Genomic DNA, 128515 nt, shown 5'->3' with positions numbered 1-128515 from the left:
AAATGGAACCCACAGACAGTACTTAAACACAGCATGCTATTTTCAATAAGCCAAGACTCAATGTCATTTGCATGTGGTTTGTGAACCAGGATTTTACCAAGGAAGTCAAAAACAACACTGCAGTCTATCTAAAATTATCCTGGTCAATGAATCTCTATAGACAGTGTCAAAGTCAACTCCTTGCTTCATCACGTGTGCCCCAAAGGTCCCACCCAGATGGCATATCTTCCTTCCTGCTGAAGACTTTTGCAAACTAGCACCAGCTTGGTACCCAGTTTCTCAAAAGTCACTGGCGTCACACACTGTTCCCTCCCTCACGAAAAAAAACAAGAAAAACATAATTACACCTGTACTAAGAAGTTGTGTCAAATACCTCTCTTTTGTGGTGATTAGAATAATATATTTTGAGAAAAATGAATTATTGTTCCTGAAATCAGGACAGTGATGAGTAAGCATAGAGACAATAAGTGGATTGGTGGGACTGCTGGTGTATTCAGAACCACCTGGAGCTTAACCCACTCAAGACGTGGAGATGATGGTGGACCTCGGGAGAACTTCCCCCAAACTGCCTCCCCTCACCACCCTGTGAACCACCCTTCCTTGGGTGTGAGATGGTCCTCAGAAGTAGATACTGAAGAAGGTCCAGCAGAGACTGTATTTCCTTCGGTAACTTGGAGTCTAAACTTTCCAGGAGCTGGTGGTCATCTTCTACACTGTATCTTCACAGTGTAGATGCCAAAAATCAATCAAACTGCAGCTGATCCAGAATGCTGTTGCTAGCGTTCTCACTAAAATCAGGAAGATAGAGCATATCACCCCAGTTCTAAAGTTCTTACACTGGTTGCCTGTACCTGAGAGAATAGACTTAAAATACTTCTCTTAGTTTATAAATCACTGAGCAGCTTAGCACCAAAATACATTAAAGACCTGTTGTTGCTGTATCAACCTCCTGACCACTCAGATCCTCTGGTTCTGGTCTGCTCTGCATACCCAGAACCAGAACCAAACATGAAGAAGCAGCATTCTCCACAAATCTCGAACAAACTTCCAGAAAACTTCAAATCAGCCCAAAGACTGAGTTCCTTTAAATCAAAACTGAAAACCCACCTATTCAGAGTTGCTTTCGACCCATAATAACAGGACCATTGACCAACATATTTGATGTGTCTTGATGCTTTCACCTGATACAATTTAATGTTTGTTACTGGTCTTCTACAACCAGTGACTGTTTGAATGTGTTTATGATGTTTTTATGTTTTCAATATGTGAAGCACTTTGAAGTGTCTTGCTGTTCAAATGTGCTATACAAACATCCTTGATTTGACTCTACTGCCAGCATTCAATCTGTCCTATGTTCGTCCATCACTGTGTGGTTTGACTGATCCACAAAACAGAACAAGTTCAAACTGCAACGAACAATTAGGTCCACGAAGGAGATCATTGGTCACCTTCCCTCCATCCAGGACAAGTGTAGGCTCAGGGAAAAGGCTCCCGCTTGTTTAGGTCCGCAGATCAGATTTGTTGCAAAGAAAAAGAGACTACGGAGAGGTGATGGCACTTTCTCTGTCACCACACCAAAACTATGTAACAAATTACCTTTACAAACTGTTTTTAAACTCTTAAGACACAGTTTTTCTCTCTGGATTTTTGTTGCGGTTTTTGTTTTATTGTTCTCATTTTGTTATCTTTTGAATTATTAGCTTTTAGGCAGTGTAAAGCACTATGGCCAACAAAGTTGTATTTTAAAGTGTTATATAAATAAATTTGAGTGCAGAATACATTTTGAGCACAAATTGTTTAGACTTTTACCCTTAAATTGAGACTAAAGAGTGCTATTTGCAAAAACCAGTTGCCAACTTTTCAGATGAACACAATGAACACCTTAGAACGGGGGTGGCAAACTCATTTTGGTTTAGGGGCCGCATACAGCTTAATCTGATCTCAAGAGGGCCACACGAGTAAACTCATTGCAAGATTAAATAGAAATAATAAAAGTGGACTTGTTGTTGAATTTTATCCGTCCATCCGGGCTTTCACTTTTACACAATATATTATGAATAACCTGAGCGTTTTTAAGAAAAGTATGTGGAATTTCAACAACACTTTTACTCAGTTAAACATTTACTTGTGCATTATGCATAAGAACTGATCACAGTGATTATACAATGTTGAAAAACATTTATTTACATTTTTTGGAACATAAAAACACTGTCCTGCATGACAAAATACATCAAACACATATAAATTGAGAAATGATTTAAAATCAATTTTCCACATCTGAAGCTCAGTGCTACCATCTGCTGATTAAAACACAGCGCCCCTCGTGGACAATATAGGAACTGCAGATTTTCAATTAAACAAAGTACATGTTTTTTTCAATAATTGTTTTACCATTCTCTTCCTTTTATCTCCTCTTTCTTTAACCTTTTCTTTTTTTCTTCTTGTTCTTCCTTTCCTCTCCTACTTTCCCATTGTAGTGTCCATACCATTTGAGATATTCCCCGCATGAATCATAATAAAACTATTCACATTCATAAATCAAGGGAAGCACTATGGCAAAAGCAGTACTGCTCCACTTGTGAAAGTCAAATCTGATGAGCTTTTTTGGCATTAAGACAACAATTCTTATTGCCACATTGCCAGACAGGACACTGTAAAATGTATTTATTTATTTTTGAATAATGATAATGCATTTAGCCATCGGGCCGGACTAAATAGCTTGGCGTGCCGGAACTGGCCCGCGGGCCGCATGTTTGACACCCCTGCCTTAGAATATAAGTAGTCAGATACACTACTGTAAAATCAGTACATGTGTACCACAGGGCTGGGTCTGTTCTGTAGTGGTCTTTACATTGTTCACTAACAACTGTGTTAGTGTCAAGATCTCACCACTGATGCCTGGTCTGAATACTCATTTCACACACCTGATTAGCTCCGCCCCATTCATCATTACCATTCAACTGATCCACCTGCATCAGTCAGTAATAAAACCAGCCTTCAGACAAGTCATCAGTGCCAGATCATTTACAAGCCATTGGGGAGTTTTGTCCAGCGTTCTCTTTATTTGATTGACCTGTTGATACAAACCCGATTGCCTCCGGATTCTGAGCCAGCCTGACCCCTGTTTTTCCTGCCTGTTCTTGCCTGATAACCTGAGTACCAGACCTAGCCTGTCTTTTGGATTATCCGAGCTTGCCTGATCCATTCCTGTTTAACCAGCCTGTCTGTGTACCGTTATGGACTGCTATATGACCACCAAGCCTGCCTGTCCTCGTCCAGCCTGTCAGCCTGTCCGTGTACCGAACCTGATTCTGTTTCCCGACTCTGAGCCCAGATTCTGCTCTGGACTGTTGGGCTCCTCTGACTTCCCGGTTATTGACTTAAGACAGTTTATTTCGACTTCGTACTCTGTATTATCCTGCTCATCATACAGCCAGTCTGTCATCCCGGTTTCACCCTCAACCAATCCATAAATAAACCTTCTTAAAATATTCCTGTCTTGTCTGGCTGAATACTGGGTCCTCTGTCTCAGTTCTTGACAGTCAGCATGTTTCGATTAACTTTGTCTTTAACTTTTTCGATTAACGACATAGCAATCCTCAGCCTGTTATATATCAATAGCTCATCCTATCTTTCAGAAATCAACATTTTTGTACGCTGGTGTGATAGCAAACAGTCTATTAGTGTTAACTCTTGATTGTTTAATTGAGTAATTTTCATTGTGTCTTCTTGTAGTTCAGTGTCACTACAAACAAGTTTCCCCACAGGGACAATAAAAAGAATAGTGAGCTGAATTGAATTTCACACTAAAACATGTTTGTGTCCAGGACCCATTTGCCTACTGAACAGTATGATAGCCAGACATTGCCTTGCTGTTTATACTTGAATATAATCATTTGAATAGATGAATGCACCTTCAGGTCTCTGGAACTTGTGGAGGTCCTTCATTTTGTTCCTGATATGTTGGCTGATTTCTTAGATTTCTTTTAGATGTGGCAGTTTGTTTGAGGAGTTGCCTTAAATTGTTTCTACAGCTGGTCCTCTTTAAACCCAAATGTTTTCAGTCTGATAAAATATGTTATCACCTGGGCTTTCCTAAATTATGTAAAAGCAAGTTAATCTTGTATGTAAATCTGTAACAATTTTACAGTTTTTTTTTACTGTATTTTACTGTATTTTCCTTTTCATCCTTTTCTAGCTTTTATTCCATTACTCTACTGCTTCAGAAATGTGAAGTTATAACCATTTATTACAAGTGCAATGCAAATAGATCACTGACTTTTCAGTTCCAGAGTTCTGGTTATAGTCTAATGATAATGTCTAATTCCTAAGTTTTTAAAGTCTGCAATAAAATGTAACCAGATTTCGAATAAATGATGTATACTGAGTGATGACATATAGATGGAGGCGTTTGACTTATCTTTGCCAGAATTAAATGCTTTAACATTACAAAAATGCATTTAATTTAGGCACTACTAATGTGGAAGGAAAACTGTTTCTTTAAAACAGCAGGCAAGGGCTATTTGGGGCTAACAAATTTCTTCCCGTTTTTTCGAAGTAGAGCAAACAGAGATGAAAGCAACACTGATGTCTTGCATCCTTCGTCTTTTCACTCCTCCTTTCTTGTGAGTCAGCATTTATGTGAGATGTTGTCAGAATAATTAGATTAGCAATGGCTCAGAAAACCAATATAAACACAGATGGGCCCTTTGTACAGTAGCGTGTTTTAACACTTATACAAAACTCTGCAGAATCAAGTAGAGGAGAATTTGGCCAGAAAAATGGTCATCCTCTTTTTGCAGGCCAAAAGGCAAGGCAATGCAAGTTTAGTAAAACTCATTTCAGTGACAAGACAATTAAAAGTGCTTTACATTAACAGAACATAAAAAAGAAAAACACATAGAAATGTGCATTGCAATGGCATATAAAAAGGCACGTAAAGAAAAGTTTAACTAAAACCTTAATCAATTATGTTTCACTTGACAGTTTAAATAGAACAGTTTTTGTTTTTACCTTTATTTAAAATAACTTGTGGTTTCAGCACTTTTACAGTCTTCTGGGTGTTTGTTCCAGGTAAGTGGAACAAAAGAACTGAATGCTCTTTTTCCATGTTTGGTTCTGCTTCTGGGTATGCAGAGTAGACTTGAACCAGAAGAACTGAATGTAGGTTGATACACTGACAACAAATCTGCAATGTGTTTTGGTGCTAAGCCATTCAGTTTTGGATTAATCTGATTATAATAGCAGTATGTTAACACCTATTCTAGGAAATAATAGATGTTAACCTTGATTCTAGGAAATTCTAATCTTAGGCCTAGTCCACACATAGCTAGATATCTGGGAATAAGGATCAGTTTTCATGTGGTTATGTCATGCTTTGGGTTTTTGTTTGCTTTGCTTTGGACTTTTCTGGACTAATTAGTTTCCACTCCCCTCAGCCAACAGCCATCTGTCACCATCCAATCAGCTCAGTCCACTCCTCAGGCCCCAGTCAATTAGCTCAGATCAGCTCCACCTGCCATTCATTTCTGCCAACTCTGGTCACCTGTTCCCCTGTCTATATATACCTGCCACAGCCAACTCATCCTTGAAAGATATTCTTGCCTCACGTGCACTGCTGCTGTGTTTCTACCAGTTACTGTTTGCTCTGCCAGCTGGACGATATTTCCCTGTTTGTGTTCAGCACTCACTGATGTGCGCTTCCAGTCCCAGCGTGCTGTTTAAAGCCTGCCTTGTTCCCTGTGAGGTCCAGCTGCTTCCTCTGCCCGTTCTAGTGTTTCCTTGGCCGGCATTGCCTGTTCTGGTCAGCACCTGCCATCATCTCTGGTCCTGGTCAGTCTGATTCTGCCTGCTAACAGGCTCCTATCTCCAGTCCTGGCTCGTATCACGTCGCCATCTGTACTTGCTGGTCTCCTGCTTAATCCTGCCAGTCTCATCAGCTACCAGTATTCATCCTTTCCTCAATAAACCTTTTTAACAGAATCATAACTCTGTGTCCGGTTGGAATACCGGATTCATCTAACTATACGCATTACAGGTAAGGCCTTTCATCCACAAGTAAATGCCGTTTTACGTCCCTTAAAACAAATGATTGTGAAAACTCCAGTCAAACTGGCGATATCTAAAAACTGTTGTTGAGCCTGCGTGTGTACATGACAAGATGGAGTTTTAGGGGCTGCTGCATCACAGTGAGTGACGTAGTAAGTGAAGATGTGTGTGTTCCTCCTTTCATCCACACGTAAACTGCATATCGAATTGTTCGTTCCTCCTTTGGTCCAAAACCAATTACTTCATAATCTTCAGGTGATGTAATGGATAGCTGTTATGGCCAGTGGCCTTCGTTTGTGTTTTCTCTTTTCTCATATTATTTAAATTCAGGTGCAGTTGCTGCTTCCTGCCAGCTGGTTCTGCTATGGGATCTTGATGCAGACCTTCTCCTGGGTCATTTCCTGTATTTCCTCCTGCATCACTTCCTGTTAAAGTTCTCCTCTTCTCCCGATGGGATTCTCATCTCGATTGCTCCACCAATCCTGATAGAGACCTACTTATTTAAACCGGCACTTCTTGATAGACGGGGCAGCTATGTATTGTTGAGCAGCTTGCCTCATATAGCTGGTGTGTCTCCCTTGTTGTTACGTCCTTTGAACCAGGTTGTAACAATAGCTTTGTATCGTCTGCATAGTTATGTTAACTCATATAGTTGTTTTTCAAAATCTGAGCTCAGGAAGCATGTACATATTGAATAGGAGAGGCCCCAAGACCAAAGACTGGTAAACCCCACATGTGGTTTTTGTGGTCCCTGAGGTAAAGTTACCTACTGACACAAAAAGGCCCTGTCCTTCAGGTAGGATTCAAACGGTCGGGTGCTGTACCATAAAGGCCGACCCAGTTTTCCAGGCACTTCAATAGAGCAGAGTGATCAACAGTGTTGAATGCTGCACTGAGGTTGAGATTCAGCTACAGCCTATTTGAATATAATTGACAGAACCTTAAATTCTAAAAGGAGCTCAAAATAGATGGAACTGAGGTCAAATCTCCATCCATCCATTTTCTGACTCACTTATCCCTCATGGGGTTGCGAGAAGGTCAAATCTAATTATCTGAAAATGATCTTTTGCAAAAAATGTAATCAACATGTTTTTATAGACCTGTCCTAACATATTTAAAGGAAAGCTGTGAGTAGAACATCAAGGCAGCAGCAAGAGGAGCTTGGTTGGTGTACAATTTCTCCCATGCTTTTGTCGTTTATCTGGCAGAATTGGGACATTTTGTCAAAATCTGTTTTAGTTGGAGACAATTTTGGATGTGGATCTGATATTGACGTAGAGACTGCCCTTCTAATGTTTTGGATTTTCTCAGTAAAGAAGTTAGCCAAGTCATTTCAAACCCTGGTGGAGTGGAGTTCAGATGCCGCAGAAGCAGGAGGGTTTAATATGTCGAACTTGGCAAATAAGACATGAGCATTTTTAATGTTTTGGCTGATCTCAGAGAAAAAAAGATTCCCTCACATTTTTCAGTTGTAGGTTATATCTGTAAAGTCTCTCTTTATAGATGTCGCAGTGAAACTGAAGATCAGTCTTTCGTCACCTCAAGTCGGCTTTTGGACACTCCTCTTTTCCCTTCTAAATGGTGGTGTCGTGAGCCGGATGTGTTGGGTCATTTGTGTTCATGTTTTCAGCTTTTTCTTATGTTTCAAAAGGTCTTCTGTTATTTTTACTATTCAAGTTTTGACATGTACATACATTTTTCCATGCTCATATTTATTCCATCTTAGTGCCTTTCCTTGCATTTAGCTTTTGAGTGTGTACTCCTGTTCCTTATACTTTGAGTTATTTCTGTTATATCTTTGTAAGCCATTTCTCCAAATTTCTTGTATCAGTGTTTCTGCTCAGCTCAGGTTAATTAGGCTCTTGTCCATCTCAGCTGCTCCTCATTTCCTCTGATTAGCTGTTTTAGTTTGCATGCCATTTCTCACACCCTGCCTCAGTGTATAAGTACTTGTCTGTTCTCTAAGGCTACGTTGATACTGCAGGGAAATGCGACCCAAATCTGATCTATTTGCCCTTATGTGACCTAAAGCTGACTTTTTCACAGCAGTGTGAATTGCCCTGTTCCCATTTTTTTTTTTCACGCCCCCACAAAAAATAAATAAAACAATTCTGATTTGTGCCACTTCCATATGTGGTATTAATTTAGATATGAGTGAGATGTTTGTCCGTAGTCTGAATGGTCATGTCACATTTTATTTGTCTTTCATGTCACTCTCCTCTCTCACTACACATCAACACACAGTAGTAGCAGTTAGTGCTCAATAAAAGACCATTTTAATAGCTGTGCTGCTTTCTTCTTGCCTTCTAACTATGATGTGGTCTTAATATTGTCGACTCCCATTGCTCAACAGCTTTCTATTGATAAGGAGAGATGCCGGATGGTATCCGTGTTTTTTTTTCTTTTCAATGTTTTTTTTTTTTATAACAACTTTATTGAACACTTCCACAAATAATTACATTCCACATTACTTCCGCAAATAGTGCGCTACTTTGTGACCTCTTCGGTTATGTGGGCATGCGGGTCACTTAGCGGTCTTGTACCGTTCAGACAGCTGTATGATGACGGTTTAATAGTAGTCTGAAATGCCAACCTCAAAAAGAAAATCCAGTTTGAGCAAAAAATCAGAATTGAACATCAAGACCTGCCGTGTGAATGTAGCTTAAGTTCCCCACTGGACCCTATCGTTACTCTGTCTGTTCTCTACACCAGCTCTGTAAGTTTTTGGTTTGCTTTATTAAAATATAATTCACTTCATTTCTGGTTCTGCGTGTACTTGGGTCCTACTATTATCCCAACATGACAGGTGGAGCATATCTTTAAGAAGATTTCCTGTTTCCAGAGACAGCTTTATGTGGAGCAATGGAATCAATGATGTATCAAACTTTAGAATGGAAGTTACCAACCAGCTTTTCTACTGAGTTACGGGGCAAAGGTGAAGTAAAAGAATAAACTTGGTTAAAGGTTTCGGTAGCACTGTCCTTATTTTTTTTCTTATAATAACTGCCTTTCAGATTGAGTTAGTGGAAATTATGCTTTCAAAAAAGGAAGGGCATCATCAGTTACATTGACTATTGAACTGTTTAGAGCTTTAATTCAATTCAATTTCAATTCAGTTTTATTTATATAGCGCCAATTCATGAAACATGTCATCTCAAGGCACTTTACAAAGTCAAATTCAATAATATTATACAGATTGGTCAAAAATGTCCTATATAAGGGACCCAGTTGATTGCTTCAAAGCTTCAAAGTCCCGACAAGCAGCATTCACTCCTGGAGAAGCGTAGAGCCACAGGGAGAGTTGTCTGCATTGTCCATGGCTTTGCGTCAATCCCTCATACTGAGCAAGCATGGAGCGACAGTGGAAAGAAAAACTCCCCATTAACGGGAAGGAAAACCTCCAGCAGAACCGGGCTCAGTATGAACGGTCATCTGCCTCGACCGACTGGGGTTACAGAAGACAGAGCAGAGACACAACAAGAGAGACAAAAAAGCACAGAAGCACACATTGATCTAGTAATCTGTTCTACATTAGATGGTAGCAGTGGGTGAGCCGTCTTCTCTGGATGATGTCACAGTTAACAGAACGTCAGACCAGGTTTACCTACTACGAAGAAAAAAGAGAGAGAGCAAAAAGTTAAAAGCTGAAATGACAACAGTCATCTAAATGCAATGCAATGCAAAACTGGAGAACAGTAGACTGGAGAACAGTAGAAATCAGTAGAGTTAGAAAAATAGGGCCTGATGTCCTCCAGTAGCCTAAGCCTATAGCAGCATAACTATAGAGGTAGCTCAGGGTAACATGAGCCACCCTATAAGTGGCTATAAGCTTTGTCAAAAAGGAAAGTTTTAAGATTAGTCTTAAAAGTAGACAGGGTGTCTGCCAATAATGCTGATCATGTCCAAAAATGTCCCTGTTTGTGTGCTGGCTGTTGGAAATGTTGAGTCTAATAAAGTTTTTTAAGAACATCACATAGTTCTTTTCACCTCTGTCTTGAGAGTTGTCAACGTGAATGTCAACGTCTACCATAATAATTAAACAGCTGTAATCAACACATCACATGTCATTAAAATCATTGAAAACCTTTGTATTGGGCTTTGGACTGAGCTGTATCCTCAGTTACAAGACTGCACAAATAGTGACATTTCTTTAAATGGCTAAGATTTATTTTATGGATTTTTATTTTCTCATATAACATTGTTCTACAGGTGTTTTCTGTACATTTGTGTTGTGTGAATAGAAGAAGGTGGAATGCTATTTTTTGGTCAGTTTATACAGTATATATGTACGGTGGTTTGATGATGAAATGCCCCACCATGACCATGGCTGAGCCAGTGGGAGGCCTGTTGAGGCAAGATTAATAAGATTTTGGCAGATAGAAGAACGGAGTGAATTCCAGACGCTGTAAATTAAAACGAAGCTCATCAGACACAGAGAAAACAGTGGTTTGGTTCTGGAAAAACGTTGGTTTCTCTCTCACATTCCCTGCATTCTTAATCAAAATCTCCACAATGAGGGGTAATTAAGATAGAATGTGAACTTGGCAGGAACATTTACAAAAAATTAAAAAAAGAGAAGAAAAAAAACATGGAAAGAGTCTCACATTAAAATTAATGTGAGCTTAAAATGTGTGGGCATACTGAAATCAATAAGTGGGTAGGAGAAGAAAAGTAGATCTATCATGGCGTATTATATTATTATTGATCAAGACTGGCTGAGGCTGTGGTGGTTCTTGTATGCCCTGAGCTAGAAGGTTCCTCTGCCCCTAATGCTCAACCATAAATATAAATAGATGTATAGATTTATTGACATGTCATGAACAATCACCAGTTTTATCATATAAATATGCATATATTAAATTCCGTAAACCAAAACATTTGCTATGAGAAAAAGGATGGTGCCTAGGAAGCCATGTAAGATTGCTTAAAGTCCCTGAAGCTTCATGTCAATCTGAGCTCTTGTTTCAGTTCATATAAGGCTAGGATTAGCTGTGTGTTTAACCTTCTGCTCTACTTAAAGATGCTTGCTGACAGCTCCAGCTTTAAATCTGAGCTCTCGATCTTTATGGTTAAGGATAAAAGTGAAGCATGAAGAGAAATCCAGCTGTTGTTTTGGAAGACTTTATCAGATGCCATGAAACTCATCCAAAACAAAAACAGAGAATGAGTAGACAACAGAAGTGCCTATAAAGCAACATTTCTCCAAAGTGGGTAGTATTCCTAATATGAGAGTCTATGCAATAAGAACTTCTGAATTAATAAATCAGTAATAGATGTTTCACAATACTGTCATTTGTGAATATAATAGAAATGGTCCCCTTTTTTTAAAATAAAAAAAAATCTAAACCATACCTTCTTGCAAGTTTAGCTGCTTCACTTTATGCAAAAAATAATATCACAGAGAGATCAACTGAGTAAACACAAAAAACTTTTTTTTTTTCAAATTCTGATTTCAGTTATTATGGAGTAAATATAAAACCTATCTGAAACTTATTTTTGAGTGAAATTTTACCAGCCACACCAAAGCTTGAATCAAGAAATCCAGCTTCACAGCATGCAGTGGGCTAAAGGCTCTCAAAACTCAACATATCATTCCCCAATCTAAGGAAATTTGAGAGCCTGATAAACAAAATCACATCTGTCAGTCAGAGATAACATATTTCAAAAGCACATCAATGACTCACCCTGGAAGCCACAAAAGAACCCACAGCAAATTTGAAGTATGGCACACCTCACTCAAGGTCAGTGCTTTTGATTCAACAATAAGGAAGAGACTGGGCAAAATTGCATATATGGCAGGGTTCCAAGATCAAATAACTGGAAGTCAAAGAACCATCTCATGAGTGCCAAAATATATCTTGATGATCTTTAAAACATTTGGGGAAAAATTCTGTCAGCTGATGAGACAAAAGTGGAATTTTTTGGAATGTGTGCATCCCATGAATATCATATAAACAGTCAGATTCGGTGGTGGAAGTGTGATGTTCTGGAGCTACTTTGCGGCTTCATGACCTGGACGAGTTAACTGATGAAACCACACATTATGCTCAAACAGAAAACCCTGAGAGAAATGCACAATTGAGTTATGCTGCAGATCAGTGACCTTAAGCAGGCATCAAGTCCACCTCAGAAGAGGCTTATAAACGAAATAAAATGAATATTTTGCTTTGGCCTAGTCAAGGTCTGGACTTAAATCTGATTGAGCTGCTGTAGCATGAACATAAACAGGGTTTTAATGTTGGAAAACCCTCTTATGTTGTTGAATTATAACAATTCTGCAAATGAGACCGATGTAAAATAAAGTTATCAGAAACATTTTTGACTGTAGCTGCTGTCAACTATGGTGGCAAATCACTTATTATAATTAGGGGCACATTTACTTTTTTTTCCCCATAGCACCAGATTGGTTTGTACAGCTTTTTTCCCCTTAATAATTTAAATAGTAATTTGAAACCTGCTTTTTTTGTCCTCCCAGGTTATGTTTGTGTGGTATTAAGATTTGTTTAATTATTCTAAACATTTGTGTTAGACAAAAGAGCAAAAACATAATAAATCAGTAGCGGGGCAAATGCTTCTTCACTTTACATTTTTGACAAAGCCAGCTTTGCTATATATCCGTTGATTTCAAGTGCATAAAGTTTGTTACATGTACACAATATTTTGGGCTATGAATCAGATATTTTACCTCGAACCAGATCCTGGTATTTATGTGTATTTGCTTCTGTCGGTTGTTTACTTTACATGCATTTTTATTCTATATTGTCTTAAACTCATTATTTGATGTACTTGTGTTTTATATATATATATATATATATATGTATATATATAGATAGATAGGTAGGTAGGTAGGTGTGTGTGTGTGTGTGTGTGTGTGGAGAGGGGTATGTTTGAATTTGTTACCTCCTTTTCTCAAGTGAAATTTTTTTCCACATATTTTTTTAATGCCTCTTACTCCTAATACTTAACTTCTATGTTATGTCATCCTAATGTGCCTTTTTTGTTCCTGTTCATTAAACACCATTGCTTCCCCTTCTGTTTTGACTGTTGTCTGACTCTTCCTTAACAACCTATGACAGACTGTTAATATGTCAAATTAACGGGATTTGACCTATTTGTTTGCATTTGTTTGGTTATCAATCTTTTCTTTTGTCTTTTCTTTCTGTGCTTGTTAGGGATCTACGAGGTCCTGCAAAAGTGTGGAGATTCGGAGAAAGCAGTTAGGGTAACTATTGTACACTCAAACTGTTCTCAAATTCAAAAAGCCCCCCTCCCCCCCTCCTCCCCCACATATTCTGGCACCGCTGCAAAAGCCTGAAAGAAAATTCCTCTTATATTGTAATGGGACAAATTATGTTATTGTTTGAACTTTAAAATATAATAATATTAATGCATAATTAGTATTAATTTTACAAAAATCTTCTTCCTGTCATCGGCACCCCTCTAATAGCACCCCCCCCCCCCCCCCCCCCCCCCCATGGTGTAAATATCTAACAGGAGCCCATTTCTCTAACCTACAGTACAAAATTTAATACAATGTTGATCTTCATAACTCAGGAAATTGCAACAAAAACAATTACTACCATTTAAATATTTCCATATTGTAATCAGAGCCATAAATAAGAGGTTTAAAACAACTAAACCTATGGCAACCAAAGCATATTAGTTGATGATGATGATGATGATGATGATGATGATGATGGTTTGCAAGGTTTAAAAAATGGCCTTGTGTTCTGCCCTTTCATTACAGAATGGTTAGCTCCATTATTGTTCATGCCCCTAGGAGATTTACTACTTAGTATTTTAACTTGGCAGACATGTTTCTTGGAAGTAATATTTCAAACTACAAGAGTCAATAGATCGCTGCAATGCCAGTGAACAACTTTTACATTGATTGTTGAGATGGTCATAGATCATTTGCAACATTATTTTGTTAAATTGTAACAGTTATGAGTGCATCTACTGTCTCAACTCATTCTTTGATTTGATAAATCTTTTTTTTAAAAATACAGGTAACACAGTTTAGGGAAAATAACATTTTTCTACTTCACTTTAGCAGTTTTGCTGAATGTAAGTGGAAACTCAATAGGAAGTTACTATTCCAATAAATCCTATGGGTTGGTAAACAAGAACCAGACCATTCTGGAGAGCCCAAACATACTGCTAAACGTTCATTAGCTTAGCATTAGCTTAGCTGCTTGCAGAGTGAGTGGAGGCTACAGGTGGAGGCTGATGGCTAAAGGGAAAAAGTGTAACAGTGCTTTTGAGAAGACTCAATAATTTTTTTTCTTCATTCTGTGGACTTGGAAACTATGGAGCAAAAACACAACTCAATAATAATAATAATAATAATAATAATAATAAAAAAATAATAATAATATATGCCCACTGTTAAGCGTGGTAGAGGATATATGTTTCTGTGGGCCTGTTTCTCTTCCAAAAGTCTTAGAAACTTTGTTAGAGTGCCTATTTGGGAACTCTGAAATATCCCATATATAACAAAATCTGCTTGCTTCTATCTATAACCAGTCTATAATGAATAATTTTATGGATAAATTGTAACAACCTATGGCTAAATGGTTGCAGATATAAAGTCATTAGGCTTCTTTCATTGACATTTCAGCCCTTAGACCTTAATCCTTTTGGAAAACCTGTCAGCTGAGCGGAAGAGAGGAGCTGTTAAGAAATTATACCTGAGTAGTTATGTTTCTTGGATGTCTATTCTCATGCCCACGGCTTAATAATCCTGCAGGCTTTTTTAGTTCTTGGAATAGGCTGCATTTTATCAGCAGAGGTTGTGTCAACACTCTTGCAGGAATGTAAACCTTGGCCTTTCCAAGAAACACATGGCAAAGCAGTGGGAGTTTATATGCGATCAAGTGGGTGTTTGTCATTCATTCCCAGGAGAAATGTAGGATTTTCTCCAAAGATCTCACAGCAGCTGTAAAAATCCTAACAGACAATCATTTAGAAGAGGGAAATACCAGCTCTGACTTGAAAGTTGTAAAGAAAATGTTTAAGTAAGGCCTAGAAGTTGCTGGTGACATTTTTCCAGATTGACAATATGTATTTGGTTTTGCAACTTGTTCCAATTCATCTGTTCTTTTATCAGGAGAGAGAAAAATTACACATAAGTGTCTGTTCCCTTCGAATTGAACCATCTAGGAGTCAAATCTTGATTGAGGCCATGGAGGAGAGTTATGAAGTGGACCTCGTCTACATCACGGAGAGGATCATCTCCCTCTCTTTCCCCGCTGGAGCCGAGGAGCGCAGCTACATCAACAACCTCAAAGAGGTGGCGGCAATGCTGCGATCCAAGCATGGAGAACACTACCTGGTGAGAAAAAAAACATTGGACCTAAAAACAGTTCTACATCTGGATTAAGTACATTAATGTGTCATTGTCCTCTCTGTCAATTACCCCAGGTGCTCAACCTGAGCGAGCAGAGGAACGACTTAACGAAGTTAAACCACAAGGTACAAACCCCTCGTTGCGGCTGTGTTTTTGCTTAAGAGGAAGGAAGGCTCGTGTTTGAGTGGAGTGAAACCCCGGATTTGTAAAGTTAAACAGGTTTCTGCTTCCCAAATATTCCTCCCCAGGTTCTTGAGTTTGGCTGGCCAGATCATCATGCGCCAGCGCTGGACAAGATCTGCAGCATGTGCAAAGCCATCGACACATGGCTTGGCGGAGACCAGCGCAACGTGGTGCTGCTGCACAACAAGGTAATCCACGCTTCTGCAATGGGGAGTCGTTATTGGCCTGGCTTACAGGAGCGATGTTTTGATCCCCCGTATGGAGGTGATCAAAACACCTTACCTCCATAAAACACACTCGAATTACTTTGACAATGACATGGTATCAAAATGCTAACGGGAGCTATGTCGGTCAGCTCCATATGTTTTAAAACACCATGTAAACGCATTATGTAAACCTACTAAATAAATCTGTCGGTGCCTCAGTGTGGGTTTGGATCACTTTGGGCTTCCAAGGGAGAGCAGTGGTCCAGGAAATGTTGGTTATTTCAGCAGCCGAGGTCCTGCATGCCGTCTCTGATTCGGTCGCAGCGGACAATTGGTGCCTGTGAATGTCCCGAACTTCTTTTGCTTCCAATTCAACCTGATTTTTATTTTCGTCATGGCCCAGTGGCACAACAATACCACCATTATGGTTATGAGAGGTCGTAAGGTCAGCATGGTCAATGTTTTGAAGCAACCATCATAAAGTTCTTAGTCCCATAGAAAATTTGCGGGAAGAGCTGAAAAAGTGTGTGTTGGCAAGGCAGCACAAACCTAACTAAGTTTTTTGTCAGAAGGAATGGGCTAAAATTACAACAAACTATTGTGAGACGCTTGCAAAAGGATACCCAAAAGATTTGACCCAAGTCTTTCGGGAAATTAATTTAAACTTCAGAAGGAATTAGCTCAATAAGAAGGTAGTGTCATGACTTTCATTTAGATTTGTTCCTATTTCAAGCATTCAACTTTTTCTTAAAAAGAAAAAAAACAAATAATAATCCTGTAAATATTCAGGAAGCATTTTATGCAGTTTGGAAACTAACTCCTTCCCAGTAAGTTTAAATAGAAACATCATTGAAACTGTAAAGTTCACAAGACATTTACCTATTACCAAATGCTATGCTATGATCTTGGTTTTTCCCAAAAACATCATCTAGTTTGCTGTGGAGCCAAATTTCTACATTGCAGATTTATTTTGAAAATAAATTATTCCTGCTGCCACACCTTAAACATTACACAAACATCTTATACATCAAGGTGTAGACATTTTTTGTCTACTTTCAGCCGGTGTGTCTATATTTGCCCAAACGATTATAGTTTCCCAACAAACCCCTTCAGAGTGCCGGAAACCCACTTATACTCAACTTTCTCTGAACCCAACAAATTCAATAACAGTACATTTTAATCACATTTTTAATATCTACTTCACTTTAACTCAGTCTTTTTGCGTATTCTGCTGTGTTGTAGGGAAATCGAGGCCGAACAGGCGTAGTGGTGGCTGCATACATGCACTACAGCAACATATCTGCAAGGTATGCAACATATCTGTGAACATGTGCATCATTGTGTCGATGTCCTGCCTTACTGTTTAAGCCTCTGCGTAGAGTTCATACAGCGCAGAGAATTCTACGCTGTTGCTATTGAGAAACTGTTATTTGAGTACTTTCATCCTCCAAATCCCCTCCTCAAAGGGTGCAGTAAGGACAGGAGTTACAATCCATCAAACTAAGGCCTTGAAAATTAAACACCAATGTGATATTTTAGCTTAGTAGTCCATCCTAGCTTATTTATTTTCCTGGCATTGTGAGAGAAAAATGTACTCTGAAAATGTCCTACTGTAATAAAGCCAGATGTGATAAAAATGGAAAGCAGCCAAGCAGCTACTGGGTATTGTTAAAGCTGTGATTCTTTAGATTTGCTTCTCTTATAGAAATAAGAGATAATTATTATATTATACAAATTTAAATTTAGAGGCATAACATATGTCTGATTTTATTCCATACAGTGCTGACCAGGCACTAGACAGGTTTGCCATGAGGCGTTTCTACGAGGACAAAGCTCTTCCTATGGGTCAGCCGTCACAGAGAAGGTAAATTATTAACTTTGTTCATTCTCTATAACAACGTATTTTATTAATTCTGTTATAATTAAAGATCAAGACATAACATGAAGAACTCCTTAGATAAACAGAATGAAATTCAGCAAAACATAAAGGGGATTTGTGATTTTTCATATTGTTGAAATATACAGTGCTGTGACAAGGAATTTATTTATTCATTTTCCACTTTTGTCACACTTAGTTGTTTCTGACCTTCAAAGAAATATTTTTTAAAACATAACCAGAGTAATCCAAGAAATCAAGAAAACATTTGAATAGAACATGCATGGCAACAGGAAGTAGTCTAAAAGATCTCAAAAAGCAACACATTATGACCATTGAGAACATTGAGAATAGATAGGAAACAAAGTCTAACACATCAGTCTGGAGAGGGTTATAAAGTCATTCTAAGACTTTGAGATTCCAGAAAGCCAATGAAAAGCATAATCTACTAAGGGAGAAAATATAGAACATAGGAGAACCTTCCAAGGACTGATTGGCCCACAAAAACTCTCCAAAAGAAAAAGAGAACATCAAAATCACCTATGAGTCAAAACAAACCCACAAAATCAAGAAGGAGACAACAGTGCAACAATGGCCCCTTTTCCACCAACAGTCCCAGGATTTAAATACATGGGACCCTTTTCTTTTACCCAGGCAAATGGAAGACCAGGTAATTTGTAAACTTTCTGTTTCCACTGCTATAAAAGGCTGTGAAAAATGTAGTTAGATAAAGCGATTGACATGTGGGGAAGCTGTAAAAAAACAACTGCACTACACCTCCTTTCCAGGGGGTGGCAGCAAAGATAATCCAAAGGCATTACCAGCTGTTTCTCCCCTTCAGCATAACTTCTGTCACATAGCAACTGACAGCATGAAGCACAGTGCTGTGAAGCCAATACTTGATGAACTCCAGTACTTGTACCACTGTCAGTCATGTTAAGAATAAGCAAATGATTGATTTCCTGATTTACTCTCCAGCTGTCCAGTAAGTAAATTAAGTTAAATAAAATTTTCCAGTTTTGAATTTTAAACTTAATCTCAGCCAAACCGATTTCATCAGTCAGAAATAATGCGTTAGATGTCATCTGATTGAATTTATCTGCATTTAGCTTTCACTCAATTGTGACAGCCAGTGGGAGTTTAAAGGGAGGACCCAAGAGTCAGGCTAGCTATAGCAAACCTCATCCGCCCGGTTAGCTGACACCTGACGAGGGGTGCTTGCTGTTACCACAGCAGGAAAGTACATCACCAAAAACAACACAGCACTTTCGCTATTAGTTGATATCTAGATAAACCGGGCAGATATTTAAAGTTTATACAGCTACATTTTTGCTTAAAAAATAATGCACATTGTTTTTTAAAGAAAGGGTAACACATCTAACTTTACTGATAGTTTCTCATTGCGCTTCCATTTGAACAATCCAATTTGACCCCGCTTCTGAACAATCCCAGGGTCATCTGAAAGTCCTACCCCCAGACCAAAGACCTGTCATCTATTACAGTATGGACCTCTTGCTGTAAATGATGGAATCACAAATTATGTTCTCTACTGGCAATATTCATTTTAGAATAGCTAAAAATAGCCCAATGACCCCCGTGAGCTTACATGGATAAGCAGCTGTAAATTGTTCATAAATGGATGGATGGATGAAAATTAATAGACAAATAAGAAAAAAGGTTTTGGAGTTGCCTATATGAAGTCTGGATTAAAATCTGATTGAGATGCTGTGGCATTACCTCAAACAGGTTGTTCATGCTTGAAAAGCCTCCAGTGTGGCTAACTACACTGCAAAGAATGGACCAAAACTTATTTACACTCGTTTAAAATGTCCCTATTACAAACAGTTCATGGGAGTTCTTGCCACCATGGGTGACACAAATAAATAAAGTTTAGGGGGCAAGTACTTTTTCACATAAAGCCAGGAATGTTTGGAATTGCTTTCTACCTCAGTGTGTTGTTGTTTCTTCTTGTTTTTTTTGTTTTTTTGATATTTACTCTGATCTTTTTATTGACTGGTATAGAATTTGATGATCAAAAACATTTAAATGTGACAGAAAGAAGCTTGAAAATACAATTTTACTGCACTATAGGTGCGTTAAAAGGGACATATCATGCCTTTCAGTTCTTCCTTTTCACATTGAAATCATTTAGTTGTGGTTTATATAAAGTGAAAACTGCAATGCTTTCTTAATTAACTTTGCTTATTGCTTGTTTAAATCTAAAGGAGACACTTCACACCCACACCCCTCCAGGTTGCAAAGGTCTCTTTCACTCTGTTTGGACATTTCTGTAGCATGCCAGGCGAGGCTGTAATGAACAACCGAACAATTTAACTTATCAACTTGTAGCTTTGGCATCCTTCATCTTGGACTACGAAGTCGCACTGAAAAATTAAAATGAAGGATTCGCAAATTTGGTATGCCAGAAGACCATGACCATGTTTAGCAGCTCTGTAACAAATACATGTTTTGAACAAGTAGTTCAAAATAGATAATGGAAAACTGAACAGCTTGGAAATATGACCCAATAAAATATGAAGATAGCTAGTATGCAACTACATTCAACTTGTACACAACAACATGTATTTAAAGGCTGGATTTTGCATTATATGTCCTCTTAAATAGGTTAGATGGTTATTTAACTGATATATTGGTTAAAAAATTATTATACTACAATCCCTCGCTTTTTTTTTCTTTCTTTTTTTTTGCTGCTAACATGACAACTAGGGTCAGGCTAATTGAACTTCCCAGAAGCCAAAACATCTGGTCACTGACAAGAGAACAGGGGGCATGTGTGTATTTGGAGACCTGGAGGTCAAGGTTACATTTGATACTATCATAATTAGCATCATTAACAACTAGACTATACTAATTCAACAGGCACCTTAAAGCCCTCCGAACACACCATTATAATCCAGCAGATCATAAAGAAGATACAGGCCACTTCATTATGAGACTGGAACTGGGGTTTGCCGCTGAATTAACAGGCTCAATTAGAATTTAACAGGTAATCCAGTTGATATTCGCAGTGTTTAAAATTCTATATCCTTCATTTTAAATGGGTTTTATTCTAGTGCAACCTGTCACCAATCGGCTCATAGTTGAAGTTATCCCTTCTTTCAGGGACTGGGCTACGGAAAAGATTTTTGCCATGTTCCATTTGTGATGCAGAGAGAATTTGGCATGTTTGTCACGGGCACGACCCACAAACGGACCCACAAATTACCCACAAATATAAATGTGGCTCCATTAAAAGGAAAGTAAACTGTTTTTTCAACAACATGGGATTTGTTGCCCAGAAGCCTTGTTGCAACAAATAAAAGAATTGGCCAAACACCAAATTTCCTTAATAAGCTATGCTCATTATTGGTTAAATGATTGAATGGACACAAATGACAAAAATAAAATAGAATAATCTAAAACATGAGGTTGAAGATAGTAAATGTCTGAAAGTGGTGTTTTAGCCCCTGATCCATAGAAACAATGATGTCTATAATGTCTTTAGTCAAAGTTAAAAAACAAAACAACTGGACTTTTTTCTGAAGTTTGAAGACGTTTCGTTTCCCATCCAGAAAGCAAAAGTCTGGAGTAGTGTGGAGTTCCAACCTCTATATTATTGCCCAAAAGGACGTTGTTATGGCTTAGATAACATGCAAATTAATTTCGAACCATCTGTCTTCTTTGTCCAAAATGTGAACATTTTGGTCCTCAAAACAGTGTCCTTTGTCCTTAAGATGTAGATGGACATGTTATCTAAGCCAGGGTTTCCCAAAGCGTGGTGCCACTAGGGGGTGCGCGAGGCGAAAACTGTAATGGCGTCTGATCGTGTTTTTTTCCCCCACACAATAAAAATGTGTAAATAAGCATTTCTTTTGTTAAGCTTAAAAAACTGTAAATTTAATCCATAAATAAAAATGTATTGTAATGATCCTTATTAGACTTTATTGCTAAATGCTGTTGCACACTTACTGTTCCTTTAAATCAGATCGCTTTGGGGTCATAGCGGAAGAAATGTGTGGCTTCCGGGGAGAGGGGTCGTGATTCGGGGGACCGGGCGAAGTGAAAGCTTTCCCGTCCTGTTCGTCATAAAATAAAGTGTTAGCTGCAAAACCTCGGTCTGGTGCTTGGGTGTCATAACGGAACGATGCATTATTAACACGAAAATGTATTTATTTAGAAGAAATCTTCTTCTACGCTTCATTTTAAGATGAAAAATCCACATTGTGCTGTATAAGCTCATATGGTTTGTGGTCACTGCTTCAATCATTCTCGCAAATATGCTCACTAGGGTGAAGTCAGGGAAGCAGGTGAGACATCTAAGATGAAAGTAAGTCATTAAAGAGGAGACGAAGAGATTGAGAGAGAAGTTGGAGGCAACAGAGGAGAGAATCCCAACGGATCCGGGAGAAGAAACCGAGCCAGATTCAGAAAATGTCTCTTTCTCTCTCCTGACTTTACGTCAGCAGAGGAAAAATGGAATTCGGGCCGAAAGTTTTATTTATGAGATTAAATTGAGTGACTCGGTCTCTATGGATCGCGCAGCGCCTACAAAACAGCGGCACGCTGCTCATGGTGCCGCGACTTTGAACCGGTGATAAGTTCTGACGCGCAGGACACGCACAACGCTCTCGTTACCGCTGGTCCTGGGGGGGGGATCAGTGGTGATAGACGCGATTTCTTGATTATGCTCACGCACAGAGCTGTAATTTTTTTCACTGCGATTCAGACAGGCACAGAAAAACTGTGCCCGTGCAGTTCATTTTAAAGCGGCTAAAAAAGTTCGGGAACCCCTGATCTAAGCCATAACAACCCATTTTTGGGCAATAATATAAAACTTGGAACTACACTCTACTCCAGATTTTTTAATTGAGAAAGCTTTCTGGATGGGAAGCGAAACGTCCTCAAACTTCAGAAAAAAAGTCCAGTTCTTTTGCTTTTATTTGAACTTTTTTCGAAATGATCATGACCTGGATGACTGAGATTCTTCACCAGCGCCTTCAGTTAAATTTTGTTTGTAATTTGTCTTATTTTGTTTCCTATGAAATATATTTACACAAAATGATCATTGAGAGCTAAATTGTCCTCTACTTATTGGTTTTACATTTTTTGTCATATTGTAATCAAATAAGTCAAATTTTTTGCTCTTAAACATAAATAGCATTGTGCCATTAAAGCAGTGTTTTTTCTGAGTATCCATGTTTGTATCATGACACTAGTCTGCAGATGGTTACAATTGCTAAATCATTGTGATGTGAGAATTCAAATAAAACAATTATAATTGAAATACAAATTAATTTCAAAAAGCATTTATTAATTATTGTTAGATGTTTTTTTTTTTATTATGGAAGAGCGGCAGCAGGTAGTAGGGTGCACCTACTAGACAAAGGGGGCACCAACTCCCTGCTGCATGCAAATAAGCTATGTAAAACTCCTTCAACTGAGGGATAAAAATTCTCTAATTCTTTATCTGGTGGTTGCAGACCCACATTTACTGTTGCCCTGGGCAATTGGCTGTATTGACCATATCAAAACCTATAACCTGTTGTGAGTGCATAACAGATGAGCTGATTGGAGACCTGTAGCAGGTGATGATCCAATTGTTAGAAACAAGGCGAATTGATGATATCTGAGGATGACCTTGCCTTGTTTGCAGGTATGTGCAATATTTTAACGGCCTCCTGTCTGGGCACATAAAGATCAACAACAAGCCCCTCTTTCTGCATCATGTCATCATGCATGGCATACCCAACTTTGAATCCAAAGGAGGTGAGTTTCCCAGCCAAATGTTTGCAGGTGAGACACAGTTCTCCCCAGACATTACAGTCTTCTTGTCGCTATTTTTGCACAGGATGCCGGCCGTTCCTGAAGATCTACCAAGCGATGCAGCCGGTCTATACGTCCGGGATATAGTATGGAAACTTATTCTAGTTTGGTGTGGTTTGGGTTTGAGTCTGCAGAGAAGCGTGCATCATGAGGCGATTCCCAACTAAAAGACCTTCATTGTCTTTGCTTTTGGCAGCAATGTGCAAGGAGACAGCAATACCAGTATCTGTATCACCATTGAACCTGGGCTACTTCTGAAAGGAGACATTCTGGTAAAATCTCAATATTTTTTTCTCCAGGGGCGGTTCTAGACAGGGGCCAACAGGGGCCCATGCCCCTGTAGAAATGGCCCTGGCCCCTGTTATGGCCCCTGTACTAAAAGCATGATGTTAAATAAACTTCTCATAATTATTGGCAATGGCAAAGAAACCATAACTGATTGGTCACTTTGACCAATGTTATTTTTTGCCTAGCTTTACTCAAAAAATAATTTAAAACTTAAATTGTTTCACCTTTAGCTTTAGCCGTATTGAGCAGGGGGCAAAGTTTTCAACTGCTAGATCAGGTGTCTGAAACCTGCAGTTCCAGAGCCACAAGTGGCTCACTTAATATCATTACACAGTTACACAGTTAACCATTTTATTGTTTTTAAATTTTTATGTTCTGTGCCCCTGTGAAAAAACACTGGCCCCACCTTGGCCCCCCTGGTAAATTTGGTCTAGAACCGCCCCTGTTTTTCTCAGTCGTTTTGTCACAAGGACTCTAAGGAATCCTGCTTTTAGAATATATGTTGTTAACTGCATCCCCTGTAACAAAAAATAATTTCCCTCTGGGATTATCAAAGTATTTCTGATTGTGATTTCTGTTCACAGCTGAAGTGTTACCACAAGAGGTACAGGAGCCCGACCAGAGACGTGGTGTTCAGGGTGCAGTTCCACACCTGTGCTATCCATGACCTTGGGGTGGTTTTTGGGAAGGCTGAACTCGATGAGACGTTTAAAGGTAAAATTAAGAGTTTATTAGCAGTGGAACTTTCTGTATATGGAACCATTGATGCTCCCATCAGTTTATTGCCCACTATCTCACTTTCTTCAAAGAGAAATTTGAAAAATAAAATAATTTAAATAACACTTTAAATGTCAAAAGTCTAGAGCTTAACAGTGTTACATGACTTCAGAAGACACCATTCCCTCTGCTTGCATAATGAACAGCGCCATCTGGTGGCCAAAGAGCAAAAGAAGTTGGTTCAGACTCGGGAATTTATTTTTAAATATATTTTTTATTCATAATTCCAGTAAAGGTTGTTGGTTTTTTTTTACTTAAAAAAATGTGTGGTAACATATGTAATATATTTTACAATAAAAATAAAATTTTAAAGAAAAATATTTTAAATATGCATTTTTACTCAAATTTCCCATTGAAATTTGTAAAGATTTCTACATGTTAATATTTTTATTGTACATAATGAACAATGGGTACAAACTGAAGTAACTCTAAGAGTTAGTTGGCATTTAATTGCTCATTTGTCTTTAAGGACAAAGTATTAAAAATATTTTCATAAGATGGAGAAAATATTGTTTGGCTGTATTTAGGATTTATAAAACACAAATTATGCACACTTATAGGCATATCTTTCCCAATGTTGTGGGACGATAGAAGTGAACAATTAAAGGATGATTATTTCATTCTAGCTTATGTGCCTGAGATGTTAAATTCCTCTAGTGTAAATAAATTAAAGGAAAGCCTTTATTTCTAATAATTTTTTTCAATAGAAAATGGGATATTCTTCTGCCATGTCATATTTTAATATCTTACAATTATACAATCCATTCTGACTTGCCCATGGCAATCGCTTGATCGCTTGAGCCAATAGGAAAATTCATCTACAATACCTACTGTTCAACCTTTAGAGGGGAGCCCTAAGATGGTTTTAAAACAAATATTGCAGAACTTCACATAATAAGGTAAAAAATTCAACAGCAGCATTACAGTAACACCCAATTTATACAGTTTATCTTCAAAACAAAGTTGATGCATATATGTATATATATATATATATATATATATATATATATATATATATATATATATATATATATATATATATATATATATATATATATATATATATATATATATATATAAACGTGCTATTTAAACCTGCATGACGAAATCGTAATCTTGATATTACTGTTTCCTCCTTTCTATTCCTTGATGTTTTTCTCATACAGCCTACTTTTAATTGAATATTATAAAACCATTTTCCAGTTCTTTCTTCTTCCCACTGTTTCTGCCATCTTGCTCTAATCCTTTTCTTAATTACTGATTTTATTTCACCTTTCCTAAATGGAACTATTATATCAATTAGACTACATTTACTTGCTTGTTTTGCATATTCATCTGCCATCTCGTTCCCTTTTATTCCTATATGAGAAGGAATCCATATAAAATAAACTATTAATCCCACTGATTGAATTCTAAATAATAATTGCTGAATTTCTACTAATAAATCAGGTCTGCTGTCTGAATGATTGTGTTTAAATGAATATAACGCTGAACTAGAATCAGAGCAAACTAAACTTCTTAATGGTCGGATTTCTTCAATCCATTCTAAGGCCAATATGATCCCAAACATTTCTCCTGTGTAAACTGAAACTCCATCACTGATTCTTTTCCCTGATTTAAAATTAAATTCTGGAACTACAAACAAAACGCCATTCCTATTATTTGAAGTGTTTCCTCCTTAACAGCTCTCTCTCTCCTAAGAGGGAGAGATATCCGTCTCTGCCGGGAGGTAAGGATTTTAAGCGTGCCTTATAGTCCAAAAAATATGATAGTTGTCTGAGTCCTGCAACAGAAAGGCAGCCCCAGGCCATCACTCTCCCACTACCATGTTTGACTGATGGTGTGTTGTTCTTTTCCAGGAGTAGTAGCTTTATAAGCAAGTTTAAGTGGATGCAGACCTTCCAAAAAGTTCCACATTTGTCCGATCAGTCCACAGAATATTTTACTACAACTCCTGGGGGTCATCACAATGTGTTTGGGAAATAGTGCTTTAAGTTTTATTCATTCAACACTTGTTTTGACCTTTGAGCCCTGGCATGCACGGCGTCTTTGCCAAGCCTCTTTCTTATTGTTAAATCATGAGTGTGACAAAAAAAAATCCAAAACAGAACAAATTTCTGTAAGCAATTTTCACAACTCCTGTATCACCCATCCTAACTGTTCAATATGTTCTGATACCAGTAGAGAAAAAACATGACGGTCATATCTAGTCGTCGGTGTCAAACAGTTGTAGACAAGTTATGAAAATTTAATTTTTGTTGCAGTTTTTGAAAAGTAATGAAAAATGAGTGTAAAGTAAAAAAAAAAATAGTGGACATTGACACGCATACAATAGTTATTGTGTAGTGTGTATTGTCTGATCTAAACCTTTTAGTGCCACATGCGTTTAATTGTTAAAACTAAGAATGGTCTCTTTATAAAAACATATTAGGCTTAAAACTATTGCCAAGCAACTTGCATATGATGAATGATGAGAGTGAGAAAGAGATCTTTACATCATATAAAGATGATCTACTATCAGGATCAACATTCAGGCAGGAAGTGAAGTTGTGGCACACAAAGTGGTCATCAGTGGAAAAACCCAGCTCTCTCCCTGAAATTCTAAGGATAACAAATATGAAGTGCTACCCAAACATTTCTATGATTCGTAACCTTCTGTCAGTTATACGTTTTACAAGTGCTTCTGTGGAACGTGCTAACTCCGGCCTTAAAGCAGTGAAAACGTTGCTGAGGTCAACAATGGGACAGGAAAGGTTTGTGGCTTTGCTACTTATGTATGTCCACAAGGACATTCATTTAGACATCAACAAAATCATAGACATATTTGCCTAGAAGCATCCCAGAAGGTTGACATTCATAAACCCATTATCATCATCATCATCATAAAGTTGAAGGTGTTGTAGAAGAGAACAATATTCTTTGTCAAGTCTTACAGTTCTATTATAGGCTTATGGCTTAACTTCACCGTACATGTTCATTGGTTTAACTTACTTTAAAAAAAAAATTCTCAACATGGTTTATCTTGTTAAAATATGTAAAAAAAAATCATTTATCACTTGAACTATACCAAACTGTTCTTAAGTCCTTGGGTCTTTCTAAGTATTTTTTTTCTTAATATAGTTTATATGGTTAAAATATATTGTTAAAATACATGTATATTTTTAAAACTCTTTTGTCACTTGAACAATACCAAAGTGTTCTTTAGTCCTTGGGTCTTTTTATTTCATTTTCTGTATAAATATAATTTCTGGAAATAAAGAAAATCTTTGTTTGATTAATTGTTGATAAGGATCATTTTTTTCTTCAAACTACTTTTTAACCTTGTGCATGCTGTAAAAAGCACGAGATTTTGACTTAAAAACACATTTTCAATTACAATAAGGTAATCATGCTAATTCCACTTATGTTCATCCATTTAAATTATTATCAATTAAAAAACCCTTAGATGAATAATTAGGGTAGTGTGAAAGAGTAAAGATGCCCTTTGGTCATTTAGCCTCACATTGTCTCGACCCCATGACCCTTGACCCTTGACCCCATGACCCTTAGGTGCGCACCCCCCTTTGAAAAATCCTGGATCCGCCCCTGGACAAAGCTGCAGGAGCTTAAACCTTACTTGTGCCCTGTCATCTGTTTTGTAACAAAAAACTGTGCTGTTTGTGTTTGTATAGATGAAAGGTTCCCAGAGTATGGAAAGGTGGAGTTTGTGTTCTCATATGGACCTGCAAAAATCAGAGGTAGTCCAATTTCTAATAATCTTGAAAGCCTATTTTCCCCATAAAGTGCTAAATGAATTTCAAATGAATGCTTTTAAATTTAAAATCTAACCATCCCTTCTGACTTTAAGGTCTCGACCACTTGGAGAACGGGCCCAGCGTCTCTGTGGACTACAACACCCAGGACCCCCTTATCCGCTGGGACTCATATGAGAGCTTCAGCCATCCCAGCGAGGACACAGCAGACACAGAGAACGGTATGTCCTCACGTGGAATTCGATCATTTCCACTCAACACACTGTTAGATGACAGATTCTCTGTCTCAGCAAGTCCTCAGGAGCAGCTTCTAGCACCATAAGGAAACTGTTGATGTGCACTCAATGCCTAAAATCCAGCTGTTCAAATGATTACTACTAAATAGGTCACAACTGAACACAACGGTATTCAAAAATGTAAAAAAAAGATTGATCCTAAAGAACCGAAGCCACAACTCTATAGCTCCCCCCGCCCCCTTCCCGCCTCCGTCCTGTCATTGAGTTCTTTAAATAGCCACTGCAGAAATAGTCAGTCCCCCTGCAACAGGCTCCCCCCAAACCTCCGGGTGTGAGAGCAGCTTGTTGCGGTGGGGGTGAGGAGCGTGTGCTCTTGTAAACCGAAACACCTACTAGGAATTGCTCCAAACAAGCTACTGAACTAACGTCTAATGTTTCTGTGTCAGGAGTTAAGAGAATTTAAATAGGTGCTAAATATGTTGGATACAAAGTTAATTATACACCTGGAAGTTCTCTGTTTTAAATCAGCTGCCTTTTAAATTTAAATCAGTCTTCTGACTGAAGCCCAACTCTGTCAAGGTGACTGAAAGAAAAGAATCTGTCTTGCAGTCATGAGTTGGTTAAATTCAACATTAGGAGAGCCTTCTGGTGGCAAGCCAGATATAACATTTTGTTTCACAGTTAGCATAAGACCCATTTTCTCCACATTAAAACTTTAGACTTCAATGTGTATTGTCAGGATTTTATCTTATAGACCAACACAAATTGGCAGATAATTTGTGTGATAGACTGATCATTAATTTTTTTTACAAACACCCTGAAAAGGGCAGTGTGCATTTGGAATAAGCCACCTTACTCTGACGCTGCTAAAATAAATTCCAATGTAACAAACTGCCTTCAGAATTCACTTAATTATCCATTAAACACTACATGCGTGGAATGTATTTTTGTTAGAAATACAGTTGTTCTGTGGTAACTCTGGAGGAGCTGCAGGTAAGAGAATCTGTCAACAAGATCTGTCATGCACTCCTCAAATCGGACGCTTGTAGGAGACGGGGAAAGAAGAAAGGAGTTGTTGAGAGGAAGCCATAAGAAGTGTACTTTACGGGTTATCACAAGCCACTTAGGGAACATAGTAAAAGGCAGAAGGCCGAGCTCTGGTCAGAGGAGACTATGCGCAAAATTTTGTGAGGCAAAAAAATAACAGGGAAAAATAGGAAAATGGATGGAGCTAAATAAAGGGCAGCCCTGGATGGAAAACCTGTTAGAGCAGGGGTGTCAAACTCATTTCTATATAGGGCCACTTTGGCGTCATGAAGTCATTAAAAGGGCCGGTTGCACGTGTATAGACGATACTTTTCATTTCATAATTACATTCCAGTTCACATAGAAGCATAAAAAATGCACAGTAACATAAAAGTAGCAACCTTAGGCCCAGTTTATACAGTTTATCTGCAAAAAAAGTTGATATTGGGGTGAGTTACACTTACAGGAGGCACAGATTTAGCCACTTTATACACTTTAAAAAGGATATATGCCTCTACTTTATGACATGATGCCCTTTTTTTTTGGCTCTTGAGGGCCGGATTATTTACCTTGACGGGCCGGATTCGGCCCACGGGCCTTGAGTTTGACACCTGTGTGTTAGAGGCTGCCAGAGCATGAGAATATTTGCAAGGAACAATTTGCTACAATTTCAGTCTCCAGATGTAAAAAGTGAAACCCACTGAAAACCTGAAGCTGTGATTCCAGCAAGAGGTGGTTGTTAAAAGCATGACTGTGAGGTACAACATTATTTTTGTTAGTACACTGGCAGAAATGGCCTTCTACTGCTTTTAGCACAATAATGCAGCGTGAAATAGACTTTACTGTAGTCACTTAGCATCTGACAGTCTTGTTGAGTCCCTTGGCTCCTTTTAGTGATGATGAGCTTCATGATTACTGCTGTAAAATCTACTCAGACAGGAGGACTCGCTAGTCTCAGTAGAGCCGGACTTGGCAGCTTTCACATCGTTCCCTTTTTATGTAGGCGATATTTGTTTTTTTTTTTTAATAGCTTTGAAAGACCCATTTAATTTTTATGCATGTCCCCAGAGAGCCGTTAAGGTAATTGCCATGCTGCAAAGAAGGTCAATGAGAAATGCCAGGATTGCAAGTTCGGTTCTAACTGTGCATGCTGCAGTGTTCTCAGGAGCAAGAAAAAAAAAAAACTCTGTCGGCGTATTCATTACACTGATTGCAATTTTTGCTGTTATGCTTGGACGCTAGGACATAGATGGTGAGGCAAGCCTGGCACAGAAAAATGGCATCTCTTTTCGCAAGGTTTAGATAGACTCTGGAGCAAGTGTGCTCACTGGTTTTGAAAGATGTGGTATTCAGAAGAAGCCAAAGAAACAATTAAATATAACTGCAGAAGAGAGTTTTCATGAATATTGATTTCCTGCTTCCATATATCATGGGAGGTAAAATACTCTGTGTAAAATGAATAAACTACAATGAGAAAGGGGCCTGTTTTTACAAGCAACAACTTAGTATATCAATATATCCCTCATCAGACTTCATTTAAAGAATGCTGACGTGTTTACTTTAAAGCAGGGGTGTCAAACATTCGGCCCGCGGGCCGGATCCGGCCCGCCGAACAATTTAGTCCGGCCCTGGGGCTAAGTGCATTATCATTATATAAAAAAAAAATATATATATATAAAATATATATATATATATATATATATATATATATTTTTTTTTTTTTTATTTTTTTTTTTCAGTGTTCTGTCTGGCAATGTGGCAATAAGATGCCACAAAGAGCTCATCAGATTTGACTTTCACAAGTGGACAAGATAAAAGGAAGAGAATGATAAAACAATTGTTGAAAAAAACATGTACTTCGTTTAATTGAAAATATGCAGTTCCTATATTGTCCACGAGAGGCGCTGTGTTTTAATTAGCAGATTAAGCTTCAGGTGTGGAAAAAATTTAAATCATTCTTAATTTTTATCTGTTTGATGTATTTTGTCATGCAGGACGGTGTTTTTATGTTCCAAAAAATGTGAATAAATGTTTTTCAACATTGTATAATCACTGTGATCAGTTCTTATGCATAATGCACAAGTAAATGTTTAACTGAGTAAAAGTATTGTTGAAATTGCACATACTTTTCTTAAAAACGCTGAGGTTATTCATAATATATTGTGTAAAAGTGAAATTAACTCAATACAAAAATCAACAACAAGTCCACATTTATTAGTTCTATTTAATCTTGCAATGAGTTAACTCGTGTGGCCCTCTTGTATGCGGTCCCTCAACCAAAATGAGTTTGACACCCCTGCTTTAAAGGGTCTGCATGGTTGGAGAGCAAGAAGTTTCAGCTTGATGGAACGACTGAACCTCATTGGGTTTTGAGGGTTAAATTCTCACTGGGATAGATCTTTGGTTAAAATTTCTATTTTTCTATTTTAACATTAGCATGGCTGGCCTCTAGGAGTCAGTGTTATTTCTACAGTACATAAGGTATATGTCTCATTGGAGATCAGTTTTTTTTTTGTCTCACTTTCGTGTTTCAGATCATAGAATAAGATCAAATATAAAAGGCTATTTTAAATGATAATTTCATTTATTAAGGTGAAAAACCTATCCATACCCACTATGTGAAAATAGAAAATAACCAATTTGATAAATCCTAAATTAACTTTGATTAACCACATAATTATTCAAATTAACTAGTTAAATCCTGGCCTGATTTGTGTCTAACTTGTAGAATTAATTTACCACTTTAATAGAACAGGTTTGAGATCATGAAGTATACAAAATAGTTTGAAAATGCAAAAGATCAGGCCCCGATCTAAAGAAATTGAAAAACAGGATGAGAATCAAGAAAACATATGCCAAAACATCCTCAAGACTTTTGTTTAAACATTGTGTAAACTGACTAATCAAAAGTGAATCTTTTTTGAAGGTGTGTCAAGAAAGGTATAAAACTAAACATCATTATAACAGTTAATCATGGTAGTGGAGGTGTGGTGTTGGTCTTTTGCTGCTTGCTTCCTCAACACATCCATCATTTTGTCGCCTTAAGTGCAAGCACATTTGGGTTAAGCAGATAAAACAATGATCCAAAGCACACCAGTAATTCCATCTCTGAATGGGGTGGTCTATGCAAAGTCAGACTTAAATCTAATTTAAATGCTGTTAAATGATCTTAAACAGATGATTCATGATTGAAAACCCTCCAGTGTGACTGGTTTAAAACTATTTGCCAAAGAAGAGTGGGGTCAAAATTTATCCACAGTGATATAAAAGGCTTCAGTTCTTATAAATACTTACTGGCAGTTGTCGCTGCCAAGGGTGACACAACCAGCTAGGTTAGATTTGGGGGCAACAATTTTTGTCATTTATGACCAGGTTGGTTTGGATCACACTTTTTTTTTCTCAGTGAATGAAATTAGTATTTACTCAGCTGATACTTTCCTAATATCAATATGGCATGTTAACATTTAGATGAGAGAAAGAAAGTAATCTGTAGGAGGGAACACTTTTTCCACAGCACTGTATATGCAATGTTTATGCAAAATACACTTTATGTCTGTGTGTGTGTGTTCCAGTACTTGCAACCAGTGTCCGAAATTAACTTCCCGATTCACCGGCCAAGTTGGCTGGTAGATGTAAAAATCAACCGGCCAGGCATATTTTTTACCGGCCAAAATATTAATCCTCACCAGACCTCTCAATTTTTTACCAAATATTAAGAGTGAGATTATGTTAATTTTGGGGGGGGCATAGCTGACTGGACCCTGGAAGAGAAATCTTTGTTTCCTACCTTTGATAGGAAAATATTAAGTTTATTATAAAAGGCACAATATGAATTATCATATTCACATCCAGGCAATAAAAAACACTACAGATTATCATTATTCTATCCATGTTGGTCTCATTTGTGAATGAGGCAGAGTTTCATCAAGCCTATGGTCCAACATTTTCCCTCAGCTGCAACACTTAAAGCAGGCAGGGGTTCGCGCTGCGTCTTTACGCCGATCCAGCTGCTGGATAAACAGTGGGGAAAATGCATAAATGAAGACTGGAAAGGGTAGAGGGAAGAGAAGGAAAAATGGGTCTGAGCTAAAGCCCCTGATGTTACAAGTTCCTTAAAATGACCCTTAAAAGTGCGCACCTAAATTACATGTAACGTAATTTTGCACACCTGAATTCAAGCGCAAGTAACCACGCCCACTGAAGCACCACTGGTTCTGTGTCGTTAAAAACAAGAGCATGAAAAACCGCTACTGACTCTCCTATTGATTTCAATTGGGACATTTTGGTTTGAGTGGAAGGACATTTAACGTAGTGATTCACGTTTTGAAGGCTGGCCGCTGATAAGGGGGGCGGGGGGCAGTAAGAGCGACGAAGCACAGAAACACAGCACACGTAGTTAAAAAAATGCAGAATAAATAGGAACGAAACTTAGAAACATACTAATTGGCGTTTAAGACTGAATCTGGTTAGCAGAACTGTTTTCTAATCCAGCCTGCAGCCATGACTGGTTCTGAATAAAGGCTTGTTATTTTTAATTTATTTGGTACAAACATTTACTCGGCATGTGGCGGCTAGCCCTCTGAAATTCACTCGCCAAACGGGAAATTTACTCGCATTTAATTTGGGACCCTGCTTGCAACTCGATTAGGTGTAGGTTAGGGTCAGGGTGAGGCCATAGAAAGGCTTGTAAATGAATGGAAGTTTATTGAAGTCAAAGCATGGTTCTCACTTTGTATTTTAAACAAGGATATGTGTGTGTGCGTGTGTGTGTGTTCTTGTAGCCGAGCGAGAACCCTTTTTGCTCATTTTACTATTAAAGCACTTTCATGTAACTGAGGATCTTTTGTCTGTCCTCACTTCTATTATGGTTAGGTTTAACACTATGTGTCAGTTAGTTTTAGGTTAGGGTGAGGTATAAACCCATAAATGTTAAGGTCAGGGTTAGAAAGGCTTGAATCAACACTAAATGGTGACAGGTTGGATCGTGTGAAACTATCTGGCCTACACGCAGGGGCGGTTCTAGACAGGGGCCAACAGGGGCCCATGCCCCTGTAGAAATGGCCCTGGCCCCTGTTATGGCCCCTGTACTAAAAGCATTATGTTAAATAAACTTCTCATAATTATTTGCAATGGCAAAGAAACCATAACTGATTGGTCACTTTGACCAATATTATTTTTTACCTATACAGCTTTACTCTAAAAAGAATTTAAAACTTAAGATGTTTCACGTTTAGCTTTAGCTGTACTGAGCAGGGGGCAAAGTTTTCAACTGCTAGATCAGGTGTCTGAAACCTGCAGTTCCAGAGCCACAAATGGCTCACTTACTATTATTACACAGTTAAATATTGCCATTTTATTGTTTTTAAAAAATTTTGTTCTGTGCCCCTGTGAAAAAAACACTGGCCCCACTTTGGCCCCCCTGGTAAATTTGGTCTAGAACCGCCCCTGCCTACACGTCTGCCCTTGTAAGGCTTGAGGATGAATGGAAGTCTATGGAAGACAAGGCACGGTCCTCACTATGTACATTAAACAAAGATGTTTGTGTGCACAGTTCAGTTTATGTGTTGCCATTGTCCTGTAGTCTGGCAGCAGCTGTCGACCTGGAGGTCAGAAGGTTCAGAAGGTCGGTGCTTGCGACTCAGAGGCGTTTGTTCACTACAGCCACAAGCAAATCGCCACGCCCGGGGAGCAATCTGGGGCTAAGGGTCTTGCTCAGGGACCCACAGTGGTAGTCTGCGGGTATCGAACCTTCTTAGAGTGCAAGTGTGCTGCTCTAACCACTACCCCCCCCCCCCCCCAAAAAAAAGGACTGTGTTATCCTATGAACGTAGCTCAAGGCTGAAGTTCCTTCCACTGCTTTTACAGCGCTTTTCTAAAATCTTAACTCCAGTTTTCACTTTGACTAGCTCTCTATTTGAATCCAAATGGGTAGTGGTTGGAAATTTTAGTCCATAAAATCACCCCTGCTTTAAATGGACCGAATGAAATTTGTGGTATTGTTTTGTTTAGTTTTTATAAATAATTACTTATACTTACGCAAGCTACATCTGCAAATGCATCCAGTTCTTTTCTTTTCTTTTCTACAAGAAATAAGCAGGTTCTTAACACAAGGTGTGTGTCCGTGTTTGTGCGCTTGCTTATGTAACCTATTTAGGACCCTTTCCAGTAAATTTACTAACCTTCTGATGACAATGTGGCTTATAGGCATCAAAGCTCCTTCCTAATGCCGGACACCCACAATTTCTGGATAAGAGGTAAGGGTTAGAGCTATGGTGTGAATTATGTGTAGGTTAAGGTTGAGGCTAGGAATCTACTGGTAATGGTCAGGCTTAGGTATAAGTTAAATTACTAAAAGTAATGGAAGTCAATACAAAGTCTGAATAAGGGCAGAAATATACACTTTGATTGTGTGTGTGTGTGTGTGTGGTGTGTGTGTGTGTGTGTGTGTGCAGTAAATCAGTGATGGTGCAGGGAGGCTGTGCTCCTTGTTTACCGCCCTCTGCCCATATTTGGCTGGGGCTGAGCCCTCAAACATGTCTCGAATAGCTGCACAGAGACAGAGACGAATAGTGAGAGACGAGGGACAGCGAGGCTGCGAGGGGAAAGAGAGCAGGCTATTTCAAATTTTCATGTTTTACGTGAGGACGTTTTCTTACGATACATTGAAGTTCGGAGATACCGTCTAATAAATAAGACATAAAAGAATAATGAAGTGGAGCTGAACAATCACTGTTACACTAATAGGTGAGTGTAAGTTAACTCATATGTTTTATTTAATTGTTTGCTTTCAGTGTACAAATGTAAAAAACATTTAAAAGTTAGATTACTTTGTATTCTGTATAGAAAATACTTTCTTTAAACTGTTAGGAGTTTCACTTTCTGAACAGACTGGAGCCTGTTTGTCTGTTTATTGTGTTTCCTTGGCAATGCTGCATCCTGTGTTTGGCGCCTATATGGTACCAAATGAGTCATGGAGCAAGCAATTTGAGTGTGGAACATTTTATGAGCAGGCTGCAATTTGGGTTCGCCAAAACTATTAGGCTTGCTGATTGGTAAGTACATGTGCACTGCAGAGACCTAGGGCTGTGGGAATGGAGGACTGGGAGATTTTGGATTTTATTGAATAATGGGGGAAAAAAATGCTAAATGTAGTGGTACGATTGAGTCGACTGCAGGAACATTTATAGTCTTTAGTTATCCATAAAAATTGCAGGTTAATGTCTTACTCCTAGAAGCCCCGCCAACCCCCTCCAAATGCTTCCGTTTTGTTACTGTATGTCAGCATGCCTGTGTACTGTCTTGCTTCCTCTCTTTCTGTCCTTTTCATGAAACTATATTGAAATGCATGTTTTTTTATAACTAGACTGAGATTGAGTTAATGCAATTTTTAAAGATAAGAAGCACTACAGCACTTCAACATATTTTCTGGTATACAGTCAGATGGCAAAATAGGACTCTCTGTGCTCTTTCTACTGTTGGTATGAAAGTTCATGGCCAGCTTTACCTTTCATAGGAGGTGTGCAAGGAGGAAACCCTTGTTTTCAAAGAAAAACATGATAGTTAGACAAAACTTATGAGTGAGAAGGTTGACAATGACCATAACTTCAGGAACAATAAATTATTTTAATTATTTTAACACCAAAAACATGGACATGTTTGGCATAAAACAAGAAAAGTACCTCGCACCTACTGCAAGGCATGAGTAATGAAATATCATGGTTTGCAAATGCTTTACTGCAGCACAACTTGGCCAGAAGACTAGAAATTCTACCATGTATCAGAGAGTCTTGAGAATGTGAGACCATCTATAAAAAAATGAAAGTTTAAGCACAACAGGTACTTGCAACCTTAACAATAACCCAAAAATGTACCAGTAAATCCACCAAGAACTGGCCATAAATCTGGCTCACATCTTTATCTCATTGAGATGCTGTGGGGTGTATCTGAAATAACTCCCTCAAACATCTCACTGTTAAAAGGGAGGGGCGGGGCAAACTTCCCTCAGACTTATGTCAATGACTGGTAGGTGTCTACAAGAAGCATCCCACTGAAGCCATTTTAGCTAAAGTAGGTAATAATTGCTATAAGGTAGTAAGACCTCCTTATATACCTAATTTCAGATTATATCACGTTCAAGGAATTGCTGTCCAGCCAGAAAAACACACTGCTCAACGGGAACTGTAAAATATAAGATACAGTTCATGTATTCTCCACCATATGCAAACATGATAGTTTTATTGGAGAAACTTAGAAGAGATTTTTACTGTAACAACTAAGCAATTTTTCTGCCTTAACATGCCTTGGCTTATAAAGCAGTTACATTAGATCTAGTCTTTCAGCAGCCAAAATGTAAATGTGTATTAGCAGGGATAGAATAAAGCTAATTGTCATTGTTGGAATCATATAGGAATGTAAAGCCCACCAAAATGTTCCACCTGGTAAAACTGTTTGAAATTAAAATATTTTCTTATTACAGCATTCAGTTTCCTGGTAACAGCCACCAGATTTTTATTTAAAATATTCAAGTATTCCAAAAACTTTATAATGCTTGTACTTGTACAAGTTTCCTGGGGAATTTGTTACAGAAACAGGCCTCACAATACCAAATTAATACAAATCTGTTTTTTTTTTGTTGTTGTTGTTGTCATATACAGCAAGCAGAATGGTGTTCTGGCTGCGGTAGTGATGTCAAACATATTTGCTTTACCAAGGGAAGCTTTATACATATAAATCCTCCCTTGACATCCAACCCTTGATTTTTTTTTGTCAAGGTGTTATGTACAAACTGATGTCAACCATGGAGGGGGGCAACAAGGACAGTGTAAGAAAAAAAATATAGCCAAAAACTACAGTACCCAACAACCATAGGCTTGGCCTGACTGGCCGGGGGGTGACGGTGTGGCTGGGTTGAGGTACCCTGTGTCTAGGTCTCACTCTGTGCCTCTTTGTTCTGGGGGCTGATGCTCATGTGCCATGCTGGCAACCTACCTCTGTGTAGGACATATAGCTCTTTGGGTGATGCTTTTTGTTTGGCAGCATGGGGCATCTATGGCCTTCTGGGGCCAAGTCCACCTGCTGTTTGTTGTTCCTTGGTGCTGTGGATGCCAGGCTTTCTACCGTTCTCACCACACTTACAAACACACCTCCAGGTTACAAACTCATATCATCATCAACACATTTATTTCTACGGGTAAGCTCAGCCGTCTCCACACACATACACACATATATCATTGTTTAAAATACAAAGTGAGAACGGTGCTTTGACTTTCATTGACTTCCATTCATTTTCAAGCCTTTCTATGGCCTAAACCTAACCCTAAAAAGTCCTCACTTCACTGGTAAAATTAAGAAAAACTGTCCTTACAACCCCGCCCCCTCACACACACACACACACACACACACACACTCAAAAAAACAAGTCAATATAACATTACTGTGATCAGCCTATTTGATGTTGCCTTCAATCTGGATCTAATGAAGATATTGCAATCGGGAGACTTTTTTGCAATGGAAGCTGGAACCAGGGTAACCACCTTCTGAAACTACACTACAGTACACAGAAAAAAAAACATACATTGATGAACGTGATTAACCTCTAAAAGCATGACAAAAACACTTTAGTTTCATTTTATCTTATTTACCAGTGATTTTGTCAATGCTATTTCCTAACATTTTCCAGTGGGATCGTTGCATTGCAAGAAAATATGAAACTATGGCAAGGCTTCTAACACAAAACACTTTCAGTGGCCTGTGTAAAATGAAGGTGAAAGGGTTAAAGTGCTTAAATTAGGTCTAAATTTAGACACAAATTCAAGGGTCCAAATCAGAGCTGCATACAGTCAAAACAATGAGTCATGTCTAAATGAAGTCTATGTATAGACTGTATTGCTCAATGGGAAACTATAGCTGTCAGGCAAAACCTGTGGAGTTAAATGTACAGTTTAAAGTACGAATGAAATCAGTTGTTTTAAATTGCTCTCAGGTATACATAAGTAAATCTACCCGAGGTTGTCATTTTTGACCTTCAAATATAAAATGTTTGGTTTAAAATTTAATTTCAGATTGTGTTTAAAGAATCAAATATTACCTGAAGGCAGCTCTGATTTTGGATGTAACCTGTATTTTAATTTTTTTTCAAATTGGTGTTGAGATACTATACCTAAAGTGGGCAATAGATGTATGTTTCTTCGGGGCAAATTTGGTTCTTCAAAGCTCCCAGAAAGCTGTGGACAACAGCGCGCCATGTAGGTAGACAGCTGACAAATGCAGTGTGATGTTATGACCAGCGACCCTTGTAAGTGAAAGAAGAATGAATGGATGGACCGACGCATTGTGAAAAGAAATCCCTTCACTCAGGGGCCAGCAAGACCTACAAGGGCAAAATTATGAGATCCACCTCTGTTGGATCTCATAATTTTCTCGACTCCACAGCATTGTTGCTATTAAAAGAAAGAAGTGGTGTGAAAATTACTAACAGACAGTCAGACAGATAAGGTTTTATGACAGCCACTTAGGTGACAGACAGACAGACAGACAGACGGACGGATGGATGGGTGACATCATCCTGAGAGGAATCTCAGAGACGGACTTGGACATAGTTGCGTCACGTCACCTCATACCCTGACAGCTGGACTGTGACAGATATGCCGGGAGGCAGACACGACATATATAAAACCGCAAAAGTTGTCCTTGTGCCAGTCACTGATATAGCAACCAAGACAGCTTTTTCACCAATGGGCTGTCATCTCATCTGCCACAGGAATGCTTCTCTTTCTTGCTCGGCCAATAAAAATGAAGATTGAGAGATTATTGGTAATTCTTTTGCAGATCCTTCTTTTAGGTTTAAGTCAGATCAGCAACATCAGTTTAAGCATCACATTTAAATCAGTCATCTGGAATATTTCTCAGAAACTCAAAATTTTAAGCCCACCCCATGTTCCGGTGCTGGTGTGTCACAGTTGTATGAAAGCTGTCACAGTGAATGTAATATCCTGCTGCGAGATATTCAGACGTTCCCAGACAGTGTCTCCATGTGTATTTGTTGGTGAACAGTTTGCTGCAAACTGCTGCAAGACATTAAATATGACATTAAATTTAAGAATTAAAAATGTATTATTTGTAACTCTTAATTTTTTTTTGTAAGATAAAGTTTTTCCCAAGAGAGCAATGGGAGAAAATAAATTTATTTTGGACCTTCAGTATTAGTATGACCAAAACAGAAAAAATTATTATTTTAATATCTCTAAAGTAATCAATGATTTGAGAATCCATTTCTCTTCCTTATTAAAGTTTGATCTTAAATTGTTTCTGGATCAATTTTTAGAGATCTCTGCAGAACCACTGATATTATGGATATTATGTGGGTGTTCGTATATTTTATTAGCATGCATGCAAACATGAAATCAAAAACCGCATCCAATAAAATAAGTATAGCTTATTTACCTAGCTGGGATTTAGATCTACCACGTGGGCCCATTTTATCTCAGCAAAAATGTTACATGTGTTTATTTTTTTATATGCATCTGTCTTCCTGTAAAGGCACTTTTGGCTTAAGTGTATCAAAAATCTTAAAGTTATCAGTCTTTAAAAAACTTTGAGGTATCAGTAGAACATGGCCTGTTTGCAATAAAACATTGACTACTAATGTTAAAACAATTTTTTAATGGCCCCTCAGGTTATGAAAAACACACTTATGCAACCATGTTGGGAGTTTGTGAACATGTCACAGTATAATAAATAACTATTGCACAAAAATGGAAAGCACCTGTCACATGAAAGAATGTAGAATCACACAGGTGTGTGTGTGTGTGTGTGTACTTGCAGCTGAGTGAGAAAATGTTTTGCACACTTTACTTGTAAAGTAAGGACTTTGATATAAGGTGAGGAGACTTTTTGTCACTTTTTTGGGAAGCTAGTGGTTGGGTGTCAATTAGGTCAATCAGGTTTAGGGTTAGGATTAGATATATACTGGTTAGTTAGGGTTAAGCCATAGCAAGACTTGAAAATGAATGGAAGTCAAGGCACGGTCCTCATTATGTACTTTAAATACTGATGGGTGTGTGTGAATGAAAAATTTCTTAATTTGAACTCAACTGGCTTGGATTGTTCTGAATTTTAAATGAACACTGGTACATGTAGCGCTAGTCCTCTGAAACACAAAGATGTTGTAGATGTTACACTCATTCACTATAAAGGGAAACATGTATTGCTGGCAGAGCTTCTGTGAGTCAACTGATCTAATTTGAGCTGGGAAGCAGCTATGTACTTACAGCAGAGGAAAGGTATTTGTCCTATCCTAATGGTTGTTTGCCGCTTGTTTATGTCATTCATGATCTTGATCATTACATAAAATAGGTGGCAGGAGTGCTTTCAGGATTTAATGCCACATTTAAAAATGTTTTGGAAACTATAGGTTTCTGTTCAAATAGCTCATCCCTTTGATTCCTACCAAACAAAACTATTCAAATTAGAGATTTTGGTATAATGCAGACATCTAAAAGTGGCCAGCAGCTGCAGCTAAGAAATTTCTAGAAAAGTAAATAAATATTTTTAATTGTTATTTAATTTGTTCACTAATAACATTATGTTTCTCAGTTCATAATAAAACACTGAGTAACTTGACTGCACCAGTTGAATACGATCTGAGCCTTGCCTTAAGTGTAAATAAGTTCAGCATGAATTTACCCAAATAATGTCAACTGCATCAATTTCAGTTTGACTGAACTAAACTGAGGTAAATTCATCCCAAGATAGTCAAAGCAACCTGGAGTTTCTTTATTGCCAGAATATTCTCACCAAAAATATTTATACCAGTGTAGCTCTATTGGTTAAATGATGTGTCTATTGACCCTAAAGATCAGCCATTCAAAAACAAACAAAAAAAACAGACAGCAACGGCACCAACAGCAAGCATATGGAACAAAACATATGTATTATCTGATTGAATTTGACTTTGGAAAGTGCCTTGAGATGACATGTATCATGAATTGGAACTATATATTTAAAATTGAATTGAAGTTGAATTGAACGTTTCGCACTTATGGAGAGAACTACAGGTCAACACAGCTACTATATTATGAGTGCATGTGTGTGTATTAACCAGCAAAATAGGTGGTGTAGGCATGGATTGTGTTTAGTAATAGGTGTAGAAAGCCACCATCATCCCCCTCCAGGGATCAGAACCAAGCAGAGAGGTTCCCAAAACCCAGGAAACAAGCAGTCCCAGAGGGGGCACAGAGGCCAGGCAGCCTAAAACAGGGACTCCACGCATCCACCCAGAGGGCAGCAGAAGAGAGCCTGGGCACAGGCCCCCCAGGAACCAGGGGCGATGGCCTACAAACCAAGCCAGGCCCTCTCTAACCCCACCCCACCTATATATACATTTATTTTATAACACAATGTAGAGATTTTATCATGCTTAAGGCTAAATTGATAAACAAACTAAGCTTTTCAGAGGAGATAAACCAGATAAATAACGACAGCTTCTTACCCTTTTTTACTTTAATTTTGAAAATATATAGCTATCAGGGAAAATAACCAATAGGATTTCACTGCACCAATTCTACTTAACAGATTAGCACACTGCAATTTAGTGAATTTCTTTTCCCGTCTGTCTCTCTTTAGACTGAGCTCTTAAAGCTTAAAAGCTATTAAAGCTCTTTTTTACAAGCAAGAACAAGGACATGGCCTCTTCTGCTAAAGGTCAGAATGAGCTGGAGACAGTCAGACTAAGAAGTCAACTAATGGAAAATAGTTCTTATACCTAAATTGTACAAAGTATCAAACTTCAATTTCCATATATTAGAGGTAAAGAAAAAAGGCAAGTGCCAAATTAATTAGCTTTTATTGACATGTGGTAAAGGGAACCCCCAATGGCGCTGGTGTGGGAATTGTAGTTTGTCCATACCAGCATATCTCTCTGGACAGCTGAGTATTGCTGGATGTGGTTACGATGTTGGAGTCCCCTCCCCTTCTGCCGAGAACAGTAAGAAATCATCAGCAAGTGCCAGCTCACCCCTCTTGGCAGCTTCAGAGAGTCCCACCTCTCTCTTGGAGAGCACATGTTAGATGTTGGTAGGAAGTGACTCAGAAAGAACGGAGAGAGAAACCGAATAGACTAATGTTCAGTCTGCTTCAAGATGAGGACATTTTTAAAACATATTTATTATACAGTGACCTACAAGTTCACTTAGTACAGGTAAGACGGATGTTTCTATTGAATTTATTACTATGAGGAATCATTATTGCAATTTATATATGCTATAATCCAAATTTAGTTCTTTTTATGATGAAGATTCTTTGTTCTGGTTTTTATTAGTGCATAATGTGGTGAACCAAATCTTACTATTCCAAAGAAAATGTAATTGAATCCAACATTTACTACTTATATAATGAGTAACATTTAAAGCAACCATAGGAACATTTATTGCCTACTTTCATGCCCTCTCATTCTTTTTGCTGCACCAGAGGGTTTGTTGTTGACATGGGTTTTGAAATAACTGCAGTCAGAGTGATCCACCATCTGGCCTCAGGTGGAGTCGCTCAATCATATGGGGTAACATCCCATATATGAGCCAGTCAATGTCATACATATTGTCTGTGTCACTTTGAAAATGCATCCTGGAAAAAGGAAGCCACTGTTGGTTTTATACTTAATTATAGGAATAGGGTTTCTGATGTTACCACTAAAATAGAATGTATTTAATCTGAATTTTATTTTCTGAAGTAAAACCTAGCTCAATACATATCTGTTAGCATGTATTTTAGCAACCAGAAATCAACCTAAAAATTATTCCTTCTCCTCTCCAAGTCTATTTGTAGACATTCAATCTGAAACTGTATAAATTGTTTCCATTTGTAGGGCAGGACTCTTACTGTTTCATGTTGGCCTCTATGGGTGGTGTTGACACAACATGACAAGAGATTTACCCTTACGAATTGGCTATTAATAGTGCTAAAGGGGTTGTGTTGCTAGTAGAGAGAATGCATGCAGAACCTTTGGTTTGTAAAAGTGGGATACAAAGGGGGGTAACTATGCTTCTGGTATGAACAATTGTAACACCTCATGTATATGGCTGTAGTTGTTGTCGTTGACATCTACTTTATGTATGATTAAATCTTATGTATTGGTTCTTTCAGATGTTGGTCATACTCAAGGTCCACTTGATGGAAGTCTTTATGCCCGGGTCCGAAAGAAAGACTCTTTGGAGGGAGTTGTTACCATCAATGGCCTTCCAGTCCGTGAAAACCCCTTGACAAATACAGAGAGTTCATTGCAGCAATCTAACCATCATCTTCAAAAGACTGAGCAGTCCCTTCCTGTGGCAGGACACACTTCCCTCCCTGCTGTAGATCATACACTTTCTGTGAGCAGTGACTCAGGCAACTCTACCGCATCTGTCAAGACTGATCGCACTGATGAGCACAGCCATTCCCTGCACACAGCTGCAGGTCACAACAACCCAACAACAGCCCACCCAACACTTAGCCCACATGAGAAACGAGAATTAAACCAGCTTTTAAGCGGCCTTGAGCCACCAAATCAGCGACAGGCTTATCTGTCCACATCTACCAGTCCAGGGGGAGGGGTTCGCCACCTTGTTCCAGCACAGGTGCATGTCAACGGGGCCCATACCAGGCTTCTTGGGGCACCATCAACAGAGGAGCGTGAAACCGATATCCTTGATGACGAGCTTCCTAATAGCCAAGAGGGCAATAGTGTGGATAGTTTGGGTACCCTCTCATCATTAGAGGGTCAGGCAACACCAGCTAGCCTCTACTACCAATCACAAACACCAGTTAGTGGCCAGAACGACGGCCTATATCTTGAGAGAAACGTTCTTGGGGAACAGCTGAACGAAATGCCTGTGCATGGAGTGCGAACTCCTACAGCAATGCAGGAAAGGTCCGTAGACTCACCTTCGCCCCAGGGGGGATACAACAACTACCAAAATGGAGGAGGGATGTACCGTTCCCAGTCCTTCGGTAATCAGCCACCCAGTAGCCCTGAGACCAACCCTAAAATAATGCCCAAGGCCCCTGAGAGGAGCACCAGCAGTCGAGAAGCAGTTCAAAGAGGTCTTAACCACTGGCACCAGCATAGTCTTCCAGATGATCCCTTTGGGCCTCCTCCTCAGTCGACCCACAGCCTGCCTCATTTCCCAACCTCAGCCTCACAGCGAGACATTGAGCAGTCCATAGAGGCACTAAACATGCTGATGCTTGATTTAGATCCAATTAACTCACACATGTCTAAGTCGCACAGTGCACCTCCTGGAGATAACACCCTCAGTTCATCCCAAATACCCTTTTCCCAGACCCTGGCTAGGCCATCCTACCAAGGGGATTCTGCCATCCATGGCTACAACTCTGGATCAGTGAACAATACCTATCATCAGCCACTACGGACAGCTGGGAGGGTTCCAGTGCCAAACCAGAGTCCTGTCACAGAGTCTCCAACATGCTCCCCCCAAAGGTCCAATTCTAGCTACCAATACCAGAACACCACCCCAACACACACTCCTGAGCCCTACCTCCACACATGTCAAGCAACCCACCACTACCCCATTGATACTTCTGCTAATCTTAGCCAGCAGTCTCCCCAGAAACTGACAAACTCAACAAGCAGAGTTTCACACTCCCCAGACTCACATGGGCAATCTCCTTACCAAGGATACAGCACCTCTTCTTCACCTCTTCCTGCCCTCACACCCCAACCCAAGGATTTGTCTTCTTCTCCCTTGCCAAGAGAGCAAGATGCAGAGGAAGAGACTCTAAATTTGGAAGGCCTGGTTGCTCACCGTATTGCTGGTAAGATTTGCAAGTTTTATGTCACTTGTAAGTGTGCCTTCATGGGTTCAAACAGAAGTCATTGCAAGCAAAGCTTGGAGTAACAGAGAGAAATTTTAATACAAGAAAGCAAGATTGATGCCCCTTAAAACAGATTATTGCCATATTAAGCAATTCAACTTCAAACGTTTCAGACCAACAAAAACAAACAGTACTGTAACTTTTAACCCTTTAGAGGTACTTATGGGACCTTTTCGAGTTTTTCACTATTTTATCAACTGAAAATCTCATTGTTGATACAGAAAAACTAAAATACTCAGGTTGTGTGTTGTATCGGTTTATCTTAACAGCTGAGATGAAAAATAATGATAAATGAGGAAATTTGAGGAAGCTAATGCTAGCTGCTAACCGCTAACAAACAGCAGTCCCTCAGTCTGTACCCAAAGTCGCTGGTAATGAGCGGACTTAGCAACACTGCTGGAAGCTCCAAACACAGTGCTGAACGTTTCTGGAGGTAACTTTTCCCCTTTATCATCATCCTTTAACAAACATGAAATAAATCATGATGTCTAGGTTTACTTATAGTTATAAGATCTAAAGGGGGGTGGTGGCCTAGTGGTTAGAGCACAGAGCTTTGGTCCCAGAGGTTCTGAGTTCAACTCCTACAAGCTGCCATTCTGGGTCTCTGAGCAAGACCCTTAACCCCCAGGTGCCACACAGTGGCAGCCCACTGCTCCCCAAGGGGATGGGTTAAGATGCAGAAGTGAATTTATCCATTGTGAGATCAATAAAGTTCAATTATTAAGATCATATATTTATACATTTATTCTGCACTATTTGAGAAAAGCACAAATAAAGATCGGCTTCATCATTGTTGTGTAGAAGAAACAAGTTTTTTCTATTTAATGTCCCTCAAAGTTTTCCATAGAGCAACCACGCAGTGTTTTGTAGGACATTTGAAAAAACAAAGGGCCCCGCTGGCCCATGCAGCGACCCAGAAGCCCAGCTACCAGTCCCGTCTCCTTCCACCTCATGCGGTGCCAGTGACAAATCCAGAAAGTTTGATTACAATACTAATTACAGGGATTAGTCACACCGCGGCACATTGTTTACAGAAAAAAAAAAGGTTATACCAGGGTCCCTGTATATGAGCAATGGGAGCCGCAGGGGGCCGGACCGCATTATAACAAGAAGGTAAGACTAAAACAGCACCGCTTTACAATTTCTTTGTTGGCGCCATGACGGTGACATAAATGGTGGATGAAGATCTTGTTGTTAACATTGTCGTACTTACAGTTATCGAAACCCTATCAAATAGACGATGACCGGTCTGCAAACAATTTCTAAACTTAGCTTGAATGATAATGCAACGAACAAAAAGTTAGACATGTGATTTTTTTTTTTGTATTATCGCAACTCTGACTACCACTGAAGATTCGTCACTACATCAATATATATGAATTTATATAAATTGGAATATAATTGAAAAATACATTTATTTCAGTAATTATTTTGAAGAAAATGTATAAAATATACAGATTCACTACAAATTTGATTTGTTTCAAATGTTTATTTCTGTTCATTTGGATGAAGATAGTATTTTGATGAAACAACTAAAGAAAACCCAAAAAATTAGAACAATATATAATAGCCGTTAAAAAGAATTCTTATCATAAAATTATCTGCTTATCTAAAAGTATTTGCACAAACTGAACCCTGTATGCACTCAATACCTAATACGGACTGTTTCTTCATGAATTACTGCATCAGTGCAGTGTGGCATGGCAGCAATTAGGTCTACTAAGACATTTGGCAGCCCAAGGTTGCTTCAATAGCTGCCTTCTGCTTGTTTGCATTGTTGTCTCTGGTTTGTCATTTAACAGGTTAGACTAATGTGACACAGTAAATATGGTCATTAAATTGTGAGCAGGTGTCGAACCTTGCTGATACCCCAATTCATAGCTAATTCTGGAAAATTTGCGGTTCTCTCTGATGCTTGAGCACCGTAGGCCACCTCTGTGTTTCCTACCACTAAACCTACTAGTAATATGCCTGGATAAAGCATGCTTTGAATATTAAGCTTCGTATATTTTTCTTTATCAACACCTTTTTAAATGACTGTAAAATAATCATGTCTTTTGATAAACAGAATTTTGGGTTTTTTATTTAGCATTAAGGCATACTAATCAGAATGAACAGAAATAAGCACATATCTCTTTGTGTTTTCTTTTTAAGATGGATTACTGAAATAAATAAGCCTTTGTATGATATCGTAAAAGATGGAGATGGAGGTCTGCTAGGAACCACAAACTGAGTCTGCTTCACTCATTTTACAGACCAGGATTATGTCGGACGAAGTGGGGATAAAAACACATTAGAGTGTTTTCTTCCAGATTAAGACAAGTAAAGTAATAGGTAAGAGCTACAGTGTAAGTGAGGTCCTTATAATGTACATACATTGATGTTATGGTTTATATTCAACTATAAGTATGAGCCCTTCTAGAGTCAGATTTGTTTTTTCTTAATGTTTACCGATAAAAAGGAAGATATTCACAAAAAACAAGTTTTAGGAAGATGGCAGAATTCTAGCTTATGTCATAGAAATGATACAAATGGTACCTGATTGCTTCTAAAATGCTGACAGGGGCTGTAGCAGAACGTGAGCAGTGCAGCTTTCAGCAGTTTGTGTTACAGATTCATGGTGGGGTGCAGTGCTGGAGAACTGACCTGGACTCGTAAAATTAGCTCTGCAGCTGAAACGAAGTAGAGCTGGTGACAGCAGAGATGGGAAGGAGAATAAGAATAGCCAAGCATGCAGGAGCTTCCATGCATTATCTGCATTCAAAATGCACTTTCACCTAAGTAAGCTCTCTGGTGTCTCCTAGTGGATCAAAAGTTTAAATACACATCATCTCTCATAGTTCTGAGATCATTTCTATATTTTGATTCCTTTTCTGTCTTTTCCTCCTGTTTTTTGTTTATTTAATCTCTGTGGAAAACCTTTTGTTTTATTGCCTCCTTCCCTGCACCTTTTTTTCACCCCCTCCTCCTTCTCCACCTACTGCTTCCCCTCCATCACCTGAATATCCTCCCCTGGAGCAGAATACAACGCTCGTATTCGGGGCATCAGTGAAAGCATGACATCCCAACAATCTGACCGCCATCGCTCCTATTCCTTCTCTGGTTTGTCCATTTTCCCTCACTTTTAATTTTCTCATTTAGTTAACCTTTTTTCCCTGCCTCCCATTAACTTTTTTTCTACATCCCAATCATATAGTTTTACTTTCTACACCCTGCAGTGTCTTCTTTTTACCCAGTAAGATTCTAAAAAGTAAATCACGCTTGGCTCCACCAGTTTTAGGTGTGAGTGTTTGTGCATATGTGTTTGCTTGTGGTATAGCTTGCTGTAAAATGTTCCACAGGCTTTAATGGAAAGCACATGCTGAGTTCTGCAGTAAACATTTCGGGGGTTTCAGGTGTTCGCTCTAGAGGAATGACCCCGGAGGTGACGCAGGAGACAGGCAGGCGCCGGACAACAAGCGAGGGGCACTACCAGAGTGGCCATGATAATGTTTCTGCTTCCCACTCGCCGGACTTCGCCAACAATCTGGCTCTGAACCCGGGAGGAAGGCCCAAAGAGGTAAAGTCAAACACCTAAATAGACCGGGTTGAATACTTAGTTCCCAGCAGGAACTGGTGCATGCTCTTTTAACGACACTGGATCAAATAAAATACAGCAGTACTTAGTACAAGAGAAGTTGACTATTTGTAAAATAAACTTTTGCTCTTCATGCACTGTGAGCAGTGATTTAAAAAAAAAAAAAAAATATCTCCACTCTAGTTCTTTCACACCAAACTCGCTCATACATCTTTATGGATCTTCCTTTCAACCTTGCTTTGGGGTCTGGAGCAGAAAGTCTTCTGAAGTACTTCCAATTTCTCTAGAGGTACTCTAAAAGTACTTTTGTCTTCACGTGTAGTACTTCCAGAATCTCCCAAATTATCTTCAGATACTTGCAACTGCCAAACTCAGAGCCATGCTTTGGATTTGGCATTATAGGTCACTTCAGAGAACATCGCTCCACTCCTTTAGAGACCTGTGCCGGTGTGCTTTACACGACTGCATCCAAAACTTTCAATTCAATTCAATTCAATTTTATTTATATAGCGCCAAATCATGAAACATGTCATCTCAAGACACTTTACAAAATCAAGTTCAATCATATTATACAGATTGGGTCAGATTATACAGATTGGTCAAAAATGTCCTATATAAGGAAACCAGTTGATTGCATCAAAGTTCCGACAAGCAGCATTCACTCCTGGGGAACCGTAGAGCCACAGGAAGAGTCATCTGCATTGTACATGGCTTTGCAGCAATCCCTCATACTGAGCAAGCACGAAGCGACAGTGGGAAGAAAAACTCCCCATTAACGGGAAGGAAAACCTCCGGCAGAACCGGAGTTCCTTGACTATGTAAACCAGTTCCATGAAGATCTATGTGCACTCTTTGGATGCAGATATAAAGGCCAGGTTTGGAGACCTGCTATTGACTGTGTAAACTATGCATTTGCGACCTCTGACTCTATTCTGACTTCATTTGGCCAATATTGTTTCCCCTGTTGCCAATCATTTTCATCTTGTTATGATACCACTACAGGCTAGTTCACACGGCAGGGCAAGGCAATCCAACATGTTGAATATCTCCGTTCTACCAAGTGGACCAGATCACTCTTAACACACCACACACGGCAGGAATATTTCTACAGATTATTTTAAGAGCCACCTTAATAGTCGGGGCCTGTCGTACGGGGGAGAGCAGGGCTAATTATCCTGCAGTGTGAACCAGTCTTAACAGTTGACTTTAGTAGCAAGGAAATCTTATGGAAACCCCTTTTTCCATGGAAGTGACCGTAACGCCTGGATTCAGCAATCTGAAGGGGCAACACAATACTTTTGGCAATACGAGCTGTGTCTTCTAAAATGTTTATTATTTAGAGCATTTCTGTAAGTTACATAAAAATTCTTCTGCATTATAGTCTGTATATTTCTCCAATTTTTATTCATGATTATTCAATATATTTCTTAATCATTTATTTATCCTTAATAAAGTTATGTTACTAGAGCTTTGATCTGTCAAGCTGCTGAAACTATTTAATTCCTGACTATGGGAGAAATAAAGTTTATGTTGTCTACATATTACTAATTGCATGTTTGTTAAATAAGTTTATGTGTTCATTTCCTTTACTGTTTAAGTAGCAAATGAGCACTCTCTGTTTCCACCATCTTCCCTGCTGAAGCTTGCAAAATGTCCTCCTCACTACTCCTAACATTTTAATTTTCATTTTAGGAGTTATCTTAAGGGCCTGGGTGCTTTGTGAATAACTTTTATATCACTGAGGTATACCAGTCAGGCAAATCTTAGAATTCTTAAAATTCTAAGATTTTTTTTTTCTTCTTTGTTTTCCATTTTCACGGCTTGACAACTTCAAGTTATATGTTGACAGTAGCTAGGTGACAGAAGTTAAGGGGCTGAAGTAAGGGACAGGAACAACTGATGAAGGCTAAACCATCCAATCTCACAGCCATTTCAGTTTAGTCTTTGCGGTCTTGGCAGCCTCTGAATTTGGACACAGCTAGCATGTACACTTCATAAAAGTCACTTTATTGAACTCGCTTCACTTACTGGTACTCCTCACTGAGCTATATAATACACTGGAGTGCTGATTTTGCCGAAAAACTGAAGTCACTGGCCGCCATCTTGCTACTCCCTACTCTCACAGAATCCCATAGGATTTGGTTGCAACAACAAGCAGTTTTCTGGCTGTGTGAAAACGTTTCACATGTAATTCTACAGTCAGTGGATGTCCTAACACTATCAACTACTGGGAAATTAGGTGCTAAAATATTTTACGTTATTCATATTAAATATATGTATATATAAGTATGTGTATATGTATATATGTATACATATGTATACACATATGTAAATATATGTTTTTGTATATTGTTATTTATATATTTATGAATGTTAAACATATATATTTAAATGAATAAAATGCAAAATATTTCAGCACATGACTTTCTCAGTAATTGATAGTTTTAGAACATAACATAAAAGTATATGGCATTTGACATTTTAAAAGTTTTAAGCTCCCCCTGAACATGAGAAAATCCTCGTTATTCGATGCTGTAGCGCACATATTCCCTAGTTACTGAGGAAAATAGGGAGTACCAATATGGCGGCTGGTGGCTTCAAAGTGAATCGTTCAAACAGACGGTGATTAGCACTCCAGTGTATTTTATAGCTCAGTGGTACCCCTTCATTCACTGCCACCTACAGGCCACCAGGTGTAAGTTAACAAAACAATTTGTCAAATACCCATTTTGGTATGCCCTTTGCTTACGGCTATGAACAACATTATTGTTTACTGTTAGTGGGAACTGAAAAGGGATTTTAAATGAGGGCTTTGACATGAGCATGTAGAGTACGAGCTAAAATTTTTGAGAAAAGGCCTGTTTATTTTCCAATAAACTGAACAATATAGGACAATATCTGGGATTTTTTTTTTTTACAAACAAATTAATAAATTATTTTTAATAGTCTTGAAGTTGATCGAAAAAAATTAAAAAATAATTTTTGCAACAACTCATGCATGAAAGACTTGAAAACAAACAAAAAAATAATTTAAAAAAAGTTAAAAACATAAATAAACCTTTGTCTACTGGCATATTTCTATAGGAAGAGCTCCTTTCCAGGTCAGTCCACAACTAGTTTTGCCTTCATCCTGCAATCACTGTGGTAAATGTGACTATTCAATATTAATAGTTTTGTTTTCTGCAAGAAATGGTTTGAATAAATAGAAAAAAAAATGAAAATCAATTTAGAGAAATGGCTGAATGGGTTAAACAAAAATAAGTCTGGATGTTCCTCCTTCCATTTTTTCTGATTACAGTAAATTTACTGATGTTTGATCAAAAAACTTTGGAGGTTTCCTAATTGAAGCTGACAAAACTTTTTTTTTTCTCCAGGGTCCTATGCACAGTTACCGGGAAGCATTTGAGGGTGATGAGTCTGGACGGAATTGCAACAGTCCTGCTTTTGAAGGTAGTGGTAAGAATTCCATTGTCACTCTTGAAATAAGGATTCTAAACTTAATTGTACTGGATTCCTCTTTATTTCATCTTTACAAGTTGAAAATGCATATATAAGCTAACATAGGAAAAAATACAGCTAGCGGTCATGTTACATAATAAACAACATCCATTAAAATCTTGTGTTGCAAGGAAGATCAGATCAACATTTAAACTAATTTTCTTTTCTGACATAAACTAAACTAAATTAAAATTTATTCAAACAGCAAAATCCAAATAATCAGAAAGTAAACTATAAACCATAAAGTTTAAATTAAACCTGCACCTTTGATTTTTAAACAATAGCAATAATTTTTTTGTCATTGCAGATTAAATCATACAAATCTATTTTCTGACAAAGACACACATGTCAAACAAATCTCATCTAGAAATAAATCAATAAATATTGACTTAAAAATCCAGCACTCTACTTATTTATTCATAGAATGAACTTCTGGTCAGTAGCAGATAAAATGCAGTTTATCCTCACAATCATTTACCTCCCACACATTATTATCTGAAGGATTAAACCCAACTCTTGAGCTACTTCCAAATCCAACTGAAGTACCTTCAGGTTCATCCGAATTACTTCCAGGTTCTCCTGAGATACTTTCAGGTTCTTCAGGAATATTTCCAGATTCACTTGAAGTAGCTTCAGATTCATCTGAAGTACTTTCAGATTCTATTGAGGCACTTCTGGATTCCCTAGAAGTACGTTGAGATTGCCCAGAAGTAGCTCCCGATACACCTGAATTACCCCGAGATTGTCCAAAGTTATGTCCAGAGTTTCCAGGCCCCTTTTCAGATCCAGCTGAATTATCTTCTGCTCCACCTGTAGTACCTCCAGATACTCCTGAGTTCTGCCCAGATTCATCTGAAGTACTTTCAGATTCTATTGAGGCACTTTTGGATTCCCTAGAAGTACTTTGAGATTGTCCAGAAGTAGCTCCAGATACACCTGAATTACCCCGAGATTGTCCAAAGTTATGTCCAGAGTTTCCAGAGCTCGTTTCAGATCCAGCTGAATTATCTGCTGCCCCACCTGTAGTACCTCCAGATACTCCAGAGTTCTGCCCAGATTCATCTGAAGTACTTTCAGAATCTATTGAGGCACTTTTGGATTCCCTAGAAGTACTTTGAGATTGTCCAGAAGTAGCTCCCGATACACCTGAATTACCCCCAGATTGTCCAAAGTTATGTCCAGAGTTTCCAGAGCTCGTTTCAGATCCAGCTGAATTATCTGCTGCTCCACCTGTAGTACCTCCAGATACTCCTGAGTTCTGCCCAGATTCATCTGAAGTAAATTCAGTGGCACCAAAGTAATTAATTATCGGTGTTCCAGATTGGGAACTGGTAGTACGTGGTAGTATGTTACTCATATTCAGTCTGTTCACCGTCAAAGCTGCACACTCCATATTGATTTTAGGACACTGTGGCTTTCCTCCTGAGCCCCAGATCTCATAATCCAGGGACTGGTTGTCCACCCACAGCCACCCATCCCTGGGGAAGAAATGCAGACCGATCCAGACACGTTCCGTGGTGGGAAATTTGCTTAATTCTCTCTGCATGAGCTGCACCTCTGCTTCGGATGCCACACTTGCCAACATATTATGGTGCTCCCTGCAGTAGTTCCAGGCGTCCTCCCAGCTCTTTTTCTCTCTCACAACAACCGGTTTGTAGCAGAAGAAGGGGGCTCTTTTTTGGAAAAAATCGTACATGTTGTCGGGAACAGAGCCACTGCTTGCTTCTGGCGTGTCTGTTGATTCATCCGGAGCTTTAAAGAACCCAGAGACTATTCCACCTCCCCAAAACATCACCTTGTTGCTCACCTCCGTCCCTGTCCAAGTTAGCACACCGTCCCTGCCGACAAGCTTCATCATTTTTACAATGTCCTGTTGGTTGCTGATAGGAGCCAGTCCAGCGTATTCCTGCAGACAGTACTGCTGAGCTTCAGACCAAGTCTTTGCTTCTTTAACATAAGCATACTTGGCAGATACTGCAAATAGACTCAGGAGAAGTAGGCTGCAGGTAAAGAGGTGCTGCATTGTTATACAAATGAACTAGCTCTGTGGAGCAGGGAGGATCCAAGGAGATTTGGAAATTATACCTGCTGCTGTGGTATCCTTATGTAGGGCTATTTGCATTGGGTGGAACTTTTATTCACTGAAGCATTCATCAGTTAGCTGGTGAAATGCTACTGCTAATGTGGACTTCCCACACAAACCAAAAGATCTTATAACTTGTGGATTGAGTAGAAAACAGTATCTATATCAGGGGTGTCAAACTCATTTTGGTTTAGGGGCCGCATTCAGCTTAATCTGATCTCAAGAGGGCCACACGAGTTAACTCATTGCAAAATTAAATAGAACTAATAAATGTGGACTTGTTCATTGTTATATTAAGTTAATTTCACTTTTACACAATATATTATGAATAACCTCAGCGTTTTTAAGAAAAGTATGTGCAATTTCAACAATACTTTTATTCAGTTAAACATTTACTTGTGCATTATGCATAAGAACTGATCACAGTGATTATACAATGTTGAAAAACATTCATTCACATTTTTTGAAACTTAAAAACAATGTCCTGCATGACAAAATACATCAAACAGATAAAAATTAAGAAATGATTTGAATTTTTCCACACCTGAAGCTTAATCTGCTAATTAAAACACAGCGCCCCTCGTGGACAATATAGGAACTGCATATTTTCAATTAAACAAAGTACATGTTTTTTTCAATAATTGTTTTATCATTCTCTTCCTTTTATCTTGTCCACTTGTGAAAGTCAAATCTGATGAGCTTTTTGTGGCCTCTTATTGCCACATTGCCAGACAGGACGCTGGGGATTTTTTTAATTTATTTTTTTATAATGATAATGTATTTAGCCACAGGGCTGGACTAAATTGTTCGGCGGGCCAGATTCGGCCCGCGGGCCGTATGTTTGACACCCCTGATCTATATGATTAAATCAGGTGCCAAGCAACAAAAAACTTGTCAACTGTTTTCTAAGGTCTTGCACTCTTCTTTTGCCTTCTTTAAAGTATTGAGATGTTTTAAAAAAAATCTTAAATAATTGAAATAATTTCAAATCAAAATAATTTAACCTTTTATTACAGAAGTTGAACCTCACATTGAAGAAAATTTTAAAATCTAACCATTAATTTGAGCACATTTAGAAGAAAAACAAATGCCACATTAAGAAATTATTTCTACTTGTAAAGATGTTTGTTTGCTTAGGTTTTTAGTTAAGTTTTATGTGATGGAACCAAATCAGTTTTTTTTGGTTTTGCTAGGGTGTATTCACACCAGGAAAGCTCTTAGGTCGGCTTGTTTGGTCCGGAACAACAGTGGACTTTATTATTTTCGTTTGGTGCAGTTTGCTTCCACATTGTACTTTTTGTAAGTGAACTGTAACTTGCAAACCATGCGTATGACAATCGTTGCTCCCATTTGGACAAATGACTATGGCATAGACCCAGAAATGGAGGAAAACTCTTCTGGAAATCCTGCGTGCAACACCTCTGTTTTGCATTTTTGTGCTGCTACTACAGCCAATAAATCATTGTGAGTGGGAAGAGCAGCTTATTCAACGCAGGTTTCTAGAAATTTTATTTAAAGGTATACTATGCAACCGGGGTTGATTTTCCAGCGAGGCTCCCCCCAGAGGGCGAAAGTAAAAGTGCACTGTCGTAAAGATGCTCAGCTGTTCTGGTTTCTCCGTCAAGCTAGGCGCGGTTGTTTTGAGCTTAGCAGACAGGCGAACGCAACGAAAAGTGGAAAAAACGTCAGTACAAACAATGACTAACACAGTGAAGGTATGAACATCAAGCTTCAGCCGCGGCCGTCGCCGCCTCGCCAGTTTTATTATTTTTTTTTTTTTTTTATGCCGCCTCGCCAAGCCGCTGCCTCGCCAAGCCGCCGCCGCGGTAACGCCAACATAAAAAAATAAATAAAAAATAATAATAATAATAATAAAACTCGATATGCTTGCATGTTTATTTGACGTTAACACGCGGTTCTTTGTTGTTGCTTTCGCGCGTGCATATACTGAATGGAAGGGCAAAAAACACATGGAGTTCTCGCCGTAAAACGAGACTTCTGTGTGTGCGGGCCGTGAGCTCTTGCAATAGCAAGTGCGGTATTTCCCACACAGACCCCCAGGGCGGCCGAGAAAACCTTTGTTCGACCTGAAATGACTCATTTATTCATCCAAAACGGTATGGAACACATTAATTAACTGAAAAATGTTGCATAGTATGCCTTTAAATTTTGTAATGGTGTTGTAGAATGTGTCCTGCAAGCCAAAGTCCCCCAGCAAGCTGGCATCAACGTTGCTAAGCAACAGGAATGATTTTAGTAGTAGTTCAGTCTGCTACAATGGCTTGTTAAGTGCAATGAAACATATGTTTTCCGTAGTTGGGTCGGATTGAGGCCATTTCGTATTCCCACCAGGTCAGAGTTCATTTGGAAGCGGATTGATACCCCCTCAAAAAGTGGCTCTCAATCTGGTTGTTTGGTCTGGACCGGTGTTCACTTGAGTGCATTCACACCTGCACAAAATGTCCAGACCAAGGGAGAAAACAAACTCCGGTCTGTTTAAAACAAAGCAAATGTGGCAGGTGTGACTACACCCTTAAGTACACTGGACAGACAGGCAAAAAGTACATGTTTTTAAAGAGATGTGCCACGACACAATTCCAAACACAAATTCTGTATTTGCTTGAACAAACATTTGCAGGTCTCCATCGCTAACATGTACAAAGAAAGCTGGTGTTTGCAAATCTGATTTTATCGTCACATTGTGGCTCATTCATCATATTGGCATCTGTTTTACATGGAGAACAAATATGCAGAACAGGAGGCGATGTTTAAAGGAGTTTTAATTTCATTTTAAGAAACCCCACAGCAATATAATCTCTAATCAATTTGACATTTTTACTGTTAAAACAGTTTTTATGGACTGCCCTCCTGTATTTCTCTGTACTTATCTAAAAATAAGTACAGTCTTACATGTTGTGGACACGTAAATGGCATCCTAATCTGCACTCCATCGTCGGCCAGAAACTTAACATCGTGAAGTTATGCCATCTTCATGGTTACAATCTTGCATTGCAGACACATGCTCCACAAATATTTACTTTGCTTAAGTGTCAGTCTGTGTTTTCTGTCAAACACTTATCCAGCTGTCTTCTTCTTATTCAAATGTCAACAAGGGATTTTGCATGAATCCAAAAACAATGACACCAAAGGGTTCTGTAGACACATATGCTTAAACGCTTGTAAAGCTTTTCATGATGTCCAATAATGATTCATAAACATCAAAAGAAACACAGCATCTATAACTGAAATACATTAACAAAGAAAATTTCAGAAAATAAAACAATGATATGTACTGTTAGGGCCAGAAATATTTGGACAGTGACACAATCTTCATGATTTGGGCTCTGCATGCCACCACATTGGATTTGAAATGAAACAACTACAATGCAATTTAAGTGCCGACTTTAACATTTATTTCAAGGTGTTGACCAAAAATATATGATTAACTATGTAAGAATTGTAGCTGTTTTTATACAAACTCTTCTCATTTCAGGGGCTCAAAAGTAATTGGACAAATAAACATAACCCTAAGTAAAATGTTACTTTTCAGTATTTTGTTGAAAATCCTTTGCAGGCAATGACTGCCTGAAGTCTGGAACCATAGACATCACCAAACGCTGGGTGTCCTCCTGCTTTGCCAGGCCTTTACTGCAGCTGTATTCAGTTGGTGCTTGTTTGTGGGTCTTTCTGCCTCAAGTTTTCTCTTGAGCAAATAAAATGTATGCTCGATTGGGTTGAGATCTGGTGATTAACTTGGCCTTTGCAGAATATTCCACTTCTTTGCTTTAAAAACTCTTAGGTTGCTTTTGCAGTATGTTTTGGATCATTGTCCATCTGTACTGTGAAGCGCTGTCCAATTAACTTTTCTGCATTTGGCTGAATCTGAGACAAAAGTATATCCCTATACACTTCAGACTTCATCCGGTTGCTTCTGTCTTTTGTCACATCATCAATAAACACAAGTGATCCAGTGCCATTGGAAGCCATGCCATCACACTGCTTCCACCATGTTTTTTCAGTGTGCTTTGGGTCATGAGCTGGTCCAGTTCTTCTCCAAACTTTCTTCTTCCCATCATTCTGGTACAGGTTGATCTTAGTCTCATCTGTCCAAAGAATGCTGTTCCAGAACTGGGCTGGCTTCTTCAGGTGTTGTTTGGCTAAGTCAATTCTGGCCTTTCTATTTTTGAGGCTGATTAATGGTTTACACCTTGTGGTGAATCCTTTGTATTTACTCTCATAAGGTCTTCTTTTTATGGTATACTGATACACCTACTTCCTGGTTTGTCTTCACCATGGAAGGATTCTGTGATCGTCCACCACTGTTGTCTTCCGTGGACAGGCCTCTTTCAGTTCCTAAGTTCACCAGTGCACTCTTTTTTTTCTTTCTTAGAATGCACCAAACTGTTGATTTCGCCACTCACAACATTTTTGCTATCTCTCTGATGGATTCTTCTTTTCTTCAGCCTCTGGATGGACTGTTTCACCTCCACGGAGAGCTCCTTTGACCACATGTTGTGTGTTCACAGCAACAGCTTCCAAATGCAAACGCCACACCTGGAATCAACTCCAGACCCTTTAACAGCTTAATTGATGACAGGTTAACGAGGGAGGAGACCATGTCCTTGTTATTTATTTTATAGTCTTCATCCAATTACTTTTGGAACCTTGAAAAAGAGGCAGCTAAGTATTAAAGAGCTGTAATTCCTAAACCCATGCTCCATTTTGAATGTGAATACTCTCAGTTTACAGCTGAAAGTCTACACTTTAAGCCCATATTGATTATATAATTGTATCCTGAATTTGTTTTCATAAACAGCTAAAATAACAAAACCTGTGTCACTGTCCAAATATTTCTGGGACTAACTGTAAATGTGAATTAGAGATGTTATAAATACTGAATTAACTGAATAGTTAAGATGGAATTACTCAAGCAGTACAATCAAATGATTCTAGCAGAGGTAAGCCCAAATCATGATATTACATACACTGATTTAATATAAATTTCAGATCCTGATTAAAATTCCTTTTTGGGCATGAAATGGAAGGGTTAGTAGCTTATATGTTTTGCTTAAAAAAACGCCTTTTCTAAATTTGCAGTAAAAGCTCAGTGTAAATCATTGTAATAACCAACAACACCTGCTGGTATCAACAGCATCTGAGGCATTTTCTCCTTTTTTGTGCGACCAACTTTATTTTAATGCAATTTTGTTGCAAGTTTTGTTTTTATGTTCCATTTATATTTTGCCATTTTTGGACAGAAGACAAGCATCTTGTGCAACAACAGTAATTTTAATCTGTTTTTTCATTGTTTTAGCTCGATCTACTCCAGGTTTGACAAAGACACCTCTGTCTGCTCTGGGACTAAAACCTCATCAACAAGGTCAGTGCCTGCCATCAAGTGCCTGCCCTATATATTTTCCTATTTTGTAACTGATCCTACACACCTAAATATTTATGATCACCACACAAATGTTACTGTCAGACAAATATAAACTAAGTACAGTATATACAAAATAGCATCGGATTTCATTTATTTAGAAAAAAAAACCCCGTTATTTGAAGCTCATAAATAATCACCCCCATTATTGACTTCAGCTGAGCTGAATTTCATTACCACTAGTCTTGTGGAACCAGACTACCTCTTCAACTGAAACTATCTAACAGCATGAAGTAGAGTAGATCTTAAAAAATCAAAAGTACGCCCTGATGTAAAAAGGAAATCAAGAAAGGGTTACAAATCCAGTTCTAAGGCTTTGGGATTCCATAAACCACACTGGGAGCCGTTTTTATAAGGTAAGTCTCCTTATATCTGACGGAAAACTAACATTATTTCAGATAAAGTATACATTCAAGCAGAGTAGTGGTAGTGTGATGGTCCTGGGTTACTTTGCTGCTTCCAGACCTGGACGAATTCCAGTAATTTATGGAACCAAGAATTCTGCTCTCTACCAGAAAATCCAAAATTAAAATGTCCGGCCATCAGTTTGTGAACTTAAGCTCTGTCGCCCTTGGATTGTGCTACTGGCACACCAGCGAGGCTACAGCCGCATAGCTCCGCATCCATGTAATAAAATTCATTAGTAGTTATCAGAGACGGTTGATGGTAGCTGTTGATGCCAGAGGTGACATGACTAGTAATCAGGTTTTGGAACGTTTTTACACAGGGTCAGGCGGGTTTGGATGGCTTGTTTCCCTTAAAAAAATGAAACCATCATTTGAACGCTGCATTTTGTACTCACTCAGTTTATGCTGTATTTGTCTGATATTAATAGTTGTGAAGGAGCTGAAACATTGAGTAGTGACAGAATAGAAACAAAATGAAACCAGGGGGCAAATAGTTTTTCACTGCACTCCGTGTGATAAAAACGTGATCAAGTGGTAAATATGCAAACATATTTGTTGTCAAGCTGTGTATTTCACATCTAAAACCAACCTGCCGTTGGTTTTAACTGGACAATCAGTTAAAATCCTAAAAACTTTACCTTATGGTATCAAAAAGTAGCTTTATTATGGTTGAGCGCTCCCCCTAGTGCCCAATGCTTTCGTTACTTCTGAAACGCTTCTTCAGTCCTGCTTTGAGCTCCTGACTTCTCCTTTTTTTCCTCGCTTTCTGACGCTCATTGCTGCCAGACTCTGATTGTAAAAATGAACAGCAAGGTAGGGACACTTCTCCTATGAAATAGCTTCACTATCTTCAGACCTTTTGTTTTCAACCAACTTTGTATTTACTGCAAGTAAAATACAATGTTCTCTTTTCTCTTTTAGTTGCCCTTTTCCTGATTTCTTTATTTTTACTCTGAATACGTTTCTATTTTTATTTTTTATTCTTTTCCTTATATGATTGTTTGCCTTATATTTCTCAGATAATCGCAGCATTGGGGACTCGAGGCCACAGCCGTTCAGTGCTCCTCTGTCCTCCAGCAGTCCAGTCCACACCACTGATGGGTGAGTTTTTCTATTCTTCTCCTCCACAGCACACCACTTGGAAAGCAAACATACTTCAGGTAGGTTAGTGTTCCCTGACTAACTTCTACACAGTGTTTTACAGTATGACCCAGGTTTTTAGCTTCATATATTTTCGTCTTAAATGTGAACAGCTTCCCTGTTCCCGCTGAAGAAAGATCCCCATCCCCACAGTATGATGTTGCCACCATCATGTTTCATAGTAGTGTTGTGTTAGGGTGATGTGCAATGTCACCAGACTTTGATTTGGATGTTCACCAAATAGTTAATTTTTTTGGCTTATTTGACCACATGTTTGCTGTGTTCAATTCAATTCAATTCAATTTTATTTATATAGCACCAATTCTTGAAACATGTCATCTCAAGGCACTTTCCAAAGTCAAATTCAATCAGATTATACAGATTGGTCGAAACAATTTCCTATCTAAGGAATAGATTGCATCAAGTCTTGACAAGCAGCATCCAATCCTCCTGAAGAAGAGTAGAGCCACAGGGAGAGTCGTCTGCATTGTACATGGCTTTGCAGCAATCCCTCTCACTGAGCAAGCATGAAGTGACAGTGGGAAGAAAAACTCCCCTTTAACGGGAAGGAAAAACCTCCGGCAGAACCAGGCTCAGTATGAACGGTCATCTGCCTCGACTGACTGGGGGTTACAGAAGACAGAACAGAGACACAAAAAGAGAGACAAAAAAGCACAGAAGCAAATAATAATAAGAAATATGATCCTTCTTGTTGATTTTCATCAGAACTGTTGCTGCAGCATTTTGGATCAGCTGTAGACTTCAAACTGCATTTTGTGGACTTCTTGATAGTAAAGAACTACAATAGTCCAGCCTTGAAGTAACAAATGCATGGACTAGTTTTTCAGCATCACCCCTGGACAGAATGTTTCTAATTTTGACAATATTCCGGCGGTGAAAAGAGGAAACTCTAGAAACGTGTTTAATATGGGATTTAAATGACATGTCTTGGTCAAAAATAGCACCAAGACTTCACTTTATTACCAGAGGCCAATTTAATGCCATCCAGATTAAGTGATTGATTAATAGGTTTATTTTTTTAGGCTTGTGACAAACAGTGAGTAGAACTACTTATGGATTATTTCAAAAAACGTATCTTGCCACTCTCCCCTTATAGTCAAATTTGTGGAGTGTTTGATTTAAGTTGGGATTTCAAGTGAGCTGCGGCTCTCTGCAGCTACTCCACAGTTCCAACTGGTTTCTTGGCTGCTTTTCTGAAAAATGTTCACTTTCCCACCGTTTCAGTTTAGGTGGACAGTTATGGATTGGTAAATTTGTACTCGCCATCCTCTTTTCATTTACAGATGATGGGGTGAACACAGTTCCGTGAGCCATTCAAAGCTTGGAATATTCTTTTTTTACACTCCTTTACAGCGTTGTCCCTGGCTTAACTGAGGTGTTCCTTCATCTTTATAATGCATATTTGTTCTCTACTGTTCTCTAACAAACCTCTAAGACTTTACAGAACAGCTAAAATGATACTGAGATTAATTTATACTCAGATCTATTGATACGGTGTCACCTATACAGCTGTATTTGGGTGTGTAAGATTCATAACTTACTGCCTGTCTTTTTATTTTGGTATTTTATAAAAAAAAACAAGTGCTGCTTATGTTGTTGAAAAGAAAAGCTAAATTAAGTGAACTACTTTAATGCAAAAATAGCACACAAACACAATAGATAAAAAAATTAAATACGATACAAGATTGTGACAGTAGGCATAACTGAACACATTAGTAACTAAGCTCATTGTTCAGTGTCATGTATTTATATTATTTTGTTTATGCATTTATTGCCCTACAGGGTTTTTAAGGTAAATTAAAATATAAGCTTCTGTACAATCTATAATTACAGTATTTCGGATTCAGACTTTTACTGTAAAAACAACAAGCAGATGTTAGCCAAACTCTGGGCTTTAGATGGTAGCAAAGAGCTTCCAATATTAAAGTGCGTGGTTATAAAAAAAATAATCTTGTAAGGATTTGCATGGCAAAGCAAAAACCTTAGGGACTTCAAAATGACCAGTATAGTGCAGAAAACACACAAAAAGGGAAAAAAATCAGACTGAGTCCAAAAATTGTAGAGCTCTGTTTCTTTTTTTTTATAGATATTTGCCAAAAAAATGTGAAAAGGCAGACCTTACATTAAACAGCAGAGGAGCAGGGATTCCACTTTCTCCAACAGTGCAGGACAAACAAAAAAACAGACTCACCCATATTGGAACAACCCAGCTCTTAAAGCACCAGCCTGTACCAACTAAAAATTAACTGGGGTGAAAACCTTTACAACATTTACAATTTATATTCAGTGAACAAACTTAATTAAAACCTCTAGAGGAAAAACAAAAAAAAAAACAATTTACATTCAACTTCAACAAATCAAAACAATACTCCAAATCCTAGACCAAAACCAAAACATCTCCCCTCCATCTCAATCAAAATGGATTTTCCCTCATGAGGCTGATTGACAACACCAGGTCCTTATTAGTACTGCTCATGGGCGCGCTTCCATGGCAACACCTGACCAGGGGTCCGTTCTTCGTACGTCACTAACTCAGTTAGCAGGATTTCATTGTTGACGATTTGGCATGATCTTGGATCGTTTGGTTCTTCGAAAGACTTCCTGCACTTGTTGTCATAGCAACAAGTGCGCCAGCTTGAGCCTGCTCCAGAGCAGGCTTATTTCATGTAAACAAGATTAGATCACGGCTGTATAAGCGGAGGAGATAGGGAAGTCTGTCGTATCCATGTCCATTTTTACGACTGCAACCTGTTGCGGAAGGTGCAAGAATAATTTGCAGAGTTTTTCGAATTAATCGCGTATTGCGCAATAGACAGGATCCTTTAGAGCAGCGCGACAGTGTAGAGATTTTTCTTGGTGGCTGTTATAAACAGACAAACACATCATTTAACAGTGGCTTTTAAAGAGGAAAAAGTGGTGTTGGAGCCATAAATCTAAAATTTTAAGTTATTTGTATGGTGGTTTGCTTTTTATTTTTATCCTATTCAGTAAGAAGATTTGTTCGGGCCATTTTATTGTGAAGTTTAGTTTACTTTGAAAGGCTTGCTTCCTGTCGAGCCGTATATTGTATTAGAAAAAACTATGGATGGATTATCTAGCCACGGAGCAATAAAGTTTTACCGTGTAAACTGTGGATGACTTGAAAAAGGAAGATTTTCATTTTTTATGGATAAAGATTGTTTTTTTTTTTTTTGTTAAAATTCCCAGTTTGCACGTGTCCTTTACTTCCCGTATCTAAGGAATGACACTGAAATTTGGATCTCTTGACATAACAAGTGCCTTTTTAAAATAAAGTATAATAATTAAAGGCTACCATTTTGTAGAATATTCTTGTATTTCACTTTTACTTGTCCCCATGTTCTAGTGGGTCCCGTGGAGGCTCTGACATAAAAGAACAAAGTAAATATGAGATTATTAAAATGCAAAAATTAATACTGTAGAAAGTGATAGAAACATCTACCATGGACAGTATTTACACATTAATTTGTCTGCTGCTTTTTGCCAGCCCTCTCTCCTGGCTTTAACAGATTTTTAGGTGTTTTAATTAATGACTCAAATTCGGCATATCTTCCATTAAAAGCTTTTGTTCTGCTGGGAAAAAAACTGTGGGCGTTCTTTGGCCATGCTGAACAGCCAATAGCAGCGTTGCTGATCAATGTTTCTACTATCGATACATTTCCCCTTTTAAACAAACGCATGAACGCGCAGTTGTCTCAGATAACTCAATCCAGCCATACTAATCGTAAACAACAGGTGTGTTCGAAGAACCCAATTAGCCGGATCATGATTAGCCGGATGAAATCATCTTGGATGTGTCATTTGATCTTGGATGTTTTAAGCAACGTACGAAGAACGGACCCCTGGTGACCTCAAAGAAAAAAAGAGTGGTGAGAACAAAACAAGTTCATAAAGTTACATTAAATACAAATAAACTTAAACCTTTCCCCAAATACTCAATTACTTTAAAAAACAGCAAATGCCTGTTTACATTATCTGTTAGTGAGGGGGTAAATCCCTCACAAATCTATAAACTAAAAAACTTTCAAGGGGTGTGAATACTTTTGCAGGGCACTGTATGAAGTAGAATTTTTCTGCTGAGGGGTGTTTTTACAATTTTGAATCTTGAGAATTTTTTTTTTTTTTTTTTGTGTTCAGAAGGAGGACTGGTTCTTCAGATGGTGACCCCCACAGTCCCGCCTCCCCATACACCCATAGACCTGCCTCGCCTGAAGGCTCCCAGGTCAACATCATGGGTGTCCACACAGTTCCCGGCAGCCCAAACACCCTCCACCGCACAGTGGCCACCAACACCCCCCCCAGCCCAGCCCTTCAAAGACGCCTAGGTCAGGCCAGCCCCTCCCTGGCCAGACACCAGCCACCAGCCGGAGTCCCATCCAGTCCTCTGATTGGCCGAAACCCTAAAACCGCAACAGCAGGCGTCCCCCCAAGTCCACTAATGGGGCGTCGCGCGCCGTCAAGTGGTCACAGCACACCTGATGAGCTGGGCGCCGCCTCTCGGCAGGGGAGCACCCAGCCGCCTCCCACCCCCGCCTTCCCTGTCTCCCCACAACTTCCGGAGAAGAGACACATGTCCAGTGGAGATGCAGAGAGGACAGACAACAGGAACCTGACGGCAGCCAGCGGTGGCAGCGCGCCAAACCTTTCTGGCGCACATACTCTCCCAGACGTCTCCAAGTCCATCTATGGTGAGACTCAGAGGATGGGTTGTGTTAGTTCACAGCTGGCTTATGTAGGCCGTAATCATCCTTCTTGTCAATTTTCTTTTCAACAGATGGTTATCCAGACATAAGGATGAATGTTAAGTTTGTCCAGGACACTTCTAGGTTCTGGTACAAGCCTGACATCTCTAGAGAACAAGGTAAGGGCTCTCCTTACAGTTAAAACCAAATATTTACAAGCACTGTATAAAAAAACAATATTACCTTTTGTCTTCTGCTGTCGTTTAATCACACTAAACTTTTTCTGTTTTTTTGGTCGTTAAGATTACAAAAATTATTTTGGGTTGCTAAATGCCAGAATAATGACAACATTTTACTTCATTTAAATTCAGAAACAGGTCCAATAGGTAACATTTGGAGGCTGATCAACATTAATAGTAGTGCTGTTTCGTAACTTGCCGCACCTGCACATTGAATTTGTGATTGGCTAAGAATGAAACGAAGGTATTTCTTTAGAATCTGAAATGCTAAAGAAAGGTATCATCATGAATTTTTGAACTCTAATCTAAACATCACACAGATGCAAGCCTAAAATACAAAAAAACAGCAGCATGTACGAAAAGCCAAAACTACCACAAATTAAGAAAAATTTAAAAGTGCCAAAATTGCTATAAATACATGGAAAATTTGAAGAAAACTTGAAAGCCATACTTTAAAATAATTAATTTCTTTAAAATAAAGACATAAATGATCACTAAATTGTTTTTTCTTTAAATCTTTGTGATTACTTATCACTGGGCTTTCCACAAATGGACTGTCCAAAATTTCATCTAGACAATTTCATCTAGAAATTGTTCTTTACAAAAATACAAAAAACATTATAGTATGATGAAAACTGGGCTGAGCGGAGGGGGGGGGGGCATCAATGTTGAAAGAAGGCAGTATAATACAGGAGGGTATTCTAGCCCCCAAGGACCGCAAGTGACACCCTTGGGCCTGTTTAAAAAATTACCATCACCCCCTGTGAGCTGCATCTAAAATTGTATTTTATTCTGTTGCTTTTCCATTTTAATCACACTTGCATTTATACAGATTTAATAATGACAAAAGCATGAAAAATTAAAACATTTTATGTAACGTTTAGGTGAGCTCTGACTCTTCTGGTTTCCAAGGTCAGCACTGGTAGCCCTTTGTATGGCACAGTACCAATGAAGTAGCTCTATGTTTCAAAAAGGTCGGTGACCCCTGGAATACAGTATCAATAATATCTTAAAAAAAGGTAGAAAAAAAGGCAATTTTTCTCTATTAGTTAATAGATGGGGGCCCATCTATGATGGGCCCCCATCATAGATGGCAATTGGCCAAGGGTCAATCTGAGTTAAACGTGGCATTATTTTAAAGCAACACCTTAACCAGGCTGCTTTCTTGTATGACATCATTAGAAGATCAAAAGAAATCCCCAGAGTTATTAAGAAGAGAACTATAGATCTCTGTAAGTCTCCTTTTTCCTTGGGCACAATTACCAGATGCCTGAAGATGATCCATTCATTTGATAAAAAAAACAATTATATGCAAATATAAACAGCATATATCGTGTTTATGTTTTTCATTTTTGACATAAACATGACTCGGAGGGATCTGATCGTGGACTGCAAATAAGAAGCGGATAGTGATGAGCCCCAACAGCAAGCAGAGTGGTTAGATGGTGAAGCGGAGGCTTACTTATTGATAGGTTGAATAGTGGAGTCCTGGAGAACCGACGGCAGGCTGCGGGTTGCAGCTGTCAGGTTGTTGACGTAGTGTGGTGATGGCTCGGTGGTAGTGAATAACAGTAGCCTTAATCAAACTGCTAAACTGGTTACAAAGTGGCTAAAGGACTGAGTAAAAGTTTTTTTGAGCGGCCATCGTAAAGCTAGTATCTCAGTCCCATAAACAATATATGGACAACGCTGAAAAGGTGTGTGACATAGCGGCCTACAAACTTGACCCAGTTAAATCCGTTCTCTCCAAAGGAATGGGCCATAATATCAGCAAACAGTTGTGAGAAGCTTTAGGAAAGACCCCCAACACATTTGACGCAATCCATACTGTTGAGAGGGCAATTCTACCAAATACTGACAAAATGTTTGAAAACTTCTGAATTTGAGGAAAGTTAAAATTAGCTCTATAAATTATGTGTCTCATTCTTGCATAGGAAAAAATATAACAATAATAATCATAGTTGTCCTAAAACAGGAACAGTTTATTTTGATGAACAGTTTACTTTAATTACAGAACTATTTATTTTAATGTCAGATAGTGAATAAATGGGTTACTGCATTTTCTATTGTGTATGTGAATATCTGGTCTAGTGGTACACATTTAAAGATTTCAATTGTCTTTGCACTGTTCATTCAGTCTTTTTCTTTCTCCTATTTCTTCCTCTCAGCCATCAGTCTTTTAAAGGACAGGGAGCCAGGAGCATTCATCATCCGGGACAGTCACTCTTTCCGTGGAGCCTACGGTCTGGCCATGAAGGTGGCATGCCCCCCACCGACTGTCCAGCAAAACAAAAAAGGTAAACTCTGTTACATATTCAACACTTTTATCAAGTTTGAGGCCGGTTGTATTCACATGATGTTATTTTAATATGTCTTTTTGGTAGTTGGCGACATGACCAATGAGCTGGTGAGGCACTTCTTGATTGAGACCAGCCCCAAAGGTGTCCGTCTGAAAGGTTGTCCCAATGAGCCCTATTTTGGTGGGTGTCTAACTTTTTTTCTGCCAGTGGTATGAGCTCTCAAATCTGGTGTCCAATTGGTCCAGTTTGATTTAGAAAAAAACAACAGCAAAACGTTTTGCATTTGCAGGATGTCTCTCTGCTCTGGTGTATCAACACGCAATGACTCCTCTGGCTCTGCCCTGTAAGCTGATGATTCCCACCAAAGGTCAGTACTACTCTCACTTTGTATGTTTCTCATGAGTTTTAAGAGACTGAATAACATATATTTGGCTTCGTTTTATGATTTATCTAGAAATTATTTTCAGACAATAACCATTTCATCCCCCTACTTAAAGATCCAAATGAAGAGGCGCTGGAACTCGCAACACCTACTGACCCAGTTGTTGAGCTTCTCAAACAAGGAGCAGGTAAGAATTTATGGACTCTAAGAGCAGAAATTTCAGTTCAATCATCTTTATAAGGCAATTTGGCTTTTTGATGTGTTATCTGTACGATTATTTTTATGCTTATGCCCAAAAGTCCATACCACTGCAAATCCAGTCTTTTCCCTTTGTTACTTGCCAATGTAATTGTTAAACTAATGTGAGAAAAGAAGTAAACATGTATTATATATCATTTTCTTAAACATTGTTACCCTTATTTTACAGTTCAGAAGGTTCCCGAGGAAGCCTATGGTAAATACTATTTTTGCACTGGATTTGGGGTTATGAAAAGGGAGTTGGTTTAAAGCTTAGGACTACAAATTAATTCTATTGCATGAACAAGACATGCATGCATGTGATGATAAAATAATATTTACGTGTAAAGCTTTACATTTCTCTCCCAAGTGCCTTAATAGAAGGAAGCTAGACTTGTTTCTTGAAGATGATTTTGCTCTCATAGTTCTGATTATGGGTAAGGCCCAATTTATACCTCCCAGTCCGCTAAGGGGTCTGCTCAACAGCAAAAACCTGTGTGACAGAACTGGCTCTTCTACTTAGGGCCATTTTTTCATTCCATATTTGTACAATGTTGGGGTTTTTTTCTCCTGAAATCTTGAATACATTAATATAAGCCCAGTTGGGGTATCCATATGTCTTGGTGTGTTGGAGTCCTTTGTTCCAGTGGAGAGCTTATTGGCTTGATGCTGTAGAGTTCCTATAACTGATAGTTTATTTTCTAGTGGGTGGTTTGTTTAGAAAGTAGATTTGGTTTGTGTGTGTAGGTTTCTTCAGTGTTGAGGCTCAAAAATTGTAGGTTGTTTACTCTGGTGTCCTCCCTTGTAAACTTGAGTTTGTTGTCAATGTCTACTAAGTGGATGTGTTATGTTAAGGATTCCATTTCTTTGGCATGGATCTTGACCCAAATGTCATCAACATATCTAAACCATGGGCTAGGTTTTTTGTTCCTTCTTAAGGCTCCCGCATACTCATGCGTACTCTCTGTGTCAGCTCTCTACCTATTGCCTACATTTCTTATGAGAAATTCCTACATTTTCCATGCTCTCTGTCAGTGGGACGAAGTGGGGGAATGGATATTAGCATTAGCATTAGTACTCGCGACCGCGTGTTTGGAGCAGCTCAGTGAATCAAGCACAGTGTCACATACTAAACAGTTTGATGTGACGACTTCTTCCTGCCGAGCAGTTTATTGTGTGACTTCGAGCACGTGGTCATAAAAATTTAGTTCCGTGTGTATCTGTCTGCACAGAGTCCACCTCAAGTATGGACTCTGCACGGATGTCCGCAGACTCCTCACTGCAAAAACGGAACTAAAAATAAGTAAAATGTTCTTGAAATTAGTGTATTAGTTCTTTATTTGAGCAGGTAAATAAGATGATTTGCCAGTGGAATAAGATTTTTGCACTTAAAATAGGAACAATTCATCTCCATCATCTTATTACAAGTGAAGTATATCTAATTATCTTATTTTAAGGGTAAAAATACTAATTCCATTGGCAGCTAATCTTATTTACCTGCTCAAATCAAGGACAAATACACTCATTTTAAGAACATTTTACTTATTTTTAGATCCGTTTTTGCAGTGCTGACTGCGCAAGTATGTGGGAGCCTTTAGGTGTTCAGTCTTCTAACCAAAAACCTTGAGATGTGTTACCAAAACAACTAATTATTACGGATTTTAAAAGGGACGTTGACTTCATTTACGGACAGGATGGAGAATTGTGTCAGTGAGTGAGTTGGCTCGGAGGCCTGATATTTCTAACCCAGGACCAGAACAGAAGAAACCCTTTGAATCAGAGGTGAAGGATCTTCAAGAAACAAGGAGTCCAACTTCTTCTATTAAACCATTCTGGGTTGTCATGTTCTAGATGACTGAGAAACTGCATAAAAGTACTCGCATTTGATTGATGAATATGCATGAATGGCTCATACAGAATATTCTACACTAAATGCTCTTCCATTCAACCTCCCGTCAGCTGACACTATCCTTCCTTCACCTTGCACTTACCTGCTCCCATGTTTATTTACAGCTTGTAATGTTCTCTTCATCAACTCTGTGGACATGGAGTCACTTACAGGGCCTCAGGCCATTGCCAAGGCCATTAGTCAGACGCTGACAACCAACCCTCTCCCTGCCGCCACCACTGTCCACTTTAAGGTGTCTATGCAGGGTATCACGCTCACCGACAGCCAGAGGAAGTGAGGAAACTATGGTGGCATATAACACATTGCAAGATTCTACCATAAATCTTTAATAATTGGTCACTTTTTAATCTTTTGCTGCAGAATTTTCTTCCGGCGATATTATCCCCTTAACACAGTGACCTACTGTGATTTAGACCCCCAGGATAGAAAGTAAGATTTATATTTGACAAAAATTAGCAGCATATATGCTGATGATCACATGATTCTACTAAAATACAAAATTCCTGTTTTTTTTTTTTTCATAGGTGGGTAAAAGAAGGAGGTGGATCAGTAAAGTAAGCATACATTTTTATGGTTGAGTTGTTATCATGCTAATATATGATACATGCTGACATTTTTTTTTATGTTCCAGGATTTTTGGGTTTGTTGCAAGAAAACAAGGAAGCACAACAGACAATGTCAGCCATCTGTTTGCTGAGTTGGAACCAGATCAGCCTGCCTCCGCCATCGTCAGCTTTGTCTCCAACATGATGAAGCGGTGAAACCCTGAAACTTCACACGGCAGTGACCGGGTCGCAATCATCCGTCACATCGTTGGTGTCGTTTTTAAAAGGACTCAACGTTGTCCTTCTTTCGGTTTGCTTTTCTGTTTCTCGCTTTCTCTCTTTTTTTTTCCTCTCTGCCTTGATGGTTTGTCTTTCTTGAGTCATATCTACCTGAAGGCTTTGGAATTGATGCAAAGTGGAGCTAGGGGACGTGTGGTATGGAGCATTTGCATGTGACAGAAGCAGATTTTGCAAAGTTGAGTCAGGGGAACATGCAAGGACTTGTAGGTTTTTTTTCTTCTTAGTTTTTTTTTTGTTTTTTGTTGATTTTGATTGATTTACCAAAGGCAATTGCAATACAAGTGCAAGAAGGATGTAGCTAGTAAGCCATTAATATTTTCTCTTTTTAAAAGATGAAGCAAAACAAAAGAAAAACAAAACAAGGAAAACAAGATAAAAGAAATATGGTTTTCTCTTGAACTTTGATTCTTCAAGAAACAAGGGGGAGGAAATGGAATCTCTGAAGACCTTATGCATGTTACCTTGATCTTTAAGCTTGGTTCTTCTACTTTCCACAAAAGTAATTGTGAACTACTTAGAGGTAATTTTAATGGGTCTGCTGTGTGTTGGAAAGGGCTCTGCAGTGAAACAACAACTGATCTAAACTGTGCATAGCAGACCTCATCTAAAAAAAACAAGTGTGTCAGTTCAAACCATGCTTGCATGCTTTCAGCATTCAATCCTTTAAAAAAAATGAATTCCTGGAGAAATTCCAGCCTGACATCATCAACCGCCAGAAGATGTGAAGACACCCTGTCCACAAGATGGCGCCACATGTTCAGACTTTTCCTTCATCCATCGGTACATGCTTGCAGTAACTGATCTGTTGATAAGACGCTTCCACAGCAACACACTGGAAACCACCAGGAGCCAGCCCGATGACCTGGACCTATGCACTGTTCTTTATGCATGTTCTTGTCCAAAATTGCACCCTCCATCATAGCGACGTTAACGATCACTGAGAACATTCTTTGATGTGTAGATTTGAAGAAAAAAAAAAAAGATAAACAATTATCTACCTTTAAGAAAAAAAAAACTGATTGAAACATGTCAAAAACTGCATGAAATAGACATTTTTTTAGTCTTTTCAGAGTTCTGAAAGTTTGACAGATTATTACTGAAGTAGCCATTAAGATGGCAAGTCATTTTATTTATTTTCATTGTATTGAGTGTCCTATTTTGTTGCATTTATGTCAAAACACTAAGAGTCCTGTTATTTATTTACTGTTGTTAGTAGTCCATTTAAGACAAAAAAGTATTTTTTGTCTGGTTGAACCAGAATTAGCCTATATCATAGAGTATAGTATTTGTGTTTTTTTGTTTTTTTAAATTCTCATAGCAAAATCTCATATTTTGTACCTTTTTGGACAAATGGTTGGAAAAACGCGCCTACTTCAATTTCAGCGTTTTACAATTCCATGAATTACTCTTTTTCCATTCTTTGTTGTTGTTTGCCCAAATGGCTTCTTTGTGATGATTAGAGATTTTGGCTTGCCTTTCATAAATATTTTCACATTTCGCATTCAGTAAAAAAAAGGAAGGAAAACAAATGCATTGCCTCTCGTTGAGCAAATACTTTATCAATGATAACAAGCTTTGCATATTTTTTTGGGTTTTTTTTAGGCATGTGCAGCAAAAGCACTGCAAAGGCCTTCTGGGATTGATATGTTTATGATTAATAATATTATTATAATTGTACCTTCAGATTAATTGTCTTTTTTGGAGCCCTAAGCATTCAAGAAAACTCATCAAATTTTGCAGTCTCATAAATCCTGCATAACCTTTAACTTTTCTAACGTTTAGGTTGCAATAGAAATCCCCCCTTCGAAATTTTTAAAATAGCCTCCTTATTTACCCCAGAAGTATGTACATTTGGCGCAATTCTAGAACTTTCCAAGATGTACTCAAAACTCTTCCAGCCTTTGCTCTGCATAAAGTCGACTTAAGAGAATTTGGTTCTTTGATCAGTTCAGTGTTGTTATAGTTGAAAATGCGGTTCCTTTTCGGTCAAAAGAGAGAAAAACAGACTGTCAGGCTTTCTCAACTTCACTTTTTAACAGGATTTTTTGTTTGTTTTTTACCTTTGATTGAAAGTGCCAAATGACTTTTTCATGAGGACTGGAGTGTTTCCATTTATAGGCATGTCATATGTAACATTTAGGAAAAAAGGGATCATAAAATGGAAATTGCATGCTTGTTGGACACCTGCCAAACCCTTCACAAAAAGGTGTGGAAAAACTGGTGTTTGTTTTAGTGTTGCAAAATGTCCTTTTTTGTACATTTTAGAAAATAAGAGAAAAAAATACAGAGTTTTTGAACTCGTTTTAACCTTTCAGGTTTTAATAACGATAAATTAAAAAAAGTTTTATTTTTGTTCATCTTAACCTGAATCCCTTCCTCTCAGCATCCAGAGACTTCAGGTTTGTTTCCTCGTTTCTGATGTCAACATTACCATCAGCAAATGGAATTATGAGCTTCCTTGTTTTTGTTTCTTTTGGTCCCAAATTAGTGCTCGTTAAAAACCCAAGCGTCGAGTTTTGTTTCACTTTGTTGCCAGGCATCATATTTAGATATCCTTTGGGGCAAAAGACAGAAAAAAAGATGAGCAAATTCTTAACCGTTCTTAATAAGCTTATGAAGTTTTGTTTTCTTTCCTCATTTTAAGCCAGAATAATTTTTCATTAAATTCGGAGAGTTCTCTTTTTGTCCTTCAATTTTGCGTTTTCTTTTGGTAATTTCACACTTTATTACGTTTTAGGGAAAAGAAGAAAAAAAAATCATTCACTTGAGCCGGAATTGCTTTTCATAAAAATGAGGGAAGTTTGTTTTGTGTTTTTGTTTTCACAGGGTTTTTTTTTTTATGTCAGACTTAGATACCTTTTAGAACAAAGAAGAAGGCTGAAACAGCTTGCATAATGCCTGCTTGTTGAACACACCTTCACTTAGCTAAGAATATGTTATCAATCTGGGCCAGATTTACTTTCCATTAAAATCATAGAGTTCAAAGTAGTTTTTGTCATTTCTTTGTGTTGCCAGATTTCACATTTAGCTACCTTTTAGAACAACGGAGAGAAAAAAAAAACACACTGTGCGCAATACATGCTTGCTGAACACATGCATTCACAATAAGCTAAGAAAAAAAATTGATACTGGTATAAATGTACATAGATATACTTCTTTGAAAGGTGACATAGCGAAAAAGTATTTATTTTTATTGCTTTGTTCCCTCATGATTACTAATATATACATATATTGTACAGTCTCGATAAAGATAAATGGGTTGAGAAAAAAAATACTTATTTTGGCTAATGATTTCAAAGTCTGAGGATTTTGAGATGTGTTTGAATATATGGTGTACATTACATTGTACATGTATGTTTTTGTTTTTGGTTCATTGTTTTTACGTTTTGCTTTCTCTCAGAATAAGGCAGGGCATGAATGAGATAATGGTGCATGGACAAAAACCGACGAGTGCGTGTTCTTGCAGTTACATTGCTCACAATAAAGCAGATGTATTGTAGAATTTAGATTTTTTTTTTTTTTTTTTAAAAAGGGGAAGTTCAGAAGCCAAACCTTAATGCAATATGCACTCATGCTGGTTACATTTATCATTTTGCCAAAGATTCCTACATGTGACATCTGTTTGTATTGTACCGTGTTGCTTTTTATACCAAACCACTTTTCTGTTTCCGATTTCTGAATTGAAACTTGCAGACTTTTCTCAGCAGAAGTAGTGGTTCTAACAGAGCACACACATGAGTGTTATGGGATGTACAGTTTACTCACTCGGCTGTCCATTTTTTTTGATTTGTTTGTACTGACGTCTCAGCGCTCCAAAAATGTGTCCGCCTCCATCGCCTGTTGAGGAAAAAACAAGCCTGCTGTGCATCGGAGGAGCATAAACAAAGCACTTATGTCCACAATAGAGAGGAGTGACATAAATTTCGTATGGGTGTCAGCGCTGGGTGTAAATAAAGTCCAAAGCGCCTCACAGTGATGCTAAAAGCTTCACAGCTGCAGCTTTGTCAGACTGGTCTTTTTTTTGAGAGTCAGCAGATTATTTATTCTTATTTATTCTTTTATTTCCTGGGTTGTTTCCACATTTGTGTCACTTTCTTTTGCAGTTTGAACAATTTTAGGAACGCATCATGGCGCTTTATTGAAAGAAGCTTGTTGCCATCTGTAGCCATTTGAAAAGAAAAAAAAATTTCAAAATGAAAAGTTTCCAAAACGAATGTTTGTATGAAATCATGTTGTTACCATATGTAATGAAAAAGATTCTTTGACCTCTTGTAGGCTACAGATGGCATTTGTAAGTTGTATGAATGTGCTGCCGAGGATGAACAAAAGAGTCTCCGATTTTGTTTGCTCATATCATTTACATTATACTGTCATGGCTTACCTGTTCCTAAGGGGAAAAAAAACATTAAAGCAATACAGATCAGTTACATTGAAGCTATCTGTGTGCTTTTGTTTGCTCGTTGGTGATTTGTTTTTAAATGTGTTTATTTATTTTTGCTAAGTCCTGATTTCAGCTTTTATCAGCATCAGAATCAACTTTAATCACCAAGTTTATGTGGAAATTTTACCTCGGATTCTAACGCCAAATAAGGCCTATGGTGTGGAAAGATAGGTTGGATTAAAAAAAAGCAAACACGAAGAGGCAAAAAACATAAAAACAAAAAGGCAAAGTGTCTCACTAAAGTCTCCATGTTTTATTATTTCTTTTGCAAAAATAACCATACCAAACTCTAGGAAAAGTACATTTAGTGATTTTTTTTTTTTGATATTGCACCAACTACTACATTTTTCCAGTTTATAAATAAAACCTTTCAGACATTTTTTTTTGTTCAAGACGGTGGGCTTTTTTTTTTTTTTTAAATAAAGGAAACCATAAGTTAAACTCAAGCAATAATTATATAAGTTTGTAGGAACTGAATAAGTAGATGTTTTGTTTTAAGGGCTTCTTCCTCATAATTATAAGTTTTTTTTCCATTTTTATTCATATTGTAACTTGCATAACTGGAAATAAACATTAGAATGATTTTTATTGGGCTTAAAGAAAATAGAATAAAAATTCCAAACCTATGGAAGAAGTTACTTTTAGTCACTCTAAAATGTCAAACATTTTCGCCCCATGGCTTTAAAGGGTAAGCTTGGATTAATTTGAAGTGTGTCATTATTGATAATATTTCCCTTACCTGTTGTAAGACGATGTCCCTATCAGCTTGGTACAACCTGGTTTTGAATTTTATGATCATATTTAAATGGTCATATCAGCCAACAACATAGTCATAATGTACGTTATATACATGGAGATGTTTTTTATGAAGAAAAATGACCTGCATTTCAGGGCTTCCAGAAACCAACCTCAAACTGTTACTACTCATCAGATCTGTAGCTGAAGTGGTAGTGTTGAGTTTAATATGCAGCACTTTGTAAAGGTGAATTTAAAAAACATCATAAGAACATAAACATGGGCGAGGCTGTGTGAATTCGAAAGGGTTTTCATGTGAAACCTCTTTGTAAATCTATTGCAGGAAAATGTGAGTGCTGGTTTGCCAGCTAGCCTTCTCACATTCTGATGAGCCATTTTATCGCCAAATTGCTTCCTATTTTCCCCTCCACTTAGTTATCCCCCTGTAATGGAGAGGTGGATATATCTTCCTTAGTTCCCGTTAGTCGTTTGCATTTTAGCACATATTTCTTGTTATGCAGACAAGCAGGTGTTAAAAATCGAATGGTCTCCAAAACCTGCAGTTAGACTTCAAAACAATTTGGACACACTGATCAGATGAAAGAGCATTATGTAACATTACTGGCAAATAAACTAGAAACCAAACAACATTCTAGTTTGATTTTTTTTTTTTAAATCAATGATTAAAACATAAATTCTGAGAAATACTGTCAAGAAGAAGCAAACGATTTCTGATTCTAGCATAACCACAGAGCCACTGAAGATAAATTCCCCCTTCATTGAAGTCAATAAAGCAGCTTTCAAGCAGTGACCTGAGCTCAAAGCTCAATGTCGCCTTACTTAGCTAGAGCCCAGAGAACTGAGGGAAGGCAGTCATAAATATAAAACGTGAAGAAAATGTTAGTTTTCTCATGGCTCTAGACAGTGTTCAAACTTCGAAATATGCATGACACATTTCCCCTCTGACAGATTGTGTAGGCGCAGTCGCTCTTATTTCACTGGGTTGCATTACGAGCTGGAAGGGAGTAATCACTGGGCTCTTTGCCTTGTCCCAGCAGAGGTCACTGACACTGATGCATACAGTTTGCACGTCTTTTTCAGATATAAAGGTGAACAATCTTCCTGGGAGGTGTGTTTCTGGTCAAACCTGTGAATTAACTTGATTTGACCCTGTTGCTTTAACAGTGAACTGTTTGACCACAAGCTTTTCTCTTTTTATTTCCAATTGTTTCCCTGTTTGGAAAAGTAAAATTATTTGCATTTCAGTGAAACAAAACCAACTCTTCACGAAAAACACTGTTCTTACGAAGATCGGACTTTCTTTTTCACTGGGGTATAAATATCCTGTAACACATCATGTAAGCCATTGTTCAAAAAGGGCAAAACAAGAGGACATGCGTTTCAAGTGGAGCAAATTTGTGATGACTCTCCTAAACATTTTCATATCTTCAGCCGAACAAGACAACGTTTAAAATAACTGTAACCGTGACATGGATGGGTGAGGTCCCATGATTATCTTGCAACTACTCGCAGTAAGGACGACAGTAGGAGATATGAAAAAAATCTCCAAAGTGCTGCCAGAGAACTGTAGCAAAGAGTAGAATCACCAGATCTTGCCAGAAGAAGAGACTAAATTGTATCTCTTCAGGAACAAACTCACCAGGTATGTCTGAAGTGGTGGAAAAGCGCCTTTTAAAAGGACATCCTAAATAAAAATCATGTACCCTCTCTCAAAAAACTGAAAATGCATCTTCACTTGGTATTTTAGCAGGATATTGTTCAAAAGCAAATGCCCAAATTAACACAGAAATTGTTCTTTAGACAAATAAAAAACCTTTCCACGAACTCCCCAGTACTAAGACCTAAATCTTATCGAAAACATGTAAGGTAATCTTGAGAGAGGAGAGATTTAGAGAGAACCCCGGACTCTGGACAACCAAGAGAGATTGTGCAAAAACACATGGTAAAAGATAGTATTTTCGTATGCACTAAACTTGTAAAATGTTATGGGAAAGGGAATGTTGTCCTATTAGCAGAAGAAGCAAGGCAAGACAAATATGTTTATATAACACATTTTAGTAACAAGACAATTCAAAATGCTGCACAACATTACAGAAGAAAGCATATTGCCGAAGAATAGTAGCAGCAGGTCAAGATATAAGACAAGTTGGACTACAAAACTAAAACATTACCATTCAAAGGCAACTCTAAACAGGTTTTTAACCTTGATTTTTAGGAACTCAGGGTTTGAGCACTTTTACTCTCCTCTGGGAGTTTGTTCCAGATCAGTGGTGCATAAGAACTAAATGCTGCTTCTGCATGTTTGGTTCTGATTCTGGAAATGCAGAGTAGATTTGAGCCAGAAGACCTAAGCTGTCTAGAGGGTTGATACTCTGACAACAAACTTTTAATGTATTTAGGTGCTAAGCCATTCAGTAATTTATAGACCAACAGAAGTATTTTAAAGTCTATTCTCTGAGATACAGGGAGCCAGTGTAAGGATTTTAGAACTGGGGTGCTCTACTTTCTTAGTCTTAGTGAGGACACGGGCAGCAGCGTTCTGGAACAGCCGCGGCTGTCTGGTCCACTTTTTAGGCAGACCTGTGAAAACACCGTTGCAGTAATCAATTTTTACCAAAGATAGATGCATGGATTAGTTTTTCTAGAACCTGCTGAGACATTAGTTCTTTATTCCTGGAAATATTCTTCAGGTGATTAAAAACTGACTTTGTAATTGTGTGTAGATGCCTTTGGAGGTTCAAATCTGATTCCATGACTACACCCAGACTTTGGGCCTTTAGCACATAGCTTCATCTAGTATTTACTAGATGAAGCTATGTGCTAACTTTTGATCACGCGTCTACTGGTCCAAAAATAATCACTTCAGTTTTGTTTGTTTTTTCAACTGGAGAAGATTTTGACACGTCCATATACTGATTTTGTCTACGCATTTACTCAGCGCTTGAATGGGTTCATAGTCACCTGGTGACATGCTGATGTAGAGCTGTGTGTCATCTGCGTAGTTATGGTAACCTATGTTGCTTTTATGATCTGAGCAAGAGGGAGCATGTAGATGGATCTTTTGGGATCCCCACATGTGAGTTTTGTGGTCTCTGATATAAAGCAGAGTAATCATTCCTACACCAATGATGTTGTTAAATAACATTCATCTTCTGACCCGCTTAAACCCTCATGGAGTCACGGGTGCCTATCTCCAGCATTCATTGGGTGCGAGGCGGGAAACACCCTGGACAGGTCGCCAGTCTGTCGCAAGGCAACACAGAGACAAGGCAAACAACCATTCTCACACACACACACAACAGTTTAGAGAAGTTAAATAACCTAACAGTCATGTTTTTGGACTGTGGGAGGAAGCCAGAATACCTGGAGAGAACCCACGCATGCACAGGGAGAACATGCAAACTCCATGCAGAAAGGCCAAGGGTTGGATTTGAACCCAGAACCGTCTTGCTGCAAACCGTCTACCCACTGCACAAAACATTTCTACATTTAGAAAAACATTTCAGAATGAGATTGTGCTACTGTAATAATTGACACATTTATTTTAGGCCTTTTACAAGGGGCAGCAACAGTACTGGCCTTTACTGTAAAGTTGTATCATAAGGAATTATAAAAATTGTTGTGATACTCTATAGCAGTGGAAGGGAACTTCTGTCCTTGATGGCAAATGTTTCATGTTTCACACATGAACAGCACTTGTTCATATTGTAACTTGCTCTAACACCTGATGCAAATAATTTTATTTTCTCCTCAGCCTGTTACTGTCATGGTTTTCAGATGTTTTGCCCACATGCAGAAACGAACGGGAGGCCAGGCACAAGTTTAGGATGTTTATTGGAAGAACAAATCGGCAGGGAAAACAGCGTGTTGCTCGAGCAAGTTCTGAACGTCAGGGCTGGAGTGACTGTGGACAGAGAGTGAGTTATGATTACGGAGAATGAACCAAGCAAATTTCCAGGTGCATTTAGCTGGGCAGACCTATCCGGGGGGAAATAATGCCGAGGGGACTCTATGATCCTACCCCAGTTGTTATAGGCGGCTAGCGGCTGGAGGGCTGGCAGATGATTACTGGCGAGGGATCCGGAGCGCACCACAACAGACGAGAGTGACTGATAGATTAACCAGAGTGCAGGGGAACCAGCAGAATCCAGGAGGAGGGGTCTCAGGCCCATCTTGGTAACGCCGAGGGGGTTTGAGGGGAAAGCCAGAGCAAAATCTGAGCGTCGGGGATTCTGGAAATCTGGTTCTTCGAGCGAGACTTCAAGGCAGGTGAGTGCATCCAAGCACACAAAACTAAGACAAAAAAACAGGAGATCCAAAGTTAGTCAAAAAAAAAAAATCAGAGAGCGAAGGGACTCACAGATACATGTTTCAGGATCTGGTCAGGGGCCAAGTCATACCACAACTGGTTTAATACTCTGGCATCTTCCATCTGTCAGAGCTCCGCTTAAAAAGCCAGAGGAAGCCGCTTCGAACGAGTTGCAGGTGTGGGCCACGCCCCCCAGCTAACTAGAATCACCTGTGGAGCAGAATTAGGGCACGGATGCACAGTTACCACATTGAAACATCTAAAACATGCTTGACCCCACCCTTCTGGGACCAAAGCAGCCCAAGCCCTGTTCAAAACTCAACATCCAAATGAAAGAAGGAGCATGTAGATGTTGATAAAAACGGGCCAGAGAATGGAGTCTTGAGTAACCCCAAAAGTGGTATTTGTTCATTCAGATTTATTGCATAATCACCTCCTGACACAGAGCAGAACATACTAAGAGTGTAACCAATTTTGGACATCACAAATAGTTCAATAGTCTGCCCGACTGTGTTTAAATATTTATTTTTGCTGTCTTGGTTCTGTGGAGTGGTTTAAAATATGGGGCCAATGTTAGCCAAATAGCTTTCACGATATACCATGCAAATAGACTGACAGAATACATATTCAGAGGTTTGATTAAATGTTAGAGAATTGTGCCTATTCTAACAAGCTATTATAATTATTTGAGCAGTTCATAGCTTGAGAGTTTTTGTAAAAATCTAGGAATCCATTTTTAAAAATCTACCTTTCTCAACCGCATTTACTAAAAACAAATGAATCCACGCACTTCCGGAAAGCACTTTTATAGGATATGCCAGTTCAGATTTTATTTCTCTTATAAACATTTGGCCAAACAGGAGCAAGAACCTGTCATTCTTCTTCAGAGCCAAACAGTCTACAAGAGGCATCTCACCCAAGTATGACCTTCCCACACAGAGACTGCCTCATTTTGAAACACGTGACTCCTGAAAATTCAGATGTCACTGGACTGTAAATATTCAGACATGGGGAAAATTCCCATCGCCACCTTATCAAACGGAAAAATCAACCTGCTTGTTTAGGTTTGTGCTCCATCTCCATTATTGACTTCTCAAAGAGACCTGAGTCTACGTAATAGACTGAACGAGTTACAGATTTAATCTCTCCAAGCAGAACAGAAGGTGCTGAATGCACGTAAACCAAAAGGTTATTTTTTTTCACACTGACTGAGACTCTTGGCATGCTGATTATGTTGGCGCATTCCTGATGTTGAGCAGAAATCTTTTAGGAAATTATTAAAAGCTCATTAGTGATGTAACTGGGTTTCAGCCAGAGATAATATCCTCAAGAGAAGCTCTGATTTAGCCCATTTGTTTTAAAAAACACTCCTACCTCCAGTCATATCAGCTCTCTGACCAACTTGCAGCTCCTGAGAGTTTCCTTAAGATAACAGAGCTGGGGTCTGGATTGTTATGGGTGGAAACTGGACTTCTCTTACACCCGGGCTTTTACCTCACTTCCACATGTTGGTAAGGAAGATGCCTTCGAGTGCTTCGCTCTGAAATGGGCCAGCTGCTTTTAAGCCAAAATAGTCTTTGCGAGGTTCGCCATGTCCCCGCAACAGCTCACCGACTCCCTTTTAGGTCATGCTTGTGTGAAATCTCTCCAGAAGAGTGATTGTGTATTGGAGTCTCATCAGCTTTTCGTGCCTGCTCGTCTGGACACATTTTTAGTTTGACATGCAGAGATTCAAATCTAATTCTACATCAGTGGGACAAGGGTTGTAAGCCTGAGCAGGGACAGGCAGGCTTCTCAGTCAAGTGAATCCCTGGAGCTTAAAGGAAACATTTATGTTTTATTGCATAACGCTTCCTGCAACAGCCATGATAGTAAATTCTCAGCTTTAAACTGAGTTTATATGATGACAGGTTTTAGGGAATTTTCTCGTGAGGGACAGGAAGTAAGGAGAAACCGCTGATACCTAACATAACAGCACCCTACCCAGGGATTTAAAAGCAGTCTGGGACAGGGCCAGTCTGCAGAAAATTCTTGAAGCATGATGGTAGATGTTGTCATTTATGCTAGGTTTCTATAACCTGACAACAGCCAGCTGCATGTATCGCTCCGCCTAGCTCCACTCACATACATCTGGGACACGGCCATAGGAATTGCCTTTACTGAAGGCTGGGCCTTATCAAAACTCCTTGCATATGATTGGATAAGCCACTTGTCTGTCATCTTTATCGACGTGCTATTTCAACCAGTCACACCGAAGCTAACCCATGACGCTGATGAGACCGACGCCGGAAAAAAAACAACCTTTTTTTTTTTTTTTATGTGTTTGCGGCTGTAGTGCATGGTTTCCCGCAGCGCTATCTTGGCGAGGCTGCCGCGGAAAACGTGTCGTCCACCCCCCCCCCCCCCCCCCCCCCCCCCGCTCCGCGAGAAGGTCCGCCTCGCATAAGCAAATTCCTGCGGGAAACACTGTAGTGGTCACACCGAAGCTAAGAAGAGGGGGAAGACAGGCGGCAAAGCGCCGCGGGTCGGAGTCGATCCCGGGCCGACCGCGTGGAGGACTAAAGGCCTCCCAATATGGTTCGCGCTAACCGCTAACCGGAAAACAAAACTTGCCAAATCCGGTCGGGAGAAGGGCGAAAACATGGTTTCCACCAACAAAAGCCTTCAGAGCCGTTCTCTGATGTTCTTTTAATGAAACAATATCAGATAGATTGGACAACACGGAAGAAATAGCAGCATCAATGCTAACGCTTGCTTCCTCGATGCGAGCCGCCATTGTTGTTGGAATCTCACGGTGGCTTCTCCACTACGTCACATCCATGAAACACCCGCCCTGCGTCCTGATTGGCCAGACCAAAAATTTGGTTGGGGAAATCACTTTCAATGAGCCGTGTCCCAGATGTATGTGAGTGGAGCTAGGCGGAGCGATACATGCAGCTGGCTGTTGTCAGGTTAAGGTTTCTAACCACCATTGTCACTCTCCTGCGAACAGCATTCCTTTTTTTCCAAATAGTTGTGCTACCAAAATTATACAAACTACGGGCCATTTTTGTGTTTTTTGCTCTATGTGTGCCACTAGGTTTTCAATTCTGTGTTTGTATATGTACTATATAAGGCAGTAGCAGTTGATAAGTTTCAGGTGTTGTTTGTCGGAATGACCAAACCGTTTGTAACCCCTGCACTGTTGTGATTAAGGGTGGATGGTGTTGGATATGAAGATGAACTGTGGGACAGCAAATGCAAACAATGGTGAGCAACAGTGTTGTAGTACTCGAGTCCGAGACTCGAACTCGAGTCCGAGTCATTAGCTAAATTTAGAGACTCGTGACTTGACTTGGACTTGAGCACTGATGACTCGAACTTGGACTCGGACTCCTACATTCAGATCATTCTGACTCGGAGATTGAGAAAAAGACTCGACTTTTTTTTATATCATTAGGCTATAATTTTAATATGTCATTAGAATATTATTTGATGTATGATTTTAATATCTAAATGTCGTACCGCGCACGTGACGTCACCATCTCATGAGCAACTCCCCTTGCCGCTAAGGTAGGTCAAACAGTGTGAGAGCGCACGTAGCAACCAGCCGTTACACGTGCAACAGATACAACGATATGACCGACTTTACAGCTGTTAAACTATCACAAGAGGATGTCCAGGCGCCCATTTTACTGGTAGAACTGTGGAACAACATACCAACGTTCAGCTCAAACGATGGATTGAGTGTCGAGGTCTTAGAAAGACTGGGAAACGGGCCGAGTTGATAGAAAGGTAAGTCGTTGTTTTTCTCCTGCTCGGCGTTCATTGCGTCATCGGCCGTTTTTTTTTTTTCTGTTTGTAGTCACCGTCCAGGAATCGGCATAAATTGATCGGCGGGCCGGACAATTTAGTCCGGTCCGGTGGCCAAATGCATTATCATTATCCAACGGCTGGATCTCCTCGCTGCATCGACCGATCCACACCAGATTTGTTGTGAGTCATGGGGGAAAGCTGCCGAACGCGTTTGTGGGAATCGCCCGGTGGACGGGCGAGGAAAATGCGTGACAGCATCTGCGGTGGCGGCTGGCCGGCGGTGCGCGAACCCCGCCGGCCGGCCGGAGCCGTGGCGGTGCGCGAACACCGCCCGCCGGCCGGCCCCGCGGCGGTGGCCAATAGGCTGGAGTGCGCTTGGCTGCGAGGGCCGATCGACGCCGCTTGCGGCTTTAACATCCTTCATATGCGGCCTATCAGCGTACCTCGAGTCGCTGTTGCACGTTCCATAACAACAATATTTAAAAACCACGGTTAGGAGACGTCTTAAAAGCAGTAGTTTTACCGAGTAAAACCAGGGTAACTACAGCGAAAGAGTTATTAGTGCAATGGAATGTTACTGATTCATGTCATACATCACACGTCACGGCATGTTCCTACAACAAACTTGGATCAATAAGTGACTCGACTCGGACTTGACTCGGACGAGTAGTGGACTCGACTCGGACTCGACTCGGATTTTTTTTTAATGACTTGGACTTGACTCGGACTTGAACACTGGTGACTCGAACCTGGACTCGGACTCGAGGCATAGTGACTTGACTACAACACTGGTGAGCAATAACGGCTTAAACTAACAACATAAGCACTGCTGGAGTTTTACGACTCTCTCAACATACGTTTTCATTCATAACAATGCATGCACGTCAACCCCTTCGAGTACCTCAGTGTATGTGTAGGCTTAGCCTCTATAAACATCTTTAGTGAATGGAAAAAGCAAAATCTAATTTTTTCATTAAATATTTCCATGTTAGTGAGTTATAAAGTGTCATTTCTGACACCAGAAATGGTGTGTCTGTAATGTCCAAAAAACAAATCAAAACAAAAAACAACCCAAACAGGGCGAAAAACAGTGTATAGGAAACCCACGGGGACAGGCCCCAACTGATCAGAAAGTCTGCCCGGCATCCCTGAGGATAGTCCCGGCATGTCAGGATCTCTGGCAGATGTCCCGGAGGGCGTCCCTGGCATGTCAGGTTGTCCGACTGACGTCCCGGAGGGTGTCCCCGGCGTGTCAGGTTGTCCGGCGGTCGTCCCTGAGGGCGTCCGCAGCGTGTCAGGCTACCCAGCGTGTCAGGCTACGGGCAGCGGCAGGCTACGGGCAGGGCCAGGCTACGGGCAGCGCCGGGCTACAGGCTACGGGCGGGACCAGACTACTGGCTGCAGACGGGACCAGACTACTGGCTACAGACGGGACCTGGCTACAGGTTACTGAAGATGCCTGGCAACAGGTTACTTAAGATGCCTGGCAACAGGTTACTGAAGATGCCTAGCTACAGGTTACTGAAGATGCCTGGCTACAGGTTACTGAAGATGCCTGGCTAGAGGATACAGGTGGTGCCTGGCTACAAGATACAGGTGGCACCTGGCTACAGGATACAGGTGACGCCTGGCTACAGGATAAAGGTGCTGATGCTCCCAGTCCCTTGGAGACGAACACCCTCAATATTAGGCTCTGGAGTGTCTCTGGTAGTGACAGCCAGTAGAGAAGCTCTGACAGCTGACTGTCCCACAGAATGAGTAGAGACAGAGACCTCTAGGAAGGCCAGGAGGCTTTAGAGTCTCCAGGGGTCTTGGCTGCTTGGACCTTTCACAAGGCCCTAAGACCCGGCTGTAACTTTGAGGACCCCTGACGGGGCACTCGGCTTCCAGGGCCCCGACGGGAGACCGGGTTGCAAGCTGGAGAGACAGTCAACTGAGTAGCTGAGGACCAGCAGAGGACCCCCCTGGGTCCCAACATCGCAGGTCAACGGCGGACCCTCCTGGGTCCCAACCTTGTAAGCCAGGGGCAGACCCTTCTGGGTGCCAACGTCATAGGCCGGCGGCGGACCCTCCTGGGTCCAGACGTCGCAGACTGGCGACGGACCCTCCTGGGTCCCGACCTTGCAGACCGGCGGCGGACACTCCTGGGTCCCCGGACTGGCGAGCAATGCCCCCATGGAGACACCAACCGAGACTTCGACCAGATCCTCGGGGACTGACTCAGGAGCAGAGGCGTCGGCCAGAACCTCAGTAACCAGTATGGGCCGGCTGTAGAACGTCCTGAGAGCCATTCGATAATTCCCCTGCAGCTCCTTTAATTTTGCCTCCAACTCAGTCGAATAATGGTAGAACAGAGTCTCTCTGAGACATTTAATTACTGGGGCAAAAGTTCTTATTTTGTCCCTCAGAGTTTTGTAGTTGCCGTCTGGAGGACCACCAGGAGGAGCTGTGGGCGAATCAGTATCGGAGTATTCGGTCTATTGGGCATGAAGTGGCCGGCAGGCTCTGTGGAGACAGCTGGCCAAGATGGAGGCTCAACAGCTGAGGACCGCTGGGCTGACTCAGCCGATCGCCTACCAGAAGAGGTAGAGCCCAAGCCCACGGAGGCAGCAGCAGAAACAGAGGCGACAACCAAACCAGCCGCTCGCCTGCATTTGCGATGGCGGGGCTGCTGCGTAGAAGTGCTGCTGCCACGGAGGTGGCGTCTGGGACCGACACCGGGGGGACAGATTGCCAACCTGGACCCTCAAACGATGCTCCCTGCATCATTTCTTCGTCCACCTCCTGGAAGAGCTCTGGTGAGTAAGTGATGTTGACGGGGAAGGTGGGTGGAGTGTCAGTTCTTACGAGCCTTGCTCTTTCAGAACGGAGATAACGTGTCGGCGACAGGTTCATATTGGGGCCAGAACGTACTGTAATGAATTGGAATGAACCTGATATTCAGCCAGACACAATGGGAATGTTAAGGCAGTTTATTAAATGAATTAACAAACAAAACAGTTCCTGAGAGAGTCCAAAAGGGAGACAGGCAGGGCGGGCTGCAGGGAGCAGACACTGAGCTGGGGAAATAATCCAGAAGGGGAACAGAGCTCGAGTAACAGTCCAGACCGGGAACACGGAGACTTCGGTCCACACCAGATCCAAGTAACTGGCAACTCAGAACACAGACAAGGGTTAGCAGGCATGGCAACTTACAGGCAGGCAAGGGTCGGGTACAGGGGCAGACAATCCAGGACAGAACCAAGCAGAAGTCCAGCAACAAATCAGGTCTTACTCCCAGGCAGGCAAACAGGATCCAGACAGGGGTCGGGCAGGCTCAGTACCGGGAAGCAGAACACAGGTCAGAAGCACAGACAGGCAGGCATGACAAGAAAATAGCTGGAAGTTCACACCGTGAGGATAGAGCCATTCTGGCGAAGAAGTGACAGGGGAGGTAAGCTTAAATAGACTGGTAGACAGGTGAAACAAGTAAATCTAATTATCTAGGACAGGTGGCAGTAATCAGGGGAAGTGACGTGACTGACGGAGGAAACAGGCTGACAGGATAAGTGGAGGGGAAACAGAAACTAAACTAAACCAATCCAGAACATAAAACCACAAGGAGCAAACCTAAAAGAACCCCAAAACAAAGACTAATGCTAAGGCAGGAATTAAGACTATGACAGAGTCAGAGTCTCAAACCCATGTCGCACTTAAGTTACAACAATAAAAGATTTCAGAGTAAACTTAGATTTGTACCCAAAATAATTTAGACTTGACTTGGACACTTAGTGAAAAGATGAGTTTGATTATTAGCTAGTGATATTGGTTGATTTTGAGCTGTTAGATGGCTCATAACAATCTGTTCATGTCAGCTGTAGCTCCAACATTATGTCCATATGATTGTCTCTCAAACTGAATGCTTTATTGAATAACTTTGGATCATTTTTAGTACAACATTAACATGTCATTAATATTATTCTTCTGGCTGGAAATATTTTTTTATATTTAGTTGTTTATACATTAGATTTGAACATCTTTACTATTCAGTATTAATAACAATTCTCCCGTTTAGAGTGAGGAAAGGAAAACTATCCAAATCCCTATGTATGCAATTTATAATGAAGGAGTGAGCAATACGAAGACAGGGAAAACAGACTTGTGAAACTAACAGCATTTCGGAAAAAGAATATCAAACCTACAGTTACGCGTAGTGGTAGTGTGATGGTCAGGGGCTGCTTTGCTGCTTCAGTTGCCATAATTAATTGAACCATAAATTCTGCTCCCTAACAAAAAATTATAATTATCAATATCTGTTTATAAACTCGTGTTCTTAAGCACAAGCCTGCTTGGGTTGGATTATACGTCAGGACAATGACTTGATGCACATCATCAGCACATTTGTGAATAGCTCAAAACACAAAAACAAATGCATTTTTTGGATTGACCTGGTCAAAGTCAGAGATACTGTAGGGTGACCTTATACAAGACATTCATGTTTGAAAACCTTCCAATGTGATTGATTAGAAATGATTCTGCAAAAACAGTAGGCCAAGGTTCCCCCATATTAATCTTAGACATCTGATAGAAGTCTGTTCTACCAGGAATGGCACAGCTAATTATTAAGGATAATTACTGTTTGTCACGGATAGTTTTTTGTAATTTCCCAATAAATTAAATCATAAATTGAAAATTTATGATTTTCAATTTATATTTTATATTTTGTGTTTACTGTGGTTAGTTGGTCTGTTTTCAAAAAGTGTTGAAAAGTAATGATATGACACATGTAAGTGTGGCAAAAATTGAAAAATCAAGGGTAGTGAGTGCACCAGACAAGCACAAGTAGTCACAATTTAGCATCAGTGCAACACAGTCTCTGTATTGTATTTCCAAATTGAATAATTCCTTCTCTTTGAAATGAGATTTGCCCTTTCTTCTTGAAAAAGGCAGGTATAATTCACCATCACAATTTAATTTGACCGCCACCATTCAGTCTCAACGTTTAAGGGAGCCCAGATTCCATTACACAATCATTATTTAGTCTGCAAATTTTGCCAACGGTAATAAAAATTGAGACGATCTCATCGGTGGGTGGAACAAACATTGCTTGCTGCAATCACTGGGAAGCGATGCTGCCAGAAAACTGCAGACACTGTCTGTCTCAACCCACCTCCAAATCTCCTCAAACATCATATTTCTGCCCATATAAAATCACTTTTTCAAAATCATTTATTGAGATTTTAATGATTTCTTTTATTTTTCAAACAATAACAGTCTTTAAAACCCTTCCTTTTAGAGAAATAGGCACATCAAAACGGGCACTGTATACTATCTGCAGGCTTTGTTACAAAAAAATTCTTCTCATTTAAAATTTGTTTGGTTTACATTGAAATTTATAGTTAGAATTGATGATTTTTTTTATGTAAAATTAAATTTTAACCAGTGACGGACTTGTCAATAGGGGTTGTTAGGGTACCGCCCCCTTAAAAACTGCAAGAAAGATGTGTAGAAAGAATTAGCATAAATTACAAAATAAAAAGTAATTATAACTCACAGGAGTGGTTCGCAGCCTCCAAATCCGAGACCATGGTCTTGAACCGGAAAAGGGTAGAGTGCCTTCTCCGGGTTGGGGAGGATGTGCTGCCCCTAGTGGAGGAGTTCAAGTATCTTGGGGTCTTGTTCATTAATGAGGGGAAGATGGAGCGGGAGATCGACAGACGGATTTTTGAGGTGCCGCGGGCGCTGTACCGATCCGTTGTGGTGAAGAGAGAGCTGAGCCAAAAGGCGAAGCTCTCGATTTACCGGTCGACCTACGTTCCTACCCTCATCTATGGTCACGAACTTTGGGTCGTGACCGAAAGAAGAAGAACGAGATCCCGGATACAAGCGGCTGAAATGGGTTTTCTCCGTAGTGTGTCTGGGCTCTCCCTTAGAGATAGGGTGAGGAGCTCAGAAGAAGACGGACGGACGGAAAGTAATTATAACATTTGTTCTGGCATAAAATGTGTTTGAATTTAAATTTCTCAGCATTCCATTCCATTTTGGGTATATTTGGGGTTGTGTTTTGTGGCTGTCTCCTAGTTTTAATGTTTCAATGCAAAGAGGTGCCTGACAGATGTGTGTATTTACATTCTCACACTTTTGGGCTCTGATTGGTTATTTAGAGACCAGGATGAATTCTTTAAGTAACTTCTTAGGAAAATATTCTCCTCAAGGAACTGTTTTCTTTGCCCATGACCAATCAACACATTTTATGTCATGCTTCATGCAGTGAGATTAATACATCATACATGTTAATCAAAGTCACATTCCTGGCAGTTTAGAGGCACAGGTGCCAATGTCACTCAAACATACAAATGTAAACAGAAAATTCAGACAACAAGAAGACAGGAGAAAATGGCACAGCGAAAGAACATATGGTCAATTATTTACAGAATTATCATTTCATGTAGTGTTTATCAATGCGTGATAATATCTGACCTTTAGTGCCCTCCCAAAAAAGTTACTTCAAGCTGTCACAGTTTTTTTTAGCAACTAAAACAACATAGGCCTGAAATACTGCAGGTACAAACATGAACACTTTCACAATATAGAAAAGGTTTTTTTTAATAAAGTTTTATTCAGATTTAAAAGTAGTGCATCAAACAGTTAATGCCATCTTGTGTTCAATGATTTTAAATCCTGTGTTTCTAAATATCGTCATTGTAAAGATTCCAGATTCTGGAGTTCTCAGACCTTTTTGTCAATTTCTAAAATAAACATTAAAAGTTTATTCAGAAATGTCTTCTGTGGCCAAGTATGAAAAGTAGGATAGCATAAAAAGTACTGGATGTAGAAAACAGGAGAAACCAACGACATGAACATTAATCCAAACTGCTTAAATACTGGGAGAAGAGGGAAAAAGAAAGGATGAAGACCGGGGGTCCGTTCTTCGTACGTCACTAACTCAGTTAGCAGGATTTCATTGTTGACGATTTGGCATGATCTTGGATCGTTTGGTTCTTCGAAACTCATCCCGGACTTGTTGTCATAGCAACATGTGCGCAAAGTTGAGCCTGCTCCCGAGCAGGCTTATTTCATGTAAACAGGATTAGATCGTAGCGGAGGAGATGGGAAGTCTGTGTCTAGCCAGCGCACTTGGACCACCTAGTGGCAGAGGAAGGGACAGAATTGTGGAACACCATTTTTTTTTATGTTGAATAAAAGACGAAACAAAAAATGCTTTGTTCCTGTCGTTTTATTTAAACAATTATTTATAAAGAAAAGCCAGCAAGTCATCTTTTGCCTGCAGTGAGATAGTTATGTAAAGTCAGCAATACTACTGTGTGTAAAATGGTGTATTAGAATTTACTCTGAAGGTCCTTTTGAAGCAACTCGATCTCTAGTGCAGTTTTTCTCTTTTTCACGTTGTGGAGTTCAATTTCTCCTCTTAATTTGTATTTTTATTTCCAGGTCAAAATACTTTTTCTTTTGTTGAAGATGCCGTTAATACAGGGAACAGATGGCACCTTGAGTCATTTTGTGAAAAAAAAAGAAAAAGGGTTAAACATGTAAAAGTAAAAAGAACCCGATTTTTTTTCAGCCTTCTTATTGGTGGCTGTTAAAAACAGACAAACACATAATTTAACAGTGGCTTTTAAAAAATAGGAAGAAGTTGCTTTTTAAAATACAGTATAATAATTAAAGGCTATCATTTTGTAGAATATCCTTGTACTTTACTTTTTCCCCATGTTCTAGTGGCTCCCATGGAGGCTCTGACATAAAAGAACAAAGTACTTATGAAATTATTAAAATGCAAAAATATATACTGTAGAAAGTGATAGAAACATCTATCATGGACAGTATTTACGCATTAATTTGTCTGCTGCTGTTTGCCAGCCCTCTCTCCTGGCTTTAGCAGACTTTGAGGTGTTCCCTGTCGTTTAATTGACTCAAATTCGGCATAACCTTCTTTTAAAAGCTCTTGTTCTGCTGGGAAAAAAACTGTGGGCGTTCTTTGGCCATGCTGAACAGCCAATAGCAGCGCTGCTGATCATTGTTTCTACTATCGATACATTTCCCCTTTTAAACAAACGCATGAACGCGCAGTTGTCTCAGATAACTCAATCCAGCCATACTAATCATAAACAACAGGTGTGTTGGAAGAACCCAATTAGCCGGATCATGATTAGCCGGATGAAATCATCTTGGATGTCTCATTTGATCTTGGATGTTTTAAGCAACGTACGAAGAACGGACCCCAGGGGTCCGTTCTTTGTACGTCGCTAACTCAGTTAGCTGGATTTGATTGTTGACGATTTGGCATGATCTTGGATCGTTTGGTTCTTCGAAACTCATCTTGGACTTGTTGTCATAGCAGCATGTGCGCAAATTTAAGCCTGCTCGCGAGCATGTTCATTTCATGTAAACAGGATTAGATCGCAGCTGTATAAGCGGAGGAGATAGGGAAGTCTGTCCAGCCAGTGCACTGGTGGCAGAGGACGGGTTCAGAATTGTGGAACACCATTTTTTAATGTTTAATAAAAGACGAAACAAATAATGCTTATTTCCTGTCATTTTATTTAAACAATTATTTATAAAGAAAAGCCAGCAAGTCATCTTTTGTCTGCAATAAGAGATAGTTATGTAAAGTCAGCAATACTACTGTCAAATGGTGTATTAGAACTTACTCTGAAGGTCCTTTTGAAGCAACTTGTTCTCTAGTGCAATGTTTCTCTTTTTCACGTTGTGGAGTTTAATTTCTCTACTTAATTTGTGTTTTTTCAGGTCAAAATCCGATTTTTTTGTTGAAGAAGCCGTTTATATGGGGAACGGATGGCACCCTGTGTCATTTTGTGGGGAAAAAAAAGGGTGAAACATGCCTCATGCAACAAAAGTAAAAAATAACCCGTTTTTTTTCCCCCCAGCCTTCTTATTGGTGGCTGTTATAAACAGACAAACACATCATTCAACAGTGGCTTTTAAAAAAGAGAAAGAAGTTGCTTTTTAAAATACAGTTTAATACTTAAAGGCTAGAATTTTGTAGAATATTCTTGTACTTAAATTTTTTCCCCCATGTTCTAGTGGCTCCCGTGGAGGCTCTGACATAAAAGAACAAAATAAATATGCAAAAAATAAAATGCAAAAATACATACAGTAGAAAGTGATAGAAACATCTACCATGGACAGTATCTACACATGTAATTTGTCTACTTTTTGCCAGCCCTCTCTCCTGGCTTTAGCAGACTTTGAGGTGTTCCCTGTCGTTTTAATTAATGACTCAAATTCGGCATAACCTTCCATTAAAAGCTCGTGTTCTGCTTGGGAGAAAAACTGTGGGCGTTCTTTGGCCATGCTGAACAGCCAATAGCAGCGTTGCTGATCAATGTTTCTACTATCGATACATTTCCCCTTTTAAACAAACGCATGAACGCGCAGTTGTCTCAGATAACTCAATCCAGCCATACTAATCATAAACAACAGATGTGTTCGGAGAACCCAATTAGCCGGATCATGATTAGCCGGATGAAATCATCTTGGATGTCTCGTTTGATCTCGGATGTTTTAAGCAACGTACGAAGAACGAGCCCCAGGTGGAGCCAATCAAACGATTAGGGGACACAGGCGAGAGCAATGAAGGTAAAGCTAAGGGAAAGAGAGAACAATGACAGGGCAGGCAGGGAGGAAATAGAATTCTAACAGGAACCAGGTACAACAAGGAATAAACATAATGTACAAACTAAATAAACAACACTGGTGAAAGCTGAGAGGTGCATGGACATAAAAAAACACAAACAAGCCTAAGATCTGGTATATGTATTAAGGTATTTAAGGTATAAATTACAAAATTGTAAATGAGACAAAGTTCAACTAAAACTTACTAAATTGTGTCGAATAAAAATAGACGTGCTTTCTTTTATTAAGTCCAGTCAGTATTGTCCTATTGTTCTACCCAGCTTGGAGGAACATTGGAGATGAGTTATATTTTTATTATTTTGAAATTATCTAAAGTCATGCTCCATACCAATTAACCATACTATACAATGATTCAATGATCCATGCCATGCTCAGTTGGACAAACATTCAGGTGGTCATTATTATGAAGCTCACATGAACATATTATTATGAGCCCTTTAGCAGTCCAGAATCCACCAGTATCACTGCCTAATAATCAAGCTCATCTTGTCACAGTAAAACATGTGCAGCAGCCGCAGTTTGTTGTTCACACATCACCTTCCACCTTCATTCCTCTTTACATGTTATAAAAATTGTTAATAAGACTTGAGTCTCAGGCTAGGAGTCCAAGTCAAGTCTCAAGTGCTTAGGGAACAAGTCTAAGATGAGTCCGAAGTCTTTTGTTTTTGCAAATGAAATGTGTCTCGAGTCGGAGTCTTAGACTCCGGTTGCTACCTGCACAAAGAACAAACTGAAAGCAACATGGAAGAGCTATAAAAACAGAAGTGTAATGAAAGACAAATTGACATGGCACATAGTAGGAAACTAGAGAGTCCAAAAGTGTAATTGCCAAGTAATGTCAATGTGGTGCTAAGCAAGCCCCAAATTGCCAACCAATCTGCACATCGGCATATAAATGTACACGTGTTAAATGTATGCGTGGTTTAAACTTGCAGATGTAAAGTTGATACTTTATGCATATTTCATTACTCAGTGATTTTCTTTTGGAGAGAAGACATCAGACTGCTCCCACTAAAAAAAATGCTTAAGATCTTAAAGCCAGCAACTTTAGTACCAGCCAATGTTATAGATGAATCACTGGCATTGGTCGTCAACCCTTTCAATCTTTTAAAGATAGATTATTCAGATTCCTACTGTGGCATGGAAACAAAACACACACACACACAGACTTGTGTCCACAAAATTCAACCCACTCCCACTCCAAGCATGCATAGAAAGGAGGTGAAAAGGCATAATTTAAATTTTCTCTCAACAGTAACTGTCAGAGATACCCTAGAGCGAAATATTCAACCAACAACTGCATCAACAGAGCTGCTCTGGTGTCAACGCTAGAAGAGTTTTACTCAATAGCTCTCAACTCTGATACTGTGAAAGATTATGAGCAGAGAGACACCGGGTTGGCACACCCGCACACCAAAACGTTGCTGAGTAAATAAAGGTAAGAAAAAGAAACCATTGAATTAAATGCAGAAATGGTTGACATTTGAGAGAAGTATGTTGCTAATGACCATTACTTTCTCTTGGTGAGATGTTTAAGATTCCAATGTTTTTATTTCTCAAAGTATAGCTTACTGTTAGAGATGATGGAAAAATACAATTATGCCCACTGCTTATTACTGTTTTAAAGCGACAAAGCCGCAAATTGGAGAAAGAGCGCATGGCCAAAGGACTTGATAACAGGGAACCCAACTGCTAACATACACTCAACAACCATACTTTTCGGACTCTAAGGCGCACCAGATTATAAGGTGCACAGTGAATTAACTTGTCAATGTGTATCTTTGTCCACATATAAAGCGCACCGGATTATAAGGTGCGCTAAATACTCCTCCAAAGTGTGTAATGTCACTCTGCCCCTTCATGTACAGAGCTCTCTCCTGAGAGAGAGTGATACGTCTCTGTCGGGAGGACAGAGTAGTGGGACTACACTACCCTGTTTCTAACATAAGGCCAAAATAAACGTAACTTTTATACTGAATGAACTTACTAGGTTTATTGTTGCTAGTGCGTATTCCGGGCACGGGCTACCCAAAGGCTCTCGCATACTTGGGCGTACTGTGAGCGGCGCAGACTCCACGCTGACTCTTCGCAAACGTTTTACCCTTCACAGTCGAGCGTACGTTGCCTACATTTCTTGTGGCAATTTCCTACAATTCCCACACTGTCTGCCAGTGGGACGAAGCGGCAGAATGGATGGTAAAATGTGTGATTAGCTGGCTGAGCACCTTGAGCTGTTTCTTTTCCAGCAGGCTCCCACCACACACCTGTGAGTGACAACAGAGTGGGACTGTGATGCTGCGCATCCCTGCGACCTCTTGCTGGGATTAGCTCGGTGTATCAAGCTTGGTGTCACATATAAAACAGCTCCATGTAAAGACTTCTTGCCTCCGAGAAGTTTATTGTGTGACACCGCATATGTGGTCGTAAAAGTTGTTCTGCAGAGTCTACCTTGAGTGAAGTACACCCGGGTATGTGGGGGGCCTTTACATGAATGCACTTTTAGTTTTGACATTACAGTCAGGCAGTCTTGTAGACTACTCAGTGGTCCGATCAGGTAGTGACACAGACAGTGTACCATAATGTTCCGAATATCCATTGAGCGATTTACCAAAGTCGTACTTACACATTTAACATATTTTTCAGCGCATTGTCAGTAAGCACACCTGTAATCATATATAAGGCTCACAGGATTATAAGGCGTACCGGAATTTTTTGAGAAAATTTAAGGATTTTGAGTGCACCTCAATAATATGGTTTTAAAAAAGGCATAACATATCGCAAGAAATTCAACTGCACATGTTGAGAGATCATATGACTGCACTGCAAATATTACACTGTTAACTGAGTTGGCACACAATGATGTGTACATTTCATCACATGTACAGTAAGTTTTGATTGCTCTCAGAGATCATTAAGCATTCATTTAATATAAAACTGAGTCTACCAACTGTTGGAAGTTGGCCTTAAGATCCAGGTCAAACTTGATATGCTAGTTTTGCTAGCCCTTTTTCACACGCCTTACTCGTCTCCTCCCCGCACAGATTATTTTCGCCCGCTTTAGTGATTCAACAGGCCTGGAAAAGTCCTGGAAATGGGATACGCCTCCTGAGTATCGCTTTTCCACCTGTCCCTTCCTAACTTTCCCCGTCCTCCACATCCACCCCAAGTTGACACTTTAAAGAAATCTGCGAGAAATGGCAAATGATCAAAGTAGCCTACATCATTATAAAAGAAAATAAATATAAGTAATGTTTCTATATCTGTACATGCAAGATTGTCTTGAATAGTTTTAAGCATTAATCCACCTGGATAAATATCTGGATCACACATCTAATAACGAAATATGCAAAGCCTGTCTGATCTCTGTCTGCTTTAAACCTGTGTATTAGAGAGTGTTGCTGCCAGTTCCTGGGGCAAATCACTCCTTTCTCAGGCTGTCGTCAATGAGTTAACATTTACACCTTTATATGAGATCTTTTGTTTCACTTATTGCGTTAATAAAAATATTTTAACCACAGTGAACCAATTTTTATCGGCTGGATTTAATGGGACTCACAGACTGTGGGCACCAGTAATAGTGGCAGAGGTTGACCGAGATAGAGGTCTCTGGTGGTGCCAGAGATATACCAGTCCTTCTTATTGCTGTTTTCAGTAATATTAATATTTACCTTACCTTTATATAAGATCTTTTGCTTACTCTCCCGGCTCTCTCAGCGGTGCGAGCTCGGACCTCGGCCAGCTCGAGCTTGCCATGGAGTGATCAATGCTTGCGAAGCAACACTTGCCTGGTGGATTTCAGACACATCTAGTTATCAATTAAAGCTTTATTTTAGATCTTTTACCTCAGCCATTATGGGATCTCAGGAGAACACGTTAATAAAAAAGATTTTAAATGCAGTGAAATTAATATTGTCGGCTTGATTAGGCGAGGGCTTCCTTGCTGCAACCAGTGATGAAGGTGTGAGAGCATTACTGGGATCGAGATACTTGGAGCGGTCAGAGCAGCCAAAGGAAGCCGCTGCCTCAACCTGGGGATTTCAGACAGACACAGTTAACATTTAAAGCTTTATATTAGACCTTTTACCTCAGCCATGACGGGAGGGACGAAAACACATTAAAAGTTTAAAAGATTTTTTAAACGTATATTTTTTTCCGATTTGATTGCGTGCTTACTACCAGGCATCAGGCTGCTCTGTCAGCAGAGGGAGGGTAAGGCTTGACCTAATTTCTCTTCACCCCACGGCCAATTATTGTAAAAAGGAACACTCGAAAGTGGATGTAGCCGTGCAAGTGCGTGGACGTTACGTGCCAATGGAACTAGGGCTCTAGAAAGCCAGAAGGGAACTTTACGATTATGCAAGGGAGCTGCCGATGCAAATCTTGTGTCAAAGACTGTACCTGTTTGCTGCCTCTGGGGAGTAATCCAGGCAGGCCCAAGATGTCAATGACGTTGATGATGTTACTTATGCATACTCCAAATCAAATCAAAGTCAAATTTGGATGTTCTTCTGACTTCCCCTCGAAGCCAGAAATAATGCCAGTAAGCCTCTGCACAACAGTAACAGGACTGGTTCAGGAATAACCACATGGGTACAAAACAGCTATCTGTGATATTGCAGAACATAATTAAGAGCTAAATATGGCACAAAGAATTACCATTAGTCCTAAATCCAAATGTAACTCTAATATCGCTACTACTTTATTGTCTGACTTACAACACAGTGATCTTCTCTTTGGTCTCTTTCTTTGTCTTGGGCAAGCAGAATCTTTATGACATCTGTGTACCAATTATTTCCGGTATTGAGCCATGAATCCATGTATACGAAAGTTTTAAAAACTCAGTTTCAAGACACTAAACATTTTTCATCTCCTTGTTCTTATGGGTCAAAGTGGTTTTATTCTATGCCATGAAAAGTCTTGCAGTGACCAGTATTTTACAGTTGAGTAAATGAAGCAGGTAGGCATGTTTAATGCATCACCAAGACATACTCTGTTGCTCCTTTAAAATCACAATGTCACAATAAAGACACAACCGTGAACGGATCACTTTTTTCATTCACGTCATGCCCACAGCTGGGATTGAAGAACCAAAGGATCATAGCTAAATCACCCACAGTTATAGAAATTCCAGTTCAACCTTCATTGTAAAACAATGCAGTTAAGTTGAGTTTATTATTGTAACTGGTGAAAAGTTTTCTTTATTCATTTATTATTTAAGCAAACCCAGCTGATTACTTTACAAGATGAGCATGTTGCCACAGCGGACAGTCACTGGCATTGTGTTATTGACTTTGCAGCAATCCCTCATACCGAGCATAGATGCAGTGACAGTGGAGAGAAAATATCCCCTTTATCAGGAAGAAACCTCCAGCAGAACCACAACCAGGCTCAGTGTGAACGACCATCTGCCATGACATGACACAGGAAAACAACGAACAAACAAACACAGATGTACTGATCCAGGAGTGTTTTCTGCGTTAAAGAATAAGAAAATAATGCAAAACTGGGGAGATGTATGAGAATGTATTAGAGTAAGGAAAATTGGTCAGTGTGCTCTTCAGCAACAATAGTTAGATTGTTTAACAATTCACAATTAACAAACAACAGTTTTGTTTGTCAGCTTGCTTTCTGCATTTCTGTAACTGGACCCATAGTAGTAAATAATGTAGAAAATGTCTAAAGGAAACTGAAGCCAAACATTAGAACAGGCATAAGAGTAAAAGTCAGAAAATTGTGTATGAATAAATGTACAAAAGGAAAAAATATTAATCTAGAAAGCAATTAAATCAAATTGTGGAGTAATCAAATTTAGGATAAAATAGAGACTGTCAACATTGATTTGCTAACAAACAAGCCATAAACAAAAGGTTTCTCATCTCGTCTCAAATTCAGTTTATATTCACCTTATTACTGTCAATTTACATGTTGCTTTAGCTGTCAGTGATGCCCAGATATAGCTCCTAATTTGGTTATGCACTTGCTTATGACCACCTCTGCAAAGTTACCTGCTACGTACATAGTCTGTTTGCAGTGTAAACAAAGAAATCTGGTGTAAATACAGGAATCAGGTACGACTCCCATGGAAAAGTAGGTACAAACAGGAGGCCAACACAATGAGATGTGAAAAATCATCTCACAGCATCTCACAGCTTAGGTTTGGTTCTAAGAGTAGGCCAGACATAGTGAAATATTTGGAACCATTCTAAAGTTTGTTGCAATTGCAAAGGAATTTCCAAAGTGTCCAGCGAGCGTCGTGTGAGGTGAGGGGAGGCAAAAAAATCACAGGCCTTGACATATCAACTCCCTGCCGGTTTGGCAGGGAATAGTTGTTTTTGCCTTCTCCAGAGCCATTTGTATAAAGTGGCTGTTGATGGAAAAGTTGATGGCAGCGTTGCACTGAATATACATATGTTTTTGGTGACCCTTTTTAAAGTTTGACTAAAAAGTGCGTACGTTGGCTATAAAAAAAAGTCTACATAATTTTATTAAACTGCCAGCTTTTTTTTATTTGTTAAAAAATGAAGCCAAGATAAATTGTTTTTAAGAGTTTGCTATTGTTGACAGTTATCCTGTATAATTCAACTGAGAAACAAATGTGTTTTAGGGAAATATGTAAAGAATGTAAACGCAAAAGTTCTCCAGATCTATCATAATGTGGGGAGATCTCTTATCCAACAGCCTCTTGAGGTGACCATGTAGGTTTTGTGTCAGATATAGGTCTGGACTCTGGCATAAACATTCCAAAACTTAGAACTGGGGTCAGTTCTTCGTACGTTGCTTAAAACATCCGAGATCAAATGAGACATCCAAGATGATTTCATCCGGCTAATCATGATCCGGCTAATTGGGTTCTTCCAACACACCTGTTGTTATGATTAGTATGGCTGGATTGAGTTATCTGAGACAACTGCGCGTTCATGCGTTTGTTTAAAAGGGGAAATGTATCGATAGTAGAAACATTGATCAGCAGCGCTGCTATTGGCTGTTCAGCATGGCCAGAGAACGCCCACAGTTTTTCTCCCAAGCAGAACAAGAGCTTGGAAGGTTATGCCGAATTTGAGTCATTAATTAAAACGACAGGGAACATGTCAAAATCTGTTAAAGCCAGGAAAGAGGGCTGGCAAAAAATAGCAGACAAATTAATGCATAAATACTGTCCATGGTAGATGTTTCTATCACTTTCTACAGTATGTATTTTTGCATTTTAATTATTTCATATTTACTTTTTCTTTTATGTCAGAGCCTCCACGGGACCCACTAGAACATGGGGACAAGTAAAAGTCAAGTACAAGAATATTCTACAAAATGGTAGCCTTTAATTATTATACTTTATTTTAAAAAGGCACTTGTTATGTCAAGAGATCCAAATTTCAGTGTCATTCCTTAGAGACTGGAAGTAAAGGACATGTGCAAACTGGGAATTTTAACAAAAAAAAATCTTTATCCATAAAAAATGAAAATTTTCCTTTTCCAAGTCATCCACAGTTTACACGGTAAAACTGTATTGCTCCGTGCCTAGATAATCCATCCATAATTTTTTCTAATACAATATACGGCTCGACAGGAAGCAAGCCTTTCAAAGTAAAACTAAACTTAACAATAAAATGGCCCGAACAAATCTTCTTACTGAATATGATAAAAATAAAAAGCAAACTATCATACAAATAACTTAAATATTTTCTATTTATGGCTCCAACATCACTTTTTCCTCTTTAAAAGCCACTGTTAAATGATGTTTGTCTGTTTATAACAGCCACCAAGAAAAATCTCTCTACAGTTACACTGTCGCGCTGCGCTAAAGGATCCTGTCTATTGCGCAATACGCGAAAAACTCTGCAAATTATTCTTGCACCTTCCGCAACAGGTTGCAGTCGTAAAAATGGACATGGATACGACATACTTGCCTATCTCCTCCGCTTATACAGCAGTGATCTAATCTTATTTACATGAAATAAGCCTGCTCTGGAGCAGGTTTAAGCTGGCGCACATGTTGCTATGACAACAAGTGCAGGAAGTCTTTCGAAGAACCAAGATCATGCCAAATCGTCAACAATGAAATCCTGCTAACTGAGTTAGCGACGTACGAAGAACGGACCCCTGTCCTCCTGGTTAAACCATTTGTTTTATTGATTTAAACATGTTCTTGCACTCATCATGATATCAAAAACTAAAACCCCTCTTCCTTTTAAGCCTTCTTTTATTCCAAGAAGGCTGTTATTCCAACTGTTTTTACTTGTTTTTATTCTGTTTTTATTTTCCTATATTTCAATAATGTAAAGCACTTTCAACTATTGTCCTAATATCAGCTCCCGGCCTGATATTCACCAGACAATACCTAAAAGACATAGAGTTGTTTATCAAACACTAAATAACTTTAAACAGTGTATAATTGCACAACTTTCATGCACATGATTCAGCGTTGTGACAGTAGGTGCTGGCTTTGGCGCCGTATCTTGACAGAGAATAAGCAACACTCTCGACAACAAATCAAACACAAGCAACTGGGCAGAAGGCTTTTTTTTAGCTATCAGTAATATTTTCTTTAAAATATTTCCTATTTCTCCAAATTAAGAGCTGCAGTTTAATTACCAAGAGCTCAGGTAAGATCGGAGGAATTAGGTTCAAGTAGAAATCATGAGTTTACAGATCATTATTGAAAGTTTACAGTATGTGAAAAACAACTTGCAACAATAGCCAAGTAAATCTGCATTCCATACTAACAGCTGTGGTGTAAACAGCAGCACCAACAGACCCTCGGGGCAGGTTTGATTGTGGTACAATTAGCAAAAGGGAAGTTAATGAATCATTTCTAAGTTTTAGTTCACCTTTCAGAGACATCTATCAAAAATAAAAATAAAAAATTCTGTACACTTGTGATTTACAGCTTGTAGTTGGTGTTGCCTTTGAATCTATTGGCAGCAGAGTCAAAAATCCCTTTAAATGAACTCACTAAAAATAATTCTGTAGTTAGGTTTTGCGAAGCAACAGCTTGAAGTCATCCTATGTTGCAGACTCTACCAAGATGTGTCAAACATTGCATTCTTGAAACAGATACCAACTGACCTCTGTTGCAGGGTCCATACTCATTGGTGCTACCAATCAGGGTCCCATCAGACACTAAGCACAGTACTCAGGCCTATTCTTGTTAAATGAACAAACTGTTACATGCCTTGTTTCTTCAAATATGATATATGTCACTAAACAAGAGTCAATAGTAGAATAGTAATAGTAGAATAGTAGAAAACCAAACTGTTTAGATATTATTACTCTTTTTTTCCTTTGTTGTTTATTTGTCAGTGCTCTGATATGTTCCCCTCTCATCTTTGTGATCGCTGACCTCAGAGAGGCTTCTGTCTGCTCTGTGTCTTGAGGGTAATGAAAGCAATTTCCATTTCCCTCCCAGGCTGGGTTTTTGCTTCGTTGATATGTTGTGTTATGCATGTTTTGAGACTTGTAACCCTCCCACTCAACCATCTGCTATCACGCAGCACAGGGAAGTATTTCTCATGCACTCTCATGGTTAGACCGAGCTGAAGTTTGTTCTAAAAACTTTTTCTTTTTTTTTCCTGGGGATTATGAACATTGCAAAGTGCTACAGCAAATGCAATGGAATACTTTTCACACGCTACTTTTTTGTTAGTTTAGTCTTCTAAAAACGAAGATGAAATGGGAATTATGATGTTCTACCATGCATGATAGCAAACACCTCCTCTTCCCTCTCTCTGATCTGCTCTAATGGGATCTGTGGGCCTGGATTTGGCATTACTGTTGCGCAAGGCACACAAAGCATCTGTTTGCTTTGGATACTGGCATTGGTGCAAATCTCTAGCAAAAGGATAATATTTCCTCATAATTAATTGTAGCCTGCTCCACTACTTGTCGGAGGAAGGAAGCTGGTTGGAGAACAGAAAGCAACGGAAACTTTGCCTTACTGACGTGGTTGAGTGGAATCAGCTGGATGGAGCTGTCAGGAAGAATGTTGTGTGTTGGCGAGGAATTGCACCACTAAAAATATCCTTATGCAAAAGGAAATGACCCTTAACCCTACAGTATTTAGTCAAAAATGTCTGTCGTTTTAGAACACAAAATACCAATTCATGATCCAAAAGAAACAGATTTCCTCTCTTTTTGTTTTGTTTTGTTTTGTTCATCCCACTGATTTTTTCGGATTGTTTCATCAAACAGCTTTTAATATGGAAATAACTCGAGTAAACGCGAAAGGATGGTTTTGATAGAATGGAGATGTAAAGTTAAATTAGGTATCCAAGCCAATTTGGTTCTACATTAAAAAAGGAATTCCAACTCACCTAATAACTGCTTGTGTCATTTCAGGAGAAGCGACTGACCTTAGGTTTTTTTCTTGAAATGTTTTAAGTCTGCTACACTCGAGGGTTTTAGAACATCAACAGCTAGTCCGCGGTCTGAGGTAAGTTATTTTAACCAAAGAGAACCTGGTATGCTTTTCATGACTGAACTGCTGCGGAGCCCAAATCAGCTTGAGTTTAAGGTCACAAACTGATGGCCAGACATTCAGCGTCAGGATTTTTGGGTTTAGAGCTAAAATCATTGTTCATCTGCGGCAAGTTCTGAAGTTTTAAAACAGCCCAGACCATCACACTAACACCACCTTAAGTCAGCCCACAGATTGTTTTTGTCCTTGGTACCCTCCCTTGGTGGCCATTTTTTGCCCTGCATATTTCTTATTGTTCAATCATGAACATTGATCTTAGCTGAGAAAAATTAGACCTGTCGTCCTTTCAATGTTTCCCTGGTTTCTTTCCTGATGTCTTGGAAGAGTATCTTGAGTTCCTTTGAAATCATTTCAAGTTTCATGTTCTGGCCTGTCTAGCTACTTGCTGCCACACTCATCTTGCACTGCTACATCCAAAACTCTCTGATGCGCCTATGAGCCGCCTCTCATGGCAGCTCAGTCAAGGTCAGATATTTCTTCTGTGTATCTGGCTATGTACACCGGACTTCAGCAGGCAGCCAGTGGCAGATTTTTCAAAGCCTTGAGTTAATAGATGTCCAGGGGTTTTTGCGGCAAAATCTCATGTTTTTTGAGCTAGACCACATTTTATGGATCTTCCTACCTTGCAAAGCTCCTCAGACATCTACCCTGCCTTTTGCTTTCTGGACAATGACCTGGACTGTCTTCTTGACCACAAACCTCGCCAAGCCCTCTGGATCTCTCTGCCTGTCTCTGCCTAATCCGTGCATGACCCACTCCTGTCCCTGGAACTGAATCTATCCTCTGCCAACCTGCCTGTCATCTGCTGCTGGGAACAACCTGTTCTCCACAGTCAGGGTCCTCAGCAGTCTCCAGCAGAGTTATTCATATTCAGCACCAAGTCTCACATTCCACCTTTATGAATAAAAATTTAACCGCAACACAGTGTCTAGCTGGAATATCAGGTTTTCTGTCTATTTTTCTTTCTCCTCTTTATCTTTCTTTTTTGTGTATTCTATTTTTTTTCCCTCATTTAGTTCAGCTGATCAGAGTGTGGAGCTAATAACACCAAGGTCATGGGTCCAAGCCTCATACTGGCCAATATTAAGCTAGTTTATTTGAAATTTGTCACCAACACAACTGTAAGCTGTCTGAAGTGAAGAGTTGTGTAAGATTGATAAAGAAACTAGCTGCACATCATGACCAACTTTTAGGATTAACGTATTTCAAAATTGATTCTCAGAACATGTCTTCCTGTGAGTTCCTGACTTAATAAATGGAAGTGCATGAAATATCCTAAAACTGTTCCCATAAGGCAAAACAACCTCTACCCAAGAACATTTATTTACATTTCCATCTTGAAACAACCAAAGATACATTTCAATTCAATTCAATTCAATTCAATTTTATTTATATAGCGCCAAATCATGAAACATGTCATCTCAAGGCACTTTACGAAGTCAAGTTCAATCATATTATACAGATTGGGTCAGATTATACAGATTGGTCAAAAATGTCCTATATAAGGAAACCAGTTGATTGCATCAAAGTCCCGACAAGCAGCATTCACTCCTGGGGAACCGTAGAGCCACAGGAAGAGTCATCTGCATTGTACATGGCTTTGCTGCAATCCCTCATACTGAGCAAGCATGAAGCGACAGTGGGAAGAAAAACCACCCATTAACGGGAAAAAAAACCTCCGGCAGAACCGGGCTCAGTATGAACGGTCATCTGCCTCGACCGACTGGGGTTACAGAAGACAGAACAGAGACACAACAAGAGAAACAAAAAAGCACAGAAGCACACATTGATCTAGTAATCTGTTCTACATTAGATGGTAGTAGCGGGTGAGCCGTCTTCTCTGGATGATGTCACAGTTAACAGAACGCCAGACCAGGTGTACCTACTATGAAGAGAAAAGAGAGAGAACAGAGAGTTAAAGCAGAAATGACAACACATAATGCATAATTGAAGAACAGTAGAACTCAATATGGTGAGAAAATTAGATCCTGATATACTCCAGTAACCTAAGCCTATAGCAGTAAAACTATAAAGGTAGCTGAGAGTAACATGAGTCACTAGTTATAATTTTTGTCAAAAAGAAAAGTTTTAAGCCTAGTCTTAAAAGTAGACAGGGTGTCTGCCTCACGGACCAAAACTGGGAGTTGGTTCCACAGGAGAGGAGCCTGATAGCTAAAGGATCTGCCTCCCATTCTACTTTTAGAGACTCTAGGAACCACCAGCAGACCTGCAGTCTGAGAGCGAAGTGCTCTGTTAGGAACATACGGGGTAATCAGAGCTCTGATATATGATGGAGCTTGATTATGAAGGGCTTTATACGTTAGAAGAAGAATTTTAAATTCTATTCTTGATTTAACAGGAAGCCAATGAAGGGAAGCTAAAATTGGAGAAATATGATCCCTCTTGTTGATTTTCATCAGAACTCTTGCTGCAGCATTTTGGATCAGCTGAAGGCTTTGAACTGCATTTTGTGGAATTCCTGATAGTAAAGAATTACAATAGTCCAGCCTTGAAGTAACAAATGCATGGACCAGTTTTTCAGCATCACTCCTGGACAGAATGTTTCTAATTTTGGCGATATTCCGGAGGTGAAAAAAGGAAACTCTGGAAACCTGTTTAATATGGGATTTAAATGACATGTCTTGGTCAAAAATAACACCAAGATTTTTTACTTTATTACCAGAGGCCAGGTTAATGCCACCCAGATTAAGTGATTGGTTAAGAAGTTTATTTTTTGAGGACTCTGGCCCAAAGATTAAAACTTCGCTCTTGTCAGAATTTAGATGCAGGAAATTTAAAGTCATCCAGCTTTTGATGTCATCAAGACATGACTGCAGTCGAAGTAATTGATTGGATTCATCAGGATTTATGGATAAATATAGCTGAGTATCATCAGCATAACAGTGGAAATTAATCCCATGCTGTCTGATAATTTTGCCTATCGGAAGCATATATATAGTAAAGAGAATTGGTCCAAGGACTGAACCCTGTGGTACTCCACAGGTGACCCTAGAGTTTGAGGAAGATTTATTATTAACATGAACAAATTGGAATCTGTCTGACAGATAAGATTTAAACCAGCCTAATGCTTTCCCCTTAATCCCTACAGTATGTTCAAGTCTTTGTAGGAGAATATTGTGATCAACTGTATCAAACGCAGCACTGAGATCTAACAGGACAAGTATAGACACAAGTCCATTATCTGATGCCATGAGAATATCATTAGTGACCTTCACCAGAGCTGTTTCAGTGCTATGATGAGCTCTGAAGCCTGACTGAAACTCCTCAAGTAAGTCATTACTTTGTAAATGTTCACAAAGTTGATTAGCAACTACTTTCTCAAGAATTTTAGATAAGAAAAGAAGATTAGATATAGGTCTGTAATTTACTAACTCATCTTGATCAAGAGATGGTTTCTTAAGTAAAGGTTTAATAACAGCTACTTTCAAAACTTGTGGTACATATCCATTTACTAAGGATAGATTAATCATGTCTAAAATAGTGCCACTGATCAAAGGGAATATGTCCTTAAACAACTTGGTTGGGATTGGGTCTAACATACAGGTAGAAGGTTTAGATGAAGCTAAAATTTTAGATAGCTCAGAAAGTTCTACTGCTTCTAAACAGTTCAAACACTGCGCAGATTCTAAAGATTCCTCCAATGCTGCCTCACTTACTGAGGACGAGGTAATCATGTTTGGGAGGATGCCAATTATTTTATTTTTAATGGCATCAATTTTATTTATGAAGAATCCCATAAAATCATTACTACTGAGAGCTAAGGGAATGGATGGATCAACAGAGCTGTGGCTCTGGGTAAGTTTGGCAACTGTACTAAAGAGAAATCTAGGATTATTTTTATTCTCTTCAATTAATGATGAAAAATATGCTGCTCTAACTCTGCGGAGGGTCTTGTTATACAACAATAGTCTGTCCCTCCAGATTAAGTAGGATTCCTCTTGGTGTGTAGAGCGCCATTTTCTCTCCAATTTCCTAACATTGTGCTTCAAGGAACGCAGCTCTGAATTAAACCAAGGAGCCAGCTTCCTGTGAATAATCACCTTCTTTTTCAAGGGAGCTACATTGTCTAATGCAGAACGCAATGAGGAAGTCACATTGTTAGCAAAGGTATCGATTTGTGAATGGGAAGAAACAGCAATGCTGCCATCTACAGGGCATTTCTGCAATACTGAGGATATTAAGAAGGGGACAGACTCTTTAAGTTTTGATACAGCATTATCCGATAAAAATCTACTATAATGGAACCCTCTTTTGGGGGTGGAGAATTCAGTTAGATTAAACTCAAATGTTATTAAAAAATGATCAGACAGGACAGGGTTGTGAGAGAATACTGTTAATTCTTCGCAATCAATGCCATATGTCAGAACAAGGTCTAAAGTATGGAGCCGAGAGTGCGTCGATTCATGCACATTTTGAGCAAAACCAATTGAATCTAGGATAGTTTTAAAGGCTACACTAAGGTTATCACATTCAGTGTCAACATGGATGTTAAAATCACCCACTATAATAACCTTATCAGTATTTAACACCAAATCAGATAAGAAATCTGACAACTCATCCAAAAACTGAGTGTAAGGGCCTGGTGGACGATACAAAACAACAAACAGAAGAGGTTTTATTGCTTTTAAAAACATTTATTTCAAAACAATTTCTGTACGACAGCGACGTGCGGTAGGGTCCATAGCTGGTGAGGCACTGACGTCATCAGTCAGATTTACAAATATATACACTCTACAGAGTAGACTCATTGCAAAGTGCTAAAGGAGACTGATCGAGCCAAATCAATTCACCAAGAGAAATGGAAAAAATATTGATTTTTAGATGAAAAAAATAAAACTAAATTATTTGTCCTTGGATTGGTAACAGTTTATGAGTTAGGATGGATTTCTGCATTAGTAACACATTTGAAAACTATAACCCACGTTACACACATTTCGTTACAAAAACAAAACATGAATAATTATCGCTCTCTTACCTTTACTTATAAATTAAGTCCATGCGCCGCTCTTTCTGAACAAAAATATCATCATTTTCCGTTAAAAGTCCTCTTTATCTTCTTCATTTTTAAAAGTCTCTCAGTCTCAATGGAGCTCACTGCCAGGGAGGAAAGCCTTCCTTAACAGTCCTGTTCCGGCTGTATGTTTTTAAGAGTCTTTTTGGTGCTTTACTTGTTCAGCCAAACTCGCTAATAATACATCCATAACTTGCTTTCACTCTACAGTTTTCGGATCACAAGCGGTGCCCCTTGAGCGCCCCCTGTCTAGCGGCCAAGGAACTTGCCGGCTTCATCTACAACCAGTTCTTTGCCGTTTATGATCGGCCAGCAGCACACAAAAACATGTTACCTGCACACAGTTTGAGACCGAAACACAATAAGCTATTCACATACATTAAATTGTGAAAAATCAGTTCATAACTGTTTGAACAATTGAATTTATGATCTGGAGACAGGAAGATGCATCACAGAATGGAAGCCAGCCCAGTTAACGTGGGATTGCACAATCCCAGGGGAGGCCAAGCTCGCTGCGGCCTCACTGCTTCGCTATCAAGCACCACCAAGGATTTACATGAAAAATAGCGAAAAGTCTGCGATTTTAAAGAGAATGTGATCAAAAATGAGGAAATTAGATAAAAACGTACTTATTACAAATGACTGAGTGAATAAAAATGTATATTATGTTATTATACATAATATACACTCACTTGCTTCCCTTGACTGCACGTCACTGCTGTACGAATATAGTTCCTTTTGAATTGTGCTTTTAAAAGGTTTGGATTTTGAATGTGCACTTTAATGTCAAAAGGTCACCTTTGCTATAAATGCTGATAACCTTTAACTGGACTAATGGAATTGTATTGATTGTTGGTCCAAAGTTCGACCAAAACAAGAGCAGCGTTTTTCTCAGGGTTGCTGTCTTAATGCCAAAGAGAGCCCAACAGATTTACTCTCGCAAGCTGGGTAAAACTGCTTTCGCTATAACGCTCCGCTTGCTACTCATGCAAAAATCTTTATTGGCCATTACATTGGGATTATTTCAATTCAATGGACCCAGAGGCAGAAAGGTAAAAGAGAATAAAGAGAGAGGTTCTATTTAAAATACATTTTGATTCTGCTGGTCTTGCAGTCATTATGCCTCGGTGTGGCTAGTGTAATTGTACTCAGCTATCCAAAACATGAGTCTGCTCACTAAATATAAATTTAGACATTTTTAAAGGGGTTAAACAGCCTTATATCCTGTAATCCATTCTATTGTCAGTGGGTTTATTAACCCAGCACAGTCTCCATAGTCAAGAGCACAACTTGACCAATTGGCACCAAAAATAGTACACACTGCATAATCCCTAAAATATAACACTGCCGAAAGCTGTAATCCCGGAAAGCTTTAAGGTCATATCTTAAAAATGTACTAAAACAGAAAGATTAATGTCTGAAATATCTTTGCAAGAGCTATAACATCACCAGCTCCGCATAACACACATTTGACAAAGGCCTAAAATAAGAATAGCTATGTGCACAAGGGGGGGGGAAGCCACAGCCATTTCTGTCAATTATAGTGTGATTATAGGACCTTCCCTGCCAAGAAGTGTGGCTCAGACCCCACTTGAAACATGGTGTTAAATCTGGACTATTGTGGGTATTAATGCATGCCAGTGACAGATTCATGAAAGGTTAATCTTTATTTCTGTGTTTATCTCTGGACGGATACAGGTCAAATAGTTCAAACTAAGACCTACGTCTTGAAAACTGTAGCTCTGAAAGGAGGAGAGTAGTGAGAGGTTAATTACATACACAAAATACACAAATCAAAAAGAAATAGGCTGAGATTTATAGCTGCTTTTTGCTTCTTTTTTGATGATTTTTTTTTTTTAAACTGAAAGGATTGCTGTCATATGGGGTGGTCAATATGGCTAAAACTGTTATGGTTTTGGCGTGTGTTGTGCTGCATGTAATTGTGTCCTCTTTCCAGAAGGCACCAAACATTTGCACCAAAACATGTCTGTCTATTGAAAATAGAACTGAACTTCTTTTTTAAAGTTTAAAGAAGTTATATGCCACTGTATAACTGTGAAACACTATTTCAACCATGTATACTGAGTTTACTTTAATTAGAGGCAAAAGGAATGCATATATCAATCATCTAAATTGCTAATTATGTTATTTTAGTAATATTTTAGTGTATTTATATTTGTATTTTATGTTTTTATATATATATATATATATATATATATATATATATATATATATATATATATATATATATATAATGAGGCAATAAGGTGCTTTTGTGCAAATCTGGCAGATGGCATCCCACAATCCTCTGTGCTAGGTCCTTTCCTCTCCTGGACTGTGCAGCTCCCATTCCATTACCGTTCAGTTGTGCTGATACATAAAACACTCTCTATGGTAGCTCTATAGAAGTTTCTTAGCAGTTTAGTGGGACGTCCAGACCTTTTCAGTTTCTTGAGGAAGAAGAGCCATTGTTGGGTCTTCTTTACACCAGGTGGGAGATGTTTGCAGTCCAGGAGAGGTCTGAGGAGATGTGAGTGCCCAGGAACCTAATGCTATACACGCGCTTCACTACCTCTCTCAGTTTGTAGAGATAAGCGTCTTCAGTTCTCTTGGACCACCTGTAGTCTATTATCACCTCCTGGTCTTACTGGTGTTCAGGATCAGGTAGTTCCTGGATCCTGCATCCTAAAGGTAAGAGCTAGTTATGATTTTTATTGTTGCTATTGTTTGCATTTGTTGTAATGTGATTATTGATCATATGTGGTTGTTGGGCATGTTAGATTACCACGTCTGATTTGGGGAGTCTGTTGTTAGGTCGCTCTACTATCCTGTGATCCCCCTCGGTTTTCAGCCACCCCCTTCTCTGTAATGAGCTGGCGCCGGGACTGGTTAAAAGCCAAAGAATAAAAATGTGTCTTAAGTTTTAAAAGTGGACAATAAAGGGGTACTTCTAATATGGTAGGTCAAAGCATTCCATAACTTAGGAGCGACAACACTAAAAACTCTGTCTCCTCTTGGTTTAAGTTTTGATATCGGTACCTCTAGGAGCAGCTGGTCAGCTGATCTGAGTTAACGAGAAGGAGAGTATGGGTATCTCTGATTCCCTGCCCCATATCGCCATTCAACCGCCGGCTGCCTAGGTATTGTCCTGAAAACGATGTGGACTACAATGATAATTGGTAGACTTTTTGGGGAAAGCATTGTCTGATGTGGAGAGCTGGCATTCATCCCACTTTGGATGGAGCAGCTCTTCCTTGTAGGAATTTGGCCAAATGTATTAGTTCCCCAAACCGCTGTCAACCCACAGTGCAGACAGCAGAAAGGTAGTTTAGTACACCTTGCAGCGGCTTTTGTAGTGTTATCCACCCATTACCCCACTAAGACATTGTCCATGGCCAAAATTAAATAGATTAAAAACTGATCTAAAAGTAGCACTTCAGGAAGATCTCATGGAAAATAGTACATCTCCTCTCTGCTGTCGCTTCTTTCTCAGTATGAGGGATTGCTGCAAAGCCATCGGCAATGCAGACGACTGTCCATTGTGGATCTACCCTGCTTGGGATGACAAATGTTGTCATCCCAAGGCACACGGTGTGCTTTTCTCGGCGTGGTAAAAGGTTGTTAACCTAGCTTTAGCCTAGCCTAGCTTTAGCCTCGCAATGGCTTCCTCCACTATCCTGCCATTAGCTTATCCGTCTCTGTCTAAGTCTACCCCTCTCTCCTGCTCTCTTTGTCTGATGTTTAAGTATTCCTGTGCCTCCTTTAGTGATAATGGTATGTGTAATAAATGTAGTTTATTTGTAGCTTTGGAAGCGAGGGTGTCAGAATCGGGGACCCGGTTCCGTGCTGTTGAAAAACCAGCAGATAGCCACCTCTTAGCTAGCACGGAGCCACAGAGATTAGTGTCATGTAGCCATCCTCCAGCTCAGCAGCACCCGAGCAGCCTGATAACCAGGCCGGCTGGGTGACAATACACTTGAAGCATAGCTCTAAATTCCAGCCCCAAGGTCACCAACCGCTGGTTGTCTAGGTGGTTTCCTGAAAAACGATGTGGGCTACATTGATAACTGGCAAACTTTCTGGGGAAAACCTGGTCCGACCCGGAGAGACAGCATTCATCCAACTTTGGATGTAGCAGCTCTTTTTTCAAGGAATCTGGCCGAATTTATTAGTTCTCCAAAATGCTGACAATCCAGGGTACGGATCAGGAAGCACTCCTCTCTGCAGCTTCTGTAATGTTACCCACCCATTACTCTATTGAGACAGTGTCTTTCCCACAAAATCAGATTAAAAACTGATCTAAAAGGAACAAACCATAAAAATCTCATAAGAATCAATATGACACAACCTGAACCAAAAAATAAAACAATCAAATGTGGTTTATTACATATATGGTCGGTCCCTCCAAAGACTTTGTTAGTAAATGAATTGATTTCTGAAAATCCGATTGATTTATTTTGTCTCACAGAAACTTGGCTGCAAGAGGACTACGTTAGTATAAATAAGTCAATTCCTTCTATTTATTTAAATTTCCACATTCCCAGAATTACGAGAAGAGGAGGAGGAGTAGCAACCATCTTTCAGTCTGATTTACTAATTAGTCCCAGGCCAATTAATAACTACAATTCTTTTGAACATTTAACCCTGCTCTGTCTTCTCTAACCCCCAGTTGGTCGAAGCAGATGACCGTTCACACTGAGCCTGGTTTTGCTGGAGGTTTTTCCTTCCCGTTAAAGTGGCGTTTTCTTCTCCACTCTTGCTTCATGCTTGCTCTGTACAAGGGATCGCTGCAAATCCATTGACAATGTAGAAGACTGTCCCTTTCATGAGGAGTGAATGTTGCTTGTCAAGACTTGGTGCAATCTACTGGGTATCCTTAGATAAGAAACCTTTTGACCAACCTTTATAATCTGATTGAATTTGACTTTGGAAAGTGCCTTCAGATGACATATATCATGAATTGGCGCTATGTAAATAAAACTGAATTGAAAATTGAATGTTGTTAAAGGCAAGGGATAGAAACATATTTCAAGAAAATATGTGTAGACTGGCTATAGATGTTATTAAAATTTGTACTCAGTAGTCATCGTATTGTTATTTTAGATATTGTACAAAGAACAAGAAACAATGTATTAAATCTATTTGATGTCTTGCTGAGTCCTAGATTAAACCATGCTCATATGTTGAAGTGGTCTTGTCAATGTCTATCTAAATCCAACAATCTGGGGCAGCACTTGAAAATTGATGTTCACACACAGTGCCTGTTTAATCTGACTAATCTTAAATAATTTTGCAAAGAATGAGCATAAACTTCAGTGTTCACATGAAAAAAGCTGGTACAGGCATGTTGATAATTTATTATCATTTTATTATGTATTTCTAATACGTCTGTAGATATATTAGAAATATGTCTACAGAATAATTATAAACAGGTAGACGTCATATTTCTCATTTACACTCAACAATGTGCTCCAACCGTCGTTTCTGTCTAGATAACAGAGCGCGCTCTGACTCATTCCAGACTAACAATGCCGTCCTCTTACGGTAATGCATGCCCTGTAAAGAGACAAGAAGAGACTCAGGAGGCAGCTCAGATATCACTGTAGAAGGGAACAAGAGTCCAGCTGATTTTGGGACGTTCCTGCGCTGCACGCATGTGTTATGTGAGGAGGTGGATCTGATCAAATACAGATAGAGAGAGCCCAACGTTTTTTGTTTGTTTTCTCATTCAAGCGATAGTAGTCATTGCACATATTTCAAAGATTGTCATCAGTGTGCAATCTCAGCATCTTGACACCCAAAAATGCAGAGCTGATGAGCTCAGCAATTCTGATTGGAATCTGCAATGCTCATGGAAACCTTTACTCTCGCCCACTTGTGCTGCCTTTGGCTCCTCATAAACCTCTTTGAGGACAGTTTTTGACGTACAAAGTGTCAGATGTGTTTAGTCTGTGCCACCATCACCCTTTTCTATTACGTTCTGGCACAATATCATAAATCCCAAAAGATAGGCTACAAAACAAGTACCAGTGTTTATACAAGCTCATACAAGACACGGGATGTAACGGATGATGCTGGAAGACAATAAAGTAATGCTTGAAGGGTTTTTAAGAGATATTTAAGGTGCATGTGCATGCAGCATGATGAGTCAGGGCAAAGTCTGGGCTTTATTTGCATCTTCGGCACACAATTTTACTTTGGGGCACATTCTGTTCTCTGGATGAATAAAAAGAAGGCCTTTATTTAGTATTACACTCAAACTAGGCTAAACTTTTAATAGCTTTGAAAAACTGACATGTTTACTGCATGATTAAAGGTTGCAGAGAGGGCTGTGAGATTTCTCTGCAGCAAATTTCAACAAATGATTCAGGTATTCTGACCTAGATTACAAAATTTTAATTGAGATGAGAACAAAATTTAATTATCTGATTATATGGTTGTTTTATTGCTCTGGATCAAGTACACAAAGAGAGAGATTGTCAAGAAAGTACTTTATTGATGGCGAATAAAAAAGAAAATTACAGCTCTGTCTGCGTCGAAATGAACACATCTTATTTTTCTGTGATAGACTAACACAATGTAGTGTAATGACTTGCTTAGACTGAGGAGGAGATGAACCCGGTATTCAGCCAGACACTTGAGGTAATGTTTAACAGGGTTTATTGAAGTGACGATGGGGTGGGTCAGGCAGGCAGGCAAAAACAATCCAAGCAGGGTACAGAGCAGACATCCAAGCACAAAACCAAAAAACTAACAGGAACTGGGCAGAATCCAAAAAAAGGCAAACAGGTCAGAAACAGAGAATACAGAATACTGGAGAGCTCTTACCACTGGGAGATGAGACATGACGTTGTGGCAAGGAGCAGAGAAATAGACAGGCAAACAGGTGAGTAGGGAGAAACTAATTAACCAGGAACAGGTGAAAGTGATCAAGGAAGGGGAAGTGACTGAGAGGCCGATGGGACAGAAAGTAAGATGAACAACTACAGAGCCAAAATAACCCTAAAGAGAAAACCCAACATAGAAAACAAGGCTAAGACTAAACAGAACACAAGCTGTAATAAAAACTAATAAAGAAGACCAGATAACTAAAACAGTAAACAGGCTAAACATGAATCCAACACAATACAAAACTAGAAACAGAAATAAACCCAAAAGCAGGAAAGCTAACTTAACCAAAATAACAACATGAACCAGAACAGAACAATACATGTAGTGGATAGCTGGAAGGTGGCTGAAAAATTAAGAAGAAATCAGAAATAGACTTGTCATTTATTTCCAGCGCTATTAACTCCATTACCTCTGTATAAGATTCAGTAATAGTCATAATATGTGTAGCTAACCATGAACAAAACATCTGTCCAGTGGGTACGCTTTTGTTCAATGGGGCAAGGGAAGATCATCTAGTGAGTTAGATAGCACTAAATACAGGACAATTCTGGAAGAAAGGTCAACCAGAGCTGCAATGAATTGGTTTAGCTTGTTGCATACTCAGTTGGAATGGTCTGGGGTCCGTTCTTCGTACGTTGCTTAAAACATCCGAGATCAACTGACACATCCAAGATGATTTCATCCGGCTAATCATGATCCAGCTAATTGGGTTCTTCGAACACACCTGTTGTTTACGATTAGTATGGCTGGATTGAGCTATCTGAGACAACTGCGAGTACATGCGTTTGTTTAAAAGGGGAAATGTATCGATAGTAGAAACAATGATCAGCAACGCTGCTATTGGCTGTTCAGCATGGACAAAGAACGCCCACAGTTTTTCTCCCAAGCAGAACACGAGCTTGGAAGGTTATGCCGAATTTGAGTCATTAATTAAAACGACAGGGAACATCTCAAAATCTGTTAAAGCCAGGAGAGAGGGCTGGCAAAAAGTAGCAGACAAATTAATGCGTAAATACTGTCCATGGTAGATGTTTCTATCACATTCTACAGCATGAATTTTTGCATTTTAATAATTTGATATTATTTATATCAGAGCCTCCACGGGACCCACTAGAACATGGGGACAAGTAAAAGTGAAATACAAGAATATTCTACAAAATGGTAGCCTTTAATTATTATACTTTATTTTAAAAAGGCACTTGTTATGTCAAGAGATCCAAATTTACTCTCGCCCACTTGTGCTGAAAAAAAAAATCTTTATCCATAAAAAATGAAAATCTTCCTTTTCCAAGTCATCCACTGTTTACACGGTCAAAAACTGTATTGCTCCGTGTCTAGATAATCCATCCATAGTTTTTTCTAATACAATATACGGCTCGACAGGAAGCAAGCCTTTCAAAGTAAAACTAAACTTCACAATAAAATGGCCTGAACAAATCTTCTTACTGAATATGATAAAAATAAAAAGCAAACCATAATACAAATGACTTAAATATTTTAGATTTATGGCTCCAACACCACTTTTTCCTCTTTAAAAGCCACTGTTAAATGATGTGTTTGTCTGTTTATAACAGCCACCAAGAAAAATCTCTCTACAATTACACTGTTGCGCTGCGCTAAAGGATCCTTTTTATTGCGCAATACGCGATTAATTCTAAAAACTCTGCATTTATTCTTGCACCTTCCGCAACAGGTTGCAGTCGTAAAAATGGACATGGCTACGGCAGACTTCCCTATCTCCTCCGCCTATACAGCCGTGATCTAATCCTGTTTACATGAAATAAGCCTGCTCTCGAGCAGGCTTAAGCTGGCGCACATGTTGCTATGACAACAAGTGCAGGATGTCTTTCGAAGAACCAAACGATCCAAGATCATGCCAAATCGTCAACAATGAAATCCTGCTAACTGAGTTAGCAACGTACGAAGAACGGACCCCAGGTCAAAGCAAATCCAACTGGAAAACTCTGGATAAGAGTAAAAAAAAGATCTTCACAGACACGTCCATCCAATGTGACTGAGTTTGAGCTATTTAGTAAAGAACAGTCTCTAGATAGTCATTCAAGAGTTTTTCTTTGTAAAACATATTTAAAACCATGTTCCATTTTTCTTTAATTTCAGAAATACTGCATGTAATTGTGTGTTGGCCTATAACGTACAATCCTAACACCGAGATCCTTTTCTCCTGATCAGGAGTGGGACATGATGGTCTACCTCAACAGACAAGTTTGGTTCCCCACAGAGATCACCACCACATCCCTCCATCCTGACATTGTTTGGTCCACCAAGGCAAGAATGGTGCACCTCATCAAATGGACAATCCCACAGGAAGAAGGAATTGAGGCTTCAATCAAGACCAAGAAGGCCAACTATGCCAAGCTGGCGGCCACATGCTGCGAGGCTCGCTGGAAGGCCACCATCTACCCAGCTGAGGTAGGGTTGTCCACCATGAGCCTCTTGAGGGATGCAGGAGTGACTGGAAGAAGGCTGAAAGGGTGGTGAGGGAACTAGAAGAGGAGGCAGAAAAAGGTAGCTTTTGACTCTAGCCGAGGAGGAAGGACAAGTGTTAGGGAAACTTCTTTGTCACTGCCCCGCCACCAGAAGACAATCCAGGGTTGATGAACAGTGCTTCCTGGATGATGACCCATGGGCACCGGAGGAGGTGTGACAGGCAGAAATGCTATGCAGGAAATTCCATCCACCTGTGTGTTTCTGTTGGTATAAAAAAAAAGTTCAATTTATTATTCCAATTGGTAAAAAAGAACAGAAACCAAGCCAACTGCATTGATTCACTGACTTTACAGCAATCTCTCCTCTTGAAATAGCATTTAGCACCATTAGATGGTTACCTGTATTGAGTCATCAACTTTAGAGCAATACCCACATAGCATAGGATGTGGAGTGAAAGTGTAAACTAAAACCCCATTTTACAAGGAAAAAAAACCTACTCCAGAGGAACCTTGCACAGTGTCAACAGCCAATGTGCGATCTGGGTTGAATTCAAATGTATAACATCACAGTGTTAGTAATGTGTCCTGTGTTCTCCCTCATAGGTGTCGTTGTTGTCTCACATTTGGTTTTTAGAGATCCAACCTATTTGGAACACATAGAACGATCAGATCTCTGATTTATGATGAAGGCTGATTATTAAGTGTAACATGAAAACTTTGTCAAGGCATATTAAATGTTTATTTTGGCTTGCCACTATAATAAAATGGTTATTATTGTGTTCCCGGACCATTTAAGTTTTTAAAAAATGTCATCTTTAATGAATTTAAATTTCACTGTTTGCTGAAGTGATAAACAAACAAAAACGATAATCCTATTCAGAAGCTTGAAAACTTGATTTTAGTGGGCGTATAAAGGCCAGTAAGTGACTGTTGCTTTGTGTTTTCTCTTTGATATCATAAATCACTCAGATATACTCTAACATCGCATTTAGATACTGTTGATGAGATTAAGTTTAACACTCTGCGGGCCAGATATGTGTCACCCAGGCTTTAATCTGCATGATTTATGTTTGAGTTGGGGAAAAAGCTTATATATGCTTCAAAGTATTTTTGAGCTTGTAGCTGCAAGAGTGTGCACAGCTCATTAGTTTAATTGAATGCATTTTGACTTTTTACGAGAAAGTTCTGAAGCTGCCAGCAACAGTTTCTAAGAAATAAAATCGGAGTTTATAGATTTTTAGCTTTAAATGCAAAAAATGTAGCTGACTCAGGTTTCTTCTCTTGTTATTTTGTCACACTGAAGTGCTTCAGATTTAAAAAGAGCAAAAAGCTATCCAAACTAACCCGTCCAATGTGAACGTATTGAATTAATTTTGATTATTCACATTCAGTTGTTCAGTTCCACCAGCCACACACCCCAGTTTGATTACTGACAGAACTGTATAATTTAAAATAAATCACTAAAATTGCACTTTACTGGTGTTGTGCCATTACATACGGTTTTAAGTTATTTAATGTTTAATAAATAACTCTCGGTATTGTCTGGTGAAAATCAGCCCAAACAGCTGATATTAGCACAATAGTTGAAAGAGTGTTAAAATAATTGTCATTATTTTAACAGCAAACTCTGCACAACTGGAATAAAGGAGTAACAACTTATCTTCAAGTATAAGAATTTATTGACAGAAGCAAATATCAAGAGAACACAACTATAGAATACTGTTTATCTGAATTAACATTATATTTCAATCAACAAATCCTCTGTGCTAGAATAGTGAAACTTAACTAAACTACTACGCAAAAGAAACTAAGGAACTATGTACACGCAAAAGAAATAAAAGTAAAAATAATATAGTTGAAAACCATCATCAGAATGATTCAGTGAATCCTGGTTCACTGCAGATCTAAGTTAGAGTACCAAAGTTCATCTTAAAGAATGCGGAATAAGGTTAAATTAGCTTAACTAATTTAGAACAACATTTGGTGTGTGTTTCAACCCATTCACAATGCAAATCTGAGTTATATAAAACATTTTAAAGAACAATTTGCTCAGTAAAATCAAAACCATTAGGACAATTGATTTTATTAATGCAATTATTTCTCCAGTAAAAAAATTATACTCGAATCAGTAACTTTGAAAGTGATGAGGCAGCCTCTCGAGCTCCCTGTCTCATTCATTAAGGCCCGCCTCACCCGTTTCGTAGATTTGCCAGCAAAGGAGGAAAACAATTAACAGAGACAAAACACTTGGAATAAACACTGGAATATATTTATTACAATTGGAATTCCAAGGAAAGACATACACTTACAACTTTATCCTAAAGTCCATGTAGTAATGCACAGAGTCCACCCTCCCATGTCGGCTGCAGGCAGGTGTCTGAAGAACCAGCCCAGGGGCACACATCTAATAGCCAGGGCACCTCACTGTGTACGTGACTGAATGATGTTGTGGGGGCTATGTACACACTCATTTTCTATCTGTGCTTGTGTTCTCACAAACAAAACAGATCCACATTCCAGTGTCAATTAAGGCGCAGAGTTCTTGATACATTTCGCCAAATGTGTTTAGGAGTGTACTAAGATAGACATTAAAGAACAATAAAAAAGCTTTCAAACCATAAACCTCCTTGAAGGTTACCCACCATAAAAACTCATGTGACTCTTATTTGCCTTACTTGTGGTATCCCACAAGAAGGTTGGTTGAATTTATAGCTTTGAGTGACCCTGCAGATCCTATTTGCATTCCAGGCCACAAACTTATGTAACTCTTGCTGCTTAAAGAAAAATACATGATTAGTACAAAAACTGATTATATATTTCCATAACAAAAGCTAGACACTGTAGCAGGTGACAACTGGAAATAACGTGTGTCGGAGCACGTCCTGGTTGTGTTTACATTAGTTTGAGTTTACCTTAAAGTTACATGAAACACCATTAAATTGACATTAATGTTCCCTATTAATGCTGTACCAGCACTTGTAGCACTATCAAACAATAGTTGAGCCAAACGAAACAAATATTATGTCTAAATCAAACTGTAGTTATGTTTTACTAGGGTATTAGTAGTAGGTGATCTGTGAGGCTAATAATAGTGCTATGCTAGCGGACATTTGGCGCTAATTTTAAAAGACTTTTAAGCCCTATTTGGTCATAATGAGCGGACCAGATAACACAAAAATTAATATTCCATCAATGTATTAAACTCTTATGAAAATAAAGTTTGTTATAATCATAAAAACACACTCAAATCACATCAGCAAAGCTTTGTTTCAAGAATGCTGGCGGACACCTTGGCCTGTTAGTTTGGTCTTTTACCTCTGTCAAAGCTTAAAACAAAAACAGTAAAACACATTTAAAATAAACCATTTGACTTTTCCTGCCTAACTCTGCCAAACCTGTGCCTATGTATCAGTTCAATTGACTTTGGGCATCCAGTTGGAAGCATTTGGAGTAGGGTGAAGCTGGTTCTTCTGAGCAGTGGATATGCGGCTAGCTCAAAGGGGGAAACAGCCATAGTTTGTGAAACCAGGCTTCGCCGGTCTGCCCACGACTCCAGGAGGGGTTTGCTCATGCTGTGGAATCGGCAGTGTGCGGACCTCTGTCTTTAGGCTTCCCGCGAGGTGGGCACCGGTGTGGAGGGGGTGTCCCAAGGTTTAGGCATCGTCCAGCTGCGGGGAAACTGTCTCATTTGGTCTTGGTTAAGCTTCCTGTAAAAACTGAGGAAAATTACTAAAGCAGGTTTCTGTAAATACCGGTACCTTACTCTGCTCTCTGGTTACGCAGAGGACAGACTGCAGACTTAACCACACTTCCAGGTTGAACACATGTTCATGTGTCTCTCCAGTGGAGGGCTCCTTTCCTCGAGGCTCCATGGGCAAAGATAAAGTGGGGGTTTGTATATCAGTATTGGCACCCCCTGCTGTGATGGGGAGTTCCCTGGGGGGCTGTAAACGTGTCACATTTCAGGGGCTTTAAACTTACAGTCTGACTTTATTCTACACAGCAATTGCACAATACTGGCAACAGGAAGTAGGTTAGAAGAACAAATCACCATGCTTCAATCTGAAGACTCTGTTCTCCCCTGAGTTGTTATGGCAAGATCGCACAACCCCCCCCCCCACCCCCTCTTTCCTCGCTGAAATCTGTGGATGTTTTTTCTGAACTGTTGGGCGGCTGATAACATCAAGGACAAATGGCCTCTGGAGAGCTTCCACAGAAATACAAACACTTCACACAAGACACACATAAACTGATGCTCACAAATCACCCAACCACTCTCAAATGTTTACCTTTCTGCATATATGTGTCTCGTTATATTTGTGCTTTTATGCAATGAGGTTTTTTACATAGGATTTCTCATACTGTAACTTTTTTTTTTACATTATGATAAATTCTTGTCTTTTTCTCCCTCCACTTTCCCCCATGTTCTAGATCTTCCTTCGACAGATTTCAAGGGCAGCGCCTCGTGGGCTCCGTGTAGGCGGGGTCCGGGGCTGGTTGGAGGAATGCGTCTAACGGCTGCGCTGATAGCAGCGGCCGACTGGCTGCGTTCCTTGGCAACGCAAGGCCTCAGTCAATCGTTCCCCCAAAATGTTTGTTTGTTTAAGTGTATGTGATGGACGGTTGTACCGGAACTGACTTTTCGATTGCAATGCAAATTGTAATTGACAATAAAATTTGATTGATTGAAGTGTATGTGACAAACAGTGTCAATGACATCCATCCATCCATCCATCCATCCATCCATCCATCCATCCATCCATCCATCTATCCATTTTCTAACACGCCTATCCCTTGTGGGGTCATGAGGGGTGATGGTGCTTATCTTCAGCTATCAATGGGCGAGAGGTAGGGTACACCCTGGACAGGTTGCCAGTCTATTGCAGGGCAAGTCACTGACATCCACCAATCTGAAAAAGTTCAGAACGCACAACGCAGTGACAACCATCATCTAATAGTGGACAAAAAGCATGACCAGAATTCCCATAAGGGGCCGACCAAAAGTATCAAGAGAGCCACTCATCCAGTAAGGCAAAAACGGACCAAGAACAACGTCAGCCATCGTGATTCAACAGTAAGGAAGAGACTGGTCAAAAATAGCATCCATGGGAGAGTTTCAGGGACAAGACCACTGCTGGCCATAAACGAGATACTGGCCCCTTGTCAATGACTCTCTTGATGATCCCCAAGATGCTTCGGAACATACTCTGTGGACTGATGAGAAAAAGGTGGAAATCCTTGGAAGTAATATGCACTTACAGTATATAATTGCCTTAAAACTACCAAAGCATTTCAGAAAAAGGGATTATCTGAGTGTTTGGTCTTTAACTGCTTGTGTATTCATATTCTTTTTTATTTGTATTATTTTTGCTTGTTTGTTATTGTCACTAAGGGTGTTTTGTATTAAATTCACTCCTTGGTGTTGAGTATATAGATTTTTTTCCTTTAAATGTGTTCTGCACTTTTTGTATTCAGATTTAGCATTTAACATTATTTTATTAGTGTTAGTCGTTTATCTTTGTAGATAGTAGTAGATCCTTCCATGTTCTGGTTCAGACCCTTTATTAGGTCTCTGACTTGCTTCTTGCTCAGCTGCATTACATCCCCTTTAACCGTCACACCTGGTTCCCATGTTCACTCTCCACCCTCTCAGTAACTGTATGAAACCTGTCAGCTTCCTCGCCTCCCTGCCAGATCTTTCTATTCACACTTTCCTGTTCTTCATTGTCTGTTTTCCTCCTTCTTTGGGGGACTTTCGGGTCACCCACCTGAGGCCACTCATTAACTGGCCGTAGTGGTTTTTGGCTTGTCGGTTCTCTCAGTACCCCACCAGGTTCTCCAGTGCATCATTATCTGTTCTCCATTGTCGGTTTTGTCTATGCTGGTATAGACAAAATATACCAGCTGTCCTCTGTTTTGTGTCCTCTGAAGTTATGTCCTTGATTCTGTTGTATTATTCTGGTTTGGATAGACGCTGTTCCACTGAGTTGTGAACCTCAATATCCTAAAGTGTCATGTAAAAGAGTTGATTTAAAGTGTTTTAAGAGCGCTTTGTCACGATTTGGATACTGAACACTGGATTTAACATGAGGGTTTGCATAAAAACTTCATCAGATGGGAAAAAAATACACACAGGGCAACCTAATGAGGAATTGTGTTTTCAGTCTACTGGCGACAGGCTCTCTAAGCATCTATATTTTATACCTTTTAAAATCCAAACACCCATAGGTGTATGTAATGTGTTTGTGTGTCTACAGGTGTGTATTCATGATCAGTTTTGTTTCTGTAAATAATGTGTTGTTTTCTGTAGAATTAAACAAGACGAAGCGCGTCTCTGGCACTGATTTAGCTACACAGACGAAGGAGTTAGTTTAGTCTGTTCAAGTCACGGTGACCCCAAAGACCGCAGCAGGACTTATTCTGGGAAAGACGCCTTTACAGAAGCTTAACCGCCACTTGTGCATTGTGTTGCGACGCCAGCTGGAAAGAAACAAGAGGGAAGCAGTTTAACCTCAGCTCCAAAATGGTCAGGCCCAGAACAAGGGCCGAAGACTCGCAGCAGTAAATCAGAAGGATTCCTCGGAGAGCATCCTCAAGCCAAATTCATCCTTCGTTTCTTGGGATATGTTCTGCATGCCGACCTCAGACGAGCAGAAACCACAGATTCTGAGAATGCATTTTCACATGAATGATGACGGTGACGCTGGTGCCAAATTCCTGTTTTCCTGGAAATGTTTTACTGTTTGTTCACATGGCGCTCTGCAGGTGCCACAGTGGGGTTGCAGAGTAGCTTGACCTGAACCTGATTTTAGCGAACATTTATCAGTAATCAGTGTGATACTTGAAATAGAATCACAAATTTAATAGTTTTTTTTTGGTTTGGAAATGCTGAAGTTCCTGAAGGGAGTTGGTGTAAATCCTCTCCAGCAAGTTTAGGCTTTTATTTTTTATGGATCAAATAAAAGCTAAACCTGTCTAACTGTGAGACAAACTCTCAGCTCGCCTTACATAAAAGCCTGCTCCCACCACGTGAGGAGATCAGTTTTCCTAAAGATATTATATAATATAATAATATTTTGGATCCACAAAATCATAATAAAAACATTTGATCTATTAACAGAATCACCATGGCAAAGGAGCCTCCAGGCTTTTTCAACATCTGTATCCGATAACCTGTTCCAGGTTTCCTATACAGCCTGAAAAGTATAGAATAAATTTTGATTTCTAGGTTTGCATTTGTAGTTTTTGAACCAAATTCCCTTTCCAATTGCATAAAAGCTTTGTCCCTTCATCCTGCCCTCACTCCTTGTTGCACAATTTTTGAGTTTCCTTTATTGTATAATTTCCTTCATTATCTCCTTCCTTTCATCCTTTAATTCATTCCTCATTTTATTTCTGTTTTCTTTAGGTTTTCTTCTACTGACCCAGGAAAACACATTTTCATTCCAATATACCTGTTTTTTTTTTAAACTTGTTTTAACTTCTACACACAGCAATAAACTCTTTGCATT

General features: G+C 39.3%; 1 protein-coding gene across 1 annotated transcript; it reads left to right on the top strand.

Annotated features, from left to right (window-relative positions):
- The first annotated feature begins 13225 nt into the window (after positions 1 to 13225).
- Positions 13226 to 73313, top strand: LOC118556071 (tensin-like). Its single transcript, XM_036127826.1, has 30 exons — positions 13226 to 13270; positions 15211 to 15382; positions 15472 to 15522; positions 15646 to 15768; positions 17029 to 17093; positions 17567 to 17650; positions 23316 to 23428; positions 23511 to 23571; positions 23682 to 23757; positions 24358 to 24487; positions 28222 to 28287; positions 28398 to 28523; positions 44703 to 46373; positions 49455 to 49535; positions 49829 to 49992; positions 53385 to 53466; positions 60906 to 60971; positions 62222 to 62248; positions 62455 to 62536; positions 66752 to 67302; positions 67389 to 67475; positions 69704 to 69832; positions 69920 to 70015; positions 70125 to 70202; positions 70333 to 70404; positions 70645 to 70671; positions 72468 to 72636; positions 72724 to 72792; positions 72888 to 72917; positions 72995 to 73313. The coding sequence occupies exons 2-30, from the start codon at positions 15233 to 15235 to the stop codon at positions 73122 to 73124; spliced, it is 4656 nt and encodes a 1551-aa protein (XP_035983719.1). The 5' UTR covers positions 13226 to 13270; positions 15211 to 15232; the 3' UTR covers positions 73125 to 73313.
- Positions 73314 to 128515: the final 55202 nt, after the last annotated feature.

Source organism: Fundulus heteroclitus, chromosome 24 (assembly GCF_011125445.2).
Source record: "Fundulus heteroclitus isolate FHET01 chromosome 24, MU-UCD_Fhet_4.1, whole genome shotgun sequence".
Lineage (NCBI taxonomy): Eukaryota > Metazoa > Chordata > Actinopteri > Cyprinodontiformes > Fundulidae > Fundulus > Fundulus heteroclitus.
This window is presented reverse-complemented; position numbering and strand designations above follow the sequence as displayed.

Bases quoted from the DNA above. Each gene is read 5' to 3' on its own strand.
- LOC118556071 (XM_036127826.1), top strand. From the start codon at position 15,233: ATGGAGGAGAGTTATGAAGTGGACCTCGTCTACATCACGGAGAGGATC. The intron at 15,769-17,028 runs GTAATCCACGCT...GCTGTGTTGTAG, and splicing joins TGGTGCTGCTGCACAACAAG to GGAAATCGAGGCCGAACAGG. The intron at 17,651-23,315 runs GTAAATTATTAA...CCTTGTTTGCAG, and splicing joins GGTCAGCCGTCACAGAGAAG to GTATGTGCAATATTTTAACG.